Source organism: Ambystoma mexicanum, chromosome 5p (assembly GCF_040938575.1).
Source record: "Ambystoma mexicanum isolate Mex_15411 chromosome 5p, UKY_AmexF1_1, whole genome shotgun sequence".
Lineage (NCBI taxonomy): Eukaryota > Metazoa > Chordata > Amphibia > Caudata > Ambystomatidae > Ambystoma > Ambystoma mexicanum.
This window is the reverse complement of record NC_090930.1, coordinates 710,072,224-710,216,402: the sequence shown is the minus strand read 5'-3', so window position 1 is coordinate 710,216,402 and position 144,179 is coordinate 710,072,224.

The following is a 144,179-nucleotide window of genomic DNA, read 5'->3' as shown; positions in this document are numbered from 1 at the left end:
AGATGACCATCTGCTATGGTCGTAGTTACTTATTTACCCCTTTTCTGGTGTCTGAAACTCTAGTTTTCCCCAGCCACTTGAAATTCACTGTGAAAACTGCTGGAATTCATTAAAGCTCACTATGTATAATTGTATATGTTCCCTTTGTATGTAACTTGGTGTGCATGCATGTTTAAAAAATATTGGGCCTCATTATGACCCTGCTGGTCCAGAAACACCAGTGGCGGTAAATCCGCCACCACTGTTGTTTCCGCACCGGCTGATTCCGAGTTCTGTTGGCGGGAGGTGTCACTCCCGCCAGGTCTGACCTGGCGGGAGTAACGCCCCCGCCCGCAGGCAGAAATGGAAACACCAGCTCCGCCATAGACGGAACCAGTGTTTCAATTGTCCCCATCCCTATGGGACTCCATGGGAATGGGGATTTATGGAATTCTGCCTCCGGAATTACCGGGTCACCGGGGTTGTAATGCCCAAGTGATTCTGCAATCACGGAGGCGGAATGGTATTTCGGGTCTGGCGGCAACCTGCCGGTTTTTCCGGCACGGCTACTGCCGGAACTTGTAATGTTTATGTTTATTGTGTTTATATAGCGCTTTACGCCAAAACGCTTTACATTATAACAACAAGGATACAATAAAAACAGTAGAAGCAATTACAAAATATGAATCAAACCAGTAAAACAGTAAGTAGAATAATTTGCCAGTGAAGATAAACAAGAGAGGAGGTGGTGGAGAAGGGGAAAGAAGTGGGAAACAAGAGAGGAATGGGCTGAGCATGAGAGAGGAGGAGAGGGGACTTAAGAGGAACGGAGCAGGAAGAGAGAGGTAAGAAGAAGAGGGTAAAAGGGAGGAGAGAGGAAGCTGAAAGAAGGGGTTATGAGGGTCAGGGAGGGGAGTGGAGAAGAAAAGATTTCAAGGAGACATGAAAGGAGGAATAGGTTGGGATGGAACAGATAGAGAGAGGTAGGGAGTTTCAGTGAAGGGGGGCAAGGAGCTGAAAGGAACGAGAACTAGAGGAGGCGCATTGGGATGGGGGGACAGAGAGAAAGAAGAGATCGGCACATCGGAGAGAGCAGGAGGGAGTGTAGAATGAAATGAGAGTGGAGAGATATGGGGGAGCAAGATCGTGAAGAGATTTAAAGACAAGACAGAGGAAGTGGAATTTAAGTCGGGAATGAAAGGAAAGCCAGCCAAGATGAGAGAGCGAGGAGGAGATGGAGTCGTGAGGAGAGAGAAGACAGCAGAGGATACAAATAGCAGAGTGGTAGAGGGATTTGAGGGGGGCAAGATGGGAAGCAGGGAGTACAAAGAGGAGAGAAGAGCAGTAGAAAAGACGAGAGAAGATGAGGGAGGAGATTAAAAGTTTAGTGGCATGGAAGGTGAGAGAGGATCAGACTTTACGAATATTGAAAAGGTGGTAGCGACATGCGCAAGAAGTAAGGGAAATATGGTGGGTGAAGGAGAGGGAGGAGTCAAAGAAAATGCCTAGATTATGAGCATGGGCAGAAAGAGGAAGATTAGAGAGGCGAAATTAATAAAAGGAGGGGGAGAAGGAGGATGAAAGAGTGTTGGAGGGGAAGAATAAGACTTCAGTCTTGTCTGTATTGAGAGAGAGAAAGTAAAGTGGGATGACATCCAGTTTTTAATGGCAGTAAGACAAGAAGAGAGATTAAGTTGGAGGTCATGAGTGAAGCAAGAAAATGAGAGGAAAAGCAGGGTGTCATCAACGTAGAAGTGGTGAGAAATACCAAAGGAAGAGATGATAGGGCCAAGAAGGGAGGTGTAAAGAGAGAATAGAAACGGGCCAAGGACAGAGTAGTCCAAGGGAAGAGTAGACGAGGTACGACCGCACCAGGAGACGGTAAAGATGCGGTGGGAAAGGTAGGAGGAGAGTCAGTTGAGGACAGAGCCTTTGAAACCAAAAGAGGAAAGAGTGTTGAGAAGTAAGAGGTGATCAACGGTGTCAAAGGCAACAGAGAGATCAAGGAGGATGAGATCTGAGGATTGAAGTGGGAACAGAGTTGAGAACATGAGTGAGAGAGGTCTCAGAGGAGTGTTTAGGGCGAAAGCCAGATTGAAAGGGGGGAAGGAGAGAACATTTAGCGACAAAAGCAGAGAGCTGAGAGTAGACTAGGCATTCAAGTAATTTAGAAAGGAATGGAAGAAGAGAGATTGGACGGAAGTTGGATGCGAGATGGGGATTGGCAGAAGGTTTCTTCAGACTAGGGATGATAGTAGCATGCTTGAAGGCAAAGGGGAAGGTAGCAGACGAGAGACAGATATTGAAGAAGGAGGTTAGGTAAGGAATGAGAAGAGGGTAGATCTTAGGAATAAGGAGGGTAGGGAGCGGATCAGAAGGGGCAGCAGTAGGATGAGATTTGGACAGGAGAAGGGTAACATCAGAAGGAGTAACAGGAGAGAAGTAAGTCATACAAGTTGGGGGGAATTGGGGGAAAAGGGGTGAGTGTAGCAAGAAGAGGAGCAATTTATGTTTGGGCAAAGAGAGAGAATCTTGGAGGAGAAGAAGTCAGCGAAATCAGAAGGGGATAGAGAAGTTGTGGCTGAGGGGTCAGGAGTAGTTGGAGAGAGGAGCCGGGAAAGGGTTTGAAAGATACAACAAGGATGAGAGGCTTGGGAGTGTAGAAGGTTAGAATAGTAGGAACGTTTAGCCGAGCTGAGGCAGGAGTCATATAGAGAGTGGTAAGAGAAATAGGATGTTTGGTTAGATAGAGAGGGGAATTTGAGCCAGCAACGCTCAAAGCGGCATAGGAGACGACGCATAGACAAGAGGTGAGGGAAAGCCAAGGTTCAGAAGGTCTATGAGTAGGATGGAAGGATGAGAGGGGATAGAGTTGGACGAGACTGGAAGAGAATGAGGATGACAGAGAGGATAGGGCTTCATTAGCTGAGCGAAAAGTCAGAGAGATGGGGAAGAGAGGAGGAGCAAACATCGAGAAAGAGAGAAGGGCTAAAGTTACGAGATCTCATTGAGAAAAGGATGTGGAGGAGGGCGAGGAAATGGGTGGAGGGAGAGGAGGAGTAAGGGAGAAAGAAAGTAAAGCATGGTCAGAGAGATAGTTGGGTAAAGTAGAGACGGGGAGGAGAGTAAAAGATAAGATCAAGAGTGGAGCCAGAAGAATGAGTAGGAGGAGAAGGGAGAAGAGGTAGGAGTCAAGGATGGGGAGAAGAGGGAAAGGATGAGGTGGAGCGGGGTGGTGAAGGTTGAAATCACCAAGTACAGTGAGAGGAGAGGAGGAGGGGGAGATAAGAGAGAGGAGGTGGTCAAGGTCATCATAAAATTAGGAAAGGGGGCCAGGAGGTCTATATATAATTAGAAAGGAAATAGGGTGAGGGGAAGTGAAGGATTTGTAGAGGTATTCAAAGGAAGGGAAGGATGGGAGAGGCACAGAGGAGGTAGAAGAAAGTTATTTGGGGTAGAAGAGGAGTCCAATGCCACTGCCACGACCAGAGGAACGAGAGGCATGAGAGAAGGAGGAGGATGTAGTAAGAGAGTCAGGAACAGTAAAGTTGTGAATGGGGATCCAGGTTTCAGTTATACAGAGGAAGTGAAGGTTAAGTCGAAGAACATGTCCAAGACAGCTGCGGTCTTATTGCAAATGGATCTAACATTCCAGAGAGCAATTTTGATGAGCCTGGAGGATTGGATAATAGTGTGGGTAGATGAGGTTGGGATGATGAGGAAGGGTAGGAAGGGATGGGGTGAACAGGGTAGGGGGTTGAGCAAGGGAATGGACATGATGAGGGCAAGGGAAAGGACAAGAGGGAGGAGAGGGAGGGAAGGAGAGGGGGAAGAGGGCGAGGAGTGAGGAGGACAAGGAGAGTGAAGACTGGCGATTTGCATGACAGAGAAGCTGGCGGTGCATGGGTCTGAACGATCCAGGAGAAAGTAGGCAGCTCATAGGAAGAAGGAGAACAGGTGATGGTGAAGGGTTAACAGGCAGGAAGGGCCCAGAAGGTAGCAGGCAGTCCGAGGGAATAACAAGCCACAGAGGTTGAGACGGGGCTAGTAGACAGGAGGGATTCAGGTGTTGAACAGCGGTCAACTGATAGGGCTCAGAAGGTCGCAGGAATTACAAGTCAAAAAGAGCCCAGATGGTAGAGGGGTCCATCAGACAGGAAGGCCCAAGAGGAAGCTGATGATTCAAGGTCTGTAGGGTCCAGGTGGTAGCAGGTGGCAGGTTGGGCGATAGAGACCAGGTGGTGATGATGGGACGATAGACAGGAAGAGCCCAGGAGGCGGAAGAGAGTTAGTAAACAGGCAGGGCTCAGGTGTTTACAGATGATCCGAAGGAACAGATGGCCCCAGAGATAGCAGGTAGCCCTCAAGAAGAAAGAGCTCTAATGATGGTGGGGTCCGGCAGACAGGAAAGGCCCAAGGGGTAGCAGGCAGTTTGCAGATCCAATGGTTAAAGTGGTAGCATGCAGCCCATGGGAAGAAAGAATCAAGGTGGTGGGGGAAGGTCAACAGATATGAAGGGCCCAGGCGGTGGCAGGGGGCCAGTAAACAGGTAGGGCCCAGATGATAGCAGCCAGTCCGGAATCAAAGGCACTGGAGGTGCCCAGGACCCCAGTGATTGTGAGGGGCCCAACAGACAGGAGGAGTCCAGGTAGAATCAGGCAGACCACTGGTTAGATGCCTGGTGGTGGTGCCTAGGTGGTGCCCGGGTGGTGGCAGGCAGCTCATGCAGGGACAGAGCCCGGGTGGTCGCAGGGCCAGGTGGTAACAGGCAGTAGTGAGGGTGGAGGGCCCTGATGAACCCTGGTGGAAGTGGGTGGCGCACTGGCAAGTGTGAGAGGGCAGGCAGAGCAGCTAAGAGTAGCAGGTGGAGGCCCAATACACCCACCTGAGATGGGCAGGAGAAGGTCTGTCTGGTGCTGGGAGGGGCTTGCCTCAGTAAAGGAGAGGCAGGGACAGCAAGCAGGTTCCTCCCATCAAGCAGGCAGGAGCAGGAGTGGCAGTGACACCCCAACAGCCTCGGAGGGGGCCGGAGCTGAGAAGGTGCTGATGGAGGAGGTCGGAACAGTAGCCGGAAGAGGTCCAGCTCATCCGCCCTGGATGAGAGCGGCAAAAAGGCCCGTCAAGAGATGGCAGAAGCAGCCAGAGCTGGGAGGTGCAGGTGGAGATGACTGATTACCAGCCAGCTAAGGATCAGCACATCCACATGGGACGAGAGCAGAGAAGGGCCTGTCCAGTGCTGGTAGGGGGGGCCGGAGCTGAGGTGATGCCGGTAGAGATGGGCAGAGCAACAGCTGTCAGAGGCCCAGGACAAAAACCCAGGATAAGCACCGAAGTGGACCCGTCTGGTGTTGGTGGGGATCAGCAGCAGTGAAGGAGCGGCAGGCAAGGCACAGCCATCAGAGTCACCACAGCACACGAGACAGAAGCTGCAGTTACGGTCATCGGCTCCCCGCAGCACACATGGAGAAGCTGGGACAGGAGCGGCTGCGTTACCCCCACAGCCACAGAAGGGGCCAATGCAGAGAAGGCAGAGGAGAGGGCGGAACAGGAATCAGCGGAGGCCTGGCACACCGACTCTGGTGAAGGGCAGGAAGAGGGACGACCAGAGTCTAGGAGCAGGAAGGGAGGCAGTAGACGTGCAGAAACTTGGTCCGGAGATGCACCAGGTAAGATAGTGCCGGAGAGAAGAGCGAGGCTGAAGAAATTGTTGTAGTTAATGAATTATTTGGGTTAGATTCAGCCTGAAGTAGAGAGACGCCAGGTCAGGTAACCTAGCTTCTGCACCCCGAATGAGGCCTCTTGTCTCTCCTTTACAGTGGGCCTTCCATGACCAGTCCCCTTCTTTGCATGTGCATTAAAAAACTCTGCGTCACTGTTTCCAGGCACTTTGTTGCACACCATACCTGGACAGCGTTTTATATTTCATTTGGTGGTTTTGGCATTTTGTCTTTCTAAGCATGTGCAAACCTAATATATCAATCGGAGCTCAAAAAACCCCACTTAAAATAGCATATCCCATTCACATTTAACTACACTGGATAAATATAAAATTGCAACATCATGCTCATTTCTCTCCAGCTCCAGTCACAATTATGGCGCACAGAATATGAACCCATCTTCATCCTGAGGACCTTTTCTGACCACCCCAAAACTCCCAAATGCAGAGCTGCAGGTGAGGCTAGTTTTCATATCCCAATACCACATGCTCATTAACGGGGTAATAATGAGTGTTTACAATGACCAAACTATTAACTTATTACTGGTAAGATAGCTCAGCAGCTTGAGCTCTTGTTGTTGTTATCTGTGTGTGATCTGACTGTTGCAAGTTCTAATTCTGGCAAAGCCAATTCAGCCTTTCATCCTTCTGAGGTTGATAAATGAGTAACAACTTTGGTTGGCTGATAATATTACAAATAAAAATGTGTTTTTATATAGTGCTTTAATCTAAAGTGCTTTACATAGAGCATATTTATATACATTTCTAATGGTATGTAACTATGTTCAATGTACAACACTTGGGTAAAAGTACAATATAATTTATGTTTATTGTGTCATTAGTTTAAATAAACTTTAACACATAATATTGTTAGGATGGGGTGGAAATTCTCAGACACCAGCAGACCAGATAGGCATGAAAATCTCACGCCAAAAAACAGAAGAGTCTCGGTAATTGACAAAGGCCTGCTTTATTAACAATCAGCGTAAAGCAGGGACAGTAGCAAACACACATTTTCTCAGCGCTCTCAAAGAATTTCATACAAAACATTAGTTTATCATCAGAAAATATGTCATAAGTGACGTCGTATTTATAGAAACCTACGCAAAGGTGGGATTGGTGCAGGGAATTACCTCCATATAGAGTACATACAGGTCAGTGTTTTCATTGGATATAGAACTTTGGTGGCCCTACCTCAGACCATCCCTAAAAGAGATAAGGTAAGAGAATACACCATAACAATAATGAATTGGCTCCTGCAACAGTTGCAAGACAGAATTATCGGAGAGCAATGTTTGGTTGGTACTGGCTTCACCAACCTTGGACATTTGGCAGGTCATCAGCACATGAACAGAAATAGTGGTAGGGGGAGAGGCACCACATAGCCACTTCTTTTAAATAACTGTGATACCATCCCTGATTTCATATGCCACAAGCCAGGTCGTCTAACTTTGAATTTAGCCTTAACCAGCATCTTCATTCTGAGAACTTTTTTGGAGTTGAGGAGCATGCGTCTCCATATCTGGTGCTAATGAAGGGACACACTTTGTTATTTATGAGTCAAGTGTGAGGAGATCACGTTTTATATTATCCTGCTCATCTTTACCATGAATTCATCTCCTATTAATATGGGTGATGTTGCTTTTTTCTGCCTCTAGAGACTTGGTTGAGCTGCTCATCATGCGGTTTTAAGCTTTTAATTAACCAGCACATGGCAGCACATGGAGGTTGTTTGTTCTTTTACCTAATCTAAGAGAAATATGTCTTGCCCCTCGGAACAATTATCTCTCTGTAATTGTAATTGTTATTGTAATTGGTTCTTGTTCTACTTTAAAGCTCCCTTTACTGCACTAACCTTAGACGGGGGCCACGTAGCCCTTGCCTGAGCTATTCAAATCTGTGCTTCAATTAGTTCAGCAAACTGACTTTCTCTGCAGCGTCGGCGCATTCTTGAATTATCCATTCACACTAATGTGGCTGTGATGTCCATTTCCACCAAAATGGCCACTCGTTATTGTTACCTTTCTGTGTTGAACAAGCATTATGTCTTCTTAGGCATCTTGCGTTTCAGCATATATATATATATATATATATATATATATATATATATATATATATATATATATATATATATATATATATATATATATATATATATGTATATATCATTGTTTGTTTTTAATATTGGAGTGTTACTCTTATTGATTGTCTCAATAATAACCCTTTGCAATATCGAGCATTAGAGGGACCACCAAGAAAGCCCATTAGAAAGTGCCAGTTCCAAGCATGTCTTTTTCGAATGTATGTGCTATTTGGGAGTATGGTTGGACAGCATTGTGATGAATTTGGGTTCCATGCATTCCATATAGGTATAATGCAATATAGACTGTAGACCAGAGGTCTTCAAACTGTGGGGCACGCCCAACTAAGGGGACGGGGCTGCATCCAAGTGGGGACGCGGGAGCCCAGCATGAAATGTAAGATTAGGATTGGAGGAAATGGGAAGGGGCAGCTTACATGGTCGGATTAGACTATAAAATTGTCTCAGGCACCAACGAAAAAGTGGCCCGCAGTTGCAAATGGATATTCATTCCTTTAGTCACAGACTGTTTGAATAGTACAGGGAGTGTTTGTTGTTACAATGTAAGAAAATTGTGATATTTAAATAATATTTACTCAGCAACAATGGTCAAAACTACTAGCTGCATAGTGAAGGAACTCATCAAACTGGCCCACATTGGCCAAAAATGTGGCCCATTTTGACTGGCCTACACTAGTATTTTGCATTTTTGGTGAAGGCAACACCCTACTGCCCTATAGGCCAGTCTGAGGCTGGCGGCTCATACGTAATGGGCTTCGGGACGTCCACCAAGTGGCCCCCTCACCATTATGGAGGAGCCGAGGAGCTAGCCCAGTGAAACACTGAGCACTCCCTCAGCTGCTTTCCCAGCTGATGGAGTGCTCCTGGGCTGGTCGAACTGTCAAAGAGAAACGCTGTTTCCCTTTGACAGTTGAGGTCCCCAACCGCACATGCTCACTGAGCCATGCAACAATGGAGGGCGTTTGCTTCGCCAGCCTTGCATAGCTCTTAGGAAATGCTGGCTGGGGCACTGCATGTCTCTATGTGCGAGGGGGAGCTCCTTCACCTCCTCGCACATACCGACAGAGCAACCTGGAGGGGGGAATTTCAGCACCCATGCGCAGGCCCCTGCATAAGGTACGTTTATGTTCATTTATTTTTGATTTAAATATGTGTATGGATGCATGTAGGCTTGTGTTATAAGTGAGTGTACGGTGATGGGTGCTCGCACAAATGATAAGGTGATTGCTGGGTGAATGTGTGTGTGTGTGTGTGTTTGTTTTGGTCTGTTGAGCGGATGTTGGTGAGTGGGGGGACAGGGGAAAAGTAGGAATCCCCCTACCCACCTGGCAAAATCAGCTCTTCTTATGAGGCGCTCTGGAGCCCAGGGGACAGGGATGGTAATTTCTTTACTGGATATCTATCATAGATGTCCAGTCAAAAATACCATGCTTTCCCCCTTGGCCCCCCAGCGCCAATTGTAAACTGTTTGGCTTTTTGGCCATTTTTTTTAAAGTATGCTCTAAAATGCAATATTTTAACCCATTATTTAAAAGAAATTTACTGGCGGAAAACCCCTCACAATCCCCCATTGATTGGTTTGTGTTCCCTTGCTGCGCTAGGTCGCTATGGCATTTTTGTGGGAAATATTTATGCCCATCCACTTAAAAAATTCACAAGCTCCCACTGGCCCTCGGACTGTGTTGGGAACGGGGTGGGGGGAGCCCAGGGACTGTGGTGGGAGCAGGATGGGAGGGAGAACTGGGATAGTGGTGGGAGCAGGGTGGGAAGAGCCCAGGATCTGTGATGGGGTGGGGAGAGCCCACAGACGTGGTAGTAGTGGGATGAGGGAGCCCAGCGACTGTTGATGGGAGCAGGTGGGGGAGCCCAGGGACTAAACTGGGAGTAGGATGCAGTGACGGCGCGCAATAGTTCAAAGCCTTTTGTACATACTGTCCATTTGGCATTTTTGGGGGGGCCCAGCCTGCCCAAATTCTGCTCAGGGAGGCCCAAGCCAAAAAAGTTTGAAGACCACTGCTCTAGACTTTCCATTCTTTCTGTAATTCTATTGTGGTCTATGGTTTAAGTAGTATTTAACACGATTTGGTAAAGGACATTTCGTATTGCCTACTTATCACCTGACACCTTCTCTAGATGCATAAAGCCATAATGGCAAGCTTGGCCTTTATCTGTAGCGGATGCACTAAGCATTCTTTGTACCATGCACTTTATTTGCGAATTTGCATATAAATGGGTTTGTCTGATCCATATTTACATTGATGCAGTCCATGATGTAACTGTATGTAACCCTCTAGCCTCATGTGTTTTATAAATTTACCTACTGTGGCGCTGCCCGATGACGGGCGCGCACGTGGCGGCGTGACGTTGCACGCCGTCGCGTGCAGTATAAATAAACGGGGCGTTTCCCGGCCGCGTTAGAGCGACCGGGAAGCCCGAACCAAGACGGACGTGTGGGTCTGAGTTCTTGGGGCCGGGGCTTGCGGCGATGCGCGCGTGAAGCACCAGTCAACCTCAACAGTGGCGACGAGTGGGGGAAACGATGCCCGGGCCCAGCGGTGCTCATCGGAATCATTTTTCACCGAAACGAGGTCGAAGGACAGACTTCGTTTCATGCCGCGGGTAGTGCGTTGCCCACGCGGCTGGCGGCCATTTTGTGCAACGGCTGCGGGATTTCAAGGAGCTCCGGTTTGGGCCCTGAAACGACCCCAGGCCTAATTTTTGGACACTTCAGTAGCTGACAGCTACATCTACACGGAGATATGCCCAATTAGTGCATCGACTCAATTTTGGGTTTCCTACGTCGAGTGGAAGCTAGGAGAAGGCCTATCTTGGCTGGGCCTGCTGAATCCAGTTACTATTTTGGCTACCAATTTTTGGAACACACAAAGGCATTCTGCTTTTTCATCCCCTTCATCATCATCCTGGTGACTCCACCTATCTTCATCCTCTTCATCATCACAGAGGTGGCAGGAGTAAACTGCATCCAGAGGTGGCCGATGCTGAGGATCACTTTGGGCTGAATGTTTGAGTTGCGGCCCCAATCAGCATTATGGGGGTGCCTGTGCGCTCAAACTCATGTTTGACACCGAGGATACGGTGTGGCGGTGCAGTTTCATCCTCGTGCACCAGTGGCCCCGCAGGGTCTACTACCTCCAATGCAGCAACCAGCAGCTCCAGCAGATGGTCAGGCAGCGGTTCCCGCCCTTCAACCCCCAGTTCAACCTGCTGCTGCCCCTGGTGTTCAGCAGCCAGCGCCTGCCATGGCACAGGTACGTGCGCATGCTGCCCTGCAGCCCATCCCCGAATTCGATGTGTCGGGCCCGCCATCCAGCTTGGGGCCCAGATGGAGAAGGTGGGTGGACCGCCTGGACATGTATTTCAGGGCTGCGCAAGTGGTCGATGATGACACCAGGCTGGCCACGATGTTGTACTCGGCAGGGCCCTCTGTCCAGGAGACTTTTGAATCTTTGCCACAAGGGAATGGAACCTACGATCATGCAAAGGCCGCCCTCCAGGCATATTTTCTGCCCTTAGCCAACGGGGACTATGAGCGATTCGTGATGCTCTCTGCCAAACAAAAAGATGACGAGACCTTGGGCACGTTCTATGGGCGCCTAAGGCGTCTGTCTCTCGCCTGCGCCTGGGGCGATGCAGAGGACATGATCAGGACCATGCTTATCCAGGCCTGCTCATCAGGCAAGCTCAGGCGCCAAGTGCTGAGGGAGCCTGGGATAACGCTCCAGCGCATCCTTGAGCTAGGAAGGTGCAACGAGGTGTCAGAGGCGAGAGCGGCAAGAATGGAGGCCGGGTCGCGCCCCATTAAAACTGAAGAGATCTGCGCGATGTGGCGAGGGGGGAGAGGTGTGTAACGCTCACCTGATTCCCACGGAGGTGCGGCTCTGAAGATGGACTGGAAGGGCCCCTCTATTCTGGCTTCTCTGGCTCGCAAGTATAACCTCTTCCACTGTTCCCCGTGAAGCCTCACCTTAGGGTTTGGAATGGTGAGCTCTCCATCCTGCGTCAGATGCAGGGGCGCGTTGAAACCCAGTTACTTCACTGGATTGAGGGTTGATGGAGTTCAGGTAAGCTTGACTGTTCAGGTAAGGCGCTGTAATAGTTCTGTTCAAAAGTTCAAGCTCTTTAATTATGTCCGTTGTCTTATTGCAACAAGCGCTAATGCTCATGTCCTTTTCCTCTTAGGGGCCGGGGTTCGGATGCCGGAGAAATGGCGCCGACCCGAAGTGAAGCGTGCCACTTCAGTAAATGGCAGGTAAGTTCCGGATGAGCGCTCAGGTAATGTCTTTACAAACGCTCAACAATGACTTTGTCTTTTTTCCCCATAGGGGCCGGGGTCCGGAGATGCCAGGAAGCAGCAGGACCCGAAATGCAGAGGGAAATATCCAACAGGTAAGTCTTAAAAGGAAACTGAGCTTTCCTTATTCCTTTTCTCCCTCTCACCTTTGTTCTTGTCTTTTTTCCTCTAGGCACCGGAACGTAGCTGAATCCGGAAGATCGCTGCTGAAGATGGAAGCGCCTTGCCAAGGTGAGTGAAATGCAGCGCTGCAGCGATCGAAACGAAATGCTTTAAAAAAGATGTCTTCCTTTTCAGGATCGTCGGTGAAGTGACTCCGGAATGCAGATTTAGCAGGTAAGGGCTTTTCTTCACCTAATCTCTCCTTTCTCCCCTTTCTCCCCTTGCAGGTGTTCCAGGGTGCTGGCAGGCGTGGATGAAGTCAGGATGCAGGAGCAGACACGGTGAGCGTCCAGCTGCTAGGTGCAGAACAACGCGAAGCATGTGTGGCCGATCGGGTGTGGTTTAAATAGCCTTGGAAGAAGTTCCTGGTATGTATCCTTCCACCAATCAGGTATGTATCCTTCCCCGACCACACCCAGGTGGTGAAGTAGTCCCACAGGTAAAGTAGTCCCATTCAGGCCTCAAGAGGGCCTGGATGAAGCAGCATGGTCTGCATCAGGTAAGTGTGCACCCAAGCACTTAAACACATATCCTCTCTTATGAGCCTGGCGCCTAAGGCGCCAGGACTGGGGGCCCCTATGAGCCTGGCACCTAAGGCGCCAGGACTGAGTCCAAAGGGCCCCGACTTGGGCCCGCTGGGACTTCCCAGGGGAAAATGATGTCTGCCTCTGGGGTTGCTGGGCCCGGCCTGGCTCCTTAGAGGCAGGCATCATGACAGTACCCCCCCTCAAGGCCCCTCCCAAGGTCTTTTCCTCCGGGGGTTTTGGTTTGTGCGGGAATCTCCGATGGAATCTTTGTACCAGTCGTGGTGCATGAATAAAGTCACTGGGTTCCCAAGATCTTTCCTGAGGTCCATATCCTTTCCAGTCAACAAGATAGAAAAGTTTCAACTTAACTATCTTGGAATCTAAAATGTCTTTCACTTCGAATTCGAATTCTCCATCAATTTGGACAGGATCCGGAGGCTTAGACAGTCTGGTTCCACGTTGCACTGGTTTCAGAAGAGATGCGTGAAAAACGGGGTGAATCTGCATGTTAGATGGTAAATCGAGTTTAAAGGCCACTGGGTTGACTATAGCCTTGATGGGTTAAGGTCCAATGAATCTGGGATTAAAAGTTCGCGGGCCCCTGAGGGGTAAATGTTTAGTTGCTAGCCATACCTGATCTCCTACTTGGTAAGGAGGAGTCTTACTTCGGTGCACATCAGCGTTTTCTTTATACCTTTTCTTGGCTTGTTGTAAGTGCGTAGTAGCATCTTTGAAGGCTCGGGTGATAGTGGAATGTAGGTGATTTACTGCGGGCATTTCCAGGGTCAGAGGTGGATCAAGGTCAGAAGTCCGAGGATGGTGACCATACAAAGTATAAAAAGGAGTCTGTCCGGTTCCAGAATGCACTGAATTATTGTATGCATATTCTGCAATCCAAAGGATGTCTTTCCAATTTTACTCGGATTGGTGTAACATACACCGAAGATATTGTTCGAGAGTCTGATTGGTTCTCTCGGTTTGTCCGTCGGTCTGGGGGTGGTGGCTGGTGGATAACCGCACATCTATTTGTGCCAGTTGGCAACATTTCTTCCGAAAATGGGAGATTAATTGACTTCCACGATCTGAGACTAGTATAGAGGGGAAACCATGTATGCGCACTATACTCTCCAAAAATTCCTTGGCCAAGGTGGAAGCTGACGGCAATCCTTTTAGAGGGATGAAATGGGCCATCTTGGAGAACAGATCCACTATGACGAGAATAGTGTTGTAACCTCCACAAGGAGGCAGGTCAGTTATAAAGTCCATTGACAAGGTGTGCCAAGGTGCTGGTGGAATGTCCAAAGGTTGAAGTAAACCGGCAGGCCTTTTCTTTTGACTCTTATTTTGGGCGCAAATTCCGCAAGACAACACAAAAGACTTTATGTCTTTTCTCCAAGAAGGCCACCAGAAGTGGCGTTTGATCTTTTCTTCTGTTTTCGCGATACCAGGGTGTCCTTCCATTAATGATTCGTGATGACGGGTGATGACAAGTTCCTGTAATTCTTTTACTTGGCAGAAACAACCGCTCCTGGAAATAGGGTAAATCATCCTTAACGGTGTAGTGAGGACCCTTTTGACTCCATTCCTGTAAGGCTGAAGAGTCTAAAAGTTGTTTTACTTGAGTTTGGATGTCCTCAATAGTTTGCAATGAAGTTAAGCCCAAAATTCATTGTTCAGGTATGATTGGCACAGGTTCTATACTCGAATTGGGTTCCTCCATGCCAATCCGGGATAAGGCGTCTGCTTTACCATTCTTGCAGCCAGGGCGATAGGTAATTACAAAATCAAATCCCGCAAAGAATAAAGCCCATCGGAGTTGTCGTGAAGATTGAGCTTTGGCCGTCTTTAGATACTGCAAATTTCTGTGGTCCGTAATTACGGTGATGGTATGTCTAGCCCCAAGAAGATAGTGACGCCAAGCCTTGAAAGCCGATTTAATAGCCAGTAGTTCTTTGTCGGTAATTGCGTAATTGATTTCAGGTGGAGAGAATTTTCTCGACCAAAAGGCTACAGGGTGTAATTGGTTAGTTTCTGGGTCTCTTTGCGACAGGACAGCTCGCATGGCCGAACTGGATGCATCGGTTTCCACAATGTAAGGGAGATCTGGGTGCGGGTGCTTCAATACAGGTGCAGAGGTGAATTTGGTTTTCAGGTCCTGAAAGGCTTGTTCGGCCTCATGAGTCCATTCGAAGCGTTTATTTTTCTTTAAGAGAGCTGTGATGGGTTGAACTGTTCGAGAAAATTCCGGGATGAACCTTCGATAGAAATTGGCAAAGCCAAGCATGCTTTGCACTCCCTTCACTGAGCTAGGAGATGGCCATTTGAGAATGGCGTCCACCTTCCGCGAGTCCATTCGGATTCCTTGAGGCGTCAGGATGAATCCGAGAAACTCCACTTCTGTGGTATGAAAAACACATTTTTCAAGCTTGGCAAATAACTTGTGCTGGCGCAATTTCTCAAGAACTGCCCTAACATGTTTTCTGTGATCAGATTCTGAGGAAGAGTACACCTGGATGTCGTCAATATAAACGATGACACAAACATCAATAAGTTCCCGAAGAACATCATTAATGAAGTACTGAAAGGCGGCAGGTGCGTTGCACAAACCGAAGGGCATTACTTGATACTTGAAGAGCCCAAATTTGGTGCGGAATGCAGTCTTCCACTCGTCGCCCTCTTTTACACGCACCAGGTGGTAAGCTCCTCGGAGATCTAGCTTGGTGTACACACGAGCATCTTTTACTTGGTCGATGAGTTCAGGTATCAGGGGCAAAGGGTACCGATTCTTAATCGTTATCTGATTCAGGGCGCGGTAGTCAATACAGGTCCTGAGGTCTCCTTCCTTCTTAGGTACGAAGAACAAAGCGGAAGAGACTGGAGACTTTGACGGGCGAATGAAGCCATTGGCCAGGTATTGATCCAAGTACTGACGCAAATGCAGGTTCTCAGGTTCAGTAAGAGCATAAATCCTGCTACAAGGTAGTGGCGCATCGGGTACCAAGTCGATTTGGCAATCGTACGATCAATGGGGAGGCAAAGTGTTGGCCTGCTCTTTCTGAAAAACGTCTTGGAATTCTTGGTATTCGGATGGTAGCTGTACAGGGGTGGCAGTTGCAGAGGCTAGACCCATAACTGGATTCCTTGGATAACAGGTTGGTTCACAATCAGGAAAAGTTATCTTCTTTGCTCGCCAGTCTATTCTTGGATTATGTGTTTCTAACCAAGGGATTCCAAGAAGTACTTGAAATTGTGGGGCCTTGATCACATCAAACACGATTGCTTCCCGGTGTCCATCTTGACCCACCAGTGTGATTTCAACAGTGGAATGCGTTACAGGCCCTGAGGCTATTTCGGTTCCATCAACTGTGGTAATTACATCTTGGGTTACTTTTGGACGGAGAGGAAGCTTAATCCTGGAAGCCAATTCATGGTCTATGTAATTTCCAATAGCTCCACTGTCTATGTATGCTTTTATGGCATGCAACTGCTGAGGCTGTTTTGGATTCACTAGCCCCATTGGCATGACAAAATACGAGGTCAAAGAGTTTGTTTTCAAGCTCGGCAAGCGGACCCCTACTCTTGTCGGGCTAGGTCGTTTCCCGAACCAGGTGTCAATAACTCGTTATCAGTGGCTCCAACCACCTTCTTGGGTGGTTTTACTGGACAACTTTGGAGAAAGTGACCGGAAGTCCCACAATACAGACAAAGTTGCATTTGTCGCCTTCTCTCTCGTTCTTTCTGCGTTAATGGTCCTTTAACACTGCCTATTTGCATCAGTTCGGAAATGTCAGTACTCTTGGAGTTAACGTGGGTCTTGATGGGTACTCTGGTTTCGTACTTGAGCCGATCTGCTTTTCTATTTTGAAGTCTGTGATCAAGTTGAACCACTAAGCCTATGTAGTCTGTGCAGGCCTGTGGTGGATCTACTATCTGAGCTATAACATCTTTAAGCTCTCCGCGCAGGCCTCGATGAAACAAGGTGATCCTTTTATTTTCAGGCCATCCGGTTTCCACAATCAGTCTATTAAAGGTGGCGATATAGGACAAAAGATCCTGATTACCTTGCCGTAAGGATAACAGTTCGTTGTCAAGGGCCTGTCCCTGCGAGTGTCGAGCGAACAATCTTTCCATGCTGGCCTGGAAGCCCTGGAAATCCCGGAGAATGGGATCATCCTGATTTACCAATGGAATAGACCAATCGGCAGCACAGCCACTGAGGTAAGATAGTACAAAGGCTACTTTGGTCTAGTCGTTGGGGAAGGCCCCGGGCCTGCATAAAAAGTGTAAATGGCATTGGTTCATAAAAACGGCATATTTCTTGGGATCCCCCGCAAAACGTTCAGGCGGGGCCAAAGGCATGTGTTCAGGTAGATTGATTTGTGCCGGGTTAGTCGAACCCATTGATATAGAAGTACCCCCGTAATCGGGTAAAAGAGTGTGCCCTGCCTGGCCCTGCAACAACCTTTTGGCCAGATCATCAGTTCTTTCCTTGGATAGGATTAATTCTCTTCTAAGAGCGTTAGTCTCCTGGCGGGCTGAGTGCACTTCTGCCCGTACTTCCCCTAAAAGCTGGGCCAGCTGATCTGTCTCGGAAGTCTCCATAGCGCCCGGGTGGGAAATTGTGGTAAGGCTTTGCGTTCTGTAACGCTCACCTGATTCCCACGAAGGCGCGGCTCTGAAGATGGACTGGAAGGGCCCCTCTATTCTGGCTTCTCTGGCTCGCAAGAATACCCTCCTGTACGTGGAAAGGGAGTATTACCAACTGGCGGAAGTAATGTTCAAGCCTCTCACTCCCATCCAACCCTCCACGAAACCTCTTCCACGGTTCCCCGTGAAGCCTCACCTTAGGGTTTGGAATGGTGAGCTCTCCGTCCTGCGTCAGATGCAGGGGCGCGTTGAAACCCAGTTACTTCACTGGATTGAGGGTTGATGGAGTTCAGGTAAGCTTGACTGTTCAGGTAAGGCGCTGTAATAGTTCTGTTCAAAAGTTCAAGCTCTTTAATTATGTCCGTTGTCTTATTGCAGCAAGCGCTAATGCTCATGTCCTTTTCCTCTTAGGGGCCGGGGTTCGGATGCCGGAGAAATGGTGCCGACCCGAAGTGAAGCGTGCCGCTTCAGTAAATGGCAGGTAAGTTCCGGATGAGCGCTCAGGTAATGTCTTTACAAACGCTCAACAATGACTTTGTCTTTTTTCCCCATAGGGGCCGGGGTCCGGAGATGCCAGGAAGCGGCAGGACCCGAAATGCAGAGGGAAATATCCAACAGGTAAGTCTTAAAAGGAAACTGAGCTTTCCTTATTTCTTTTCTCCCTCTCACCTTTGTTCTTGTCTTTTTTCCTCTAGGCACCGGAACGTAGCTGAATCCGGAAGATCGCTGCTGAAGATGGAAGTGCCTTGCCAAGGTGAGTGAAATGCAGCGCTGCAGCGATCGAAACGAAATGCTTTAAAAAAGATGTCTTCCTTTTCAGGATCGTCGGTGAAGTGACTCCGGAATGCAGATTTAGCAGGTAAGGGCTTTTCTTCACCTAATCTCTCCTTTCTCCCCTTTCTCCCCTTGCAGGTGTTCCAGGGTGCTGGCAGGCGTGGCTGAAGTCAGGATGCAGGAGCAGACACGGTGAGCGTCCAGCTGCTAGGTACAGAACAACGCGAAGGACGTGTGGCTGATCGGGTGTGGTTTAAATAGCCTTGGAAGAAGTTCCTGGTATGTATCCTTCCACCAATCAGGTATGTATCCTTCCCCGACCACACCCAGGTGGTGAAGTAGTCCCACAGGTAAAGTAGTCCCATTCAGGCCTCAAGAGGGCCTGGATGAAGCAGCATGGTCTGCATCAGGTAAGTGTGCACCCAAGCACTTAAACACATATCCTCTCTTATGAGCCTGGCGCCTAAGGCCCCAGGACTGGGGGCCCCTATGAGCCTGGCACCTAAGGCGCCAGGACTGAGTCCAAAGGGCCCCGACTTGGGCCCGCTGGGACTTCCTAGGGGAAAATGATGTCTGCCTCTGGGGTTGCTGGGCCCGGCCTGGCTCCTTAGAGGCAGGCATCATGACAAAGTGTTAGGAGATATGGCGGTGGCACACGGGACAGAGCTGGGAGGGCAGGCGAGATTTGCCAAAAATGCGGATACGACCTGCCTCACCCAGCGGAGTGCCCTGCAGCTGGAAAGACATGTGGACGGTGTGGGTTGCCAGACCACTTCTCAAGGGTGTGTAGGGCGGCCTTGCCCGTACTGGTGCCAAGGGGTCAAGGCCGAGCTGTCTCCACTCGCCAAGGTCGGCCGTCCAATGTCGCCCAGGTGGACCAGGGAGAGGAGGAGGCTCAGGTGGAAGAAGCAGAAGAAGAAGATGAAGAGAACATATTCTTTGTCTCAAGTGTGGAGCTTCTAAGAGGCAGGAACTGACAACAACCAAGGTGCGTGGTCGAAGTGAACCAGTCTCCAGTCCCTGTACTCATGGACACAGGGGCATCGGTGAACGTCATGGCCCGAGAACATTACAACGCCATGGATCAGCCGCCCAGGCTGGTCACGCCAAAGGCCCGCATCTTCGCGTTCGGTGGTGTGGAGCCCATCCCTCTGGATGGGGCCTTTGTGGCAAAAGTAGAACACAATGGCTCCCACATCACAGCCCGCTTCTACGTGACCCCAGTGAGTAAGAACACTTTGTTGAGTTGTGCAGCGGCGGAGGCTTTCGGCATCGTAAGCTTCGCGTACTCCGTCTACCTGGAGGACATTAATGACTTGCTGGAGAAGCATCATGCCCTATTCAAGGGGATTGGGCAGGTGGTCGGGGAGCCGGTGCAGCTGCACATTGATGATTCGGTACAGCCGGTGGCCCTCAAACATCGGAGGGTACCTTTCCATCTCCGTGAGCAGGTAGACAAAGAACTGGACAGCTTCGTCGATCTAGACATTATCGAGAAGGTGGAGGGACCTTGGGTGTCCCCCATAGTGGTGGCAAGGAAACTCAAACAACCGGGCACAGTCAGGATCTGCATAGACATGAGAATCCCCAACAAGGCCATCAAGAGGGAGAGGCACCTCACACTGACACTGGATGACATCATTGCGGAGGTGCAGGGCGCTCGTTTCTTCTCGAAGCTCGACCTCAGGGCCGGATATCATCAGGTCGTCCTCCACCCCGATTCAAGGTACATTACCACCTTCACCACACACCGGGGACAATATCGCTACAAGAGGTTGAGTTCTGGGGTGTCCTCGGCCGTGGAAGTATTCCAGAACATCATTCGGGGTGCCCTAGCCGACCTCGAGGGCGTCCTAAACATAAGCGACGACATTCTGGTCTTCGCAAGGACGGAGGTGGACCACCTGAGGCGTCTGGCAAAAACATTCGAGAGGCTGCAGTCGCTGGGACTCACACTACATAAGGAGAAGTGCAAATTTGTGCGCCCCTCCCTGGAGTTCTTCGGGTTTGTGTTTAAGGAGGGGGGGTGTCTCCTGACCCAAAAAAGGTACTGGACATACAGAAGGCCCAACCACCGGAATCTGTGTCAGAGGTGCAAAGCTTCATGGACATGGTCACGTACTGTGGTCGGTTCATCAGGAACCTGGCACCCAGGTCTGAGCCCCTCCGGGCCCTGACAAGAAAGGACACCATCTGGAATTGGGGTCCGCTGGAACAGGCGGCTTTTGATGACATTAGGGGTGCCCTCACGGCCGAGGACACAATGTCGTTCTTTGATCCCGCCCTATCATCGGAGATCATTGTTGATGCTAGCCCATTTGGCCTATGTGCGGTGTTGACACAGATTGACCGTGATGGCGGCGTCCGGCCAGTCGCAAATGCCAGCAAAGCGCTGTCAGACGCCGAACAACGCTACTCGCAGATTGAGCGCGAGGCGCTGGCGGTGCTGTGGGGATGTCGCCACTTCTGGCTCTATGTACTCGAACGCCCGGTGACGGTGGTTACTGACCATAAACCACTGCTGCCCATCCTAGCAGGGTCGTCATCCAAACCTCCGGCACGCATTGAGAGGTGGATGCTGGCTCTTTTGGAGTATGGGGTGACCCTGGTTTACCGGCCTGGGGTAAACAACGCAGCTGACTACCTATCCAGACACCCCGGAGCGCCTGGAGAAGGAGATTGTGACATCTGTGAGCAAGAAGCTGAGGAGCATGTCCAAGTCGTGGTAGAAGCAGCCACGCCGAAAGCCATGCCTCTCCAGGAGCTAAAAAACACAAGGGGGGTAGTCCTGGCCAGGACTAACCCCCTTGTGTTTTCTCGCAAATGACAGCCCTTAGTCCTGAGCTTAGTTTGGGCTTTCCCTTCCGTATACTCTCTCCAGGAGCTAAAGGCTGCGGCGGCACAGGATGAGTGCTTCAAAGTATTGAGGCAGTCCATGCAGCAAGGCTCCTGGAAGTCAGCGCTCGAGGCCCTGGCGGGACGCACACAGGAGGCCTGGACTGGTTTGGAACAACTATGGAAGGTTCGTGAGGAACTGTCTTTCTCTGCGTCGGGCCTGCTACTTCGGGGTGATCGGATTGTAGTTCCCCAGTCAAAGGTGGGTGAGGTGATCGCACTGGCACACCGGAGCCACCAAGGGGCCGCCAAGACCAAGGCCCGCCTCCGGATGAAGGTGTGGTTCCCCGAGCTGGAACGCAAGGTGGACAAATTTGTGGCGGCTTGTGTCTGGTGTCAGGCAGCCTCGCCCTTACAGCGGGAGCCGGTCATCGAGGCGATGCCGAGGGAGACCCATCCGTGGGAGGTGGTTCACGCCGATTTTGGGTCCACCACCATGGGCACCCACTTCCTGGTCCTGGTGGACGAGTACTCCCGGTACCCCGAGGTGGAGTTTGTGGAGTCCGTGGCGTTTGAACAAGTGGTAGTGGCGGTGGAAAAGTTGTTCGCGGCTTACGGATTCCCTCACACGCTGTGCTCGGACAATGGTGCGCCATTTCAGGGTGAACGATTTGCTGAACTGATGGTGAGCTGTGGGGTGGTGCACCGGAAGATCATGCCTCTGTGGCCTCGAGTGAATGGGGAGGCGAAACGCCTGATGAGGACCCTCAATAAGACATTTAGAATTGCCTAAGGACAGGGGCAGTCCCTACAGAGAGCCCTGTACCAATTCTTGAGGGTGTACCGCACCACGCCACATGCGTCCACAGGGGTGGCCCTGGCGGAGGCAATGTTCAGAAGGTGTCCGCGAGGGCTGTTGCCGGAGGTCGGAGAGCGAGAACCCGCAGTGATTGACGACCAACGAGTCGAAATGGACCGGCAAGCAAGAATTGAGCAAGAAAACGTACGAAGGGGGCTTCGCCCACAACAGCTGGAGCCGGGCGATGAGGTTCTCATTCGCAATCGACACCCGCATGGAAAACTCTCTTTGCCGTACGAGCCTGAGCCACTGGATGTCGTGGCCTTCCGGGGCTCCATGGTGACTGCGTCGGATGGACGGTCGGAAGTGACTCGCAACGTGAGTTTCTTCAAAAAGATCAGAGACCCTAGAACTGACCCACCTCCTGATCGGGACCTGGGAGGAGTCCTGGAGAACGAGGGAGACCCACCCTGCATGCCAGAGTCCCCAGTTCGGGGTCCGTCGGCGGACAGATCACCCGTGCCGGAGGTACCCCCAGAGGGCTGGGCGAGGGAAACCAGCTCGCCTCACCGATTACGTGCTGGGACAATTGGCTGAGGATCCGGAGGGTGAGAAAGGCTAGCTAAGGGGACCCGGGTGGATGCCAATAAAGGGGTGTTCATGGAACAGGGGTTTTGTGATTTGTTTGCGTTGTCCCATTGTTTTCATGACTTGTTTCAATTGCAGTGTTGTATAGTTTGCAGTGAATAGTTCAATGATAGTTGTTGGTTCTCCCCGAAAAAGGAGGAGTGTGGCGCTGCCCGATGACGGGCGCGCACGCGGCGGCGTGACGTTGCACGCCGTTGCGTGCAGTATAAATAAACGGGCCGTTTCCCGGCCACGTTAGAGCGACCGGGAAGCCCGAACCAAGACGGACGTGTGGGTCTGAGTTCTTGGGGCCGGGGCTTGCGGCGATGCACGCGGGGGGCCCCAGTCACCCTCAACACCTACTCTGTAGCATATGCAATAAGGATTGCTCCTCAAATTATAATGAGTGCAGGCAAGCCAATTCACAGCCCGTTCATTTTCGGGCCCGCTGTTTGGGTCACATGTCCAAACACAAATGTATGAAGCAATTCAACCAGGGTAGTGTACTGTGAGCACCATGCACTTTATTTGCAAATTTGCACCTGAATGGGCTTGTCGGACTCATACATACATTGATCCAGTCCATGACGTAATTGTCTGCAACCCTCTGGCCTCATGTGATCTATCTAATGCCTCGTCCACCACAGAGTCCTTATCCATCACAAGGCAAAGGCACTTTAATTGCAGATTTGCACACTCAGTGCTCCCGAATTCGGCATATTTGTTTAGCCCCAGTGACTACTTTTAGTATTGGGTGTGATGCAAAAATCTGAATACTGCACAATTTGAACCATGCTGGACCCTGAGCATAATTTGGCATAAACTATAGATAGCCAAACCGAATTTCCTACAATATCCACCATAGTACAAGGACAGTCGCATTGCATTACATCTGAATCATTACTTCAATGCATGTCCCAACAGTAAGTGGTTCTGTAATTCCGAAGCACTATGCCCTTTAAATTGCTAAAATTGCACACTAAGTGAGAAATTGCCATGACCAACCGATGCACCATCCAAGCACAATTGGTCTCCCTCCCTAACAGGCTCTTAGCCAGCAATCTCGTGTCCCTTAAAGCCAATACAGCCAGATTTGCAGCATACACCAACAACATGTTTACAAATGGCTGAAGACTCTCACAAAGCCTTTAACTATTGCCTCCTAGGCAAGCTTTTTTGGCTGTGGAAATAGTAAAGGGACTGTATTTCATTCACCATAGAGAATGTCTGACTGTCTATTTAAGTAAACCACCAGAGTAACTGTGTGAGGCTACGAAGTGCGTAATATCTTTCAATCCTGTGACCCGAATAAACTGGAATTGGTCCATGAAAACTTTCTCTGGCTGATGGAGGTTTGATTATTTGGCATTGTTGTGGACTACCATTGAAATCCTCTAGTGCATAAGTTTGTGCTGCTGTCTCTGCCAACATATATTTATATATATATATATATATATATATATATATATATATATATATATATATATAGAAAAGATGCGTACAGTTGTACACTTTGGATACCACTCCCCAGAGCAGCAGAACGAGGCGTAATCCCTCAATCTGCAAAGAATCCTCTGCTACGATTTCCACAACAGAAATTATTAATTGAGTGTAATGTGGACAGAGAAAAACACGCAACAACGCGTTTCACGGTAAAAACCGCTTGATCACACACCAAGGAAACAACACAAAGGTAGGGCTTTAGTATTGTACAAGGGAAGTTTCTTCCCTTGTGAATGTTGTTGTACAATCATGTACAATTTAAAAAAAAAACTTTACAAAAAGCATTGCGTTACATCTCTATGGTCCTAACGAGATAGATGCATCTTATTTTGGTTAGTGCACCTAGCCTAGTTCTGGCTGAAATGTGTCAGACATCTTAGAATGTCTCTGTTCTTGTTAACATAGCAAGCTGCAATCAGTAGTCATACGAGCTAACAATTCAATGTAGTTGTTAATACAATCCTAAGTGCAATTAAATACTAACAAAATTTTGCAAGCAGCATGTTTATCACAAGATAAAGTGCATAGTGCATATCTGGTTCTGCAGCGACTAAACTGTCAGTATATAATTCTGGGACATGCTGATAACCTATAGTGCTGTCATGATGCCTACCTCCAAGGAGCCAGGTCCGACCCAGCAACCCCAGAGGCAGGTATCATTTCCCCCAGGGAAGTGCCAGCGGGCCCAAGCTGGGGCCCTTTGGACACAGTCCTGGCGCCTTAGGCACCAGGCTCATGTTGGACCCCTGTCCTGGCGCCTTAGGCGCCAGGCTCATAAAGCTAGACATGTGTTCAAGTGTTTTAAGGTGCACTTACCTGATGCAGACCATGCTGCTACATCCAGGCCCTCTTGAGGCCTGAATGGAACTACTTTACCTGTGGACCTACTTTCCCCTGGGTGTGGTCGGGGAAGGATACATACCTGATCGGTGGAAGGATACATACCTGGAACTTCTGCCAAAGCTATTTAAACCACGCCCGATCAGCAACTCACGCTTCGCGTTGTTCTGCTCCTCGCAGCTGGACGCTCACCGTGTCAGCTCCTGCATCTGGACTTCAGCCACGCCTGTCAGCATCCTGGGTCACCTGCTAAGAGAGAATTGTAGAGAAAGAAGACCTTACCTGCTAAAGCTGCATCACGGAGACTTCACACCGACGATCCTGAAAGGGAAGACATCATTTTAAAAGCATTTCGCTTCGATCGCTGCAGTGATGCATTTCACTCACCTTTCCTGGGCACCTCCATCTTCAGCAGCGATCATCCGGATCCGCAGCCACTTCCCAGAGCCTAGAGAGAAAAAGACAAGAACACAAGGTGAGAGAAGGAAGGGAATAGGAAAAGCTCAGTTTCCTTCTAAGACTTACCTGTTGGGTCATTCCCATTTCATTTCGGGTCCTGCCGCTTCCTGGCATTCCAGACCCCGGCCCCTATGGGGAAAAAAGACAAAGACATTGAATGAGCGAATGCAAAGACATTACCCAAACGCTCATCCAGAACTTACCTGTCATTTACTGGAACTGCATGTTTCACTTCGGGTCGGCGCCATATCTCCGGCATTCCGAACCCCGGCCCCTAAGGGGAAAAAAGACATAAGCGATTAGCGCTTGCTGCAATAAGACAATGAACATTATTATAAGGCTTGAACTTTTGAACTTGCTACAGAACTCTTACAGCGCCTTACCTGAATAGTCAAGCTTATTTGAACTCCCATCAAACCTCAATCCAGTGAAGTAACTGGGTTTCAACGCGCCCCTGCATCAGAAGCAGGATGGAGAACTCATCCTTCCAGACCCTAAGGTGAGACTTCACGGGGAATCAAGGAAGGGTTATCGTGGAGGGCTGGAAGGGAGTGGGAGGCTTGAGCATTATTCCGTCAGTAGGTAATACTCCCTTTTCACGCACAGGGGAATATTCCTGCGAGCCAGTCAGTCCATCTTCAGAGTCCTGCGCTTCACCATAGAAGAAGCATCAGCACTCGAAGCCAGACCTGCGCCTCCGTGGCAATCAGGTGAGCGTGACAAGTGCATGGAATGAAAAATACAGTGCCTATACACCCATTTCTTATCAGTGAACAGCAACCTCAGTTAGTTCATGCAGAAACTGGTATGTAAACATATAATTCAACAATAAGGTGCTTAGTGCTGTTCAGTACAGACATATATTTCAGCAATAAAGTGTATGGTGCCAGTTGGGTTGTGCAATATCGGCATTGAATGAAGTGCATGGTGTATATGTAAGATATTATAATCACAAAATTGATACCTTTTGCAATGGTAAAAATACATAAAAATATAAAAATGTACAATTCAGCACAGACAATCTTACTCAGCAAACCTCATTATTCCCAATAAATTATGAGAATCGTTTCTTATATCAGATTCACCACATTATGTCATGCAAAATACCAAGATGTACTCATGGCTAAAAAAAACCCTTACAGGTGAACAGTAAAATGCTGTTATTTTGTCTCTACTATACCGAAATGCGGGTAGGCACAAATTGAGTCAAATACACAACCCCACGAAGAAAGTGCTATTGTGCAATATTTATCATGAAAGTCTAGCCGAATCATAAAGTGCTAAGTGCATCAATGTGCTATAATAAATACCACATGTACAATATGTAATCTGGAAAGATCCATTCCTGCATATCAATTACCGTTCTTCAGAGACACACTACTCATGTCAGAGTCAGTCCTATACTTTCCCTCTCATATACCAACCATTCCAATACTAAACGCATGCACCTTATACGGAGGAAAGAGGGAAGGCCCCCTAGGGTCTACACACCTAGACAAGAATAATAATAGACAGTAAACCGGGACAAAGAATATTGAGACACAAGGCACTTGATAACATAATGTCTATTGTCTCAGGAGGAGGGGCAATGTGCTCGCCTTGGAAGCAAGAGAACATGGAGCAACACAGGTTCGATCCCCGGGTCCGCGCTTAGAAACCTCTGGGTATAAAGCGTGCTATAAATAACCTATCATATCATATTCTTAGCTAACAGAAGACAAATGCATGATGCCTGTAATAGTGCTGGGTACCGAATGGCATACTCAAAAGAGGCTATGCAAAATATATATAGGGGGCAGGGAGACAAACCAATATGTAAATTAACTACCAAAGGCCTTCAGTCTGCTATGCTCCAGTCCCAAATACCATCATAATATGTAAAACCAAAACATTTGAACACTCAAAAGAGTTTCTAAGTGCACTTGTTACCCTCATAACAAGAACAAACCTAAAACCATAATATATAAAAACCATGATATATAAAAGCCTAAGTAGAAAGTAAATATACTCAAGTGAAAAAATCAAATGAGTACAAGTAAGTGAAAGCCCACAGCAATTTGGCAACATAAACCATAGGAATAATGTTGCACCTAAGTGGATGTGATACCCCTACAACACAGGTTCCTGCAATCAACCCAATGCAAAGCAGGAAAAGCAATACATTCAAAACAATGGAACCAATGAAAGCTAAGAGAGGAAAAAGAACAAGTAAGCACAGTCAAAAAGAGCAGAAAATGGTCAAAATACAGGCAGAAAACATCACTCTTGCAAAGATCCTTACGGACACAAATACATCAACCGATGCCTGGGTAATAATTCATGTATCCAGGAAGGTGTACAATTCCTCGTCCAAATTATGTCCACTGAGTTTTTTGTCTCTAGGTCAAGGATGCATTTTGTTTCAAGTTGGCGTGAGTGGAGCTCACAATTACATCCCCTTGGATTTTATTTGACTGTGTGGATGTCAACAAACACATAACCATCCGGTTTTCCTCCATGTGTGGTTTTAAAATGGGCCATTGGGTGGTGGGATCTATGTTCTTGATAGCTTGTACGTGTTGGAGGATCCTGAGTTTGAGTTTTCAAATTGTACTGGCCACATAGCATTTTTTGCATGGACAAGAGAGAACATATACCACAGACTCAGAACTGCAGGTTATCTGAGACTTGATCTTAGGATAGGATGGCAATAGCTTGATAAATTAGTGGCACACTGACAGGCTTTGCATTTCATACATCTGTAAAACCCAGAGGTGCATTTACTGAGCCATTCATCTGCTATGGTGTTGACCTTCGGACTCATATAAGTTGACACCAAACTGTCTTTGAGGGACAAGGATTTCTGAAAAGTGATATTAATTTTTGTTGCCAATGATACACTCCAAGTGTTCATCAAGTTTTAACACATGCCAATGTCTATTCATGATTTGACTAATATTTGTAGACTCCTCTCCATAGGTGAGAATGAAGCGTATTGCTTGATCATCATCAGCCTTGTTTTGAGTTGAGTTTGATATCAATAGTGAGTCTCAATCTCACTCAAGTGCTTTGAAAAATGCCCTTTCAAGCACCTTCTCACGATATCCGCCAATGTAAAATCTTTGCAAAATCATAGCGCATTCACTATCGAAGGTTTCAATTCTGGTACAATTCCTCTGAATTCATATGAACACACCATAAGGTATACTCCATTTTAATGATGATGGGCGATTACTGGTAGCGTGTAAAGGTGTATTGGAACGTGTGGGTTTCCTTTGCAATTCTGTAATTAGTTCACCTTGATCTACTTTGACAAGAACATCCAAAAAGACAATTGATTTCTGGCTAAGACTCTCTCTGAACTTTAGATTGAGCGTGTTAACATTCAGGATTTTCACAAAAGTCAACCATTCATCAACAGTTCCTTGCCATGTGATGAACAGGCCATCAATGTAACGTAGCCAGAGCATGATCTTATGTGTGTGCTTGTTGTTATCAGGATGCCATACTACAAACTTCTGTCACCAGCCCATGGTCAGGTTGGCATACGACAGAGCAAACATGGTGCCCATGGCCGTCCCTTGAAGCTGGATGTAGTAATCCTTGTCAAACAAAAAATGTTTGTTGGTGAGACACAGATGGATCATTTCACTTTCATTTTATAGCCACCCTATAGTTAAGGTAAGTCGGAGACACAGTTCTATTGTTAATATCTTTTGATTTGAGTAATGGATTTGGATGAAAATTACGAAAGTGATGAAGAGTCTGCAGGCCCCCCAGAATGCAAAGTTTTGTAAAGATTCTTTAAAAAATAAAAAAGTTATTAAGTGTAAATAAATATTTGTTTCCAGAAGTGCGGCCTACTTTCAATTCATTTTCCTATAAACAAAAAAGTTCAATTTTTGCTAAAGCGAACAGCCTAAACTGCTGAACAGATTTGGACCAGGTCGAAAACAACTTGGGCACAAAGTGTTGACTCACAATCCATTTGTGGTTTGGGATATTCTGTGCTGTAGTTATTTTAAAATTTGATGGAAAAGGGGGTGTTCCCTTCCCCAAAAATTATAGTTATATAATGGTACATTGTGCGTTGCAGGATCATGGTTTTCTGAAATGAAACAACCGCCATCTTGTTTTTTTCTCAATGTGAGAGATATTGGAGGCTATAGCTAAGGTTATGGAAAAATTAAGCACAATAAAAGCTATTTGCAGGTCAACAACAAACAAATGCCATCAGGGTAGAGGTGGGGGGATGGCTAGAAATCACTGAGTGACATTTGGGAGTTGGAGTGGGTCCAGGCACCGAGTTTGCAACACAAAGCTTTCTGTAGCCTCAGCTATAGCCATGAATAGCCAACATCTGACAGCAAACTGCGTCCCAGAAGCAGCGTGTACTCTGGGGTGAAAGGGAGAGGGCAGGGGAGGTGAGAAGGCCATCTGTGGAGTGGGGGGATCTGACACAGATGAAGGAGGTAGTTGGTGATGGCCAGGGGGGCAGGGAAGCATTTTCTTTTCCAGCTCTTTTTCCGATATTCTATATCCGAGGTTACAAAGGACTACAGATAACGTGGGTATGTGTAGTTCAGTACCCATGGTTACATATTTTAAAAGATATTTGTATAACTATAGTGACGTAGGGGATCAAAAATCATGGACTATGGCCTCTCACAATCATGCAGTAACCAGGACAGATGCTGCTTAGCTTCAAAGTGAGGACGGGGCCAGCCTCCTCAGGACATGTTGCCTGATAAATGAGCCAAATTTACAAGGCCACTTAGAGGAATGGGCCAGCCCTTTTCTTACTTTGTAGCTAAGCAGGGTCAGACCTGCTTTGTAGCTAAGCAGGGTCAGTCCTGGTTACTGCATGGATGGGGACCAAATGGGCCTCTGAATTATTTACTTTTTTAAACCGTGCTACTGTCAGTCCTTGAAGGTTTTGCACTCCAAGACAATATTTTGCCTTTTGCTGAATTGCAATATGTATTTGTAGTCTCACAGTGAATAATACACATTTTAAAAATAGTTATTTTTACAGCAACAGTGGGCTTCCCGTCCCTGTCGTAACTTCGGCAAACCCTGCTTAGCTTCAAAGGGAAGAAGAGGTCAGCCCACTAAGGCAGAGTTTCCTAATAAATGCCCCCCCTTAGAAGAACACTTAGAGAAACATGGCCTAAGGAGGCTGGATCCTTCCTCGCTTTGAAACTAAGCAGGGTCGGTCCAGGTTATTGCATGGATGGCAGCCAGTCCATGGTCCTGAATACCATGTGTTTTCTTAGTTTAAATATCTCATAACACATGGCATCTACATTTTTATAAAACAGAAAAAAAACACATTTATGCTGAACACTGATGTTATTGTTTGGATTTTCACAAGTTTCATACCTAGATTTTTATCATTGAAAATATTATATTGTAGGCTAAGTATGAAGTGTATGCTCAATGAAACACCAAGCCATTGTGGCCTAGTGTTTAAATGCTGTACTTCAAACTCTGACAGACTAGGGTTCAAAGCTGTATGAATTCTTTAATTTAAGTAATTTAATTTAGTAAAAAGAAAAGCAATTGAAGTGGGAGCTGAAATGTTCAAAACCTCCCTCGCACCAAAATAACGGTGTCGGAATTGCATTCATGCTGAAAAGAGTGTGCCGATATGGGCTCTGTGGTGGAATGCCCATGCCAAATCGGCCTGTGCCAAAATGATGGTGCAGTAAGGGGTGTAGCGCTTGGAGAACGCTGCTTAACCAAAGTGTGTGCTCCATGACAAATCATTTTATCTCACTGCGCATTGCATAAAAACATTGTGAGTTCTCAAAATGTTAAATATCTCATAACACACGGCATCCGCATTATTTTTTTTTAAACCGTGCTACTGTCAGTCCATTAAAGTTTTGCACTCTGAGACAATTTCTTCACCTTTTGCGAATTGCATTCTGGTATTTGTAGTCTCACAGTTAAGATGGGGGAATAATGCCAAAATGGTATACTTTTTGCCTAACATAGTTCTCTAAGGATTTATATATTTGAGTGCCACTACGGTATGTGTACTTTTCAAGTAAGCTTTATAAAGTAGAGTATTGTTGAAAGCCAGGCATGGGGGTGAGGAGGGGAAATGATGAGAGGGCAAGTAAGTCATGAGTATTTGCCCACAATGTGGCAAGAGAGTTTGCAATGCTGGACAATGGTGCAGGTATTTTCCCCTGATTGTGGTTGCTTTTTAGGGCACCAGTAACGATAAGAACTTGTTTCATATTGGGATTTTGTTGTCCATGGAATATTTCACTACAGATTGCTGGGTTTAAAAGGTGAGCACCTTTCATACTTTTCCAGCATGTTTATTAAAAGGTGTCCTCGCTCAGGTTATTTTTCTGGTATGCATTACTGTTTTTAAACGTCCATTGCTATTTTGTCTTGCACACTTTCTTCTAAGGATGTCAATTGAACTACATTTGTATATTTCACTATAAAATATGTGGCCACTTACTGTGCATATATTCATGGGTGCCAACTTTTGATTTTCGCTATGGAGCAAAAGTACATGGGCATATGCTATTCTTGCAGCTGATCATTTTTTACCCTTTTCTGTGCTGCTTAAATGCGGGTAGTTGGGGTCGTGCGATGTATCACAACAGTCACCAAGGGACCGGCCATAAAACAAGGGGCTTGTAGCACGCTGCTTAACCAAAGTGTGTAATCCAGAGCAAATATTTTAATCGCACAGGGCATTAAGGAAAAAAAATGGGAGTTCTCAAAGCCTGCAATGTTTTATGCATAGAAGAAAAATAGATATTTTTACAGCTATAGTGACATTGAAGGTTAAAAATCACTGGTGACCCAGGTCTATCATACATCAAATAACCGGGACGGATTCTGCTTAGCTTCAAACTGAGTAAAAGGAAGCCCCCTCAGGCCATGGTGCCTAATAAAGGTTGCAACATTACAAGACCATTTAGAGAAACATGGCCTGAGGGGGCTGGCCCCTTCCTCACTATGAAGCTAAGCAGTGCTGCGTGTATATTCATGGGTGCCAGCTTTTCATTTTTGCTATGGGTGCACAAAGTACCTGGGCATATGTTATTCTTGCAGCTGGTCATTTTTTTCCTGCTTCCGTGCTGCTTAAATGTGGTTAGTTGGGGTTGTGCGATGTATCATAACAGTCACCAAAAGACTGGCAATAAAACAAGGGACTTAGAGCACGGGACTGGACATTTTGGCATGGCCAGTTAGGTGCACACCGTTATGGCGTGACCGTTTCGCCGCAGGTTCTGTTTGGGCACATCCAGTTAGATGCAGCCAGTTGGGGCAGGGACCTCTCAGCACACGGATGTTTTGGTGTGAGAGGTCGTAACTGGCACGGCATGAACCTGCAGGCACTTTGCATTTTGTACCTATCGGCACAAGGATGTTTTAGCATGAGAGGTCACAATTGGCATGAACCTGCAGGCACTTTGCATTTTGTAATATGGATTAAACGTGAAAAACATGTATTTACGGCAACATTATAAAACCGTATGTGACATGTATTACACCATCATTGCAGAATTGAACACGTATTAGACATGAAATACATTTGTTTACTGCAATATTATTAAACAGAATGGAACATGTATTAAACCATCTCTGGGTAACATTATAAAACTGATGCATCGAAATAAAAGCACACTTGTGCTGCACCCTGCCTTCGAGAACCCTGGCCGGCAGGTGTTTCAGATGCAAAACTTAACCATTATGCTGCAATCATATTATTGTTTGGATTCTCACAAGTTTCATACTTAGCCTTTTACAATTGGACAAATTAAATTTTAGGCTAAGTATGAAATGTATGCAACTTGAAGCACCAAACCATTATGGCATAGTGGTTGAATGCTGGTTTATGAACTCTTGGAGACCAGGGATCAAAACCTTTTTTCTTAAAAAAATTAAATGTTGATAAACACTCTGTATTCTGGACTATGTAGTCTAATAGTCATGCCTTTGATCTATGTGGCATCCGTCATGGAAACGTTCACCTAATTACTGAATGATTTTAAGAAGGTCTTTTGAGCTGCACTACCAATGAGTTAATAATAGTTGCACGTGTTCCATTGCACGTAAGTCAGTGCAAACAAAACTTTCTTTGCAGCTCAAGGGAGGGGCTTGCCACACATTACTCAGTCCCATTATTCCCTTAGACTTTGAAAACGGCAGATGCAAGTAGACATCTCTCCTTTCCACCCCCTTCTTCTCACTTTCCCCAGCTGACATTTTTTTTTTTACTTTTTTCCCCCTGCTCTGATTCGGCACTACGTACCTCCGCCTTCAATATCTTACAGATCCCCTACTGCCATTCATCCCAAACAAACAGAGGTGCAGGAGAAATCATGAATATAGCCAAGTGACATGTCTTGTATAGATTGTTATATGCCACACATCCCTTATTATTTGTAATACAATCATTCAGATTTCCTTTTTACTTTGCATTTTGGGACTTGTAGTACAGGACACTTGATGGACAAAACAAAATTACAAGTTACAAAATACAACAACAAAAACAAGTACTGGATGGGCATCTTCCGAATTACATGGAGACATACACACACACACACACACACACACACACACACACACACACACTGACACTGAAAATGCACACTTGATGTGTCACAATGCTCACATACATACATGGGTGCACACGGATGCACACACACTAACACTCACCATCACAGATCAAATGCACACTGCATGCAAATCCCTCTCAAACAACTTCAAACCATTTACACAGACACACATGATCACATCAAACACACAAACATTGCATACACACCCTCTAACATGACATGCACACCCTCACACCACACATTCCCACTTACACTGCAGATATATCAAAAAGAGGACTACATCGTCTCAGGGCAACATTATATAACAGAGAGAATAAACAAAAAAAACATATTTATGCTGAATACTGCCATCAGAAAACCCTGACCTGAAGGAGTTTTAGATTTGAGACGCAGCACTTAACCATTACGCTATCATGATGTTATTTTGTGGATTCTTACACGTTTTATACCTAGCCTTTCATCATTTAACATATTAAATTATAGGCTAAGTATGAAATGTATGCCCCATGAAACACCAAGCCATTGTGCCCTAGTTGTGAAATGCTTGGCCTTGAACTATGGCAGACCAGAGTGCAAAGCTGTATGTTTTTTATTTTTTTATGTAACTAATTGAATTTAATTAAAAGTAAAACAATGCCAAATCGGCCCGTGCCAAAATGATGGTGCCAAAAAGGGGTGGACCGGTCTGAGCATGCTGTTTAACCAAAGTGTGTGCTCCATGGGAAATCATTTTATCTCACTGTGCATTGCCTAAAAACATTGTGAGTTCATTGTGAGTTCTCAAAGCCTGCAAGCCTTCAATCCGAAATTCAAGGAAAAAACTTTAGTTGCAGTGACATTAAGGTGAGCAATACATTGTAACAAAACCTTTAAAATTCAAGGAAAAAAACGTTAGTTGAGGGACGTTATGGCGAGCAATACATTGTAACAAAACCCTTGATATTCAAGGAAGAAACTTTATTTGCAGGGACGTTAAGGTGAGAACGTAATGCAACAAAACCCCTGAAATTCAGCTGAAGCCATCTTAACTTCACGCCCCCTGTTGCGCAGCCTATGTACTGTAGTCAAAGACCCACGCCCTGCGGTAGTTGCACAGGCCTAAACATTTTTTCATTTCCCTAACTGTCTTTGGCTGAGGTGTTTTCATGATTGCTTCTGCTCTTTCAGGGGCCACCTTCCTGTGGTCTTGGGGTATCAACTGGCCAATATACAAGACCTCCTCCTGCCAATATTGTAACTTCGCCTTGTCTAATTTGTACCCCTTGTCTGCCAATACTGTCATCCACTGTACTGAGTCATTTCTGCACTGTTCTTCTGTTTCACTGCAGACCAGAATGTTATCTACATACTGAATTAATGTACTCACAAGGTGTATGTTTCCTAATTCCATCTGGAGGACTCTGCTGAATATTGTGGGGGCCTCACAGTACCCATTGGTAGATGAGTCGATTTCCACTTTTTATTTCTGTACAAAAACGAGGTCAAGTCTTGCGGCTCCTCATGAAGGGGGATTGAAAAGAAGGCATTCTTTAAATCTATTACTGTGAAGCATTTTGTTTGGATGGGATGTTACACAATATCGTGGCTGGATTCGGAACCAATGGGAATTCTGCTTCAACAATATTGTTTAGGGGCATCAATCCAGGATAAATCTCCATGACCCCCTGGTTGATTCTTTCACTGGGTACACTGCCGTGTTACATGGGAATTCTAATGGCACTAGTATTCCCTGATGTACTAATGCAGAGATTATTTCATATATGCCCTCATATGTGTCTTTTGAGATGGGATACTGGTTCACTCTTGGTAGGATTGCCCCTCATTTTAATTTGATTTTAACTGCGCCTACTCCCTTAAGCAGGCCGACGTCATAAGGGCTAATGGTTCACAGTGTGCTTGGTACCTGTGCCAAATCTTCATGGAAAAATGATGGTGCGTTTATTATCAATGTCATTCTCTATGGCATTTTCTTATTCTAAATTTTCACCCAATATGTAAGGCTTATGAATAATACAAATGTATTTTCTGAATACTCATCTCTTAATTGTTCCTCATCTGTCAAATCAGTCATTCTTTGCCCTTTGGCCAAGGAGATCACTGCTCGCCACGCCTTCGTCATCAGTCCCATGAATAATTACCCTATCCTCTCTCACTATGACTGCTTCCAGGAGTTTGCGCGGGAAAGGAGTAATGGAGTTCGGACGATAGTTGACCAGACAGGAGGGATCATCAGAAGGTTTCTTAAGAACGGGGTGCAAAAGAGAATGCTTCAGAGGGGAGGGGTAGGTTCCAGTGGCAAAAGAGTGATTCCAGAAATTGCCTGAGGCCGGAGCGAGGGTTTCAATGTGGTCCTTGATGTTTTTGGAAGAACTGGAAAGAACCTGTTTTGACAAGATTTTCATAGATCTGACTTGTCTAGAAACGTCCTCAGGGGTGAACAAAGAAATGGAGGAGAAGGGTGGAGGAGAGGCGGCCACAGGAGGGCCAGGAAAGGAGAAGGGGGAGGAGGAGAGGGTAGACAGGATGTCCTGGGTTTTAGTGATGAAATGAGAAGCCAGGGTCATGCAGAGGGCCTGGGAGGGGACAGGAGAAGTAGAGACTGCAGCAGGATTGGCCAGCTCCTTGTAGATTTTAAAGAGCTTGGACAAGTTGTTAGATTCTGCAGAGACATGGGCTTGGATGTGCGCTCTCTTCTTAGCAAGGACAGAGAGTCTGTATTGTCTTTTGAGAAGGTAACAGACCAGTTTGTGAGAGGGCGTACGTGTTGCCCTCCACTTCCTCTCAGCCACCCTGCACTTGCGTTTAAGGGTGACGAGGTCTGAGTCTAACCAAGAGTTGCACTTGGAGCTGGGCTTCAGGCGGATCCTCATGACAGGGGCAAGTACATCAAGAGTGTCAGAGATAGAGCAGTAAAGGTTAGAAATGGCTGTGTCAGGGTATGAGTCAGCCAAAGGTGCAGAAGGAGGAGAGAAAGTAGCATTGAAAGCCTCAACTGACCCATGATTCATGGGTCAGGTGACTGAGAAGGTGGGTGGCAGGGCTGGAGTAGGCTTTGCCTGAGGGGCCAAGAGAAAGAGGTGAGAGGAAAGGAGAAAGTGATCACTCCAGGAGAGAGGAGTGTTGAGAGGGTTAGAGAATGGGAGGTCTGAGGAGATCAGAACATCCAAGATGTGCCCTGCAGAGTGAGTCAGGCCAGAAGGGTGAATAGAGAAAGAGAGTCGCAGAGGTTGTGAAAGAGTCCAGAAGAAATACAGGAAGAATCCTGGTGGATGGTGAGGTCTCAGAGAAGGAGAAGTGGAGAGCTAGAGGCAAGGAGGGAGGAGGCGAGGTCCGTCCAGTCGGAGAGGAAGGAGGTTACCTGGCCAGGCGGCCAGTAGATAGTGGCCACAGTGAGAGAGAAGCCAGGAGAGAGAGAGCCTGCAGACCAGGCATTCAAGGAGGAGTAGTCCTGCTCAGGAATGATCGAGGCAGGGATACATTTCGGAAAGATCAAGGCTACACCCCCACTGGGGCGGTTAGTTCTGAATGCAGAGAGGATTTTCTAGCCATCAGGGAGGAGAGTGTCAAAACCTGTTACAGATCTGGCCGTCAACCATGTCTCGGTCAGACCGAGAGCATCCAGGTTGAGTTCTTCTAGGAGACGTAGATGTCAGAGAAGTGTTTGACAGCTGAACGAGAGTTGAGAGTGGCAATGTGGAGCAGGTTCCCATCTTTGAAAGACTTCTGTGGGGGGGTACATGAACAATCTAATTTAAATTACATTAGTCACCCCAAGCCCAATGCTTTTTGATATTGAAAATGCTACTGTGGCAAATTCACACGTCTGTTCCTGGAGTACTGTGGAAAAAGAACACACTTTCAGTAGGACTAAGAATTGCTTCAGACATCAACTAGATACCTGAAAGTAGAAGCATGGGTAGAAGAAATGGGAAAACTAGCACTCATGCAGAGGATTATAATGAGATTAGGAGATGGAAAACACCTGTTTGCTAGTACTCCATCTTGGAGTTGTACTTGGACTGATGGTTAACTTTACAACTTACCCACCTCTCTGGAGTGGTGGGGAGAGATGGAATGAGAGGCATGAGGGGTTTAGATTTTAAAATGATATGCAGTAATAGCTTTATTAAACTCATGCTTTAACATTCAGAGCATTTGTCTCTTTCTGAAAAAAATGTTTTTACTCACTGATCTGTTTTTTCGTATTTTTGCTACATTGTAATAGTAATAGTAATTGTATTTGTATCTAGTAATTGTAATAGATAAATGAACATGTACTTGAGTACTCGATAGAAAACCAAAAAAATAATATATTCCCATGTTGTTATAGGTCATCATGTAGGATTCCACCACTACTATGAGCTGTAATAAAATATGTTACTATTAATTTAAAGGTATTCCCTCTTTTTATCTTGGACAGATTGAGGGATGAATCAGCTCCTGTAAGGTTCAAAGCTGTAAATTGGGGACTGCACAAAGCTCTGGACCAGCAGACAAGTGGGAAGGGGTGGGCAAGGGGTTTGTTTTGTTTTGGGAGTGGGCAGGTGGGGAAGCACAGGAGAGACTCCCTGATGCCTCCCCAAATAAAAATAAAAATAAGAAAGATGGCATCAACCAGGGAAGGGCTTTGGGTGGCTTGAAACAGCAGTCAGAGACTGTGTATTCTCGCTCGCTGTTCCAGATACCTGATTGGCTGAGCGCCTTTCCCCGAGTGTGAATGAGCAATCTTGCCGGCTCTCCAAAACACAAATTAAGGAATGTAAAAAATCATTTGAGAACCTCTGCACCCTAGTCTTGCTATGTTTTATATTTGCAACTAATTGTGTCTGATTTTGAATAAAATCACACAAGTAAAAATAAATCACATTGGATGCGCCTTTTTTACTTGTGTAATTTTAAGAAATGCACATTATTATCAATGGTGACCTGTGCTTTTCTGATGGGTTATCTACCATTAAAACAAATGTGCTGGCTATCCCCCTTACATACATTAGTGTTGGCAGCTCTCTACTGACAATGATGCATGATTGTTTCCTTGCACTAACGTGGAAAAGCATTTCACTGTCACACTCTCTTAAAGGGCCTGTCATTTTGAAATCACTTACACCAAAACCAAATTTGATGATCAGGGCCAGCAATGTTGAATTTAATATAAGTAACATGTAAAGACAAATGTTGGGACTCATCAGGATTTGGGGGTGGAGCAGTAAAAATGCAGTGGTAATGCTATTACTGCTGCATTACAACTCTGTCCAACCCCGAGTTTGGGGGAAACTTGGAGCATTCACCTCCAGCTCTGAGCTGGAGGTGAATGCGCAGAGTTTCCACACATTTCTCGGTGTAATTACTGCAGCGCTAATTGCAGAGTAAATACCCCATTGAGTCCCATGAACTGAGAACAAATTGGGACTCACCCCACCACTGCAACTTCTGGCGTTAATAGCGCTGGACCAAGTTGCGGTAACTCTAATTGCGTTGGACAGTATCCCAGCGAATTTACCACTGGGATACCGCCCAACTCTTGATAGAGCCGAAGGACAGTTACTTGCAGTAGATTTGAGAAAGTGTGATATAACACACAAGTAAAAATCCAAATATTTGCAAATGAATTCTTAAAGAACGTACATGGGAAAAGGTAGTTGATACTTTTACGTGCATAGAGCATGTTGATTCCGGAAATAACTCAGACTCCTTATTCAATTTTAGGCCTAATGTTGCTGAGGAAAGGAATCCACTTTTAAATGTGTATCTGTAGACAGAATGGAGAAGAGAAACTTAACAGCTAACAGTGTATTCATGCACATGTTTTAATCCTGCTGGAGTATGAAATATGCTTACACTGCCAAAAAGAAAAATGTAGCTACTCTGCTCATGTTATTACCATCGAATGGTGTTAAAAGCAGTAAAGGCTTCATTGTATTAGGAACAGACATCTGAGTTGGTTATCCCCTCAAGACTGGAGAAAGACGTTGGGTGGCTGAGGATGCCTGGCTCAGCTATTGTGTTAATTGGGGAGAATGAAATCCTCCTCATTACTGAGGTCATTCGTTCAGGTCAACTCAAAGTACAGAAAATCTATAAAGACCCGTTTGTTGAAGGGGTTCTGTGACAGTTTGTTTGGGGATTTTATGTTGTTTTTGTTTGAGTTCACTCTGAAGTACTGCTAATAATGATTGAGAACTAACCTCACCCAAGATCGCGTTTTGCTACTGTTTTATGTAACAGTTTTGCTGAAGAATTTCTTTCTCCCAATTTTCCTCAGTTTTGGTGCTCTCTGGTGGAAGCGCCAGTGACAGGGACACTAATTTGTGTTAGCCCAATTCCAGTGATGTTCGTAAAGAGGACACTAGTGACAGAGGCACATGCTTAGTCCATTTTCCATTTCTATATGTATGTTATTTCTTTCCTAGTAATGGGATCTGATTAGTCTTATCTATTTTATACCTTATATGTCTGCAGACATTGTCCACTTTCCTGTCCTGCCAATGGACTGCTATGTGAACATAGAAAATATCTTGGAGCAATAACGTGGGACAAAGTAACTCAGCACGAGTCACGATCCATGTTGGGTCTGGCACTGTCTCGTGGATGTATCATGGGTCAATTCAAAGAGATGCATAGACTTCCTAATGAGCAAATCCTTAATAAACCTCTTTGAGAATAAGAACAGGTCAGGTGAAGCAAGTGGCTCTTCCTCTAAATGGAAGATCAGCTTATTTTAGGTACACCAATTATTCACCCAAGACTTGCAATTTTCTGGAATTATGTCTATATTTTTATGAGGTGATATCACAAAACAATTCCTCGATGTGGGTACATTTGTTCTTGGTAAGATCACGTATTAAGTGGAGATATTAAGTCCATAGGGTCGAAACCCAGACAAAGGCAGTGGGATATTTTCTTTGACTGCTACGCCAAATATACTAAAGATCAGATCTTTGAAAGATGTCCGAGGGAAGCTGTAAGAGCAACTACAGGTGTTGAAAGCAGAGCTAACAAGCTTGGCAGTCCCTAAAAACAGAAAAGTCTACGGCAGACATTCTCAGGCACCAAAAGAAACTATTTAAGCTATCCTTGAGTCATATAACCCTGCTGTAACTGATACTTGACCGACAACCCAATTATCACAAGCATCACGGCAAAGAAAACTGAGAGGGAGAGGGGAAGAGGCTCCAAAGGAAAAAGAGCAAGAAGGATTGCAGTGTGATGACACGCAAGAAACAAACAAGCGTTTACCACGTAACAAAGTTGCAACACATGGAGTCTGCGTTGTTTCCTGTGTTTGTTCGTCCCTTCAGAAGCTCCTTCTCCCATTGCATGGGATGTGCAAGAGACGCTGCGGCCATCGTGGGATTGGTTGGTATGGTTCCCGGAGTATAGCAGTTTACGGCCATTTTGGGTTTGGCGTGTATGTTTTGTCACTGATGATGTAGGTGGCGACGGGATACTTTCCAGTAATGCCAAAGGGACCAAAGGGGACATCAGGATGTAACAGTATGCACTACACCTATGTGTGCACACCACATGTAAACAGAGGAGCCCCAATCACTAAACGCATGGCACAAATCCAACATCTGCTGTTGTCCCAGCCCCACAGACAAGTGCAACAGACAATAACATCAAGACCTATATGAATAGTGTATAGCACTATATGTTATGTTGCATTCACAGCATGAAGAGTATCAGAGTGACCCTCAAGGTATAGGAGTACACATTCCAAAAACAAAATGTGACCAGCTCTACATGGTCACCCATAGCCTCGCAGAACCTTTACACCCAGGAGTCCAGAGGCCAGCCAAGGTAGACATTCCCAATAGTTAAGTATCTTTTTTTTAAATTGTTTTAATTGATTTATGGTTTATTTCACACCTTTATCATACATTAAACAATTCCATACATGGAAACAAGGGACAAATCCAAATCATTACGAGGGAATATGAGAATGAACAACATTATTAGGCCAAGTCTTTGCACAGATAGATCAAGTAAACCGGTTAAAGGTCTCCTTTAAGAATTTCAGCAGACAGATCATCGCCATGGGGTTATCACCTCTCAGAAAGAAAGGGCCAAACTTCCTCTACCTCCAATGTCTTAGAGGCTTCTAGTAGCTTACTCATATGTTTAGTTCTTGAATCAGTTACTCCTTGGCAAAGCAAAATCACATGCTTTAATGACTCTGTTTGTCTAGTGTCGAGGCAGAATCTACATCCCTTCGTTGATGACTTCCCATACATTTGCAGTAGTTGATTCGTGGGGTAAAGATCAAATCTGAATCGAAGAAACCGGCTTCTATACCAGCCATTGGGGGCTTTGGCAAGATAGTTTGGGAGTGTTCCTCAGGGTTTAGTCTCTTTTCTTAACACGTGTATAAGGCAGTCAGAATTTCTTTCCTCCTGAGTTCTGATCCATTCCTCATGCCAGAGTTTCATTTTCAACTTTTCTGGAAGTTATTCAGTTCTTACAAGTCCGACTGCAGATTTTCAAGAATACTACAGCATCCATCGGACCACTGTTTCATTAGACTGTTGTCCGCTCTATGGTGCTCTAACTTCAAGATTTCATATGGAACAGCCGGAGAGGGCATCATGTTTTTCCGATAGTGTTCCAGAGTCTTCCATGTCACTCGCGCTTGTAATGAAACCAGCCCTGGTTTGTATCTAATCAATAGCAAAACAAAAGAGTTGATGGCTGGAAGGTTTAGAATAAATCTTGACCTCTGGCATTGCTCTGGGCAACCCTCCAGACCATCGTTCTTCTCCTGCCAAGCCATTACAAAAGGGGAAAAACCATATGCAAATCAGGCTTGGTCCCACCCCCAAAGGGGTAGTCCAGCCAGAACTGCTAGGTCACATCCCTTTTGCAAGAGACCACAAGCATCCCCAGACATGTTTCAGCCTTGTTGGGCATCATCAGTGAGGAGTAGCTTGGGTCTCTAGGCCCAGCAGGCAAGGGACCCACATCTGGGCATACCCTTCCCACTCGGGGTGACAATAGCAAAACAAAAGAGTTGATGGCTGGAAGGTTTAGAATAAATCTTGACCTCTGGCATTGCTCTGGGCAACCCTCCAGACCATCGTTCTTCTCCTGCCAAGCCATTACAAAAGGGGAAAAACCATATGCAAATCAGGCTTGGTCCCACCCCCAAAGGGGTAGTCCAGCCCGAACTGCTAGGTCACATCCCTTTTGCACAAGACCACAAGCATCCCCAGACATGTTTCAGGCTTGTTGGGCGTCATCAGTGATGAGTAGCTTGGGTCTCTAGGCCTAGCAGGCAAGGGACCCACGTCTGGGCATACCCTTCCCACTCGGGGTGACAATAGCAAAACAAAAGATTTGATGGCTGGAAGGTTTAGAATAAATCTTGACCTCTGGCATTGCTCTGGGCAACCCTCCAGACCATTGTATCTAATCAAAGCAGTCAAAACAGAGTTCGGAAGCCTAAACATTTTTCTCCAGTAGGAGCCTTCCAGTGCGGGCCATATTTTCCATGGAGTAAGAAGGAAGGCCTCAGCTCCATAGGTTAAAGATGTAAAACAACAGTGCTGGCAAGATGGAAAACCTTCCGAAGAGATGGATCCTTCTACCTTGACCTGCCAAGATTTTTTATCTGGATTTCAAGGACAACCGCCGAGGTTGATCGCATATGCTGTTATTAAAAAGAGTCCCCAAGTAAGTAATCTGAGTGGTCTTACTCAATCACCCATGCTCTATGTACCAGTTGAATGCAGATCCTGGTGTATTCCTTGAGGGGTCCAATATCATAATGCTGGTCTTCAATTAATCAATTGAAAGGCCATTTAGTACTGATGAAGGGTCGATAGGGACCTCTGTAAGCCTATTGGAGTTTTATTCATCAGGACAATGTCAACCGCATAGAGTAGGCTTGGAAGCTTCTCAACCCTGATGTTAGGGGGACATGATCTTGCCATTTCTAGAAATTCAGCTACATCCAACAGGAAGAGTAGAAATCACTTTTGTCAAAACGCCCCCTCCATTCAATCAGACTTGGATGGTGATAGATTCATAGAGAGATTTAATGGCAGTCAATAAGGGCAATGGGCATTTCAACACTTCCATTTTCTTTCAGAGAAGACAACAATCAATGCTATCAAAAGTTTTACTCAGGTCCAAGTATGTCTTTGTGCTGCTATTGTGAGCCTTCCCTTTGAGTAAGTTAGGCAGGAAAAGATACAGCTCAGTGTCAGTTCCTGTTTGTCTTGGGTCGGCTCTCTTTATAGATTGGATCCAGGATAGCAGTTGTTTTAACAGGAAGGGGGAAACAATTTGCCCAGTGTGTCAAGTAACGTGATTGGGCGTTAGTTAGACGGGTCCTGTCTATTACCCTTTTTATAAATCGGGACAACAATTGGTTGCTTACACGAATCAAAGATCTTACCCGTTCTAAAGATCTGATGAAAGAGATCCGAAATAAAAGGAATCCAGAACTCTGGGGGTTGCTGGATCATATTGTTGGTAATTCCATCTGGGCCTGTGGCCCTAGAATGGTTAGCTTTTTTAATAAGGATCTCCAGGTGCAAGTACTCAAGATGGAAAGGCCAGGCTAAACCATTTGCTTCAATCTCCTGCTAAGATGTATCCACCTCTGCTTCAAATAATTTGTTATAGAAATCAGTCCATGTTTCTTCAGGGACAACATTTGCCAAGGAAGTAGATTGCAAGAAACTAGCCTTGTTGAGTAACTGTTGAGTAACTGCCATGTAAGTCTGATGTCTTGTTTGACATATCAAACAGTTCTTCTACTGCTGTTTTCTTTTTGACCAGAAGAGAATAGTGTTCATGCATCGGATGGGTAATCATTTTTAGGTCTTTGCTTAGTAGATTTTTCTGTCTCTTCAGTGCTACATTGAAGACATGCCTATGAGAAGGTGCCATTGCCAAGTTCCTATAGGATATAGTCATGAATTCTTTCAGGAGCGGAACATAGTTCACGCCCCCCCCCAGGTTAATTAATCTGCATATGGTGTGCCGAGGGAGACAATGGGCCTCATTACGAGTATGGAGGTAGCCATGCTGCTAAAGGCGGCATGGCTACCCCCATACCGGGTAACAGGTCCGGTTCCCGCAAAAGGGGACTTACCGGGCCATTCCGATCTTGGAGGGCCCGGTAAATCCCTTTCGCGGGACCCGGACCCAGTATATCCCCGTTCCAACTGAGCCCCCATAGGGCTCAATTAGAATGGGGAGGATGCTAACAACGGACCCGTCATTAGCATCCTGGACTGCTAGAGGGTCCAGCTAAGGATGCCCGGTCTGACCAGGCGTTCCTTAGTGGAACCCGCAGCAGTCCTCCTAATAGGGTGACCCATAATGAAAGGTGCTGGTTCATTAAGTGGCCACTAGGGTCCTAATGAGGCCCAATATCTTGGTTCTTTAGCTGCAATCGTTTAGTCTCCTGAGTTACGTCTACGTCCTAGGAACATTTTTCTCTTGTTGAATAGAATTTACCATCCCAGGAGAGCTGGAACAGCATATGATCACTTGTATTTTGCGTGATCACAAATTCTGAGATCTCTGGGAAAATTGAGCTAGAAAAAAAACCACAGTCGAGTATTCTGGCCTTGCCATTACTTGACCTTGTATGCTCCGCCGGGATGTCTCCCTGAGTTTTTCCATTCAGAATATGCAGGTCTTTGTCATTCATCAAGTCAAGCCACTTCTTTGCTCCCAGTAATCCGGGAGATGATTGAGCAGGGCCAGCCGGACGAAAGGTGTTCTTTGTTTCAATTCAACAACAGTTTAAATCCCCACCAATGATAACGAAGTGGGGGTTGAGAAGAAGAGAAATATCGTCAATTGCATCCAAGCTATTATTTAGGAAAACATCAGCATTTATTCTCTGTGGCTTCCAGTAGATATTACAAATCAGGCCCCTTTGAGTCTCCTGACCCGCTTCTTTCTCAATGGTTATAACTGCGGTCTGTAGAAAAAGGATGGGGTCAGCTACCTCCACCACGCTAATCCAGAACCCCAGTTTTATAAGAGTAAAGCCCTGCAGATGGGCATCCTCTTAGGCCTTTTTGGGCAGGATTGAGGTATGCTACATAGCAATGAAGGATCGGGAGGCAGGTTAACCAAGTTTCCTGAAGACAAATAATATCAATTGATCCAAAGAGGATCAGTGCATCTGATCGCAAATGTGTAAATCCCCTGGTGTTACAGAAAGCAAGGTGCAATTCTGAGTCTCGCTGTTAATTGCTGTTTAGCAGTGGCAAATTAGTGTGCCCTAGATCCAGGCATTCAGTAAATTTACTTTATTGCTGGTTACTCAAGTATAGGATGGCACGTTTAGGCTGGTCATTCCCCATAACAGTGATCAACATATCTCCTCTGTGTGGGACCGAATGATTGATCAGGAGCTTATCACAGGTGTCCAGGGTCAAAGGAGCTCTTGAAGAAGTCAGACTGGTGGTTTTTCTATCTTTAGCCTCTCTCTTAATCAGGAAGGCGATCCGGATCTGTGCTGAAATAGCTTGTTCCGACAAAATGTCTGGGATGTCCTGATCTCCATTGGTGCAGTCTGTAAGATCATATCCCATTTGTAATAACAAGTGGGCCACTTCTAAGAGTGAGATGTGTACACCATTTGATCTTAGATGGTGGATTACTCTATTGTGACAGCTTTCTACTGAGAACTCCACTGTGCAGATTTGGTCCGAGTTCAGAAAACTAGGGATGGGTATTTGGTGCATAAGCAGCATCACATTGGCATGATTCAGAATAAAACCATCATCTGTTGACAATAGTCTGTCCAAGAGCAACTAGTACAGGACCTCTTTTTTAGCTGAATCAGCCTGGTTCTGTCGAGTATGAGGATGCTGGTTAATAGGAAAATCCCTTCTCTCCAATGCATCCTGTCTTTTTTTGAGTCATAGAATCTCCTCAAGGCTGCAGGTGAGCCTGGACCCTTCACTTTGTTTTTGAATGTCAACCTTTTGCGTCTTTCCTTGAGTCAAAGAGGGACTATATATACCTCCTTAGGCTTGAAAATCCGACCCTGGTGGATGACAATATTATCGGGGATGTCCACTTCCTCTGAGTAGTGGAGATTAGCCACAGAGTGGACACACTTCCTCTGGACCTTCACTGAATCCATTCAACAGAGGGTTGCTTGAACTGTATTTCTGCCTCGTCCCTGTACTCTTCTTCGTCGAGCGAATAAGTGGAGAAATTTAAGCAGTCCATCAGTGAATGTTTGAAAGGGGAGTACAATTAGGGTGTACTATTAAGACAAGGAACATCATGTTTGACAATATGGACGTCTTTGGATGACGCCCCTGCCTGGAAGTCCTTGTTCCCCAGTGAGTTCGAGGAATATGGTCTAGGACACTGAAGATTTCTCAAAAATGCATGGCTGTTTCTCCCATTTTGATTGGTTGGCATTGGAAGGTTTTTGGTTTACTTTGATTTGGGGGCAGTTTTAGAAAGCAAACTGCAATTTTTCCTTTTTTCTTGTTCTGAAATATCTGAATAGGGATTGTGATTTTCCCAGTTTCAGTTGGAAATGACTCCAATGTAGCCGGACAAAGAGGCTGGTCGGAAGACAAGAGACCATCCTTGTTTGCGTTCCTATGGGACAAACTTGCAGTGTTGTCTCCACATTTATTTGCTTCTCTCATAGTCAGCGGGATAGGCGTGCTTGTAGATGGGGCATCATTGGCGTTCATGACACGAACATGTTTTACAGGAACCCCTCCATTTAATTTCGGCTGAGGGGATTTCTATACAGTCCATGTTGTCTGAAGCATGATCCACTCTATTCTGAGTACACAGTACATCTTCTTTCTTATTAATCACCAGAGATTTCAATCAGAGCAGCTCCAATACCGAGTTTAACAGGCCCTTTATATCAGCTCTTTCAAGGTCCAGGGAGTCCTGGAGCTTCTTCTGGATGGCATTTGAGCATTCAGCCTTGGGATCAACTGTAGATTGCAGTGACATAACGAAAGATTTAATAAAGATGATTTTAGAATGAATCGTGGGCAGCCGGGTAGCCTGATCTTTCCCGTTCTCGTTCATTGTTTCATGAAGTTTCGAATACGGGGCCAACTAGATGTAAAGAGCTGACATTATGTTGTGTTTCACGTTGAATGTCCCCGGGGGAGGGCCTTGAATGACCTCATCCATGACTTGGGTATGATTGATCGAATCTTCTAAAGAGTGGTTCTCTGGTCGATGCAGAACAGATTGCCAAGGGCAGGATGCACTGGTATCTGATGCAAAGGAAATAAGGGTCTGAGTTGGTTTGATGGAAGGTTCTTCAAGGCTAGGTGGTAAAAATAATTGTGGTGGTTGAGAGTTGGGTTCTTCATGAGAGCAGACCAACGAGTGGGGGATACTTTCCTTCTCAACCAGTTTATCTAGTTTAAAGGAACTTGTAACTAGCCCATGCACCCACTTCTCACCCTTTAGAATGTTCATTCGTACTCCTCTCCATCATTCGCTGAAAAGGTCCCAAGTACACTGTGGTTGAGGGAAGAAGGTTTCTTAGACAAAGAGGCAGTTGGCTCTCGTAAAGGCAGGGAGGAATCAAGATCCAGTTCACAAGACCCCAATGTTATTTCAGGGATGGATATGGGAGTCTGGGTATTCTGCGCGGGTTGTTGTACATATGAGTATCTTTTGGGAATCAGTGAGAAGACAACTGTTTCTTGAACTGTTTCTTGAACATCATCCATTGGAGTCAGGGAGGGAGAACCTTCTTTGTCTCCCTCCTTCTCTGCCTCATCCATTCTTTGCTGAGCTTGTGCACTTATGATATTCAGGTTTTCTCCCTGCAAAATTTCCATTTCAGTCAAGTCGGCGGCACATTCTATCAGGGGGAGAGAAGTTGAGGTGAAATACGCTGTGTTTTCAAGAGGAGTTAAAGGAGATCTATTTGAGACGGGGCCACGAGGAATCGTCACAGGTAAGGAAATGTAGTTTGAATGCACATTTGGAGTCTTCTTACCCAGGCCTCCACATTCCACCCCCCTTGGAATTCTAAAGCCAAGTTGCAGATGCTGCAATGGGCGGTCGGCTGGAAAGCAAGGATAAAGCGCACAGGGTGAATGCAATGGACGCTTAGCCCTAGAATGAGATGAGGGGGGGAATTCACTCACCTGAAATTTGGCTTGCTGCCGGCTCCGGGGCACCAGGAAAAATCACAGTTTATCAAATGTATCCATATGCAAGGATCCCTGGGGTCTTCAGGCCACAGTCTTCAGTTACCAGGGCCTCCCAGGCCACCCTGGAAACACTGACAACACTCTGCTGTACTCCACGTCGCTCCGCAACCAGAGTGGGTATTTGTGCAGTCACACCTCCTCAGGGAACGCAGGTAGTAGAAAGACTCAGCAGGGTCCGGAACAGCAGCAAATGAAAATGAGTCTAACAACACTGACAACACTCGGCTGCACATTGCGTCCCTCCGTGACCAGAGTGGGTATTTGTGCAGTCACTCTTCCTCATGGAATGGAGGTAGTAGAAAGACTGTGCAGGGCCTCATATACCTCCCTGGTAACACTGACAACACTCCACTGCACTCCACATCGCTCCACAAACTGAATGGGTATGTGTGCAGTCACGCCTCCTCAGGGAACAGAGGTAGTAGAAAGACTCAGCAGGGTCTGGAACAGCAGCAAATGAAAAGGAGTCTCGCAACACTGACAACACTCCGCTGCACTCCACCAACAGTTGAGTACTTAAACCAATCACCAAACCTGTTACCTGTGATACTGCTGCCATGTGAACATGCCCCTCATGTGACCGTAGCACCCTGCCCACACAGTCTTCACAGTACCTCAGTGATATACTGCATGAAATCACACCTGGCAACATTTCAACATGGGTAATCATTCCATGTTTCATGGCTCCTAACAGGCACACAAATCTGCCAGGAGGCTATGGAAAGTCCATGCACATCTGGCACTTCTGCCCCTGGAGTAGCAGTAAGGCATCGGCACATGCACCACAGTCCAGTGTTAGAGCCCTCAAGAAGGCAATCAGGCACAAGGACACCTCCAGGAGCTCACAGTCCAAGGGCTCCACTGCAGCCACCTCTGGGGGCACCAGTATAACTTCTACAGTAGTGGCACCAACATTGGCCATTGGAGAGTCTGCAGAAGCACCTCCCACTCAGCCACCTCCCACCAGTGTTTGCACAAGGTCTGGTGCAAAGCACTTACCCAACCACAGACTCAAATGGTAGAATTAATGTTAGCACCAAAAGCATCCAAAAACGGTGGAATTGGCCCCAGCAGTATTTCTGCCAGCTGTAATTCCGCCAGAAGAATTTTCAACTTATTCCTGGAAGCCCTGATTTAGCAGAGTGGAAAAAGTGGCAGTAATTCTGTTACCACCATTTTTTCCATTTGCTGCCAAACTCATATTGAGGCCCTTTACCTTCTGCTGACGCAGCTCCAGAAGGTCCATTCTTGAATATGTAAACAGATTTTTATCAAACTGCCTAAATATCTTTCCTGTGAACTTTTTCTACTCATCATCAACTTGTTCTCTCTGTGGGTAGAAGCTTGCCCAAGTCGAAAGACAAACTATCACTGTTGCAAACAAACTTATCATTGAATGTATTCCTCAATGTGGTCTTCAAGCAGTTATTATCAGTGACAGAGGCATTAATTTAATTGTCCAGAGGTTAGAGATATTTGCAAGACGTTAAATATTTCCCAACATGTTCATTCTGCTCATCACCTCCAAACCATTTGAAAGCCAGAATGGTAGAAATAATAAAAAGGTTGTTTAAAGCCTTTAAGGACAGTGGCTTTAAGTGTCTTGAGGCCTAACCGTTAGTTTTGCTTCCTATTCAAAATAACCCTAATACAAAGCATGGATTGTCACCCCATGAGATCTTGACTGGGGGCCCTGGTGCATTGCTACGTCCCAACATTTGCCAGCAAGCAGTTTGAATCTCCATTTGGGAGATGATGCAATATTAAACTATTGTATGTCCCTTGAAAAGAATATTAGATCCCTCTATCCACAGGTCAAGGAAGGCCTTTTGCAGTATACGGAAGGGCCTTCACACTCTCTTAAACGCAGTGACAGGGTTTTCCTGCGAGTGCACCAGATGAAATTAGAGCTGTAACTGTGCTGGCGTAGGCTGTGTCAAATTCTTTTTACAACACTATCAAATTTGGCGGCATCTTATGTGCGTCCATGTTTCCAACTGCCATAAGGGGCAACCTCAATCTGAACCATCAGAATCCACTACAGCATCTCCAGAGACCTCTGATTCACTCGCTACATCAGAGATTGCATCATCCGGTTTATCATATCTGACTCGTCTCCTGCAAGTGACAGTTAAAATGTGTGCCACAACTTTGATGCCTCTTCAGAATGGTGATCTTACTTCAACGCAGTCTTCATCATCAGATTCAGTCGACAGTGTTGTTTCTTCATCAGTGAGCACTGATACAGAAGCAGAGGAGAAGCAACAACAACCTACTTCTGCTCCCCAAATGTTCTGAATCATCATTTCAGTAAAAAGTTACATTTCTGTACAGTAATGATTAGGAGTAGTGATTAGGAGATTTATTGAAAATAACATTTTTCTGACTGTGTCACATGACACAATAAGACTACAGTTATATTGTGAGGATGTGCCATCTGACAAGGGGGCAGAAGCCCTGGCTTTCTTTTTTATTATTTAATACAAATGATGTGGGTAATTGCATCTCAGATAGGGTGGTCTGTGAACTAGATTGCCTTTCATTCAGCTCCATGCCAAAGGCATAGTGACACTTTCTCTTTAGCATCAGCCTCCTGATCTGTAGCCTCTCCTCTCCAGTGGCAAAGAGCAGCCTCAAAGGTCATTGGTGTCCTTTTGACATCTCCGGTGACAGCAAATCTAGTTCAGATCAGGGAATGAAGTTAAAATCTGCATCTCTGTTCCAAAACTACATAGTTATGATGAAATACCATCCTGGTGGCAATTTAATCTTTAAACATAAGCCATACCTGGACTTTGTGGGAAAATCTGTTGGTATTTTACATTATTAGTACATTTGATTTCAGTCATACACATGTCAACACTGTGAGTCCAGGTGAGCTGTGCAAGGGTTGTGTGTCAAACAGCTTGTCTCTGCTCAGCCAGTAGGACAAGGGACTGAAATAATATACCCTCCTTCGATCCTTTGTGAGGTTGGGAAACATTTCTCTCCCACAGGACAGTCCCTCAGCAGGAGCTGTCCTGGGAAACACGAATCACAGGGCACACCATAACAAGAGGACTAGCCTCACACCATGGTGTTGCATGCCAAATAATGCTAGGGGTCTGCGAAGGGAGTGGAGTTAGCATAGTCAGAGGGAGCTCAGCACAGTTGGGAGAACAAGAACAAAGACTCATCTTGACCCTGACCCGCTGGATTGGGTCTCAGAGCAAATGAAGAAGCTAAGCAGCAGATCTCTTGCATTTTCACAGTGTCAAAACATGTCAAAGCATTCTGAACAAGAGATGCTGTGGTGCTACCTTTGGCACTTGTTCAAGCTCTTTCAACTGCTGTCGTTGCTTTGTCTCAAACAAGATTCCCGCCCCTGTAAAAAGACTTTAAACCGCTGTGCCTCTATCAAGCGCCTCAAGTCACCAGTATCTTCATCTTTGACATGTGAACAAAGATCGACCTTACCCTGCTGGCCCTATCAACCTGCTTCATTAGAATGCTGCATCAAACGACAATATGCCTCACTTCAAATCCGACACCACATCTGCACCCGGTCTTGATCACTATGACTTGCTGCATCCGAACCTGGTTTGACCTGCTTGCACAATGCTCAGATGCCTGATTCAATGTTGTTAAACAGCCAAGAACTGTTAAAACTGCTGTAGGAAGGCCCCAGCCTCCCTAGTTATTTTGAACTCAAGGCTGGCTCTCCCTCCTTTTGCACCTTTTTCATCAAGAAGCATATCCTTTTTGAAGACTGTAGCATTGTGATGCCATTTTCCTCCCTGCTAGGCATTCAGAATGCTTTCATCTTTACATTTTGCATGTCTCCATTTTCCTTTAAAGGGGTGTGTTTTTTAAAGTGTTTTTAATAGTTAGTTGTACATTGGTATGTTTAAATAAAGTATGTATATATTAGTAGAACTTTGATTGGGCATTCATTTATTTTGTATTGTTGCACTATCGCTGCTTTGTTGCTACTGTTTCACATTCATACCCCTCTTAAAAGTATTGCACCCATTCACACTTAAATTTATAGCCTACCCACTGCCTGCACAAAAAACAGAGGTATATGTCTTACCTGTGCCTGTTTCACCTTTATGATTGGGCTCACTCTTGTTTTGTAGAAATGTGAGGGCTGGGTAGACGCTTTAGCCACTACTAACCCATCTGCTCCCTTAGGATAGACATCATTTTGTCACAAATATACTATGACACACTTTGATCAGGTTGAGGGTGAGAGTGAGAGAAATCACTGATGAGGCTGCAATGCACTCTTTTGCTTGAACAATTTCTGTCTCTCTCTCTCTACATGTATCCCACAGGGGTATTCTTGTTCACAGTTGGTATCCTAATGTTGGTATGCATGTACAGTCATTTCTAATGATGCAATACATTGATGATTGCCCTATTCATCCCTTGGCACATCCAGATAACAATCTTTGTCTATGGTCAGAATTGATGTTCTTTCTTCTCCTGGGCTTATATGCAGCATATCAGCATCTTGAAAACCTGTGAAGACAGAGTAGATTCTGAATTGTCCCAAATATCCTGCATTAAGAAGATTGAAACAAACTATAAGCTGTTTTCAAATGGACCTATAATGTTTTCTGATCTTGCTGTTTGCTATAACTGTTGATGCTGTTAATACGTCTTGTAAACCATAAAAGGGGTCCTTATTTGTTTTTATCAAAGTAAATCACTCTGTTGTAATCTACTCCGACATAATTACTTTGATTTTTAAAATGTTTTTTTTTAATGGGAGGGGCCTGGCCCCCATAAACTATCACCAAACCACTACCATGCCTGCCTCCGCCCCTCCATCACACCTAAACCCCCTAATCCTTACAAATAAATATTTATATATATTTACTTCCCCAAGAAAACATTCTCCAAAGTAAATTACCAAGTAATCATTTATTTCAATAAAACAACAGTATATGTCACATGGTCTGGATGCTCATCCATGGACTGAAAGCAAGAATACGTTTTTGAATTCTATTTGGCAATATGATGGTATTCAGAAAATTTCAGGTTTCTGGATCTGCACCCACCTACCGCATTATATATACATATATATATATATATACATATATATATATATATATATATATATATATATATATATATATATATATATATATGGATTTCTCTTTTGCTTCAGACTCTTTTCACTGGAGTGACATATGCAGAGACCTAAAATCTTATGGTGCAAATCTTTGCTCAGGCCATGTCTAGAAATTAGGATTTCACGCTTCTCAAACATTCCCACTCCTCATTACCTTCATACAAAACCTGTTGTAATTTGATTATAATCCCCTGTCAATTTGATGATAATCCCTTGGCACAGGCCTTCTGTGCTACACTAAACTTTGTTTCTTCGTGTATGGGAATAAGCACTTGCAAATACTTTCTATCCATGAAAAACAATATTACCATAAACAATGCTTCTTTCTCTTTTGAGAAACATTTTCCTTTCATGGATATGCCATTTACTACAGAATCTATTTCGTATGTGGAGTTTCAGCCTATATCCTGTTGCTAATGTATTTGGATTGAATATGTCAAATGGGTATGTGCTAACTGCTATTAGGCATTTTGCGAAACTGCAGTCTCCTCCAAGAGAAAGCATATATGGCTGGGAGACTTCTGCTGAAGGAATGGGTTAATTAATTCCAGGAGAGGGTGTTAAACTCAATTGAGACAAAATGTCTAATTTGTCCCAAGGTGTTAGAGAAAGTGGCAACGGATACTTCAGAATACCTCTGAATGATTACTGAAAAGGGACATGGCTTTGCATACAAATCGTACTGCAAAATTGAAAGGGCATAAATACTACTCTGGACTCAAAAGGGTGTGTCTGGCCCCTGATTAGATCAGAATGCTGTACACTTGGCCCAATTTATTCAGACAACCTTACTCAGATTATTATTCACATTAGGAATTGTATGGCTTTATTACAGCGAGATTACTTACACAGAAAGATTTATTTGATCTTGGATCGTCAATTCTGTTGGGGCATTAGAAGCTTCCATAATCCATGGGATTCTGTTGATTTCTGCTATCCCTTTGTTAATTTTTTTCTTATATTTACTAATCAGATGTGGTTTTAATTGTTAAAGAAAACTATCAAGACTAATGATCCAGAAGAGGTTAATATTAAGGAAACCAAAGACATGTTTGAGAAGGAACCTTGTTATCTGGAGTTGATTAGTCAAAGCACTTAAAGGTGTGCGGCTAGTGTTAGATTGCCTCAAAGGAATTAGCTGTGGAGGAAAATGGAAATATATGCAAACAACTGCTTAAAGAACTTAGATGAGAAATGCAATTATAACTTAATTGAAATGTAAGCGTAAGGAGCATGTAATTATTAAATATCTGGCATGAATGAATGTGAAAAATGTGGTTGTCAAGTCAAATATGATTGCAGAAACTTTGCATCAGTGCCAGTGCAACTAGTACTAAGGCAAACAGTGCTCTACTACAAAAACCTATCATTTGATTGCATGATTGCATGTTTGCTTCAGGACAATTGACTAGGACCATGCCAAACGCTGCCAAGATGCATTGAATGAAAGATTCTATTTTGCATTAAGACAATTTTTGCACTAGTGTTAAGTGCAGTTGCATTGGTGCAAAGTTGTGTTACTACCACCCGAAGTGTCATTTATTGTCAAATAGATGAAACCTCGCAAAAGCTGAAATATGGTTTATAGTCAATTCCTGGCAATCCGATGGGGAATCTGCATGTCCTCACATTCAAAAAATTCAAAACTTCTTATTAAACTTTCTTTGCTATGTAGAAAATACAAAATGCGAATTCAAAATGTTGCCAACACCCACACTAATTACTATTCATTAGAGTGAAAGCAGCAGCATCTTTTTCCTGAGCAGTAGGATTTGGAATACACTATTTTGGACAACTTTGGGGGTGTGGTTCTCAATCAAGGTAGGATTTAAGGGGGCATTCAGATGTTTTACCTTACAGATGGAGGCAGGATTCACCCTAGAAGAGGAGTCATTTGCTTTTCAGTGATTTGTTTCAGTCATCCCATCTAAACACAGTATTGATGTGATGCTTATCATCTCTACCTCCAGAGCCTACACTCCAAAACCCCACCAGCAGGGGCTGTGGCAGGAGTAGAGGTAGGGAAAAGCATGTACCTGTCACTGTGCATTAGTAAAGAGAGTAGGCAACAACCACTTGTAGTGGGCAGCTAATCTCTTTCATCTGCACCGGAGTGGCTTACTAATGTCACATGTTTTTCATTGATGGTCCATCACCCAAACATTCCAGTAACCCTGTCTATGTGTATTAAAGACATGCACCAACTATACATTATTAATACACAGCATTTCAAATAGATGCCTCACACATAAGGTTAATGTTCTAATACTTTTGATAAAACTCTCAGTAATGGACACTCAATGAAAGTTTCTTTCACTCTCATCTATAAGGTAAATCATTTAATTATAAGAAATAAGTAATAACGAGACATTGCTACCATTATGAACACTACACACAACACACACGCTGCAAAATGTTATTAATGAATATGCAGAAATCATTGTTACTGCCTCTAAGTCTACTCAAGACTAATCAACCATCTCAGAGACATCATAGCTACCTTAATAATAACTGAATGCCTCACCAGATCTCGCTAGGTCACCTCATCAAATCTTGTAGGACGTCTTCATAGAAGCATCTACCCTTTTCAATACCTCAATACCTTTCTCAATGTGATATCAATGATGGGAAAATCTTTCATAATCACTATCAGTAGAAGGTAGTGGGACGAGGGCTGGAGAGGACTGGATGCCTTGAACAGTCTGAGGGAAGCATTAAGCCGATCAGTACAGGTATTAAAAGAAATCCTACTACAACCTAAACAGAAGAATAACGATGTCACTTTAATGTTTGTATCAACATTTTCGAGGCCGAGCTTTCAGATCAACAATATACTGAGGAAGAACTGGAGCATACTATATCATGATCCTCTACTATATAAATTGTTCCCGACAACCCCAATGATGGCCTACAAATGAGGAACACATTTAAAAGACAAATTAGAGAGAGCAGGGAGACCACAGAAAGACAGACAAACAATGTTAAGCACAAGAAAGGAGGGTACATTTCGCTGTCTTTCTTGGAGCCACTGTACCAATGTACTGAAGGGTAAGAACATTTCCCATACAGTATTCTCTGGGAAGAAGATTCCCTTACAGGATTATGCCAGGTGTGTCCCTCCAGGGGTCATTTACAGTATTAAATGCCCATGTGGTCTTCTGTATGTAGGCCAAACATCAAGACCCACCCGTAAAAGGTGCACTGAACATAAATCAAATGTATGCTGCAAAAGCATTAAATCACCAGTGGCTAGACACTATGGGCCTCATTACGACTATGGAGGTAGCCATGCCGCTTTTTGGTTGGACCACCCCAGCTTTGATATGAAGATAGGCCTTGGCTCTGTGATTCCTATGGTATGGTCCTATCAAGGTAAAGTCACCAGTTATTAATGACCTTAATTTGCTTGTGGTCGATAAGATATACAGCACAGTTAGTCTATTCAGAACAAAGTCTTCCTTTGCGTCCATAATTTGTTCCAGTTTGAAAGTTCTTGTAGATCTTGGTTGAGTTTGATCATTTTTCAAGCTTCGGTAAGTAGAACTTTTGTCTGAATATTTGTCATGGTGTTGGACCTCCCTATGGCTCCTGCCATCTGCTTGGTCTGGTGTCGCCTGCCTCTGATTCTTTGTTGGTTTCGTCCCGTTCAGAATTCCTAGAGGGTTGTCGCCAGTGGTCAAGATTTTCCATTTCTCCATATCCGGAGCACGGCTATGGTCACGATGTGATCTTTTCCATGTATTTGTTTTTATGCCGGGCACTGGTACAGACTGGGCAAGGGCCATTACGAATCTCTTCTCCAGTGTGTTAGGCGAGGTAGCTAAAGGATCTTTCTCTAGGTCCAAGTGTGTTTATATGTCCATGAGTACTTTCTCATCCACGAAATCTTCCACAGTGATCGGGGATTTCACCAAGTCCACCACTTCACCTTCTTTGTCAAATTTTTCCATCATGGTTTGGGTTCAAACTTGCACCTCGTCAGCAACCTGTCTCCTTTTCCCTTTAGGCTGCTTAGAATCTGCTGTGCTTCATCTACTGCTAAAGATAGCAGTACGTGTCTTCTTTCAGGGTCCGTTTTATTTTGGTTTTGTTTTTGAATTTTTGAAAAAATCGAGTAGCCTGAAATCAAATCTGCTGCCGGTTTCAGCCCAGCCTTGGGGATCGAAGGATCAGTTTCTTCATGGCTCTGGATGGTTGGAGGCCTAGAGATTCCTTGCTTCTAGGAAGTCCAGGTTTTGCTCAGGGGCAACTGCGCTTTTGTTATAGCCACAATTCCCAGAGCTTTTGGTGTTTGGGCTCCTGGGATCAGATAGCATTGCACTCCTCTGGTCGCTAGCACCTGATTGACAGCATGTAATCTTGAGTTTGTTTGTAGCACTGGGGGGTCTTCCTCACTCTCTGGTTTGTTTTGATCTTTAGTCTGAACGCGGTGGTTGACGATTTGTTCTTGTTGCAAATGGTGGAGTTTGCTCTCTAAATGAACCTGAAAATCCTCCCTTCGTTTTTCCATGGCCGTAATATAGCCTTCTAGGAAAATCAGTTTCGAGTGCATCATTGCTATGATGGTGGTTTGATCCTTCATGGAGTCATTTACTGCCTCGTAAAATTTCATGAAGGGGGCCAAGGCAATAGTCACTGTGGACATGATTGTCATAAGGTCTGTTTTTTTTGATCGAGTATCTCTGGTAGGCAAACTCAGAAAATCACTCATTCTTTGTTTTTGGTGGGGCTGCAGATCCTTGAATTTCGTCGATCAATTGGACTTGAAATTAGAATTGGCAAGTCACAGGATTTTTGTTTTCCAGTCGTCGGTGGTGCTCCTGGGGGGGGTTTATCTCTTAAGACTGGGCATGGCCGAGTGCCATGCAGGGTCTTAGATGTATTTTCTACTGATAGATCAGAATCTAGAACATGAATGTTAAGCTGTGTTGGGGTTGCTAATCGAGATAAGATCCTGGGTGAGTTTCTTAGACATGGCAAGATGTTTTCCGGTCCCACCCATAACATCTATTTTGCTTCTTTCTCATTTTGTAGGGGTCGCCTCATGGGAGGGGGCAAATTGTTTCTGCAGGTCTGATTGTTCTACTTCTGGTGTGGGTTCTGTAGCGCTGTGGCTGGCCGCATTGCAAAACTCTTGTCCTACCATATGATTTTTTGGGGTGCTCAGTAGAGTGGAAATCCGCCTGCCGACAGAGGTTTATCAATGGGTCCTTCGCTTGGAACCCAGCCCGCTGCCCTTCTTCGTGTGATGCCTCTTGGTCAACAGTCACGTTAACAGGTGTTTTAGAAAGTTCGGTTGGGATATTTAATGAAGCCGACCCCAACGGTGGAGAACAACAGTGTTGTGCCAATGGTGTAGCTGTGGCTTTGTTCATCCCAGGCTGCTCTATCTTTCAGGTTTTATTTAAACGCAGTGCTTGGACGGCTTCTAAGATTTCGGCATCCGATAGCTCAGTCGATAGGTCTAGTTTTCTTTGACATTGCTTTTTGAAAACGTTCTTCAATGCGTTGGAGAGCATTGGAATTGGTAGAACCTTTGTTGTTATCACGGCTCTCTTCTTCGGGCCTTGATTTGTCCCGGTGAGGGGCTTTGATGATCCCCTCACATCTGTTGCTTGTACCTGCTTTCGCGGGTGGTACTTGGCAAGACATTTTTTCTTTTGCCTTTTTGGAGGCGTTAGCTTTCTGAAGCTGTTTTCTGGTGTAGCTAGCTTTCGCCCCCTTAAAGCAGGCTCCGTTGCCCAGAACTCGCAGGGGCTGGCTGTGCAATTCCGGCAATTGGGCTGAAGAGGCTCCTTCCAGTATAACACTATTCTCAAGGATTTCCTTGTGAAGGGCCTTGTCAGAGTCATCTGTTGGCTGGTCAGATGAAAATGGAGCCACCTCGAGTGCCTGGGTCTCTCGGCGCTGGGTGGACCAATGCTTTGATCGTCGTACTTGGGCCCACATATAGGACCGGTGCCTGAGAGTCATCAGTCACCAGGTCATCTCTGTTCGTCACGGCAAGAGGGTTCAGGAGTTCAAGAAAATATCACCTTGGCTCGCTGTCACGTGAAGGGCAGACTGATGCCAAGTCACTAGGTAAGTCTGCTTCGCTTTCTGAGAGTGGGCTAGGCTCCATCAGTGAGCCCTGTTCTTTGGTGTTTGTGTTGCTGGGACAGGTAGAGGTGGTGGGTCTTTTGAGTTCGAGTCGGAAGCTGCCACTTTCAAAATACAAATGTTTGATGCGTCGTGACTTTCTGCATCAGTCACCTTATCACTGGCTGATCGAGAGGAATTGTTACCACCTGGTGTCGCTGGGTTGACCGAGGAGTTTATCGGGCCACCCAGGAGGGGTCTGCCCACGATTTTGAGGGTTACCGTGGGGATCACTGGTGGTCGCTTGGCTCCACCCACCGTAGAAATATTGTTCGAGGGGGTCCAATGGCTTCTTAGCCGACGGCCCTCTCCTTCTTCGTTAATCTTAAATGTGTAGGTGACTTCATCCGAAAAAACCTCGGAATGCATGTTAAGGGACATGTTCATCTCTCGGGGTGTAGGTAACTGTTTGCTGAGGGCTTTTGCTGGTATCGATTTTCAAAACAGCTAGGACTGCTGACGCCAGCGCCCTTGAGCCCCAAAGAACACTGTAGAACATCTTTGTCCACATTCCGCTCCGCGTTCCGAAGGGGGATGGAATTTTAAAGGCTGCAGCGACAATCTCAGGCACAGGAAAACACACTGCCCAGCAGCAAGGGGTGTAGAAAGACTACAGCGCAGGTACCGTAGAACACCTTTGTCCACCTTCCGCTCCGCGTTCCGCAGGGGGGTGGAATTTTAAAGGCTGCAGCAACAAACTCAGGCGCAGGAAAGCACGCCTTCCAGGAGCAAGAGGTGTAGAAAGACTATGGTGCAGGTACCGTACCGTAGAACACCTTTGTCCCCCTTCCGATCCTGTTGTACTCCATGGAATGGGAACTATCCATTGTCTCTGCCGCCCTCAATCCTTAATATCCTAGTAATACTGGGATATTGGGAAGGGGAGGCAGTAGGGCCAGTTTGCTGGTACCCCCCGGAATTACCGACGGGGTACCAGCAAACTTGTCATCTGCCCGGTCTCCTCTGTTTCCCAGTGCCCATTGTGGCCTCTCAATGCACATGCATGGCTGTGCATTTCTTAGTTAAGCAGCCAAACGCCTGCTCCTCCTGGCCACCTGCATTACAATTTTAGATATTTTCAAATGTTAGGGGAAACGCGATATAGCAAATGCACAATCAAAAAACAGAAGCCTCAGTTCACAAACTTTGTTAAATCATTAACAATGGTTAATGTAAATATATTTTAATCAATGAAAATGAGGCAATAGCAGCATGATTGTTATATGCACAAAAAATTAATTTGGCGAAGTGTAAGTAAGAAAAAGTCCTAAAACAACAATGAAAGGACCATGAACTCCAGCCAAGACGTGTTTCACTGGCATCGCTGGCCAGTCCAAAAAAGTGCCAGGCCAGCATCACCAGGGCTTTTCAAATGACCAATCTTCTTCATTTGTGTATTGTACACAATTTACAATAGATTAAACTAAAGCAAATTTGAAATATTTCACAACAATCAAAAGAATTAGAAAGAGAACATTCATGCTATCATACAATGCGCATTAAACAGATACACACTAAGGGCCCAATTAATGGGAACGTGCGCGGAGACAGGAACACAGGCAGGTAACTGACCTACCTATATGTAACAATTATGATATATTACATTTAGCTATCTGTATTTTTGCAGAATTTGGTCCCTAAAGATGGTCAAATCGACCGAAATGCATTGGACACTATAAGAATGCCTGTGTCCACAGAATACAAAGCTTCACATCTACTGAAAAACAACTCATTAAGATTGTGGAGTTTTACCTGCATGAAATTCATTTTGAACATTTTTCAGAACATTTTTACAGACCAATTATTGAGAAAAAAAAGTTTTGCGTGATTTTTCTCACACAAAGTCCTTCCTAGGTCTCTGTGCATTACCCTTGCCCAGGCCATTGTACAAACACAGAAAAAAAACTGCAGAACGTTGCTGCAACACTAAACTCACCTACAAAATCCAAATCGATAGTTATAAACAAGCTGTAAGCAAAGCTAAAATCACCTACTTTTCTGTTTACATTGAACATTCCAGAAATAAATGTGTAGTCCTCAAACGTATTTCCTCCCCTCTTTCACTTTCCGCCAGTCTCCCCTCAATATACCTCTGTCAACAACAAAATGCTTACTTCTTAGGAAAAGGTGCAGTCCATTTAGACCCATCAACCACCGCGCCCAAGCCATTCCCTCCTTCTGTGCCCTCTAAGGTTGATCCTATCTCTCTTCTGTCTACTTCTTCAAAGATCCTGAAGGCCCATTCAGCCCATGTAACGACTCCCTGCCTTGACTTTCTTTGTCCGCTGTCCCCTTGTGCTTTCCACAGGGCTCCTCATCCCCGTTTCTTGTTCTCTCTCCATGTTGAACCACTTAAATTGCACATCAGATGTCCTGGGTTTTCATTCATTACCTATGCTGATTTATTGGTTCACCTCGACAATCCACTAACTTCCCACCCATTTGCTTCCAAAACTGTCCCTCCTCCTGGATGAAAAACAACTCTGTGAAACTGAACCCTGATAAGTCTAAGGTTATGGTGTTTGGAGGCCCCTTGCTCTGTCCTCACCTATTACATGGCATTCATCTCTACCACTGTCACCCCACCTGTGTTCACCATTAGAAACCTAGGACTGGCACTTGATGTCCAAATCAGCAAGATTGCTTCCCCTTGCTTTCATAAACTCAAAGTGCTTCATCAGAGTCTTCCTTTCCTCATCCCAAGTGCTTGAACATCCAATGTCACTGCACTTGCGAGATCTAGGTAAGTTTATTGCAACTCTCTTTATCTCCATCTCCCCTCCTACAAAATCCATCATCTACGACTAATCCAGAACGCAGCAGCCTCATTGATCACCAACACCATGAGACATCACCAAGTCACATTGGTTCTTTGCTTTATCTGATGGCTCCGCATCTACTTTAGAATGTATTTTTGAAACTCAGTTCATCTCTCACAGATGCGTCCATCAAACCGGCCCAGCCGTTCTTGACATCTCATTTAAAAAAAAAAAAACTTGCACCCCATCCCAATCCTTCTGCTCCTCTAGGGTTCTGATTTTCTAGGTTCCCCAGTGCCTCCCCTGTTGAACTGGTGGACAATCGTTCCCCGTGCTTGCTGCCCCAGAATGAAACAAGATTCCATTCCTTTCCTCGTGTGTTCATTCTATCATCATCTGAGTTTCGGCTGCCATTTGAAAACCCACTTCTTTTTTTATTATTATTTATTTGTTTTTGGTTTGCCAGAAAACCTTTACAAAATGAAAAGAAATTGCACAAAGTCAGTTATCAGTTCAGATCAAATCATACAACAATAAAATTGACAATTCATGATAGAGATTTACAAAATAAGTGCATCTAATAAAAAGACCAATCGGTGCCCACTTCCTTGCCAGTGCTTTCAAGTCTTCGCAGACACTTTGGGCTCGATTCATTGCATTTTTTGCACGGTGCAAAGTCATTTTGCAGTGCCGCAAAGTCACTTTGCACTGCCAACACACACCCTGATTCATGGATCTGTGCAAAGTGTATTTGTGTAGTGCAAAGTCAGTGCAAAGTCACTTTGTACTGCAAAAATACCTTTGCACTGACTTTGCACTGCAAAAACACACTTTGCAGAGCTCCATGAATCAGGGAGTGTGTTGCCAGTGCAAAGTGACGTTGCAGAAGTGCAAAGTCACTTTGCATCGTGCTAAAAGTGCCATCTGTGAGTTGGACCCAGCGCCAAGAGATCTCCCTGTGAAAGTGTGCTCTTCAAGTTTCCATAACAGAACTCAAAAAGAAATAAAACGATTAGAACAAAGCAAGCCACCTTCTGGTTTCACACCTTTCCACGAATATTTTGAGTACCACTTATTTAGGTATTTGAATGTGCAGGCAGACCCGATGTTCCGTGTGTGAAATAGTTAAGCTGAGCGCATATGTTGCCAGACCTGTTTTCCTGTAAATTAAAGTGAAAGGTTTTGATTAAAAAGCTAGCGGTAGGCAAAGCTTGGAAGATGGATCACCACTTAAATCTTGTGGACAACCCAGCATATGGAGAAGCAAAGCACAGATTAATCAGATGAGGCTATACAGGGTTGCAGGATGGAAGCCAAGGAGGTGGCGCGTTACACCCTGCAGCTCCCACAAGTATGATGTGCGGGTTCCGAGAGGGAAGTGGTGGAGGTTCCAAAAAAGTGTTACCTGCACGAGGTTGCAATATTTCCTATAGTCTCAGGGAATCAATTATTTATAAATCAGGAAGTAAAACCTGTCCACACAAATCTCAGGGACTGATCCATGGAATTTTTAGCGTGGTGCAAACTGACTTTGCACCACGAAAAGCCACTTTGCACCGGTCAAAACATTCCATGAATCAGGCCCATAAACTCCATATCAAATTAAGCCACACTCCCTTCCTCCCCTTTTACAACGTTTTTTTTCTGTCAGTAGAACTAACCTTTCATACTTAAAGGGAAATATGACGTTTGACTGTAAGTGAAGCTGATTTCGGGTTACGATGTCGTGCTGTGGAGCTGGAAAGCAGCTATTTTCATTTCAAGGCCTTATTTACATTTAAAAAAAAATGTGATGAGATTGAGAAGGTCACCTTGAAAGAAGACTCAAACAGATCGGAGAGGTACATTCGGCCGCCATGCTTGACAGCCCATTGCGCCTTGCACTGCGAAGGCCTGTCATTGCAGTCGCCCCTGCCTGCTTCTGTCTACCCGTCCTGCTTCCTCGCTCGCTTGTGAGCACCCAGGTTGACATGTCCGTTATCAATGAAGCCAAACGATGAGCAAATTGAACAGCGCAAGCGGTCATGCACTTGCAGCAAGAAACACGCTTGTAGGATATTGACAAAAGACCTCAAGGACAGGTTACTTGAGAGTGTGAAAAGAAAAGGAAAACCATGGGAGCAGAGGGTTTATGAACGAGGTTTATATTCACACACGTGCATGTACAGAGGACGCTTCATGCATGCAACATATGTAACATCACCAAAGAATGAAAGCTAAGTGTGGAAAAGATGCAGGTAGCAGTGTCCCTGGAAGAGAGGTAGGTGGCTTTTCAGAGTTATGCTGACTCTCAACATATATATTCACTGAAAAAACGCTGTTAAAGGGATGTTATGGTTAAGTTGTACTTATAAAAACCGATGAAAGTCAGAGAAAAACGTTGTTAAAGGGACGTTATGGTTACAAGTAAAACTGAAAAACACCAGCAATTTGCCAGTAATGGTAAACTAAGCCACTATAGCTCGTGCCACCACCGTGCACTGCTAAGACTAACACCCAGGACATCAAAGATGACATCACAAATGCCATTGATGACATCACTGATGACATCACATATGAAATACATTTTGATGAAAAGTCCCTACAAGGCATTGTGTTTATAATGTTGGTAACAAGATGTCAGGGGTGATCGGGACACCTACCATGAACTACTTAACGTATTAAAGAATGTACTCATCGAAACAAAACATTATACTGGAGTGTACAGTAACCCAATCAGGAAACCAATCATACATAAACATAGGTAAGGGCTGTAGCATGCACCATAGAAGTACAATATTTTTAATCTGGTAATTTTGGATAGTAAAATTATAAATTCTAATTTTGAGTAATGTTGAAAAGTGAATGCATAGCTAACAATTCCAGACTTGCTAGAAACCTGGGTCAGTACTAAGAATGCATATGAAATCCCACAATGCATACAAACAGAGGCACATACAGGGAAAATAAAGTAGGGAAGAAAGAAACATCACCAAAAATGATAATAACATTGAAGTTCATCATCAAGTATACAGATGAATGAGCTGAGACCAAACCTTAAGGAAAGTACTTTAAGAACATATATCTCTTTTTCTCCTCACATCTCCGACGTTGCCAAGAAGTCCTACTACCAGCTGCACCTCCTCAAAGGGAGTTTTCCCTTCTCACTTTCCCCACGAAGCTCTCTGTCTCCGGGGCGCTGGTTCTCTCTAGGTTCTCTCTAAGCTGGACTACTGCAACAATCTGCCTTCCTCTACTCTCCACCCTCTGCAACTAATCCAGAACAGGACTGCAAGACTTATCCTTGGCCTTCAGCCCAGGGACTGTATCGCTCCAGCCCTGAAATCTCTCCCGGTGGCTGAAAGGATCAAGTTCAAAACCCTTGCATTATCCACAAGGCTTTCTGGGGCCGGGGCCTGCACTACTTCCAACGCTCTCTTCCAGAATACCTTCCTCCTCAAGCCCTTTGCTCAGCTACCTCCAACTCTCTAAGGGTTAGACGCTTCTACAGGCAGAGAGTGGGGGGTCGATCTCTCTCCGCTGCAGGTGCTTCCCTCTGGAATGGCCTCACTGCCCCTCTCAAACTTGAGCTGAACCACGTGAAGTTCTGGAAGCAGCTCAAAACTTTCCTCTTCACCTCTGCTTTCTCTCTCTCCCTCCCCTGCTGACCTACCTGTCAGTTGTACCGACTGGTTGCTTGGCTCCCCTCAGAGTCTCACTGGGTACCAGGCTCTTTCTTGATTAATCACCCTTGCACTGCTTTGAGGCCTACCACGCATTTAGGGGCTGTAACTGTAACCCTACAGTCCCTTGATCTTCTTGTGCTACCCAGAGCCATGCTGCCCTGGCTGCACTTACTCAGAGCATTGCTGCCCTGTTTTCCCTTTCCCTCTCCCTTGCACTCCCCTTCCCTTTCCCCTTGCACGTCTCATTCTCGCACTTGCACGATCTGAATGACACAAGACCTTGTAAGATTGTTTGTCTTGTCCTCCTTCTGTCTTTCCTCCCTTGTCTTGTCGCGCCTAGAAACACTTGTCTACATACATGTTATAAATGACTTATCATATCATATTATACAAGAAGGATAACGTATAGATATATAGCACCTTTTCAATTTTCATATTTTGACTGTCGGTGAACAAAACCGCCTGGCTTAGATATGTCAGTGAACAAAAACAAATGGCTCAGATACGTGATGTCATCAGTGATTTCATCAATGAAATTTGTGAAGTCATCTTTAATGTGGGTGTTAGTCTAAGCAGTGCACAGTGGTGGCATGAGTTATGGTTGCTTAGCTTACCATAACTAGCACATTTCTGCGGGTCTCGGTTTCATTTGTAACCATAACATCCCTTTAACAACTTTTTTCACAGAATTTCATGGGTTTTTATTAGTACAACGTAACCACAACGTCCCTTTAACAATGTTTTTTCAATGAATTTCATAGCTTTTTACCAGGGCACCCTTAATTTGCTACAGGTTCCTTATATTATACTCGCCCACAATGTAGCAGCTCCAGAGTCCACGGACAGCATGATAGTCCGTGGACAGCACGATAGTCCACGGACAGAAGGTAGCATTCACAAAGCCCAAAAGCACAGGAGAGAACAGAACATGTTCTACCCATCAACCGACAAACACATATACATAAAACAACATTACTTATATTTACTGCATTGAAATATAGGTTTTGATGCATATGATTACTTCAATATGTTCACATTTCTTCTTATTTATAACACATTATAATGGATTGCACCAAGCATAAACCATAACTGCACACCCCATTATCAGCTGAGTGCAACTGTTCATAGAGACTCACATACACAAAGCACTTTTTCAAAAACAATCTCTCACCAAACAGTAAGTACACTGTATTTCTTTCTTTATTATTACCATTCATCATGTAGATTTTTTTTTATAAGCAAATTATACTATTTTAAAATTTTAACAAATTGGCAAGCACACTTGAGTGGTTGGAAGCAAACTTTCAAACAGAAGAAATGAGTGATGATAACATGTCTAATGGTAAACAACACATGGTTTAATATAATAAAGAATGCAATTACTACAGACCTCAGTGAAATAATAATTTATTTTTTCTTATTGTGCACAGTTTACATGAAGCAACAACACTCCAATTTAATTATGGAGAATTCCAAGAATCACAAAACGAAGACCTATCCTCAACTGTACATAATGAAATCCTGATGTTGTCTGCAAAATTGGATAAACGTACTAATGACTTTAAGGAACTTTTAAATTATGTTATAAATCATGTATTAAAAATGTTGATTATCACTATCCTTCTTGCACCTGTCCCCCTCAAATTCCCAAAATTTAAATAAAATACGCTTTGATGACACTTCACTCCCTTCCTCCCCTGATCATCATTGTCCAGAAATTAAAAATTCTTCTATTTATGTCTCCCACTCCAATACCGCATCCATTTAATAAATAAATATATTGTTATGCTATAAATATCTTTTATATTGATATTTTATTTATTTAATTTTTAAACACCAATTAATAGTCCACGGACAGTACACCTATCCGGGTGTCAGCACTCAAAATGGAGGTGCCCCCGGACAGCACGCAGTGTTCAGACATGTGCTTTCACATGAAACACTTTTAATTAGTCCACGCGTAGAGCGCCTTTCCTACGAAAAGTTACGTAAATGCGCTCAGCGTCTCCCGCCCAATGGGTGTCCAAGGCAGAGGATCTCAGCGGCCGCCTTGCAGGCCATACAAAACACTGTTGACCCTTACTTTCGAGGGTCACAGTACTATGTTTGTACTGCAACACACCATTCTGTAGGGGGGAACAGTTTTGTAGTGCTTTTCAATGCCGTGATCAAGGAGCATGAGAAACAGAGCCCCCACCTTAAATATAAGGCCCGGCCATCATCTTCCTAGGTCCACCTGCCCCTCTGTCTCTGTGGTTGGTGCCCCTTCCCTCCCCACCATACCTTGCATCTCCTGAAAGAAAATTCAAAAGTCTCAAAAATACAAAATCAAAAAAGCACAAAAAAGTTCCTTTAGGAGTCACCTTTCAGAGTTTAAACATAGAACTGAAAAAAATCACAGGAAAAAATCACAGGTCCCTTTTCAGCCTGCATAGTCATAGGACAGCCCGGTAGGCCACGGACACCAGGAAAATTCAAGGTGTGGAGTGGGGGAATAAAAATCATTAAAAATGTTTTTTGCCTAAAAATTGTGGCTATTATAAGAACCTTTTTTGTTCTTTCTGACTTTTTAAAGGAATGGTTCGGTCAAAATTTTTTATTGCCCCTACGGGTCGGCCATGTGTTTTTAAGCCTAAGTCGCTCGATTTTAGAAAAAATTCCTATGGACCTTACCCGAGTTTTCGTCCATTAAACGCACGCGAAAACAGGCATCAGGGAGCTGCCATTTTGTGATAATCCTATCATTTCCCCCATCGCCCTGGCTGACCTGCTTTTGTGGCACTAAATCATATCCCCCGCCCCTGAGCCTGTCATCAGCAGACGCATACCGCCCATTTCACAACACCAAAGCACGTCTCGTGTCAACATTCGCTGCGCTTTAGCTAATGACGTGTCGCCATGGAAATGGCAGGACGCCTCTTTCCTCAATAAGTATAAACAAACCGTTTCACAACACACAGCAGCAGATTTTCGATTCCATTCCTCTCTCCGTGTTACATTGAGTATTCTGTGACTCGTTTCTGTGCTCTGAACACACAATGGCTACAATAATGCCCTACATGTATGAGCCCGAGTATACCGAGGAGGAACTACTGGGAAGGGAAACACGTGAAAACGATGGGTCTTCGGACGGCAGTTGGGAGGATGATTCAACAGCTGAAGAGCCTGGACCTAGTCGCATGGACGGTGTTTCCACCTGGTGCACATGCAATCGGTGCAAGCTAATGCCAACTGAAGAGGAGAACTGCTGCTGCTGTGAAAACTGGGATGCGTGGCCTACATTTCGGAAGGCGAGCCACGACCGCAATGCATCACCAAGCTGCCAGACTTCAGGGCAGCTTGCCTCACACGGTCCGTGTTGAGGATAATGATGGTGCTTATGCACGAACTTCACGCAACTGTTTGTCCTTTTAATCCGAGTAACAAGTAAGTATACTCTGCTTGTCATGCCACTCCTATTTCATGGTCTTCTACTATATCCAAAATTACATATTCATATCATTGTAACGCACAAAAGTCGTTCAATTGTGTGCAGTGTCTAGATAGCATTTGTCCGAGCAGAATGCCATTAGTTACAAGAATTGTCATTGACAACAAACGTTTATTAAACTTATCTTGGTCATTTAAAAACAGTTTGTTTCATTCCTTTTCACAGGTGGTACAGGCTGGTGGCCTATCGTTCCTTTACATGGTGGCTTCATGGGAGGCTTGGACACCGCGGTCGAAGAGTGATACCCGCCTGTGCCGTTTGTGCCATAAGAGAAACGTTCCCGAGTGAAAGCGGTCAGTACAGGGGATTTTCTCTCGCTGTGCTGCAACCTGAATTGTACAATGTTTAAAGTCTTGTATTTTTGTGTCATCAAAATAAGATACAAAATAAAACACCACATATATTTTAACAACGATTGTTTCGATTTTTTAAATTAATCAAGTGTGTCTCCATTCAAGGATGGACGTCAGACATCTGTTCCCGGAATGGGTGAAGTTCAGGTCGCTGTGAAGCGGGGTGGTCACTATCAAAGCTAACATAATATATTATCAATAATGCATGCACTAAATAACACTTGTTCAAAGTCTTTCAGTCGGTTATGTCTCTATAAAAGTCACACATATATCTATACTATCAATTAACATTGGATTATACAGGCCTTAGGTCAAGGGTATTGACCACTATAATACACTGTTTGAAGTATGGGTCTGTGCTCACAAGAATCTCCGGTATGTGGCATTTGTTATTGATAGGCAACGATATACTGCAGTAGGAGTCTAATGTTAGTTGGGGATCTGCTAGGTGGGCATCATGGCGTGGTCAGTGGTCTGGCACATGAAGAGAATACCTTGCAGGGACACAGGGTCAGAATGGCAGTAAGTTTCCACTGGCGAGGGTGCGTGGGCAAGGACACGTTTGTGGAGATGAACGAGCTATGTGCTTGGTTCAGGCCGGTTCACATGCAGGGCCGTGATCTCAGAGAGTGATGTGTTACATTTATTAGCTGTTGCAAATACCTCTGGAGTTTTCCAGTCAGAGTGGGAACGAGGGTGTGGGCCATGTGCTCTGCGCGCTGTACTATCGCACTGAGGCCTGGTCACCAAGATGGAGTGGAAAGGGGGTACAAAAATGGATGCCCCATGCCCTGCTCAGTGTTCCCATCTACGCGAATGTCATCCAAAGGTAACATCACATAAGGGCAAGGGGTGAACCCACTACTGGAGGCACTTGGTACGAGTTTCTACTGAGAAGTAAAGGATGAGAGGGGCCTGATGGTCCCTCGCTCCCACACACTTGCCTGCACGCCCCAGGCCCATCCATCCCACCCCCTCTATCAAAGGCGGTTCACACCCGGGGATGAGCGCTGGCATGGGGGGCTGTCACGGGCGCAAACGGCCAAGGTGCCAAACAGCATGTACACTTCAAAAGGTATCCCACGCCCAGGGGCCATCGCTCACATGGCCTCCTCAGACCCGTGTCTCCAGGCAGGCCTCCCCCGAGACAGGCCGCACCCCTGCAATCCACATAAGTGTGTCTCCATTCAGCAGTCTTCCTGTGCCTTATCTGCACGCCCCAGGCCCATCCATCCCACCTCCTCTATCAAAGGAGGTTCACACCCAGGGATGAGCGCTAGCATGGGGGGCTGTCACGGGCGCAAATGGCCAAGGTGCCAAACAGCATGTACACTTCAAAAGGTATCCCACACCCAGGGGCCATCGCTCACATGGCCTCCTCAGACCCCGTGTCTCCAGGCAGGCCTCCCCCGAGGCACCACGCCATACACACGTCATTCATTCACAAACACACCCCTGTTTCTAATACTTTATAAACCACTTGATATGTCTCATGAGAACATCTTTGTGCTTTGCAAGTCAACTCCTGAACCTTCTACCTGAGAAGCACTGAGATCTATGCTAATCTGCTCGTCGCCGTGCTATCTGTGACGCTTCGAGCAAACTCGTCAGTGTGCTACCTGTGGCCATCTACCTGTTATCCTGCAACATACTGCTCGGCCTGCTGAATCCAACTGTTTGTTGGTCAAGGTAAGGCCACGTATCCTAGTCATATTTCGGTCATTTTTACATTTCAATCTATTTGCTATTACAGTACCCAATAGAGCTGTGGTCATTGGTCTCATTGCTATTGACTTGAGTTTCAATTGTTATGCTATCAATAGATCTATTTATTTTCATCTGTGTCAATTGTCATTGAATGGTATCCTTCGGGGGTCCAGTCTATAATGTAAGCATGTTTTCTTTTCGTGCAAGAAAGAACATCCAAGGGACGAGTCACATGTTCAGAGTTTAGTCACATAATTTAAAAAGTTTCTGTAATTTATGCAAATACTAAGCTGCACATGATGAACTGGTATAGTTCGGGCGACCAAAACAAACCTTGCATTGAGCATGGTATGGTTCATTTACTTTTTTATGACATTTTTATTCATCAAGGTTTTATAATAATCTTGATATTTAATTTTCAGAATTTTCAACAATGCCTGCCTGTTCGATTAGCGGTTGCCCTTCGAAGACCCATGCTAAATCTGAAGGCACTACAATGCATGTTTTCCCGAAAACTGTTGATCGAATAAGAGAATGGGTCAGACATTGAGGATATCCACTGGATGAGCTGGAAAGTAGAGTCCAACAAGTCTTTGAGGACAAGAGGGGTGATCGATACTGCATCTGCAGCCAGCACTTTCCCTCGAACATGTACACCACATCTTGGGTAACAAAGAAGAATAAACGGCGATCGACACGAAAATTGCTCACAAACGCTATTCCCACTCTATTCGTCCACAATCCATCACTGGTGAGTCAAGTGTCAGTTTTTATCTTTAGGCCTTGCGGTAGTGTGTAGGTAGCCGAATGGATTCATTGATATTTTAGGTGTTGTTTCCAATTTGTAATACTTTCGACATTGATATGAGTGTATAGCTTTTTGAATACTGCCATTTATCAATATATTATTTTTAGATTTCATAACCCACAAACGAAATCTATATATGGGCACAGGCAACTGTGCTATATTGCGCATTACTCAAGTATTCTGTGTCCTTACATGGCAATTTTAAATATTGGCATTTCATTATCAAACAATAATTTACCTTTACAACTTCTTGACTATCCCTTGAATCTGAAGCAAGAACATTCTACTTTCGTCACGTGCTCGCAGTTATCAACCACTTCTAGCGCGTATCAGGTAATCATACTTGGCTATTCCGCTACAGAGTTGTTTTATGCATGTCAAGTAATAGTTTTTATGTATTGTGTGATTATTTTACCAATTGTTTGGTTAGTGCTTTCCAATTGATATACACCTTAGTTGTCGTCCCCTGGTGTTTGTTTTCAGTTATAATTAGTGTTATCCATACTAATGCAAGTACTGTCTTTCAGGGAGATGCTGAAGCGTCCACCACATTGACAACAGCCCTAGATGTTCTTCAGCAGCACAAGGTATGGATACTGACAGCTCCATTGACCTTGATCATCAGGACTGGAACACTTGTCGTTTGATTGTTCTACACCATGTTTCATTCGTGGTTAGCCATTGATATGTACCTGTGCGGTCGACCCCAAGCATGTGTTGTGTTTTCAATATTGTAATCCTTACTAATGCAAATACTATCAGGGTAATTCCTAGAATTTCGCACAAAAGTGGCGCACGCGGATGGCGCACAGTGTCCCCGTGCGATACACTGCGCCAGCCGCGTGCGATAAAATCCTTTTCATCGCACAGCGTATTCATGGATTTTAGCCTCAAAAACCAGCCGTGGCGCAGAGTGGCGCAGCGACCCTGCAGCAGCCCCAGTTACACCCCCAAGAACGCCCTCGCGCAAGGAAAAGCCTTCAAAATTCCCAAATCATCGCAAAGGGCTGCGCTAACCCTGGACCAGTTCACAGGGCTGCCAAACAGCAAACGCCAAGCGGGGAACGTGAATTTCAGTGGTTCACACGCGATTGTCCTGGTTACGTGTACATCAGGGGTGCGCGGGAAGTAACACCCGCGATTCCATCAGGGCACGTGTATTCCAGGAGTGCGCGGGAAGTATCACATGCAAAAACAGCAGGGTACGTGCATTTCAGGGGTGCGCGGGAAGTATCACACGCGGTTCCATCAGGGTACGTGTACTCCAGCGGTGCGTGGGAAGTATCACACGCAAAAGCAGCAGGGTACGTGTATTTCAGGGGTGCGCAGGAAGTATCACACGCGATTCCATCAGGGTACGTGTATTCCAGGGGTGCGCGGGAAGTATCACACGCAAAAGCAGCAGGGTACGTGTATTTCAGGGGTGCGCGGGAAGTATCACACGCGATTCCACCAGGGTACGTGCATTCCAGGGGTGCGCGGGAAGTATCACACGCAAAAGCAGCAGGGTACGTGTATTTCAGGGGTGCGCGGGAAGTATCACACGCGATACCATCAGGGTACGTGTATTTCAGGGGTGCACGGGAAGTATCACACGCGGTTCCATCAGGGAACGTGTATTTCAGGGGTGCGCGGGAAGTATCACACGCGATTCCATCAGGGTACGTGTATTCCAGGGGTCCGCGGGAAGTATCACACGCAAAAGCAGCAGGGTACGTGTATTTCAGGGGTGCGCGGCAAGTATCACACGCGATTCCATCAGGGTACGTGTATTTCAGGGGTGCGCGGGGAGCACTACACGTGAATTGCCCGTGTGGGTCCTCCCAGGTGTTCCCTCTACACCCTCCACAGCCCCTGCAGGCGGCCCACACCACAAGTGACTACCCTGCACATGTCCCGCAGGCAGCCCATCCACCATGCCCATGCCCCCCAGCCAACCCACATGTCACCTTGCACTACTGCCAACCAACGCATGTCCCCCTGCACCCCCACCCCCAGCACTGTGGTGCACCCTCCACCAGGCCCCCACTCATGTCCAACTCATGTCTCCCAGCACCCCCACCCCCTGCATCCAAGGGCACCCTCCACCAAGCCCCCACTCATGTCTCCCAGCACCCCCAGCACTGTGGGGCACCCTCCACCAGGCTCCCACTCATGTCTCCCAGCACCCCCACCCCCCAGCACTGTGGGGCACCCTCCACCAGGCCCCCCACTCATGTCCCCCTGCACCCCCACCGCCCAGCACTGTGGTGCACCCTCCACCAGGCCCCCACTCATGTCTCCCAGCACCCCCACCCCCCAGCACTGTGGGGCACCTGCCAGAAGGCCCCCACTCATGTCCCACTCATGTCCCCCTGCACCACCACCACCCAGCAGTGCAGGGCACCCTCCACCAGGCCCCCACTCATGTCCCCCTGCATCCCCACCCCCAAGCACTGTGGGGCACCCTCCACCAGGCCCCCACTCATGTCCCCCTGCACCCTCACCCCCCAGCACTGTGGGGCACCCTCCACCAGGCCCCCACACATGTCCCCCTGTACCCCCACCCCCCAGCACTGTGGTGCACCCTCCACCAGGCCCCCACTCATGTCTCCCAGCAACCCCACCCCCCACCAGTCAGGGGCACCCTCCACCAGGCCCCCACTCATGTCTCCCAGCAACCCCACCCCCCAGCAGTGCAGGGCACCCCCCACCAGGCCCCCACACATGTCTCCCAGCACCCCCACCCACCAGCAGTGCGGGGCACCTGCCAGCAGGCCCCCACACATGTCCCCCAGCCAACACGTCATCACAATCCAGATCCTAGGCTCCTATGCCCACCCAAATCCCACCCCACGCCACCCCAGTCCAAACACCCAACCAAGCTTTACATCCATTCAAAATTGAAATACCCATTACATGATAGATACCAAATAAGCAGTATGCACATGAGTACAAGTCCGTCAGACCCACACAATGGCAACACATGACTGTGAAAACCCACATTGTGACAGGCATGAAACCAATGAGAGAAGTGAACACATTGAAGTAAGAAACAAAAATGTATTACAGTGTAAATGAAGTGAATGAAATCAAAACAAACAATAATGGCAACAAAAATCAAAATGCAGCATGTCCACAAAAATAATAAATAATGAAAATGGGAATCCAAAATAACCGTAATGAAATTGTGTCCAAAGTCGCCATCCAACAAAGCAAATCCAAAGGGAAAGTAAAGTGAAAATCCATTGCTCCATGGTGAAAAAAAAATAAAAGATGAAGGCCACAAATCCACTGTCAAACTATGTACAAAGAGCAAATCCAGGGTCCATGATCCCAACGATGTAAATGAAACCTACAATAAAACCCACCTAACTAATAACTATGTACAAAAAAGTGGGGAATCGTCCAAGCGCCCCAAATTAAAAAAATAAAAATAAAACCTAACACTAATTAACTATATACAATGGCAGCGGGCTAGTCCAACGGCTCACTTCTGGATGTTGTGGGCCAGGGCATCATCGAACTCCTGCTCAATGTCCCGGAGGTGGTACTGTTGCATGGCCCCGAGGGTCCGCAGGGACGACGACACGTTCTCCTCCAACTCCCTGCGGATTGCCTCGAGGCACTCGGCCCGCCTCAGGGCCCTCCGCATGGAGTTCTATGCCCTGACCATCGTGACCCGTGCCTCTTCTGCCCGCTGCCGCTCCGCATCTATGGCGTGGCCCAACCGCTGCCACACGGAAGACACTTCCCGTCCTGGATCCTCCTGCCCTCCGGCCGATGCCTGCCCCTCCGATGTCGAAGGCCCCGAGCCATCGTGGCTCCCACCTACAGCCTCCTGCTGCTGCTGCTTCTGCTGCTGCTGTCCATGTGCCCTGTCCGATGGTGCCTGCACATCCTCCTCCAGCTGGGGTGCAGTTGTTGATGTGGCCACCCCTGCTGGACATCCAACTCCCGACTGTGGCAGGGATCTGTTGTGCACCAGCCTGGCCGCACGGTCAGAGGCAGCTCCACAGGGCACCCATGTGCCATCTTCCTCCGTTGGGCCCTGTGGGGTCCCAGCTGCCCCTTCTGCTGCCGAGGAGTCCAACTCCAACCTCCGCCTCCTGGACCTCCCCTCGGCAGCTGTGGCCTCGGATGCGGCACCGGACTCCTCACTCCCCGACGAGATCACAACCTGGGAGGGGAGCCGGGCCTTGCGTCTCCGGCTGGTGGTGCGACCCCTGCCGCTGTGCTCCACAGCACCTTCTCCGCCCTCTTCATCAGTTGATGCTGCAGACAAGGAGAAATAAAACACAGGCATCAGGGCACTGTATAATGGACTCATAAACACATGACAGTTGTACATGAGTGGCATTGGCAAACCTCAGACATGGCATCACAATCCCCAACACACATGTCATTTCAACTTGCACACATGAGCTATACCACAGCCATATCGCAACAGCCAGCACCATCCATACACATACAACAGCATGAGCAGGCAAAGGTGAGCCAGACATCACATGCGACACAGGGAGTGCACTACACATGCACACACACCACCACACTTGCATGCATGTGTACACCTCCGTCAACTGTCGCAGTGTTCAGATCGGCATCTATGTCACACCTGCCAATCATTCTTCCACATCCTTTGCCATGCAAGCCTACACACACAAGCACCATCCAAGTGTCACACATGAGAGCCCTCGCATGTGTCAGCCTCACGGCCCTGTACCCCCCCATACTTGGCCACATAAACCACATGTGCAACCTGCACACTCCTGCCACACCACCACACGCACAGCTTACAATCAGTATGCATGTACACTTACCGCTCGACTCCAGACGGGTCTGCCTCACAAGGACCTGGATGTGGAGCTCTGGGGATATGCATTCCAGGACCCTCATCTGATCTTCTGACAAGTGGCCCAGGCGCCCCTTAGCATCCGCTGCTTTCAGGAGGTGCCGGGCCTTCTTGAGGGTCCTGGACCTGAAGTCCTCCCAGCGCTTCTTCACATGATGGAATAGTCGGACTGCCACCCCCTTCGCGTTGATGGCAGTCACGATGTCCGTCCAGATCCGAGTCTGTCCTTCCTTGTCGGCGCGCAACCTTCCGAAGAGGGCATCATACTGCCCCAGAACATGCTCCACCAGGACACCAACTTCGGTGGCAGTGAAGCTGGTGCCCCTCTGCCTCTCTGGCCGGGGGTTGCCACTGGTGCCAGATGTTGCAGTGCCCGAAATGGCAACCCCAGAGGCAGGAGTGGGTGGGCAACTGGGTCCTGGGGCTGGGCTGTGGAGCGATGGCATCCCAGTCAGGAGTCTTCGGTTCCAGCAGGGGTGGTCACAGCAACAGCACCCCTGGCTGATGTGCAGGCAGCAAATGGCAGGACACGTGGGCAGCAGGCAGTCAGGCATCAGCAGATGGCAGGTGGGAGCGTGCTCGGGGCTCTGGGGGGCAGTAATTCGGCCTTCTGTGCAGGAGCGTGGTCTTCTGTGTGCTTACGCGTGGCCGCCAGCTTGATACGGAGTGAATTGGCATGTGAAAATCCAGCACGTCTGCGTGTAATTCGAGGAAAGGCCCTTAGCGCGTAAGCGCGTCAGCACACATACGTTCATTCATTGGCCCAAAGGCCCCCAGGCGTGTCTATGACATCACGCGCATGGTCGTTGAGAATGGCGTGTGTAAAACAAAAATACACGTCCGAGTGTCAAAGCGTGTAATTGGTGGAAATGTCCTCAGCGCGGTTGCGCGTCTGTGACGTGTGTATAAAAGGTACGTGTAGAACACCATTTCCTTGTACGTGCTTTTCGGGGAGAGCGAGTGGGTGAAATCTGTACTTCTTGTCGGTTCACACACGATTTACTTCACGGCGTTTCAAGTTCGTACTCCCTGTTACCTCTGACAGCTTTTTCTCTTTTCCGCTTTTTCCTGGGCCTGTTTCCTCAAACAGCGTTCCCTTCTACTGTTGTCCTGTCTCCTCAGACAGCGTACAATTCTTCTTTTGGCGGGGGTGTTGCCAACGCGCACACGCGTGTCTTTTTCAAGCTTTTTTTCCTGGCAGACGGTGAGTCGCGCACGTATTTAACATCTGTGCTTGCCCGTGTGTCGCATACCCCTTCAGAGGTCATTCTAGGCTGTGTGTGACACGCATACGTTCATTCTTGTGTTTCTGGGTGCCACAGCGTAGTGCAGGTTTATTTTTTCACACACGTGGTCTAGGAGGGGTTGCGTGCACCTTACTTCCCTTTTTTGGGGTGCCTGTGCGTTGCGTGACCCGTCATCTTTCCCCAGAGGTGACATACAGCCTTGCTAGAGCACTAGGGTACGATTACCATCTGGTACCCAACCCCTTTGACCCCCAATTGCCCAGGACAATATTTTACAGCGACTCCCATACGCACAATAACATCAGTGCCATGGTTGGGAGGCGACCAAGCCGTAAGGGTGGCAAAGGTGGCCGAGCCCCAAGTGGTGGCCGTGGTGGATCCGGTAGGGGACGTGGCCATGACTTGCAGGGTGCCCTAGCCCCCCATGTGTGGAGGACCAGTCCGGGACACCCATGCCCCCCCCCCCCTGGTTGAGGGTAACATGGCTGACTCCATCCATGCTCAGCCCTTGTTAGACCAGCCCACTGTGGCACCAGACCTGGCAAAGGGTGACTCCATGGCTGACTTCCAGGTCAGCAGGTCTAGGCCACGTGCGCCGGTGCAGGTCAGCAGGTGCAGGTCAGCAGGTCAGGCCACGTGGATCAGGGGCAGCTAGGTCATCTGCTGCCCTGAGTAGGCAGGGTGGGGAGGCTGCAGGGGCAGCTGCGGCTCCATCCACCCCACCTCTCACACACCCAGCCAGGACAGTGTCGGTCCAAGTCCATCCTGCTGACATTCCCCCTGACACCATCACACTTGAGCTAATGCCTGCACCAACTCCCATGCTGAGTGTTCAATCCCACACTCCTAGTGCAGAGTCCACCGGGGCTCCTGCCCCTAGTGTCCAGAGCGGCGTAGGACACTCAGGATCCCAACCACCTTCCAAGTGGAAGAGGAAGAGTGCTCGTCCAGTAGAGGCTGATGCCCCAGACACGGCCCAGCTTCAATGAGGCTGAACTGAATGCACTTGTAGAGTATGTGTCCGCACATTACCGCGAAATGGTGATTATTGCAGGATCCAAGACCACACCTGCACAACGTCTGGCACACTGGCAGACCATCGCGGACATCATAAGTGCCCTTGGAATCGTGAGGCGCACAGCTACTGAATGCTACAAGCGCTGGAATGACCTGAAGCGCAGGGCAAAGAATAAGCTGGCCTCAAGTCATGCCGCTACTCTAGTGACTGGAGGTGGGTCTCCAGCAGAGGACATAGAACTCACTCCACATGAGCATGTTGCTGGGACCTACGTTACGGAGGAACAGATCCAAGGCGTGGGAGAACTGGCAGATTACGAGGCATTGTCCGGTGAGTGCACATGCATGTGTGTGAGGGCTTCTCTTTGGGTGCCAGGTGAGGGTGTGTGTGCCTGAGTGGTTTGGGTCACCCATGTGCTTCATCCAATACATTCTGCGCACCAGCATTTGGGTATAGCAGTATCCCTTCTGCCAACAGTAGACATCTAGCCCAACACCACGCCAGTTGCCCTTGAAGTGTCATCTTGCCACAACATTGTTGCTTATTTTTCTCTGTTTATTCAGGCAGATTGTTTGCATTCCACCACTTTTACTAGGCATTTCTCAGTCCTATTGTCACATGTCTGACATGGCTATGGTAAAGTGGACTGACTTTGTTTCCTGGATATCATTTGTTTAGACATGTCCCTGTGCTATAGGACCATTTTGGACTGGCAGCTCCAGGTTAAACATTTGAACTATTTCAATTAAAAAAGCAATTTCATGAGCAAACTAGACTGAATGAACAAGTGGTGCCCTCCTCTCCCTCTTCACTTTATGGCTATGGTACATGCCATCTGTGTGATGGCATGTGTATTTGACCTGCCAATCACAGGCCAATGTGTGATGCCACTGCTAGGCAGCATGCAGCAAATGTGTTGATCTTCCATCTTGGTGTCATCAATGTGTGCCATTTGCCTCCCCTTCATACGCAGTGACGGTGCATGCATGGGAGGGTTTTCGTCATGTGGGACATGTGTCAATCAAGTACTGGTTCTGTAGCTTCTTAGTCCTAATTGTGTGCCATAGTGCTAATGCCTGTTTAAATTTCTTTTCTTTCATGTCTTTGCAGGGGATGACGCACTTGATACTGCTGGGGTTGTGGAGATGGTGCAGACCCAGGAGGAGTCTCAGGGCCGACCGACCACCAGTGAGGGACGTGGTGTGGTGGTGGGTGAGAACCCACAACTGCTACAGGTCATGCTCTCAAGGGGTTTCTCTGGGTGCACCTCCCCCGAGCTGTATTCAGGTATCGATTCGGATGATGAGACCTATGTGCCGTCGCAGGTGAGTGTTCCTGGGAGGGATTCTGTCCAACCCACCTGCACCAGGGGTAGAACCCTCAATGGGGATGTCAGTGTTGGCAGGTCCACCTTTGGTGGTTACGGATGCAGGGTCACACTGCGCTACATCTGATCCTGTTCCTGGGCCAGCAGATCAGAGGGGGAATGCAGTCCTGCAGCCTCAGGCAGTGCCGGCACAGCAAGGCGCAGTTCGCCTTGCCCCAGACAGGTGTGGTGCCCGCCGACGTGGTGGCCGTACGCCACCTGGCAATACCACATGGGAGCAATCCATATACGGTATGGCAACCCAACAGGCAGCATCATCAGAGATGATGGCTCAGGCCATGGATAGGGTGGCCACTTCCATTGTCCCCCCACAAAGGCTGATGGAGGGACTACAGCAGGCAACAGACTCCATCTGCCAGTCACACAGGGAGGACATGTTGGTGTCTGACAGGGACAGGCGGGCGGCACTGGCGACTCTGCGGGAAGCCATTTCCATAGAGTCCCAGGACCACAGGGAAGCCCTGAGGGTGGAACTCCGTCACCTCAGGACGAGTCTTGTTGAGCTTGAGGCTTCAACAAACACAAGGACAGAACAGCAGATGGAGCGTCTCACATGTACGCTCTCAGCTGAGATGCAGGCAACTCGTGAGGAGGTCCGGTCATCCCATGAGTTATTGCATGGGGACCTCTGCACGATTATCCTCCAGAACCAGACCTTCCAGACCCGCATGCTTGCTGCCATGGAGGACCACACTAGGGCTTGGCGTGGGCTGCCTTCCATAGTGCCACCACCTCCTGAGGCAGCTGCAGAGTCTAGGGAGAGCGACAGCAGTGATTCTCTCACAATAGGGTAGCCGTGAAGGCCATGAGCCCATGGAGGTGTTTTTTTTTCCCATAATCCACACAGGTGGGTTTTGGTGTGCATCCTGTCCTCGGACCTCCTGGGTGGCCTCCCCCAACCCCCTGGCCCATACATGGCCATTTTTGATTTTTCTTTTTTGATTTTTATTTTTTGATTTTTCATTTTTGATTTTTGATTTTTGATTTTTCATATTTGTTTTTTCATTTTTGATTTTTGATTTTTATTACAGTGTGTTGCCCTGTGTGGCTCCCGTGGGCATCCGCTGTATTCTGGCTGGGCACATGCAGGCTTGTCCTGAATTTGGGTTAGATGCTCGGGTTTGTGAGACACACACCCCTCCTGCTTCCCGTTTCCATGGGCTTGCAAAGGGTGTGCCCAAGTGACATTGACTTACACAGTGACGTTGGACTCTCATGACATGTGTGGGTAGTCTGTAGTCAATACTGTGTATACATTCCTAGTGCATATTGTTGTTGTATTGTACACTGCATGGTGTATTGATATGTAACTCTGCATCCATGTCTTCCTCCTAATTTGCAGGTCCATTCCTCATGTCTTCACAAGGCCCTCTACTTTGGAGATGGAGTCCATGTTGTCAGCAGTGCACCTACACTTTTGCGTGGCGCCAACACTGTACAGTTGGAATTGGTCGAAGTGCAGGCATTTTCTGATGTTGAGACTACCAATTCTTTACATTCGTAATGTCATGTTAATGGTAGGTTTGAGGGTCAGTAGCTGATTAGTTTTGTTGCTAAATACCTGCTCATGTGTGTTGTTGGTCCTGCATTACTGTGAGCATTTCATGTGTCGCCAGTTACCATTAGGGACACTGTACTTTGTGACACTTGTGTCATGTTGTAGGGATTACTTTGTTTGCTCTCACATACCATGACATGGCATGGTGTGTCATGTGGCAGTGCTGGGGAGGGGTTGGGTGGCATGGCACTGTCCTCATGTTGCATTTTGCAAGTGGGTATACATTTTAGCTGCATAGAAGTGTGTCTTTTAATGAAACTGCATTGGTGGTGTCTGTGTAGGTAGGGATGCACACATTGTAACACTTCCATGTGAACAATCTCAGGCTCATATGGTTCTGACAGTTGGTTCTCCCTTCATACACGATCATTGTCAGGTCGAGTCATCATTGCTTATCAGATGGTATGTGCCAGGGCTGTGTGCACTCCACAGGGGTGTGATTTCTATGTGAAGTAATTAGCCACCAGCTGCGTACGGGCTGCCTCACCCCGTGCCCTTTCCCCTCCCATGCACAGCGGGCGTGCATGTGGTTGGGGATGTGGGGACACCACCATGTCCACAGCCAGGCCCCGGCGTGTTGCAACATTGTGCAGGACACATGCTGCCACTATGATCCTGCACACTACTGGGGGCGCATATAACAGCTGCCTGCCAGAACGGTCAAGGGAGTGAAAGCGTGACTTGAGCACTCCGAATGTGCGCTCCACTATGCCCCGGGTTGCAATATGGGCTGTGTTGTATCTTACCTCGGGAGGCGTGATGGGGTTCCGAATTGGTGTCATCATGTGGGTGCTCAGAGGGTAGGCACTGTCCCCTGGTGAGGAGATGATGGGTTTCATTAGTGGGGTAGTGACATAACTCTGCATCTGACATGCATGCATGTGCAGTGGCATTCATACTCACCAAGCAGTCATGTATCGCCATGCCGCCCAGCTTCTAGGTCCCGGCTTAGGGTAGACATTCGATAAATGAAGCTGTCGTGGGTGGACCCTGGATAGTTGGCATATACTGAGGTGATGATTCCCTTGGCATTACATACAACCAGCATGTTGATGGAATGCCAGTGCTTGCGGTTCCTATAGATGTGCTCAGATGCCCTGGGGGGACGTAGTGCCACATGGGTGCAGTCAATGGCACCTAGCACTTTGGGGAATTGTGCCACACCGTAGAAATCCAGGGCGGCAGCCTGCCTTTCTGCAGGTGTTCTGGGCAGTTATATGTGCCTGCGGACTGATGGGCGTGCAGTGATGATGTTCAAGACCTGGTGTAGGCAGCATGACTGCATGGCCTGTGACACCCCACCTACTATGGCACTTGCCCGCTGAAATGATCCAGTGGCCAAGAATTGCAGTACATTAAGGACCTTCTCCAGGGGGCTGAATGCTTGGGAGCACAGGGTGGGTGATGTGAGGTCATCCTCCCACTCACTCACCAGGTCCAGTATTATGTGAGGTGGAAACCTGTACCTCCCATACACCTGGTCATCAGGCATCCCAAAAAGGCTGGTTCTGGGTGTGAAAATTCGGGCCCTCACTATCCTCCTCCTCCTCCTTTGGTAACCCACGGCCACTGCTGCTAGGAAAGGTATATTCATCCTGGCGTCTGAGCTTGTTTGTTGTTTGCCCCGCACTTTTATGCTGCACGGGTCGACGTACGCCTGCTTCCTGCTGGTGTACGTGTTTCCGGATTAGCACGTTTTTTTGTGCGCATGCCTTAGCCCAGTTCAATTCCATGGATACGTGTTGTTGGCGAGCGTGTAAAACTTCCCGCGAACCCCAGTGATACACGTACCCAAGCAAATCGCGTGTAAAACTTCCTGCGCACCCCTGTAATACACGTACCCAAGCAAATCGCGTGTGAGAATTCCCGCGCACCCCTGCAATACACGTACCCAGGCCAATTGCGTGTACGTGCACTTTCCTCCAATTACACGCGATGATACTCTGACATGCAGTGTTTCCACGTGTGCTCTGTCATCACGTGCTATGAGGGAAACACCCGCGCGTGTCACGTCATAGATGCGCTTACGCGCTGAGGGCCTTTGGTCCAATGGAATCGCGTATGCGTGCTGACGCGCTTACGCGCTAAGGCCCTTTCCTCGAATTTCACGTTGACGTGCAGGATTTTCATGTGCCAATTCACTCCGTATCAAGCTGGCCACGCGTAAGCACACGGAAGACCATGCTCCTGCCCAGAAGGCCAAATTACTGCCTCCCAGAGCCCCGAGCAGCCTCCCACAAGCCATCTGCTGCTGCCTGCCTGCCTGCTGCCACCGTGCCCTGCCATTTTGTGCCTGCACATCTGCCATCTGCAGGGGTCCAGTTGCTGTGTCCACCCCTGCTGGAACAGAAGACTCCCGACTGGTATACCATTGCTCCACAGCCCAGCCCCAGGACCCAGTTGCCCACCCACTCCTGCCTCTGGGGTTGCCATGTCGGGCACTGCAACATCTGGCACCAGTGGCAACCCCGGCCAGAGAGGCAGAGGGGCACCAGCTTCACTGCCACCAAAGTTGGTGTCCTGGTGGAACAAGTCCTGTGGCAGTATGATGCCCTCTTCGGATCGTCACGCGCCAACAAGGAAGGACGGGACAGGATCTGGGACGACTTGGTGGTTGCCAACAATGCGGAGGGGGTGGCAACCCGCAACATCCAGAAAGTCAAGAAGCGCTGGGAGGACTTGAGGTCCAGGACCCTCTTGAAGGCCCGGCGCCTCGTGGAGGGGGGCCGGGGCCGCATGAGTACCATCCAGCTGAGGGTCCTAGAACGTGTAGACCCAGCGCTCCACGCCCAGATCCTTGCGAGGCAGACCCGTCTGGAGTTGAGCGGTAAGTGGGCATGCATTGCTGTGTGAGACAGGGCATGTTGCAGTGTGCTGGTTGTCTGATGCTTGCCTGTATGTGTGACATAGGCCATGTACGCATGTATGTGTGCAGGGACATCATGGTCATGCATGTGAGACCAGTAATGTGTGAACCACACGGTTGGTGCATGTGTTTAAATGCAACATGGGGAGCCCTATGCAGATTGGACACATGAGAGCATGCCAGTCTCTGTTCCTGGACATGGGTGGGGGTGAGGGATGGGTTCTGATGCCATGTACATGTATGGTATCCATGTCTGTGTGTCTGACCTGCGTGTCTGTGACTTGTGAATGCCATGGATGCATGACACATGTCTGTGACAATGTACAGATTCACAGATGCAGCCTAGTTATTCTTGTATCCACTGTGTCTGGGGTGTACAAGGCCAGATGGATGAAACTACGGTGATGTGTGTGCATGTGATAGGCAGGACCCATGATGCATGTGAGTTCCATAACAACATTGTATGTTTGGAGAGTCCCTCGGACATGTATGCAAATGTCCATAGCATGTGCCATGCTTGTTACTGCGTGTGTTTTGCTTGCACTGACCCATGTGTTGTGGAGGGACATGATGGAAGTGATCTTTGACAGTGCCACTCATCTGCTATTGCTTCCTGTCTAGGAGACCATTGTACAGTACCCTGATGCTTGTGTTCTATGTCTCCCTCTACACAGCGGCAAGTGAAGAATAGGGCGGAGACGGCGCTGTTGAGCAAAGCGGCGGGGATGCCCCCACGGCTGCAGCGGAAGGGGTGGGTGAGCCCCCACAGGGGCTTGTAACGGTGGAAGACGGTGTGGAGCCATCCAGGTTGGTGGTTTCCACAGAGGAAGAGGAGGCCGCTACTGAGGCGTACATGGGGCCTGGTGGGGGCATCCCTGCTGGTGCAAGTGGTGCAGTCCAGGGGCAGGGGCAGGAGGCAGCACAGGTTGCCGTGGAGGGGCCTGTGCATGTCACTGTCCCTGACACTGTGACTGCACCACCATGCACCAGCAGGGATGCCACATCCCAGGCCCGTCCACAGGTAGTGGGGATGTCCATGTAATCTGACTCCCCTCCACCTGCGGACGAGGGGACCCGTGGCCGTATGGAGAAGGTCCTGATTGGTGTCGCGTTACGCACGGGTGTCATTCGTGATGACGTGCATGCTTCCCGGGAGGAGCTTGCACGTCATCACGAAGAGCACCGTGCCGACGTGGCCCAGTTGGGATCGCCCGTGGTCGGGGGTTTCATACATGTGTCGGCCAATCTGGCGGCCCTCTCCTCCTCTGTGGAGACTATACGCCAGTCGTTCTCCATGCCATCTTCTGGCCCAGATGCCACCACGGCCCCCTGTGGACCTGCCCTGACCAACGCAGCCTGCTTGGTGGGGATCCCATCCCTGCCACAGTCGGGAGTCGGAGGTCCAGCAGGGGTGGACACCACAGCAACTGGACCCCAGCAGATGGAGGATATGCCGGCATCATTGGGCAGGGCACGTGCACGATGGCGTCGGTGGATTCCATCAGCCTGGATGCTGTCGTGCTCGCAGAGGCAGTTGTGTCGGAGATAGCAGCGGAGTCAACATGGAAGGCATCATGGCTCGGGGCAATCTACATCGGAGGGGCAGGCATCGGCCGGAGGGCAGGAGGACCCAGGACGGGAAGTGTCTTCCGTGTGGCAGCGGTTGGGCCAGCAGATAGGTGCGGAGCGGCAGCGGGCGGAAGAGGCGCGGCTCACGATGGTCAGGGCGGAGAACTCCATGCGGAGGGCCCTGAGGCGGGCCGAGTGCCTCGAGGCAATCCGCAGGGAGTTGGAGGAGGACATGTCGGCTTCCATGCAGACCCTCGGGGCCATGGAACAGGACCGCCTCCAGGACATCGAACAGGAGTTTGATGATGCCCTGGCCCAGGACACCACGGAGTGAGCCGCTGGACTAGCCCGCCGCCTTTGTATATAGTTAATTAGTGTTAGGTTTTATTTCTTTTTTTTAATTTGGGGCGCTTGGACTATGCCCCACTTTTTTGTATATAGTTATTAGTTAGGTAGGTTTTCTTGTAGGTTTCATTTACATCGTTGGGATCATGGACCCGGGATTTGCTCTTTGTACATAGTTTTACAGTGGATTTGTGGCCTTCATCTTTTATTATTTTTTTCACCATGGAGCAATGGATTTTGACTTTACTTTCCCTTTGGATTTGCTTTGTTGGACGGTGACTTTGGACACAATATCTTTACGGTTATTTTGGATTCCCACTTTCATTATTTATTATTTTTGTGGACATGCTGCATTTTGATTTTTGTTGCCATTATTGTTTGTTTTGATTTCATTTACTTCATTTACACTGTAATACATTTTTGTTTCTTACTTCAATGTGTGGACTTCTCTCATTGGTTTCATGCCTGTCACAATGTGGGTTTTCACAGTCAAGTGTTGCCATTGTGTGGGTCTGACGGACTTGTACTCATGCACATACTGCTTATTTGGTATCTATCATGTAATGGGTATTTCAATTTTGAATGGATGTAAAGCTTGGTTGGGTGTTTGGACTGGGGTGGCGTGGGGTGGGATTTGGGTGGGCATAGGAGCCTGGGATCTGGATTGTGATGACGTGTTGGCTGGGGGACATGTGTGGGGGCCTGCCAGCAGGTGCCCCACAGTGCTGGGGGGTGGGGGTGCTGGGAGACATGAGTGGGGGCCAGGTGGAGGGTGCGCCACAGTGCTGGGGGCTGGGGGTGCAGGGGGACATGAGTGGGACATGAGTGGGGGCCTGCTGGCAGGTGCCCCACAGTGCTGGGGGGTGGGGGTGCTGGGAGACATGAGTGGGGGCCTGGTGGAGGGTGCCCCTCAGTGCTAGGGCGTGGGGGTGCAGGGGGACATGAGTGGGGGCCTGGTGGAGGGTGCCCCTGACTGCTGGGGGGTGGGGGTGCAGGGGGACATGAGTGGGGGCTTGGTGGAGGGTGCCCCTGGCTGCTGGGGTGTGGGGGTGCAGGGGGACATGAGTGGGGGCCTGGTGGAGGGTGCCCCTGGCTGCTGGGGGGTGGGGGTGCAGGGAGACATGAGTGGGGGCCTGGTGGAGGGTGCCCCACAGTGCTGGGGGTGGGGGTGCAGGGGGACATGAGTGGGGGCCTGGTGGAGGGTGCCCCTGACTGCTGGGGGGGTGGGGGTGCAGGGGGACATGCGTGGGGGCTTGGTGGAGGGTGCCCCTGGCTGCTGGGGGTGGGGGTGCAGGGGGACATGAGTGGGGGCCTGGTGGAGGGTGCACCACAGTGCTGGGGGGTGGGGGTGCTGGGAGACATGAGTGGGGGCTTGGTGGAGGGTGCACCCCAGTGCTGGGGGGGTGGGGGTGCAGGGGGACATGAGTGGGACATGAGTGGGGGCCTGCTGGCAGGTGCCCCACAGTGCTGGGGGGTGGGGGTGCTGGGAGACATGAGTGGGGGCCTGCTGGCAGGTGCCCCTGACTGCTGGGGGGTGGGGGTGGTGGGAGATATGTGTGGGGGCCTGGTGGAGGGTGCCCCTGGATGCTGGTGGGTGGGGGTGCTGGGAGACATGCGTTGGTGATCAGTAGTGCAAGGTGACATGTGGGTTGGCTGGGGGGCATGGCCATGGTGGATGGGCTGTCTGCGGGCATGAGCAGGGGTGCAGGGTAGTCCCCTGTGGTGTGGGCTGCTTGCAGGGGCCGTGGAGGGTGTAGAGGGAACACCTGGGAGGACACACACAGCTAATTCACATGTAGTACTACCGGGCACCCCCGAAATACACGTACCCTGCTGAAATCGCGTGTGGAGCTTCCCGTGCACCCCGGTGTTAGGCGGAAACCTGTGCAGTTACCTCTGGGACCACTGCAAAAGATTTAGGACTACAGGTGTTTGGCAGTAAACCCACTTGGTAGCAGTCTCCCTCAAGAAGTGTTAAGCAGTATGTGGAGTATACAAAATAGGGCAATTCTTCTCAGTAAGACAAGCAAACACGCAGCAAGGCTTCAGTGTAAAGATATAAAGGTATTTATTTATAACGGCACATCTATAAAAAACACTTTGGCACTATCACGGCAAACACTTCAATTACAATTACTCTAGGAAGAAAACAGATCAATCCCCCTAACAATAGTTCGACAAGTCTAGGTTCTACCAGCATCACTTATTTGCAGACAGAGGTGTATGCCTCAACCTAGATGGCACACTAGTATTGGTTAGGACGGGAGAGAAAAATAAGCAGGTTACGAAATCAACACGGTCCCAATACTGAACAGACAAATGCAAGGCAAGAAGACAAGAACCACGATAGATTATAAAGTTCAGAGGCGAGGCCCATTCGGAGAGAAGCGAGGCGATATGTCCCAAAAGTATCTTAGTGGAAATGCGTTTGAGTCTTGGAAGCAAATTGTTATCGGCAGATTGGACCAGTTCAGAACAACACGCTAGAGAAAGCTTGGAGGCGACCCTATGGAGAGGCGAGGATTAAGACACCTCACTCTATCCGGCAACAAGGGAAGCCAGGCGGACACAGTACCTTGATTGTGGAGAGACAGCTCCGGCGGGGGCAGTTGTTCCTAGTGGTGGATGCACATCCGGTCTTTGCCAAGAGAAGAGAGGATCTCGTCGTCGAAGGAAAGTTGAAGATCGTTGCACCACCAGGGAAGAGACCAGCCGCGGAGTGCTCCGTCACAAGGCCTTTTGGTCGCGGTACAGGAAGAGTGGCTATCCGGTTGCCGAGGTGCTCTGCACGGGCAATTCGACCACTGCGTCCTGAGGCGAAGAAAAAGCAAAAGGGACTGGTTGTTCCCACCAGTCAGGGGAAGAGACTCTCCGGCAGGGAGATCTCCTCTGTCGTCGGGAAGTGGTGAGTCGGTTCAGCAGGGCTCCACCGGAGGTGTCGTCGTTGCAGGTCGGCTCAGCTTTACCCTCGTCGGATTCTTAGGTCCTGTGGCGACTTCTGAAGATCCAGTCCCAAAAGCCCTGCTTTTATGCAGAAAACCCCCATTCATTCAGCCTAGCTGTCAATCAACACATGCTAAGTGGTGAGCGGGGAGGCTCACCACTTGGGCCAATCACACCAGAGTGCGACCGGAGTTGGCAAGGCAACTCGGTCCAGGGTGCCTAAACCCCCTCCCACACCCCTGTGGTAACCCAGACAGAATGGCACCACTTTGGAGGGTCTCTGTACAGAAGCCCGCCAAAAGTGGAACAAAGGGCTCGACCTTTGGTTTAGGAGTCACAGAGACGAACACAGACGCCATTTTTAAAAACCGAGTTCTGGCAGAAAATACCATCCGATAGACTTATTTAAGATAAGTAGACCGGCGGTACGTTAGAGATTAACGAGAAACAGTATCAATCTCTAACAATGGGAAGATTCCCATAGGGTTATATTCGGGGTCGAATATAACAAGTAGTTTCCACTGCCACCAGCCAAAACTCGACGAGGGGGGACGGGATAGTGCCCCCTCGAATAACCGACCCAGGAGTAATCGAATTACCCCTACTAGTATGTCCACAATAGGATGGTTTGTACTAGTTCTGTTAGTAAATTTAGGTCTAGTAAAGCCAATGGTGACTTTACATGCCCGGGGAGACAGTAGTCAGTCCCTGGGTATGGAGTCTATGATGGAGGTCCGCTAGGACGCCCCAGTGTTACGGCACGTAGGGTGCGGTGTAACACACATAGAAAAACATATGGGACACTATGGAGTAAAAGACCCCATAGCCCATAGAACACATTGACATTCAAAGGAATTACCCACATTCATGTCCAAGAGTGGGAGAAAAAGAGTCTCACTCTTGGCAGGATGGAAAAAAAACAAACTCCAGAAATCCAGCAAAGCTGCTGGAGGACTCACTAGGTTAGGAAATTCAGCCTAAACAGAGAATTCTCCCTAACACCCGGAATACACGTATCCTGCAGAATTAGCGTGGAACTTCACGCGCACCCCGGAATCCACGTACCCTTCTGAAATCGCGTGTGGAACTTCCCGCGCACCCCGGAATACACGTACCCAGGCCAATCGCATTTGGGACTTCCCGCGCACCCCGGAATACACGGACCCAGGCAATTCGCATGTGGAACTTCCCGTGCACCCCGGAGTACACGTACCCAGCCCAATCGCGTGTGGGACTTCCCGCGCACCCCGGAATACACGAACCCAGGCAATTCGCGTGTGGAACTTCCCGCGCACCCCGGAATACACGTACCCAGGCCAATTGCGTGTGGGACTTCCCACGCACCCCGGAATACACGGACCCAGGCCAATTGCGTGTGGAACTTTCCGCGCACCCCAGAATACACGTACCCAGGCAAATCGCGTGTGGGACTTTCTGTGCAGCACAGAATACACGCACACACTATTTTTCACACAGCGGGTGTCCGTGTTTGTCGCGTACCCATTAGAGGGCCACAGTATGTGACATTCCTCATAGCTGTATATAGGTGCTTTTTGTCGGCGCTCATTTTGGCGCACATTTATTTCAGGGGCAGGGACACTACCGCCTGCTTTCTTGTGGTGGACGTGTTTGGGCCTTTGCGCTGGTTTGACCGTGCGCTGGTTTGCCCTATTGGATTCCATGAATACGTGTTGTAGGCGAGCGTGTGGGCGTTCCGCGCACTTGCCTCCTGTACTTTCCCGTGACGCTCAATTGTACTATACTTTATCATGTGTTTAAACTGAACATCCCTTTTCCAATCTGTCCTCTAGTTACCCGTGGGTCTACGAACTATACATACACAGACAGTGAAGCGAATGAGAGATGTTGCTTGCCAGACCATTTACACTATGGAGGCTATGGAGGAACTATTAATTCAGACGCGGCGTGTTGAGACTCGGGATGCTCATGTTCAATGTACAGAAAATGTTGCATTGGACCATTGCTACAGTACGACCGCACCACCACAACAACATGATACTGGATGTATTGAAGATAGCTCTGAAGTAGTCGCAGATCAATTCACACAATCTACACCCGCCAAAAAATTGCCACCAAAAAAGCTGTCGACATTGTTGTGTTCTTCCATCAATGTTGAAGTAGCAGATGTTGAAATGACAGAGAATGAACCAGCAGCAGCATTCACCGACGCATCAGAACTTGATAGCAGCGATATTTCTTTCAAATGTGGTGATATGTCCTCAACGTCACAGGCCGAAACAACTTTGACGTAGGATGACAGTCTAATGAAAGAGGACAAATACATAGTATTCGACAGTTGTTTGATGGATATTATAAGTATGCTGAAATGTGGGCATTCCGTCAGTGGGAAAGTATGTGGGAAGCCATTGATTCATGTGACTCATCAAAAACAAGGCAGTAACGTCACAAAACATGCCGCCTGTAGATTACATCATACGTACTCATGGTCTGCACAACCGATGCTAGGGAAACTGCCCGCAGGCAATCTACTGTGTGCAGCTGCATCACTTTTTAGTGGCTCCAGTTTTAGAAAGTTAAAGTCTTTCTTTCAGTTTGTGGGACTCCATTTCATTTAAAAAACGCAGTACTACAAATACCAACATGATTATCTGTTTCCGGCCATTAGTGATGCTTGGAAAATTGAACACTTGTCTCTAGCAAGTACATTCGAAGGCAAATGATTCAGGCTAGCCGGCGATGGACAGTGCGACAGCCCTAGATTTTCTGCCAAGTACTGCACCTACCACTTTCAGGACATGGATAGTAAGAAAATTGTGAGTTCGGTGGTCGTGCAGGTAACACAATGTACATCCTCAGTGGCCATGGAGAAACTAGGATTTATAAAATCAGTGGAATATCTGCAATCAAGGGGAATGCACATCGACCTCACAGCCACGGACAGACACGTTTCAATTGCCAAGACAATGAGAGAGCAGTTCCCACATATTAAACATCAATTTGATGTATGGCATCTTGCTAAATCAATCAATAAGAAAATCTCGGCTGCAGGGAAAAAAAAAGGTTTGGAAAGTATTTCAGAGTGGTCCCAGTCTATCAGCAACCATCTTTGGTGGAGCTCCAAAACTTGTGAAGGGTCAGTGGAAATACTACTTGAAAAATGCCGATCACTGATGCACCACTGTACCAACGTGCATCGCTGGACAGAAAACCTACATTTCCACCAATGTGAACATGGCCATTTGTCCCCAGTGGAGGCACGGAAGAAGAAGTGGTTGAATCCATCTTCACCGACACACAAAGCCATTGAGAAGATTGTTTTCGATAAAACTCAAGAGATTTGAGGAGACTGACAGAATTCTGTCAAACAGGAGGTTTGGAGGTGTTCCACAATATGTGCCTAAAGTACAGGCTAAAGTGCTTGCATTTCAGCATACAGGGCATGAGACATAGGACTCTACTAGCGGTCTTGGCCCATAACGAGAATCTCGGCCGTGAACAATCTAGGACTAAGGGTAATGTAAGGATGCCTCGCTACACTAAGGCCTTTTCAAAAAGAAGTAAGCAATGGGTGATCAAACCAGTCTATGAGGAAATTGAGTTCGACTTTGTCAAAAGCCTTATTGTTGCTGTATTAGAGAAGCACAGATATGGAATTTTGAACGTTTCTGTGCAGAGCACTGATCCATTGCCACCCAACATTGCCACTGTGCCATGTCCACCCAAAGGAGAGCTGGTTGTGAAGTACAAATCCCGGTTCAAATAATTGTAATATGATTGTCTTTTTGTAAATAAATGTTATTGTACAGTGTAACCCTAACCCCTACCTTCACCATCCTGGGTGCCGAACAACCTGGGTGTCATCTTTGAATTCTCTCTCTATTCACCTCATATTGCTGACCTTGTCTATATGTGTATGTATATATTTTTGTTGATGTAACTAATTTTCGCAATCTCTTCTAAATACTAGGGACTGTTAACCGAGGGGAGGCTTGCGTATTGCAAATAATAAAACAAACAAACAATAAATCTCACTTTCAACTCAACCCCTCGGGTACTTTATACTTTCCCTGACCTTCCCCAAAAAATGTAAAGTCTCAATAGTTAAGGTTCTTTGGGGCTTCAAAGCTCGCTGACAACGAGGACAAAATTGGGGACCTTAGAACGCGCCAAGCAAGCCTTTGCAGATGGGAGACAAGCCAGTTCGCATTTGCACATTGAGGCGCACTACATAGATGGATTTGAAACTTCAAGTTCTCACAGGCTTTACTACTGGATGTTGCAAAGAAAGAATGTATGCTCATTTCTAGTGAAGGTCAGCGGCTTTGATTTTCAGCTTGCGCCCTGAAGAGGCCCACAACTCGCACTGGCAGTATAAGGTTCTATTGTTTTTTGACCTTGAGAGACAGGGACCATGCCGAAAGAACTTCATTTGAAGAGGGGGTGAGGGGTGCAATAACGTAAGAGACGATAAGGCAGAAAATTCTGAAACTAGACCGAGTTTCATGCTAGTTCAGTATACGAAAAATCGTTGTCAAGAGCACAGTGGGATTTACGGACTGCATTACGCAGAGACACAATGGAAATTGCAAATATAATGTAAGTAACTCTTTAGACGCTTTTATACCGGAATGAAGAATTCATGAATAGATGCATGAATAAATGAATGAATGAAGAGCTTTGAAAAGGTTTGTGGGATCGTCCTTGTAGCGGGCACATGGGCATGCAGGTCCACATTCCACAAGCATGTAGACAAAAAGTCATTTTTCATTGTGTACTAACCTCGATTTATTTCGTTAGTTTTCGCATTGATCTTAGAGCCGAACATACTCCATTGCACTATCCTTGAAAGCAAATAGTTTCAGCTCGGCCGTAATAAATAAAATGAATAATATTAATAAAGATCGGCTGGTGAGACTAATTATACATTTTATGTTTTCAAAACAGGTATATCCTTCCTTTTTGCCACTGCGACCATTTTCAGACACCGGCAGATGGTTTTTTTAACCGCCAGCTGCAGCTTAATGTAAACAACTGCACAATCCTGATGATCTTATGGGACGATCGCCAAGGGCCCATATGCCCTTACGCGGTACTAGCGGCTAGAAGCAACATATCAACCTTTACACTGGCCTAGTGCCTACTTGATGGAACAGCCTTACGGTTCAACGTGTGACAAAAGTGCTTCTTTGAACGAAAACCAACATCCTGTGTACCATAAAGGAACAGCGCGTGACTCACGATAAACCTTTACGGATTTGCGGATAGAGATAAAAGAAAATAAATGACTTTCGGAGTTCATATGGCAATTGCTGAATATTCTATAAACATTTAATGTCAAATAAATGTACCTTACCAAATTTACTGTGTTGCTGTTTGATTTTAAAGTACAGTTTCATATTCCGAATTGTGGCGCGCTGTGTTGTGTGCTGATCTGTGTTGGTTTACGGGTTCTGTGTGAAGTCGCGTAGAAGACGACTTGGCGCGTTTGCCTACGCAGCACAGAAAGGTCACGGAGAGAGGCGGGGAATATGAATGTTTTGATAATTTCAGGCTCAGGGGCGGGGGATATGATTTAGTGCTGCAAAAGCAGGTCAGCCAGGGCGATGGGAGAAATGATAGGATTATCACAAAATGGCAGCTCCCTGATGCCTGTTTTCGCATGCGTTTAATGGACGAAAACTCGGGTAAGGTCCATAGGAAATGTTTCTAAAATCGAGCGACTTAGGCTTAAAAACACATGGCCGACCCGTAGGGGCAATAAACATTTTTGACCAAACCATTCCTTTAAATATTTTTTTGATGTTTTCATTTTATGTACTAAACTAACAGGATTCTTCAAAATGTAATTATTTCTTGTAACTTTCACAAGTGCTTCTAATGGATTTTGTCTATTTTTCATTTTTGTTTAATGCAACTTCTAAAGAATAATTGGTTCCATATTCTATGTGGTCACAGAAACTGCTACAATGCATTTTGAAAGTTTTTGACAATATCAAATTTCATATTTTCATTATGGAAAGATGTCACTTTGCGCCTTGCTTTTTCAATTTGTACACACATTTTTTTCTAATGCATCCACATTTGTCTCTCAGCTATTCAGGGAAAAAATATTTACGAATATGGAAACAGTTTTATAAACTTCCCAAATGTGTCCTTCATTGCAAACTGCAATGCTATGCCGGTAACATAGCCCAAACTGTTGCCTCCACAGTGCACTAAAATGATGTCCAGATGCTTCAACTGAACCATATTCTCACAAAATTGGAGGAATTCCACCCATTTCATTCTCCGAACTCTATACCATGAACCATGAAATTTGTCGAAACCAAGATTTTCAGACAATCCACAGTGCTCGCAATACACCTTCAGCCAATGGATCCACGAGTCTCCCACAATCCAGACAGTCTGCTACCTCAATGCCATAGCCATCTTCACTGCACACAACAAAGATAACGCTTGCTTCTCAGTCATCCTGCACACCTCACACTACACCCAGAACACCTGATTGGCTGACCCCTGATGTCTGCAGACATCCACGACTGTCTGTGGTTTCCACAGTCCCCTTTCCATGCCAGGCATCCTCAAAAGACCTGGATGTGGCATGTGCCATCCATTGACAACCACAGTGTCTGCAGACAGAACATCCAGTTGAAGGGGTGGGGAGGTTTACACTTAATTTAAACAATGTATTATACAATGGTGGCTGGCAAAAGAGCCATTTTGAGTTTTTTCAGTTCTGAATTTCTTTTTGATTTTCTGATTTTTATTTCCTAGAACCTCCTACACATGTTTTCATATGCATGGTACATCTTTTTCACATAAACTTTCTCAGTGCATTTTGAATATTTACAAGAAATATCTGATTTCCAAAATCAGTAAAATTCTCTCCATCACTCCGAAAATTGTTTGCACCATCCAACTTGATGTTTTCATTTTCAAAATATGCCATGTCTACACCATTAAAAAAACACGTACACCTGTATTTACATGGTGCATACCTGCTTCTATTTGTGCACAAAACACATTTGGGCATCTCCATACTTCCCTTTGATGTATTTGTGAAAGAAATATCTTAATTAAGCCTTGCAACGTAAACTTTAATGCAACCTGCAAAGATAGTAGAGTAATGTAGCCCAAACTATTTCCTCCACAATGCACAACAATAATATCTGGACATTGAAAGTGAGCCACAGTCTTACACAATGATAGTAAACTCACCCAGTTTAGCCCAGACACTGTATACCACAAAACCTCCACTCCCTCCAATCCAATAGTAGCAGAGATGCCACACAACTCAGTCTACCTTTTGAAATTATTCATCCAAAAATCTCCCAACATCCACACAATGAGTTTTTTCATAGCAATTTTTTTCATAGCAATAGCCACACCCATCGTCCCTATACCCATCAATCAAAACAGCTGCTACTCTCTCTTCCTGTAAACCACAACCAGAAGACCTGATTGGTTAATCCCCCAGTCCCCTTTCCATTCCAGGCATCCTTAAAAGACCTGGATGTGGCATGTGCCGTATGTGGACTACAGCAGTGTCCATTGACCCCGTAGCACAGGGTAGCCCTTCTACCCTTTCCACTATCATGTTTGTAAACCTCCCTCATTGGCTGCTTTCAAACAGTCAAACATCCATCCACCAATCACATCCAAAAACTCTACACCTAACAATGTCATCTTAGTTCAGCACTTCAGATGTACACTTGAACTCTGAGAGTACATACCTCTTGTTAATCACAACTATATGCATCAAAAACTACTGTGAAACTCTGAAGGATTTCTATTTCCAGATTCAACATCTGCACCTAACAATACATACTACAGGTATGCTTATATTTTTTTTAAAGTATTTTCTTCAACTCTTTTATAAATATATATATATATATATATATATATATATATATATATATATATATATATATATATTGAAGTTTCTGCTACTTACCCTGTAATAGGCTTCTCAGTGAGCATATTCACTTTTTTAACCACTCCCGCAACATCCATGCATTGCAGCATTCAGCACATGCTAACATCAAGCAGAAAATGCTTACAATGCTGTGTGTGTAAAAATGTTTCTTTTTAAGAGCAATTTGATAAAAGGTAAACAATGGATATGTGCATGTACAGCAGCACGGTATGTAACTTTTTTGCAAAAAGAAGGAAAAAGCAGATGCAAAACATTTGTTGAACATTTTTCAATGGCACTAGGAGTGTGCATGTTTAATATGTTGGCAGTACAAGCATATCATGACTCATTCCAATCTGTAGGTACTTATCAAGTCTTCATTTGTTTCTATGCATTATGTGACTTGTAATTTAATTTCTCCCATTATAAAACTCAAACTACAAGTCCCAGAATGCAATGAAAACATAGGAATGTAATAAAGATGCAAGTTCAACGTGGTATGAAGGAATGCACTTATAAACTGTGAGAGTAGCACTGTAAAAGGGAAGGGGGGCTCATTCGGATGCTTCTGTAATACAACCCATAATAAAACATATCTCTAAATACAGGGGCACATGTAAGTAAGTATATTCTAACCTAGTGTTAGAATGAAGTGCATTAAATAGGCCTCAAAAGCCTGCTTTTGTAGAAAGAACGCGTGTTGGCCTTTTGTGTATGGAGAAAAGCTGCTGTGGCTGGTGACTCAGTGCAAAGTCTGCGATCTTACTCCAGTGCTGAAGGAAGTAGACAGTGGTTGTTATTTCGCAACGTCATAGATTAGAGCTTTCAAGTCCCATCAACCAATAATGAATGCATGACCATTTTATAATTCAAAATCAATTGTAATGTATGATTTTCTAATGGAGCTGAAAAGAACCATAGTGGTTTCAAATTGTCTGTAGTACAGTTTCTCTGGGAAAAAGGTTAGAGTGTCCCAGATATGCAATATTTACCTTGCATTGTATAAAGGTTCTAACTTTAGGGGTGGTTCTTTGACAGCACATTTTCATGCAGTTCTCTTCCGTGATTGTTTGAGGTTGCTGTCCCACCTGCAGCTGGGGCCCTGAAAAAAACTGTTTTACTTCTTGCACCGGCATACACTCCTTTTATGACTACTTTTGTAATTTATTGGTGAGTGTTCAAGGCAAGCCCCGACTCAGAATATTCAAAAGTGTGCCATTTATATCACAAAAAAAATATAAAATGCTGTGCATCTAAAAATGTTTCCTTTTATGAGAATTTTGAATAAAAAGTTTAAAAAAATGCATTTGTGCAATTATAGCAACACTGTGCACAACTTTTTCCTAAAAGAAAGAAAAAGCAGATGCAAAACAGTTCCACAACATTTTTAAGTGGCACTTCGTATGTGGAAGTATATTATGTTGGCAGTACATGCATACTTGCTAACATAACCCATTCCAATCTGTAGCTGCTTATCCAGACCTGTTTTTTTCTCTGCAATCTGAAACTTGTAGTCCAAGTTTTATAATGCGAAAAGTACCAGAACACAAACAAAAAAACGAGCACTACATGAGCACCCACAGATTAGAATGGATTATGTTAGCAAGTATGCATGTACTCCCAACATATTAAACTTATACACACCAAGTGCTATAAATATTTTCCATCTGCTTTTATTTTCTTTTACAAAAAAGTTGCACACAGAGGTCCTATGAATGCACATATGCATTTCTCAACTTTCATGAAAATATTCATACAAATAAACATTTTTCAACAGTCAGAATTTTTCATTTTTCATTCAATATACATGTCACACTTTCAAACCTAACTCATTATGTCTCTTACACTGCTACCATTCTCCATCTGCTCAGACATATACCACCAAATTATCTTTATACAATACTTCACCTTACATATGAAGTACTCTTCTTTCCCACCCTCTACTATAAGACACCAAACACTGCTACAACAACCGTCATTGCATTACCACTAGGCCACAGTTTCCCTATTCTTTAAAAATAATGCAACCCAATACAAATACATTACACCATGAACAGAGCACTACTTTTATTTAAAAACACTGCAACCCAATGCAAATACATTAAGCCACAACCAGAGCACTTCTTTTATATAAATCAGTAAGTGAAAAAGAATCTAGATATGCAATTTTTCTTCACACCCATGTTTGCCCTGTTCCTTCCAAGGTGAGAAACACAACTACTTACACTCCAATTATTCTAACAACATAGTTAACACACTTTAGTAGACCACCCGTGACAAAATCTCATAGCTCTTTTTTCAAATAACTACTACCGTCATGAATAACAACCTTGCTTCCTAAAGGTACTTCACCAATACCACATATACTGAGTAATTTTAATTTTTTTCTTCAAAGTATCATTTTTTTAAATTTTTTTTTATTTGTATTTGGTTTATTTAAACCTTTACAAAACATTACATCAGTAACAAATCTTAAAACAAACAAGATAAAAACATTTCATCACATTTACACTTCTAATTACATCCTTGAACAATTCCTACAGAACATACATTGCAGGCACCTACTTGATCAAATTTGGGCCTAATTTAGTGTATCCTACAGACAATCATTAAAAATTCAACCACTTTACACTTCAGAGCAATGTTGGTACCATGCATCATTTCGAACCACAAGCGCTCCCTGGAGACGTTTGCATTATCATACACAAATTCCGAAAAATAAACACATCTTTCGCTTAACAGCATGGGGCAAACCAATAACAGATGTACCAATGGTTCCACCACTTCAGGCTGTTCACAAAATCTGCATAAATTCTTATTCTCAATGTTTCATTTTCTTATATGGCTAATTTCATTAGTATTTAAAAACATTGAATCTGAATCGCATCACATTATTACGAAAATTCCTAGACGGATATTTTGACAAATAAGATTCAAGTATAGGAAACCACTTCCACACAGAGACAACTTGATTATATAGTTTCGAATTCATGATCGTAGCATTATTAGCTGCCCAGTCAAATGCCTTTAACAATACTTTAATTTTGGCTGGTTTCTCTAATAGACACCACTTTGAAGCTCCAATCTTTACCAAAGTTTTTTCTACATCAGATTGCAAGTCAGTCATATATCTCACAGTATCACCTTCCCTTAAAATGTTGTACAGTGAATTCAATCCTGCCAGAATACATTTTCTATACAACATAACTCTTTTGCACTCAACTATACTTTCAAGCGAACCCAGGCCGAATTAGTACCTTATCATTTCTAGTGGAATACATTTCGCTACTTTTTTCCACATACTTGCTTCCAGTCTTTTTAAATACGGAATCATTATTACCGGGTAAAATTCTACACCATAGATTAGCCTTGGAATAACCTTGAGCAGGTAAAAGTCTCTGCAACTGACGTAGTGAATTTACCAAATTTTCTTTCAAGTGCCTTCAACTGATTGCCCGCCACTTTTGCTTTGGATTTCAGAAATTTTTGGGAAAAACCTTGTGTCATACTACTAGCAAAGGAATACCCTAGATATTTAAAAGCTTTCTGAAGCCTAATCTTAGATCCTTCAACCACTCATACTGGATTTCGATATGCTTTGTTATTTTCACCCAAATTAATAATAACTGTTTTGTGGGATTGATTTTCAATTTTAGTTCTTTAATAAACTCTGCAAACACATCAATTAATCTTTGTAAGCCTATCTTTGTACGATCTAGCAGCAAGATATCATCAGCGTATGCCACCCAATTCACTGCTAAACCACCAATTTTTGGACTTAATAAACCTGAAGACGCAATTTTTGCATTCGTGCCGGAAACATAAAGATTAAATAGGATGGCCGCCAAGTATCATTTTATTTATTTACATGAAAGAAGATTGCCAAAAACAACTGCTGAAAAAAGAATACCCATCACATCCTACAACGTAAGTACATTAATGTACCATGTACATTTCTGTAATTGTAATAATATACTTCCACTATATGGTAGCCCAGAGCATTATTTTCAAATCAGCATTTTTTTTACTCTATCTCATTATATTGCACCATTCACACTCTTTCTATTCCCATCTAAACACCACCATTACACCACCTGCTGCTTTCCTCAAAACATCATAATGTCCCTACTTATTCAATCACACCACCACTGCCTTTATCATTAACCCAAGCCCATCACACTTCTACAGACTCTTACTCTTACAACCTTCCCAACCACACCTATTATACCACTTCACAATCAACCAGCACTCTATTCATCTTTTCAATCACACCCACACACCTATGCACAACACATGCATATACATTCCACAACTTTCAAACCCAAACTTTCCTTTTTCCCAACAGACACAACAAAATGCTTACTAAAAAGCAACTGTGTAGAAAAGAAAGAACAAATAGAGTACAAAACAAAGAAAGCCATGAAGACATCCACCTCTAAAACAATTTATCGAAAACATTCAAACAAAAGAGCTAGTAACCCCACTCAACAAAACTAAACCAGCCACCACTAAAAAAGGTAAAGGCCCTCTTCCAAAAATTAAAAAGTAATAAAGATGTACAAACAAAAGCAGACCTACTAATGACCATAACACTATATCAACCAATGTTAACGTAGCCACTGCAAAGCAATCCAAAAAATTCTACAAAAGGATTTCCACCATAGAGTTTGTCATAATCTTATATAAACAGCTGAAAAGTCAAACTCTACCCTTAAAAACTACAGCAGGAGACTAATCCTCAAAGTTCTAATTGAAAGCACATTTCTACTAAAGAGAAAATTGTTCATATTGATTTTAAACAGAGTGAAACCACTAACTAAATTAATCATTAAATCACAAAAAGTACTTCTAAACATGTGCAATGTCAATATAGATAACTTTTCAAACTTCAGTGAAGGTGAATGGATTCACACAAGCAGCACAGAACCATATTTCAATGCAGAGGCTTATAAACAAGAACACACATAAAATTGCCATAGACAGAAATGGCCGAGGGTATAAAATGGTAAGAAACTCCATTATGTCAAAAGTAACCTTTATAGAAAAAACATCCCCAACAAACTTTCAACCAAATGTTCCTTTCGCCAAAACAAACCATCCAGTGTACAAATGGATATGCAGCTCAATGTGTAACGTACTCCAACAATCCGTTAAATCCTTACGACAATCCCTCAATCACTTTGTAAAACTAAAAGACAAAAGCCAAATGAAACTTTACAAACCATGGATTAATTTCCAGTGTGCAACTACACCCGACTTCAAGGACATTAATTAGCCTTCCTTTTAGGAACTACTTGCAAAAGCACCTTCCACCACATCAAAATGCTAGCAACACACTATTCCGCTATACAGAATTTTATACATAGACTATACTTTGCAAAAAGTCCTGCTCTAGAACTGCAAAATTTAAATAACATTCTCCTACATGGAACAGACAAAGAACTCCTTGGAGAAATAGAGCACATACAAAGTAAGTACTTTGGCACTGAAGTTGCTTTAGAAAATTCAGTAACTTCAGAAAACATGTTCTAAAACCTCCCAAACACCAACCTTCTATCAAACACATACAACAAAGAAATAGCAAAATTTCAGATTAAATCTGTTGAAATACCAGACCAAGTAAGTGTCCGTTGTCACAGAACTTCTTACAAAAAACCCACAAAAATAGTAGATATGGCCTACAAAATAGGGAACAGTGAGGAATCCCAATGGTTCCAATTAGCTATCTGACAGCAGAAAATAAATACAAAATAACTGATCCCTCAAGAGTTTGCAAGTACTGCAACACAAAGTTTGACAATAACCAAATACTAACACGTGCTATCACTAATAACTTAGAAAAATTCCCACTTCCAAAAGATCTCCAACAACTTAACTTCTATGAGAGCATTATAATCCAAACCATGCACACATTGCAAGCTTCAACCAAAAACAGCCAAATTGCCTCCATCCGAGTTGTTGAAGGGCATCTGTGGCAAAGTAGTATAGTTGCCATTAGATCTTAAAGAAAATGTGGAAACTCTAGGAGTGCAATCGCCAATATATCATCTTTGATTGTACTACTTAATGGTGTACCAACAAAAGACAAACAATGTTGGCAACAACTAGTTGATTTAGACAAAGTTAGATGAGCCCTACAATATCTCAAAGAAAATAATTAATACTACAAAGATGTAAACATACAGGAAAACCCAAAAGAAACCATTCAAATAATTCAAGATTTACCAACAACTGCCCAATTTGAACGTGCAGATCCTATTACTGCCGCTAACATTTTAGGCCAGTATACAATTCACCCTCTACGGTCCAAAGACACCATTAAATATGCATTAGAAACATATCAAATCCTTCATATCAAAGGATCCCTAATGAGCATATGGGGAAAGTGTAGAGCACATTCTTTTCCTCTACTCTTTCCTACAGGAAAAGGAGGAAGATATGATGAAAGGTCCACACAAATTAGTGCATCATAGTACTGCTCTTTTAGGATGTATTCTGAAGACCCCAGATTCAGACAAAATATATTTTCCACCTCCTCTTCGATAGTGAACTTGCAACTCTATGTTATGGAGTTGGACACACATTAAAAACAGGCTCTCATTTTTTAAACATGTCCGCTACCCAACTGCTTTAAAAAAAATAAAAATAAAGATGAGGTTTTGCAGTCAAGTATCACAAATCTCTTGGCAAACATGTGTGGTACAAAAGAATACTGGTTCCAAAATCACACTGATGTATGTAGTATGCTAAGGAACCTAGTCCCATCCATATGGTTTGTTACTTTAAGTTGTCCAGAGTACGCAGTGGATGACTTGCGTGACTTCTTACGCACTGTAAACCAAAATAAAGATGGAATAGATATCAAAACACCAGGAGAACTCTGTTCACTTGACCCTATCAATGTATCAAGCTACTTTCACCATTGCCTCATTGTCATGCTGCACATCATCTGCAATAAACTACCCGTCCGCTTGGAGAAGTGAAACACTTCATTTGGAGAAAAGAATATAATTCTGCAGGAGAACCACACATCCACATGCTTTTGAGGATAAAGGATGCCCCAAATTTGGCCATGACAGTGATGCCACTGTTTTACAGATTATTGTTTACCTGCAACATCCCTTCAGAAACCAAAGATAGTGACCTGTGTGCACAAATGTTATGCTTCCAAAAACTTAAGTGAGGCAAATACTGCCGATATAGATATAATAACAAAGGCAAATACTATACCAAATTTCGCTTTGGCTTCCGTAGACCAGTTTGCACAAAAGGACATGTAAATAGCTTGATATCTTCTGTTAGACACAGCATAAAAGGCAAACCCCCCTACAAACACATGCAACATTAAAAGGAGCAAAGCATCCAATTAAATCAATGATTACAATGTCCTCTTTTGGAATGCAAACATACATACAATACATTGCAGACAATTTTTCTGCAGTTGCAAGATACGTCACCAAAGATGAGAAAAGGCAGCTGAAAGACTGCTGGATGGCATATCATCTGGCAAAACACTGTCACAAAAATTGTAGATCTTCGGTATAAAAATGCTCTCCCATAGAGAATGCGGGTGCTACGAAGCTACAGACTGTTTAACAGGTACAGCCTTATATGGCAAATCTGAACCTTGGTCCAGCTGTAAGATATCTCTTGCCAAGAAAACCTTCACAACAGTAGGCATAATATACCACACTTGTGCCACAACCACTTCAGGGCACTATCCTGCATATGTCAAAAAACAAGTGGTTGGTTTGAATGTGACAACACCTCCAATACTCCAAAACATAGGTTACCAGCAAATCTAACAAACATCTACTTAATATTACTTTAACCCAAATGTGACCACTTCACTGTAGCACAATAAACTTAATTCCATAGTGTTATGAACCTGGAATCTCTGGTTTATTTTCTGTGAAAAAAACAGGATAATTTGTTAAGCAGAATAGGTTAAAAGCTTCAAATGTATACAATTTTACATATGCATTTACTTTTTCAGACCCTCATAAACAGTACATTCTAAGTACTATGTTTGGTACAACATTAGTGTATGACACATTGCTGTTGTTTTGACATTAATCATTGGGAAAAGAAATCCATGCTGGATAAAAAAAAACATTACAATTATGTGAGTGTAAGTGTGATAGTATGTTTATTTGAAGTGTGTTGTGATTAAGGGAATGCTTAAAATAGTTAGACACCTGTTGGTGTATTTTCACTAAATTAGAGTTTGGAAGATGTTTTGTCGTATAAGAATTGTGATGGCGTATTTGAAGTGTTTTGCAATGGAGGGTATTTATTAAGTAGTTAGATACCAGTTGGCATATTCAAACTATATTGACTTTAAAAAATAATGCTGTAATATTATGGATGTATTTAGATACATGTTGGCATATTCTAACTGTTCATTGTGATACAGTTCAGTGGGTCAATTAGTGTTGAAGGAATATTAAGTAGGCACTTGTTAGATTTGCTGGTAACCTATGTTTTGGAGTAACAGAGTTGTTGTTACATTCAAACCAACCACTTCTTTTGTTGACATATGAAGTATAGTGTGCTGAAGTGGTTGTGGCGCCAGTGTGGTATATTATAAATAGTGTTGGGAAGGTTTTCTTTCCAAGAGATACTTGGCCGTGTGTGGAGCATCTACGTTTACAGTTGTTTTTGATACCATCTGCATTGTACCTTAGAAGCATTAGTATGACATATTGGCTATGTGAGTTCATTTGTATGGTGGAACGATTGACTGAATTGCAAAAAGGGCATAATATGCTATGATTTGCATTCTGCAGACGTTGGTGAAATGCAATGGATTCAGAATTTGGCATGGATACATATACAAAGATTCATTAAGGATGTGCTATTGTGAAACATGGTTGAGAGAGTGCATGTATGTTTCCACATGTATGAATTCCTTTATAGGGATGTGTTTTGTTTCCAGTACTTGTAGTAAGTACATTAAAAAATCTTGGAGTTATTCCTGTGTGTTTATGGTCAATTTTACCATTGCTGCACAGTAGTCCAATTGTTGCCTTATGTCTGAGACACTGTAAGTGTTGTCAGGATTATTTGTGGCATTTCTATGAAGGATGAGCATTTGAAAAAACAATTGGTCTGAGCCGTTTAAGTAAATGTTATGAACAATTAGTGGCAATTGAACAAGAAGATTGATTGTTACATTAGCATAACAATTTATTCCAGTTGTGTTTCTGAATTTAAATGGACCAGAGAGTTCTGTTTGTGGATCGTTTGATGGGCCTGCAGATTTTTCAGGAGAAGAGACATTAGTGTCTTTGTTTTCTGATGGACATGCAGTTGACTTTGTACAAGACAGTTTTGTGGTTGTATTTTTTGATGCAGAAGGAGTTGATCGTTGTTTCTTTAGCGGTATTGTTGGGAGATCTGTTTGTATTAGTCCTTTTTATTAAAGGTTTCATATTTTGAGGTACAGGGTACATATCTAGATGGAGTGTACAGTGCATGTAGCCTGTTGTATTCCAGGATGCAAGTAATGTGAATGTTGACTTTGTTTGCATCAAAGTTGACTAGGAATATACCATTAAGTGTACTCAGAATACTACCTAACTCATACCGTCTTTAAATACTGTGCTGCCAATGTCAATCAATGCTTGATCTAGGGTTAGACCTTGTGATTTGTGAATAGTGACAACATATGCAAGAGGTAGAGAAAATTGATCTGTGTGTATGTATTTGTCTTTGAAAAGAAGGAAACGTGCTATTGTGCAGCCAATTTATTTAACTTCTGCAATTTTGTTAAAGTGGATGTTGACTAACTGAATGTTGTTGTCTTGTGGATCCGATTGGAAGCCAACAACTGTACCAATTGCTCCATTGACTAAACCTTGTTTTACGTCAATGTTACGTTTTAGAATTACTCTGCAGTTTAGACACAAAGTCAATATTTTCTCCAATCCAGCTGTGTTTTAGATACATTTTTAAAGCTATTTAGTCATGCTATTGCTTTTTGACACATAGGAAGTGTCATGTTGTGCACTTCCAGTTTGTCTGTGGAGATGATATGCAGTATGGGTTGTATTTCTTTTTTCAACATTGTCTCGTTGAATTGACTATAGCTTGCAAGTGTTGGCATTAAGGACATGCATTTTAGATTTTGTTGAGTTGATTGTTCCATGACATCAGGAGCAGATGTGTTTTGTCCATGTAGCTCAAAGTCCACTATTTAAGATGGATTTAGCATCTTTAGTAAGCAGATCAGTTCTAATGCCTTTTAAAATGTTAGTATAGGTGAGCTCTGCATACTGACACATGCTTTGGGTTAGTTCTTTGTAGTGAAAATGTTGCCAGAGATTTACATTTCCAATGCTGCTGAGAGTATTGTGGCATTGTTGCTGTCCTAATGTTTTGAAAATAGGTTGACCTTCTACTGGTGTTAACTGTAGGAGGTCTCCGAAGACAATAGCATGTTTTCCTCCAAACAGTTGCTCATAGTTGGTTTTTAGGACTTCTTGCATCTGAGATGAATCATTGCCAACATGATATTGGAAATAATGCTTACTTCATCTATCAGGAGCACTTTCATTTGTTTCAGAATTCTGTACACTTTAGTTGCAACTTCTACTGATAATTCTAGTATTCTAATTGGTTTTGGTGTTCTACGGAGAGAGTAGTAGTCGGTGTAAAGTTACAGCTCATAGATTGTAGGCAGCTAAACCTATGGAGGCTGTTACAACAGAGCAAAGGTTGCTGTTCGTTAAGTTTTGTAGAAATGTGCTTATTATTTTAATTAGGAATGTTTTGCCAGAACCAGCTTCATCACTTACATACAGGAGCAGAGGTTTATAATGTTTACAGCTACAAGATTTAGTTTCATGTTTAAAACCATGTTCAGTTGCTTGAGTGACTTCCAGAGAAATGGCGAGTTGTTCATCGTTTAGCTGTGATTCGAGCACTGACAAGACTTCTTTAGATTGTTTATATTGATACATGGTCTTTTCAACCTTAGTCATGGCTGTTTCTGCTTCATTTAGAATGTGTGGTTCTCCAAGTGGTTCTTGGCTTCCTGTAAGGGAAGGTTGACTGCCCTCAGGGCTGTCTTTGTCTAGCTGAGCTTGGATTTCCTCCTCTTGTAGGCGTTCATTGTCCAACATTTCTTTGTATTGTGTGAAATTGTCATTTGTTATACTGCTTTCATTTGCTTTGAATGCAGCTTCAAAATAGTCATAGTCTTCCTCTTTTCTTCAAGGTTTAAAATGCTGGAGTAGGGCCTGTTTATACAGTTCTCCATGTTGTGGAGATTTAGATAACTTTATATGATTAATTAAACTGGGTTTTGCGAGTTTCCTTCACAAGTTGAGACTGAATATTTGCCAGTTGTCTCATTTGGTGTGACATTGTTTTTGTAGTGTAGTGTTGGGCAATGTCGTACAGACACATCCTTTCCAAAGCTGTACATCTGTGTGGGTAGTATGTGTCAATTAAATACTTTTTTAAAATGTCCTGGCTGTTGGGATAATTTCTAGCTATGTTTTCTATCTCTCGGTAGGATTTTAGTACTCTTTTTCGGGATGAAGCTGGACAAAGTTTCAGCCAGACAATGTGTTCAGATTTGCCAGGTAAGGCTGTACCTTTTAAACAGTCTTCAGCCTCACAGCACCTGCATTCTCTATGGCAGAGCATTTTTTATTCGGAAGCGCTACAGTTTTTTGGATAGTATTTTGTCAGATGATATGTCATTCCAGAGGTCTTTTAGCTCTGTTTTCAGCTTTGGTGAGACAGGCTGTGACATATCTTGTAACTGTAGTGGAATTGTCTGCAATGTATTGTATGTCTATGTTTGCATTCCACAAGAGTGCAATGATTGCATTGTAATCATTGATGTACTTGGATCCTTTGTTCCTTTGAATGCAGTATGTGTTTTTAGGGGATTCACCTTTTACACTGCGTCTAACAGAAAACATTAAGCTATTTACTTGTCCTTTTGTGCAAACTGGTCTAGGGAAGCCAAAGCGACATTTGGTATAGCATTTGCCATCATTTTTATATCTACATCGGCAGTATTTGCAACACTTATGTTTGTGGAAGCGGAAGATTTGTGTATGTAGGTCACTCTCTGTGGTTTCTGAAGGGATGTTGCAGGCAATGTATTTTTCAGTAAACTGTAAAATAGTGGCATCACTATCATGGTCAAATTTAGGAGCAGGTTTTATCCACAAAAGCGTTGGGTTAGTGAGTAAGAGAGTGATGGTGTGACTGAATCAGTAGGGACAATGTGCTGTTTTCCGGAAAACAGTTGGTGTTGCAATGGTGGTATTTAGATGGGAATACGGAGAGTGTGAATGGTGCAGCATAATGAGTTACAGTGAAAGAAATGTTGGTTCGAAAAGAGTAGTCTGGGAAAATATATAGTGGAACTGTGCTGTTGTAATTGCATGCATATACATGGTACATTAATGTACTTACTTTGTAGGATGTGAAGGGTCTTTTTTCAGTTCTTGTCTTCGGCAATGTGCTCCTTTGCTGTAATTGTAAAAGAATGTTAGTGGGGATATGTGGTAATGGTGAAGTACTTTTACTAAGCAAGGTTGTTATTTATGACGGTAGGAGGAGTTTTTGGGAGAAACAGGTAATGAAATTGCTGGACGTTTAAAGACTTTTGTTTTTAGGAGCATTTTCATGAAAGCTAAGAAATGCGTATGTGCATGTATAGAAGCTCTGTGTGTAATGTTGTGTAAAAGAGAAGAACAATTGATGGAAAAGATGTGTAGTACACTTTTAAATGGCAGTTGGTGTGTGTTTAATATGTTCAGAGTATATGCATACTTGACAGCATGATGCATTCTTATCTGTAGGTGTTTACTTAGGTCTAGATTTTTTGTTTGTGTTCTCAGATTTGTAATTCCACTTTTCACATTATAAAAGTTCAAGTACAAGTCCCAGATGGTAGAGAAAACATCAGGACTGGATAAGCACCAACAGATTGGAATGGGTGATGTTGAGATGTATGCATGTACTGCCAACATATTAAACTGGCACGCACTAACTGTCACTTAAAAATTGTCTATAAATCTATTCTATTTGCTTTTCCTTTCTTTTATGGAAAAGTGACATAGTGCTGCTAAACATGCACATATGCTTTTTTTTACTTCCATCAAAATGTTTTCAAAAAGAAACATTTTAAAACCCGCAGAATTTTATACATTTCATTCAATATAAATAGCACATTTTTGAATCTTGAAGTCCAGTCCTGCTTTCTTCTTTGTATTCTGGGATTTGTAGTTCGAGTTTTATAATCAGAGAAGTGGAAATGGAAGTCACAGAATGCAAATGAAAAAATGAAGACTTCATAAGCACCTACAGATTGGAAGGTGTGATGTTGGGATGTATGCATGTGCTGCCAACATATTAAACTGGCACACACTAAGACACTAAGACCATCTTTAAATAATAAGAACATTACATTTGATATTGCCAAACATTTCTGAGAGATGAAGTCCATCTAACTGATGTCGGTAATCAGATTTTTCTGGAAAACATTTAAAATGCTTTGAAGCAGTTTTTCTGAAAGTGAGAAGAAATAATTAAATTCAGTAAAATGTTTCTTAGCTTAGTTTGTAAAATCAAACATTTAAAAAACATAAAAGTCAAAAACACAAAAAAGGTTCTTTTAAGAGTCACCATTTTTGAACGCAAAACTATTTTGGATTTCAATTCTCTCACCACACACCTGGAATATTTTTTAGATGTCCCTGGACTACCGCACTGTCCATGGACTACCCAGGATGCAAAGGGGCCTGTGAATTTTTTCTCGTTTCTATTTTTTAACTGTAAAAGGTGACTCCCAAAGGAACATTTTTTTGGTGTTTTTTTTGGTTTTGTAATTTTGTGGGCTTTATTTGCAGGAGAGGCAAGGTAGGGTAAGGAAGGTAGGGTAGGGGTACCAACCACAAAGAATAAGGAGCAGGTGGACAGAGGAAAATGTTGAGCGAGCCTTAAATTTAAGGTGTGGTCAGTTCTTCTCGTGTCCCTTGACAGCAGCCTCAAAAGCACTTCAAAACTTCTCCCCCCCTACAGATTGGTCCTTCAAAGTACAAACATAGCACTGTGACCCTTGAAAGGTAATGGCAAACAGTGTTTTGTATGGCCTGTGAAGCTGCAGATGTGATCCTCTGCCCCAAAGTAGTATCCTTTGTAATACCAGGAGCATTTGAAGATGATGGGGTAGATGATGTCAACCTACTCTTACCTGAGAAAGGTATAGCCTTCCTGAGAGCAGGTGAACAGTTAATTGGGTACTCCCCTTTTGTTCGTTAACAGGGGTCCGATCTGTACTCTGGGGAGAGTTAAACGGTAAGACCAAAAGAAAAGACAAATCGACTACCTCTCTCTAGATGTCCCTTTAGTGGAAATCAGGCCGGATGATCGGAATCTACTGGGTCAATTGGTAGATTAACCACCTATATTACACTTAGACACATTTCTATTTCAAAAATACTTAAGTAACATTTCTCTTTCTTTTTCTTTTTTTAATTTTTAATAAAAAAAAAAAAGAAAAACAAAGAGAAATGTCACTCAAGTATTTTTGAAATCGAAATGTGTCTAAGTGTAATATAGGTGGTTAATCTACCAAATGACCCAGTAGATTTCGATCATCCGGCCTGATTTCCACTAAAGGGACATCTAGAGAGGGGTAGTCGATCTGTCTTTTCTTTTGGTCCTTCCTCAGAGCAGTCAGGTGATTAGATTTGGTGTAGCACCTCATGGAAGTTGTCCCACAGGAATACAAGCAAGCTTTTCACTCAGTGCATCAAACTTTGCTTGCACAAGCCTTTGGGACATTTTCAACGGTTCTAAAAAAATTGCCACCCCCAGGACTCACTCTGAGTACTGGAAATAGAAACTTCCTCAAACTCATCTTCTTCTTCCTCTTGATACTCATCTGTATATCTGTGCCTGTTCCCCTGTCCAGGCCCTCTAGATGATAGTGGTGGTGGTGGTTGGGAAGCAGAGATGGCCATAGCAGATGCCATTGATGCAGTATTACAAGTAATCTGCAAAGCAGGTGTTGCAAGATGCTCTGACCTGGATAGTCAGATTGAGAATGAGGAAAAGTAATGGGTGGGTCCCTTCTGAGGAAGTGTCTGCGGAAAACCAAGTAAAAGAAAGGCCTTGAAAAGTTGTAGAAAGTTGCCAGATCAATCAAGAATGGGTCTGGGATCTGTGGAGCTTGAAACACCCTAGATTGGCAGAAAATGCAGTTTTAAACAGACCGCAGTTATGAACACCATTTGTGGACACCCCTGTCATGCCACACGGGTGCAGTCACATGATTATGTCTGGGGATGTCCGCGGCCATGATGGCGTCCGCGGTCACCCATTGGGGCAGAGATCGCAGGGTGCATGCGCTGGGTGCCCATAGGTCAAGCACGGTGTCCAGGGACTAATTTAAAAATGCGTCATGCGAAACTGGACATGTCGGGACATCACAACTGTCTGGGGGAACCTCAATTTTGAGTGCAGACACTCCGGGCAGTCGTAGAGTCTGTGAACTCCTAATGGGGCTTTGAAAAAAGCAATATCACAAATGATATACATATTATAGTGTAAAAATACATTTATTCATGAAGGGGATGAGATAGCGGAATAGGAAACTAGGAATTTCTGTACAATATTGATGAGGGGAGGAAGGGAATGAGGTTTCATCAAAGTGTCTTTGATTAAAATGTTTAGAATTTGATGGGGGTGATTTCAAGGGGGACAGGTGCAAGAAGGACAGTGAAAGGGAACTTTTTTAATGACATGATTTTTCACATATTGTAAAAGTTCTTTAAAATCATTACTCAGTTCATCTAATTTTGTAGACAAGTTCATGATTTGATTATTTACAGTTGGGATAGGGCTTCCATTTGTGATTCTTGGGATTGTGTACAATTAAACTGGAACATGGTTTCTTCATGAAAACTATGTACTGTAAGAAAAACAGAAATTATCATTTTAGTGAGGTGTGTGCAAATTACATCATTTGTTTAAATTAAAATATGCATTGTGTACAATTAGAGATGCTATCATCACTCATTTCTTCTTTTTGGAAGTTCTCCTCTAACCACTCAGTGGGTCTGCCATTTCTCTGAGAAAAAAAGTAAACATTAGTAATGCTTTTATGTAGATGTGTTTGTTGGATGATGGGTACACATTTTTTGGGTCTCCCCTATGATTCTAGGCACTGTGAATGCCGTCTGACGTTCACAGACTACCGCACTGTCAGCGAACTCCATATCTGCCACATAAGTGGTGAGTATAATATGAGGAACTTGTAGCAGATTAAGGGTGCACTAGTAAAAACCTATGAAATTCACTGAAAAACTTTGTTAAAGGGATTAAAGGGATTGTCATGCCTTGGATGTGTTTTTGAACAGCCATGGCATGAAAACCACTTGCCAGGTTTGGACCAAATGAGAAACAATTTGGGCACAAATCATTGACATAATTTCCTTAACTGGTTTGGGGTAAAACCATTTAAAAGTATTTCAAATATTCGACCGAAACCAGGGTGCCCCCTGCTCCTTAAAACCTTCATATCAGTCTTGGTGCTTTTCAGCAGAGAGGCTGACAGAGGCCAATAACCTTTGACTTGCTGGATGTATTTGGATGACTTTTTTTAAAAAGGTTTGTCAAGGGCACCCCAAACAATTTGTTAAAAAATGTAAAAGTTATTTTTCAGCCTACTCCCATTCATGTTCCCATAGTGAAAAAGAGAACTTTCTGAACAGCCGTAGCGCAAAAACTGCTGGGCAGATTTGTACCAAACTTTGGAATGAACTCCCCATGACCTCACAGAGTCTAATTATGCTCTCGACATGAAAAAGAGACTCAAATCTCTTCAGTTTATGTAGTCACTAGTATGTGAACACTGATTGTTTTGAACAACAGTGCTTACATGGCCTATCCATAGGCGCTATATAAACACCAATACCGATAGCAATAGCAATAACAATCACATCAGGCTAGAGGTCGGGAGTGGGAAAGAAGACACCATGTGAAGCTGAGGATTTGGGGGTGGGTTGGTGATTCAGTTATGCGTAGAACATTTTCGGTTTATCAGGGGAAGACCGCATACATGACAACTCTGTTTTTTAACATACCGTATGTGTACATATTTCATATGTACAAAGTACAATTAATTCTGCCATTGATTCTTTATATGTTACATGTGGTATACAACTATATATCGTAAATAACTGATTTTGTTTTTAAATAAACCAAACTTCGAATTCTTAGATTATATAATATCACAATGCACATAGGCACATACTTGTACGTGATTACATTTTTACAAAACTTGCAATTTAGAAAATAGTGTGTTAATGTAATGTTATTATAGTGAGGATAATTGTAAACTTAAACGTGAACATTGACTATTTTCATAACGCTTGCTAATAAACATGTTTCTACTTCTATCTATTCTTTTTTTGTTTTTCTACTACATATACTTATATATTATGTTTGAAATACCTGAAAAGATTTACCAGAAACCGGTACTTTCCCTTCAGTGAAGTATTTTAATTGTTGACTAATAAATGAAATTCAAACCATTTGTACAATGTGACATCTTTTTTTATTTTAAAGTTTATAAGTTGATAAGTATTACAAATGAATGCACCACACATAATCATATCATACCAGTTTATTGTGCTCCATGTCAGGTTGTTTTTATTCAGTGTAATATAATTCAATATGTATCAAAAGAGGTCAAAAATATATTCTAACTTATTTAATCAGTAATGTCACATTTGATGTAATTATTGATCTCATTGCTGATGTCATATACAATGTCATTAGTGAGGTCACAAGTGATGTCATCTGTGATGCCATCAGTGATGTTATCTGTGATGCTATCATTGTGGTCATATGCTGTGCAACATGGGGCACATAGCTAAGGTGGACTTGCTCGAAATGCGATTGCTGATTTTCAGGGGTTTTGTTGTGTTAACTCTGATCAGCTTAACTCTCTCTTAACCAAGGTTTTTTCACTGAATATATATATTCACTGAGAAACCTTTAGTTTAAAAATAGTTAAGATGAACAATACATTGGAACAAAACTTTTCAAATTCAGCAAAAAAGACACTAAGGTGAAAATGAAACCAAACAAAATCCTTGAAATTTGTCAGACAAGTCAGTCAAGCCACCGTAACTATCCACTCCCTGTTGCACAGCGTATGACCACAATGATGACATCAAAGATTCCATCACTGATGACATAACTGATTACATCACTGTTGACATCAGGCATATCATATATGACTTGTCTGATAAAAGCTCTGACTACATTAATTACATTTTCAACATGTAGGACTATTTTCCTTTACATGAAATATATATGCATAGTTTCAAAGTACATTTTATTCTTTTGTAATTTCTTCAAATGTGGTGGATGGTCCACAATTTGAAGTAGATACAAACATGAGTACAAACAAAAAATAGTATAGTATGTAAAGATTATTTCCCTTTGGCATGTCATGTGTTAGAGTGGAGTACAAGGTCATCATTTATTTAAGAAAGAAATAACTGAAAGTAATACATATTCAATGACATGTCTAAAAGTAAATCTTCAATTTCCAAGCTTCATTACTTTTGTATAATAATATCTAGTTTTACACAGCGCTCAAACCTGCAGCCATCTGAGCACTGAGATAACAGTTGATATTATTATCTCACAGCGTGGTAATGCGTGATACTCAATTTATCTACCTCGGAAGGATGAAAGGTTGAGTTGGCCCTGCTGGGATTTGAACCTGCAGCAGCAGGATGCACGCAGATGTCAGAAATGAGCGCTCAACTTGCTGTGCTATCTGACCAGTATATATGTAATTATGTAGTATTAATAATTTATTTAGAAAACCGATGATATGAATATGACAATTCTTATAATATTTAACAATAAACATGTGCATGTACTTTGTTTACATGTTTTTTTAACACTTTTCATTTAGAAAAAATACATGTATATACCATTCTTATAAAAAGCAGGATAGAAAATATAAATCTGTACATTTAGCATTTTCCTAACACGATTCAACATATTTCTATTTCTGTCTATTCCTATTATCATTTCTTTACTACTCTATATACATATTATATTATCCTATACATATCTAAACTACATTTGCCACAATCGGGTACATTCTATGAAATGGACTATTTTAATTGCTTGCTATTAAATGAAATTAACAATATTTCTAAAATATGACATACTAATATTTTAAATGTCATCCTTTAGTAAATACTGCAAATTAATGTTCCACAAGTACTCATATCATGTATGTGTACTCGTCTATTGTTCTATGTCATGTTCTTATTGATAAATATAGTAAAATAACACATGTACCAAGAGAGTGACACAACCATATCTTAACATACATAATGAGTGATCTCGTGTGTGGTGTCATAAGTGATATAATCAGTGATGTCATACATGATGTAATTACTGATGTCAAAAGTGATGTCATCAGTGATCTGATCTCATCATTGTTGTCATATGCTGTGCAGCAAGGAGTGAGTTGTTAATGTGCTTTGCAGGTAAAATGGAAATGTACCTTACCTTTGGTATATCTTGTTCTTTGGTATTTGTTTGGCAATTGCCTTTATTTTTGCATTCCTTGAACACAGGAACCATCATTAATACATTGCGGTTTTGTTTTTTCCATTGCAGTTTCGCTCTCTGAATATCTATTTCTTATCCAAGACTACACCTGTGGATCCACGAGTGGCCCAGGTACAATCATTTTTTTTGTATTACTCTTTTCAGTGTGAATTTCCTTTTTAATGATTTCATTAATTTAGATTCATAATTTATTTTATTTTACTTCATTTTCATTTTTTACCTTTTATTTTCAACTATTTTATATTTTGTATGTGTTTATGCTCCTATGTTGTCCCCTATTTGTTCCACATGTACAGTTTGGTCCTGTGTCATGATTTTATTGTATGATTCAATACTGACAGGGAGAGTTGGTACAGGTATTATTGCATGACAATACCATTTGCTGTTTAAGTTGTTGCTTTATTTAAAGGATAGTTCCGGGACTTTTTTTTTATTGTCCCTACGGGTCGGCCATGTGTTTGTAAGCATAAATCGGTAGATCGTAGGAAACTTTCCTATGGACCTTACCCGACTTTTCGCCCATTATCGCACTCGAAATCAGCCTCCATTTTGTGATAATCCTATCATTCTGCCGCATCGACCTGGCTCACCTGCCTTTGCGGCACCAAATCAAATCCCCCGCCCCTGAAACAGACTTTATCAAAACATTCATATTCCCCGCCTCTATCCGTGACGTGACTGAGCTGCGTAGGCAAACGCGCCCAGGCGTCTTCTACGCGACTCCACACAGACCCTGGAAATCAACACAGATCAGCTCACAATACAGCGCACCACAATTCGGAATATGAAATTGTACTTTGAAATCAAACCGCAAGATTGTAAATGTGGTAAAGTACATTTATTTGACATCAAATGTTTAGAGAATATTCAGCGATTTGCATTTTTATTTGCTCATGTTCCAAAAAGTTCGTATTGAGGAACGCGATGGTCCTTTGCTGTACACAGGGTCTTAGAGCATCTCACAATACAGCACCACAATTCGGAATGTGAAACCGTGGTTTAAAAGCAAACGGCAAGATTGTACATTTGGCAAAGTACGTTTATTGGACATCAAATGTTTAGAGAATATTCAGCGATTTGCATTTTTCTTTGCTCTCGATCCAAATTAGTTCGTCTTGAGGGAAGCGATGTTCGTGTGCAGTACACAGGGTGTTGGTTTACGATAAAAATAAGCTCTTCTGTCGCACTGATAATCGCATGGCTGTTCCAACAACGAGGCACTAGGCCACCACAACGGTAGGTATGTTGCATCTAACCGTTAGTACCGCGTAAGGGCATACTTGTACTTGGCGATCGTCCCATAAAATGGTCAGGGTGGTAACGTTGTTCACGCGGAGAAGCAACTGGCGGCTGTAGAAGCCGTCCGCCGGTGTCTGGTACTCGTGACACAGACAGTAGTGAATGATGTACCTAAAAACATAAAAAATGAAATTAGTCTCACCATCAGATCCTTATTAAAATTATTCATTTCATAGCGAGGACAGCGCTACTGGGTGTACACAAGTGTTTAAAGGCGTGGCGAGGCATGGAGGGGGGGGGAGTGGAGTACAAGGTAAGTAGCATAAAATAATAAATAAATAGGGCCAGCTGGTGGCAAGTGCAAGGTAAGTGCAGAACAAGTGCTGGGAAGGGGGGGCTGTAGGATACTGAGACAGTCCCCCAGTGCAGGGGTTGACAGGGAGGCAGTGCAGGTGGAGAGTGGAAGGGCCCAGGACCGAGGTCGCAGACAGTGGACCAGTTGTAGCAGGGGAGAGGGAGAGAGAAAGCAGAAGCAAAGAGGAAGGTTTTGTGGTGCTTCAGTAAAAGCAGATGTTTCTCCTCAAGATAGTGCGCGGTAGAAAACACTATGCCACATAGAACGAACAAGTACAACTGAACCCGTCTTTAAAGCCACTGTATAGTAATGAAATTGCGGTATAAACTCATCAAAAGTTACTTACATTATATTTGCATTTTCCATTGTGTCTCTGTGTAGGGCAGACCCGAAACACCACTCCTTCTTTGCCGACGTTACTTCTTCTAATGAACGTGGCTCATCGTTTCGTTTCTGAAATTTTATTCATTATCTTTTCTTAGTCTTTCAGGATGGTCCCGGCCTGTCAAGGTCAAATCACAATAGAACCTTATATTGGGTCGTGGGCCGTTCCGCCACCCGAGCAAAACATCAAAGCAGCTGACCTTCACTTTGAGCGAGCACACATTTCTAGTTAGCTGCAGTTAGTGTAAGGGCATCTTGTCTGCGTGCCTTTTTTTTTATTGTCCCTATGGGTCGGCCATGTGTTTGTAATACGGAAACATTCTATAATTTTTGTAAAAATGATTTATATTACTGTTTGGTTTAATTGCAATGGGCCTGCAACATGAGGAGACTCGAGAGAACAGACAATCAAATTACAATCATTTAAACCGTGATGTGTATTTCTCAATGAGCTCTGCTTTAGGTGGACATGGAACAGAGGCAATGTTGGGTGGCAATGCAGTTGTCCCCTGCATAGGTTCGTTCACCACTCCATGTATGTGCCTATCGAGGACATCTACGATAAGTCTCTCAATAAACTCATATTGCATATCCTCAAACACTGGTTTGATCACCCATTGTTTACTTCTTTTAGTGAAGGCCTTATTGTAGCGAAGCGTCCCTAAAGTTCCGGTCGTCCTACTTTGTTGACGGCCAACATTATGGTTATGTGCCAAGACCGCTAGAAGAGTCCGATTTATCATGCCTTCCATGCCAAAATGCAATCTTTTGGGCCTGTACTTTAGGCACATATTGTGGAACACCTCCAAATCTCCTGTGTGGCAGAATTCCGTGAGTCCCCTCAAATCTCTTGTTATAGTTTTATCAAATACAATCTTTTCAATGGCCTTGTGAGTGGGTGATGAAGGAATCAACCACTTCTTCTTCCGTGCCTCCTCTGTGGACAAATGGCCATGTTCACATTTGTGGAAATGCTCATTTGTCGACCATCGATGTACGTTGCTACAGTGCAACATTACTGACCGCCATTTTTCCAGTAGAATTTCCAACGACCCTTCACATGTTTTTGAGCTCCACCAAAGATGGTTGCTGATTGACTTGGACCACTGTGAAATACCTTGCATATCTTTTTTTTTTCCTGCAGCCGACAATTTTTTATTGATTGTTTTTGCAAGATGCCATACGTCAAATTGGTGATTTATATTTTTGTACTCTTCTCTCATTGTCTTGGCAATTGAAACGTGTCTGTCCATGGCTATCAGGTCGATCACCATTCCCCGCGATTGTAGTTCTTGCAATGATGCTACAAAGCCAACTTTCTCCATGACCACTGAGGATGTACTTTGTGACACCTGCACGACCACCGAACTCACAATTTTCTTACTTTCCATGTCCTGAAAGTGGTAGGTGCAGTACTTGGCTGAAAATCCTGGGCTGTCGCACTGTCCATCACCGGCTAGCCTGAAGCGTTTGCCCGCGAATGTACTTTCCATTGACATTTTTTCCATTCTCCAAGCTTCGCTGATGGCTGGAAATAGATAATCGGTTTGGTATTTGTAGAACTGACTTTTCGCAATGAAATGGATTCCCACAAACTGAAAGAAATACTGTAACTTTTTAAAACTTGAACCACTAAAAAGTGCGGCCGCTGCACAAAGTAGATTGCCTGCTGGCAGTTGCCCCAGCATGGGTTGTGCAGACCATGCGAACGGATGATATTGTGTACAGGTGGCATGTATTTTAAGGTTAGTGCCTCGAATTGCACGAGTCACATTAATCAATGGCTCCCCACATACTTCCCCACCAACCCAATGCCCACATTTCATCATCATAATAATATCCATCAAACAGCTATCGAATACAATGAATTTGGCCTCTTTCCTTATACTGTCACTCTGCATCCCAGCTGGTTCGGCCTGTAACGTTGAGGACATGTCACTCGCATGAAAGGTACAATCTCTGATATCGTCTTCCGCTATGCTGAGTGATATTGATGGTGTTTCATTGTCGTCCACTTCATTCTCTTCCATTGCAACATCTGTTCCTTGTCCGGAGATGGGAGAAAAAAACAATGTCTTCAACTTTCGCGCGCTCTTATTTTTTGCGGGTGTGGATTCTGTGAATTGATCTACGACTGCATCCAAACTACCAGGAGGACATTCACTATCAATGGCTGGTGGTGGTATAGCTCCGTTGTCAATCACTTCATATTCTTCCCATTGGCACGATGCATCTCCAGTCTCAAGTCCCTGCCAAAAGGTTTGACAAGCAACATCTCTCGTTCGCTTCACTGTCTGTGTAGATCTAGTTCTTACACCCACTCGCAACTAGAGGACAGATTAGAAAAGGGATGTTCAGTTTAAACACAACTTACAGTATTGAACTATTGACAGTGAAAGACAACATAATATAGTGAACAGGACACTAACCTTCTTTTGCTTTCTTTTCTTTGAAACTTTCTTTCCTCGAACTTCAACATCTGGACGCTGTTGCTCCGACTCGTGTGTGCATGTCTCCACTTCCTCTCGCGCTGCAACGACTATACTTTCATGATAAGCACATCCATCACTCACTGAGGCTCCATCGACTCCCTGAAACATAGAACTTTCATTAGTATGTATAATAATATTGAAAACACAAAATGTACTTGGGGACCAATACCCATACGTACATCTCAATAGCAAAACACGAATGAACGCATTGTGTAGAACATTCAAACGACAATAGTTCACGCATTGTTGATCTAGTTAGATTGAACTGTCAAGATCCATACCTCGGGCTCCGCATAGACTTCCATTGATGATATTATTGAAGATGACGCTTCAGCAACTCCCTGAAACACAGTAATTGCATTAGTATGGTTTTCTATTTTGTTTAAAAGAACATAAACTTTCTGCAGGCGTCAACGGCTCATCTAAATAGACCTGCACAAATGATCAGTTGTCTAAAATAAATAATGGATATCTAAATATGATTCGATTTGCTCCATCGTTGGAAGTGTCACCACCCAGAGATCTGCATCAACTACTAGGGGTGATGTTCTTGTTGAAGAAGCTCCGTCAGCTCCCTGAAACATAGTACTTGCGTTAATAAAGAAGGAAGTATAGCGGATGTAATCACGTCATTTGATCTCGCATGATTGATCTGTCAGTATCCATACCTCGAAATGCATAAGAACATCAAGGGACGCTGTAACTGCGGTGCACACTTCTGCAAGCTGTTGCGCCGACCCGTAACTGCATGCTCCCCCTTCTTCTTGGACTAATGCTCCATCGACTCCCTGAAACATAGGACTTTCATTAGTAATGAACACAATATTGAAAAAAGAAGACACATAGGAGGGCGACGACAGAAGGACATACCAATGGCTAAAAACGAAAGAAACATTGTGTGTAACAATCACGCTACAAGAATGCAAGATCTGATGATCTCCATCGATGGAACTGTCCGGAAACGTACCTCGAGCATCTGAGTGACATCTACGGTTGTCGTCAATGCGTTGGACTCCTCAGCATCTCCCTGAAAGACAGTACTTGCATTATTTTGGATAACAATAATTATAACTGAAAACAAAGACTAGAGGACGAGTACTGTGGTGTACCATTAGGTAAAATAATTACACGATCAATTAAAACTATTGATTTACATGCCTAAAACAAGTCAGTGTCAGAATAGCTAAGTAAGATTACCCGATAGGCGCTTGAAGTGGCTGATGACTGCAATAACGACACGGATGGAGAATCTTCAGCCTTCATATTGAGTGGATACATAAATGGGGAAATTATTGTTAGCTAATGCTACACACTACCGCAATGCCGAGAGATAAATACGTAAACTTGACTCACCAGTGGAGGGATGTGGACGAATAGAGTGGGAATAGCGGTTGAGAGCAATTTTCGCCTCGCTCGCGGTGTTTTCGTCCTTATTAGCAATGATGTGGAGTACATGTCTGGGCTAAAGTGCCTGCTGCAGATGCGGTATCGATCACCCCTCTTGTCCGCAAAGACTTCTAGGACTCTACTTTCTATCTCAGAGGCTGGATATCCGCAATATCGGACCCATTCTCTTATCTGATCTATTGTCTTAGGGAAAACATGCATTATAGTACCTTCAGATTTGTTATGGGTCTTCGAAGGGCAACCGCCAATGGAACAGGCAGGCATTATGGAAAGTTCTGAAAAGTAAAGATCAACAATTCTCTATGAATACCAATGTGTTAAAACATTAAATGACACATAAAAGGTTCAATGCAAGGTCCGTTTTGGTTCTTGGAACTATACACGTTATTCACATGCGGATAAGTATTTCAATAACTTTCAAAAAATAGAAAAAGTAATTTGACTAAACTCAGAACATGTGACTAGTTCCTTGCATGTACTGTCGTGAACGAAAAGAAAACATGGATGCAATTTGATGACTACTAGCAAATAGATATAAATTAAAAAATTGGACGCAAAATGATTATGGTACATGGACTTACCTTGACGAACAAACAGTTAGATGCAGGGATCAGAGTAGTTTCTTGTCGTAGAACAGGGAGCAGTTCACAGGTTGCAAACTGACGAGTTTGCTCAAAGTGGTCACGGAAGTTCACAGAGACGAAGAGCAGATAACCAGCACCTTCACGGGTTGACTAGCAAAGCGCAAAGAAGTTCTCATTAGAAATATGAAGTGGGTTATAAAGAATTCGAAACAGGGGTGTGTTTGTGAATGAATGACGTGTATATGTCGTGGCATTATGCGGTCTGCAGGGGGCCGTCCAGCGTGAGGGGGGATGCTTGGCAGGAGACACGGGGTCTGGAGGTAGACATGGGAACAACAACCCATGCTCTATAGACCACTTTGAAGTGTACATGGTCTTTGGCACCTCTTGGCCTTTATCGCTCCCTGACAGCTCCACTTGCCAGCACAAGTACCCCGGTGCGAACTGCCTTTGATAGGGCGGGGGGTGGATCGGGGCGGTGGTCGTGCAGACAAGACACAGGAAGACTCGTGAATGGAGACACACTTATGTGGATTGCAGGGGGCCGTCCAGCGTGAGGGGGGATGCTTGGCAGGAGACACGGGGTCTGGAGGTAGACATGGGAACAACAACCCATGCTCTATAGACCACTTTGAAGTGTACATGGTCTTTGGCACCTCTTGGCCTTTATCGCTCCCTGACAGCTCCACTTGCCAGCACAAGTACCCCGGTGCGAACTGCCTTTGATAGGGCGGGGGGTGGATCGGGGCGGTGGTCGTGCAGACAAGACACAGGAAGACTCGTGAATGGAGACACACTTATGTGGATTGCAGGGGGCCGTCCAGCGTGAGGGGGGATGCTTGGCAGGAGACACGGGGTCTGGAGGTAGACATGGGAACAACAACCCATGCTCTATAGACCACTTTGAAGTGTACATGGTCTTTGGCACCTCTTGGCCTTTATCGCTCCCTGACAGCTCCACTTGCCAGCACAAGTACCCCGGTGCGAACTGCCTTTGATAGGGCGGGGGGGTGGATCGGGGCGGTGGTCGTGCAGACAAGACCCGTTTGCCGCAGGGCCTCACCAAGGAGAGGCCATCTAACTGAATGTAAGAGGATGGCTGCAGGATCTACTACATGGAAGGCAGGGGGGTGAGTTTATAAATACCTCACCCTCCCAGGAGAATATACACTAGATTCATTTAAAAAATCAAAACAACCATTGTTAAAATATATGTTGGGCTTTATTTTAGATTTTAATTAAACATAAATAATAAACATTACACATTGTAAAGTTGAGGTTGCAGCACATCGAGGGAAAATCCGCGGTATTGTCCACTGTCACTGGGGAAATGTTGTCTAATGGCAAGTACCGCACAGGCAGGTATTACTCTCCGAACGCGGTGTCCGAGCCTCCCGTGAAGCCACCAAGTGAAGCAACGATAGGCCACCAGCCTGTACCACCTGTGAAAAAAAAAGATGCAAACTGTATTAAACTGACCAAACTTTCTTATCAATGTCGATTCAGGTAACACATGTCATTTTTCTTAGAAAAAAATTATATCTAGAAAATGCACTATATGGAACAAATTTACATGCGTTCGAATGATATGTAAATGTAATTTTATATGTGGGAGACGACCATGAAATAGTGGTGGCATCACTGACATCACAAACAGAGTATACTTACTCGTTACTCGGATTACGCGGACGAACAGTGCCACGAAGTTCGTGCATAAGCACCATCATCATCCTCAACACTGTCCGTGAGAGGCAGGCTTCCCTGAACTCTGGCAGCTCGGTGATGCATTGCGGACTTTGCTCGCCTTCCTGCAGACTTTGCTCGCTTTCCGAAATGTAGGCCAAGCACCCGGAATTTTCACGGCAGCAGCAGTTCTCCTCCTCAGTTGGCATTAGCTCGCACCGATTGCACGTGCACCAGGTGGAGACGCCGTCCATGCGACATGGTCCAGGCTCTTCATCCGTTGACTGGTCCTCCCAACTGCCGTCCGAATCCCCATCGTTTTCGCGTGCTTGCCTTTCCAGTAGTTCCTCCTCGGTGTACTCGGGCTCGTACATATACGGCATTATTGTGGCCATTGTGCGGTAAAGATAGTAAAATAATTTACAGAGATGGTACAGGTGTTCACACGGGCTACAAGCGGCGAAGGTAGCTGACCAGAGCACTGAAACGAGTCACAGAATACTCAAAGTAACACAGAGAGAGGAATGGAATCGAAAATCTGCTGCTGTATGTTGTGAAACGGTCTGTTTATACTTATTGGGGAAAGAGGCGTCCTGCCATTTCCATGGCAACACGACAATAGCTGAGGCGCAGCGATTGTTGACACGAGACGTGCTTGAAATGGGCAGTACGCGTCTGCTGATGTCAGGCTCAGGGGCGGGGGATTTGATTTAGTGCCGCAAAGGCAGGTGAGCCAGGTCGATGCGGCGGAATGATAGGATTATCACAAAATGGAGGCTGATTTCGAGTGCGATAATGGGCGAAAAGTCGGGTAAGGTCCATAGGAAAGTTTCCTACGATCTACCGATTTATGCTTACAAACACATGGCCGACCCGTAGGGACAATAAAAAAAAAGTCCCGGAACTATCCTTTAAGTTGAAATGACTCTGGTTTCTCATATTGCATGTATTTATGGGTCCTTGGCCCAGGTATCTTTTTCCTCTGCAGTGCTCCATATATTTAATATATAGGGTTTTCAGAAATTCACCTATTCAGCTACCAATAGAGAGGTAGTGCCCTCCCTAATATTTTTGTTCTAGGGGCTTTGGCAATGTACCCGTCTACAAAATACACCTTTGTATTACACTAACTTCGAGTTCTTCTGTGCCTACAAATTACATGTGGGATTTTAAGCGATTCAACCTTGTCCTCTGCTTACTAAATGCATATGGGGTTCTCAGTGCCTTGGCTTTCTCCATCACCTACTAAAGGGATGTGGTATTCGCAGTGCTTTGATCATCTGTCCAACTACAAAATACACGTGTGCTTAACACTGCATTGGTATTCTCGTTAGCCTACTAAATACACATGAATTCTAATTGATTTTGCCTTTTTTTCTGCCTATAAAATGTCTTTTAGTTGGCCTGCTCCCCTGCCTACGAAATACACATGGTTCTGTTGCCTTCACCCCAATCTACTAAGTGCCCGTGGAGTTGTCAGTGCTAAATGCAAGTTTGCCAAACACTGTTACATGTCAACACCACGCTACTATCAGCAGTGTGGGTGTTTACCATGGCGGTTTAGCTGTGCAGGTCTTCACAGTGCTGATAATGGTAGTGCATGCTCAAAGGCAAGTCTGACCAGTGGGAATGTGGGAAATGCGCTGCAATGAGGCAGCAAAGGTCGGGAATGGGGCAGGGATGGAAGTGACTTGGAGGAACAGGATGGACGCTCAGGAGAAAAGGAAGTGAGTGGGGAAGGAGAGTGAGCGGTTTGAAGAGATGAAGTGATGGTAAAGAGGTGACCCCTCCTTCAGTAGGATTTTGGCATGAGGAAAGCAGGGAATTAGGGCGGGGACACAACTTTGTTGGAAGAGAGACAGAGCACAGACCAATGAAGCATGGTAGAGACCCACACAATAAATTCAGTGCAGAATACAAAATATTGTAAAGACATGGAAGTGCCTAACAATAACTTGGCCTTCTCCTCCACCTACAAGATGCATGTGGGGTTCTCAATGCTTTGGCTTCCTCCATCGACTCTCTGTACACAAGGTGTTCTAAGTGCCTTGGTTTTCTCCTCCCCCTACTAAATGCATATGAGATTTTCTGTTATATGGCCATCTTCGAAGTCTACTAAATGCATCATAGGTTCTCAGTGCTTTGGACTTCTCTGCTTAAAAATTGCACATGGGATTCCCAGTGCTTCGGCTTTCTTCTCTGCCTACCTAATGCATGCAGTTTTCTCAGAGCTTTGGCTTTTTCGTCATCTGTAGTTTGAGCTGAATGAGCCAGTGGGAATGCTTCCAGTTTGAGTTTTGCATGAATTGCCCTGCTCATGCCTACTACAGTGTAATGCATTTCAGTAGGCCCTACACGCCTCTAAGCAATTCTTACCCATAGCTGTATACTCATTTCATAATTGAACTCACCTATTTGTAATTTCCTCTGTCTCCTTTTGTCCATTATTCTCTACACCTTTTTCTCTCATGTAAAATAAATAAAAAAATTATAAAAATAATAATAATAATAATAACAATAATAATAATAATTTGGGGATTTATTTACCACTTCATACCTGATACCTCCACTTTCTAAGTGCTGTAATAATTGATGTCACCATTATTGCCCACTTGAGGTACTCAATTGTCTTAAGGTGGATGACGGGCTGACTCAGCCTGACCAGGATATTGAAACCATCATACATGGCATCATCGCCCTGTTGTCAAGGAGAATTGATTGCACTTGTACTACTTGTTACAACTTATCTAGCATTGCGGTTCACTCTTATTTTGGAAAAAAGCCCAATACAGCTCCCTGGCTGGTAAGACTGCCCAATGATTAACATTATTGCTTTTGGTAGCTTTTCATAACCTGCCATCAGAGCTTTGATGTATTCCACGTGTTTCCGGAAGGAATAACACAGCACTTCATCCTACCAAGGTTCATCATTTAAGTATCACTGAATAGATGTCATGATCTCTGCTTCCAAAAGGTCAGGGTTTTCCCAACTCCCTTGGAAGCAGATCCATAACCCAGGTTCCGAGTGCCAACCAGTCCCAATTGGGACCTTTTGGACCCAGTCCTGGCGCCAGTGGCACCAGGCTCATAAATATGCCCAGTCCCAGCGCTGGAAGCGCCGGGCTCATAATGCTTGGGTGGACTTACCTGCAGCAGACCATGCTGCTTACTTGCCTGCCAGTTGAGCCTCTGATCCTCTTCTGTTTGGAACTACTTTTCCTGTTGGGTGGGGCAGGAGCCACTCCCTAGGTTCAGAACACTGGAACTCTTCTGGAAAGCAGAAACTCTTTTCTTACCTAGGCGTGGCTGTGGAAGGAGACCACTAAGCACTACAGGAGGCTATTTAAACCACACCCGATGGATGAATCTTGCTTTGCGTTATTCTGCATCCTCTGCAGCAGAACGCTCATCGTGTCTTCTGCATCTGATCCTGGGCCTAAGGAAAAAGGCTTACCATCCTGAATCCAGTCTTCAGCAACACCTATAAAGACAAGAAAGAACAGGTTAGCATTACGGTCTTCAGTGACAGCTCTTCACTTACCTGGTCCATCGGCTGTCACCAACGCCTCGCGCTGCATTCCGACATCTGAAGGACAAAGGCTTACCTACTCTACGTGCGCTCCGGAGGTCTTCACACTGCATTCCGGCATCTGAAAGACAAAAGCTTACCAACTCTTCGCACGCTCCGGAGGCCTTCGGCGCTGCATCCCGCATCTGAAAGACAAAACAAGGTGCGTTTAAAGACATTGGGGAACTTTAATACTCACGTGCCATTGCTCCTTTCCACATCTAACCCAGTGGGTATTCCGGCACCCTGCAGCCGCTCCGAACTTATACCTGCAAAATAAAAAGACAGTTAGAGCGCATCGTGAAGCAGGCAACAAGCGCTTACTTACGTGCTTCCAGGCGCTTCTATTCATCACACAGGCTCCATCTTCAACTCACTTCAGCCCGTCATCCACCATCGCCGGAACCCTGCAAAACAAGAGACATCATTACTAAAGACTTTAAAGACATTAGAATTACTCGAAACTTACCGTTCGTGCAGTAAACGACGGACAGCAGTCCTCTGAAGTCAAGAGGCCTGCTCCCCTTATCCAGTGAAGAAACTGGTTACAGCACCCTGCCCCGAGGCAGATGGAGAGCACGGCGTTCACTTACCTAAGGTGAGAGCGTTAACCTTCGGGGTTCTACAGGAGAAGAGAAAGGGAAGAAGAGAGAGACATTCAATAACCCAGTTCACTAATCCCATATTTTCTATCTGCAGACATCTTACCCTTCGAATCAGACATACAGTGCACAGAGGTCCAGCCCAAAGAGCCAGCCGTGTGTTACACATCACCTTTGAAGATACGGTATACGCCCAGTCAAGACCGGCGCCTCTACGGGAATCAGGTGAGCGTTACAGAACGCAAAGCCACTCACAAAACTCCTGTCCAGGCGCTATGGAAACCTCGGATACCGACCAACTAGACCAGTTACTTGGGGAACTAAGGGCAGAAGTGCATGCAGCCCGTCAGGAAACGAACGCTCTAAGAAGGGAACTGATTATTTCCAAGGAGCGAACAGATGATCTTGCTAGACAATTGCTACAGTCACAAGCCGGACAGACCCCGTTACCCGCATCTGGGGGAAATCTTCCTTCTACATCCTCCATGAATCCAGTGCAGATCAACCTCCCTGGGAATGTACCTCTGGCTCCACCCGAACGATTTTCTGGTGACCCAAAGAGGTTTGCAGTATTTATCAATCAGTGCCGGTTGCATTTCTTATGCCGGCCAGCAGCCTTTCCAACTGATCAAGCTAAAGTAGCTTTTGTGCATTCGTACCTTAGTGGCAATGCGGCAGACTGGTCCATCCCTCTAGTAAATCAAGATGATCCGGTCCTCCATGATTTTCAAGCTTTTCAGCTCAGTATGGAAAAACTCTTCGCAAGACATTCACAGGGGCAGGCCTTGGACAATGAGCTTCTTTCGTTGCGACAAGGTAATCAAGACCTTTTGGTTTATATTGCGTCTTTCAACAGACTGATAGTGGAAACTCAATGGCCTGAGGACAAAAGGATTACTCTGTTTTATAGAGGTCTACGTGGAGAGCTCAAAGATGTGTTAGCCCAAGTAGTGAATCCCCCACAAGATTGTTCGGACTATATAGACTTAGTCGTTCAAATAGATCACAGACTGCAGAACAGGAAGGCCGATCGTTCCAAGTTTGATGCTCGAGTATTTTCCAAACCGCCAACTCCTTCCAAAGGAGTAGACTCCGGGGAACCCATGCAAATAGGGGGTCTGAAAGGTCCTCTAACACAAAAGGAGCGGGAAAGGAGAAAACAGTTGCAATTATGCCTCTATTACGGAAACTCAGGGCACTTTCTTCGAGACTGTCCGGTGAAACCTGCCAAGAAGGCAGTAGGAGCTGCAGTTACCAAAGTTACAAACTCTGAGCAGGGAAACGACCTCGCCCGACAAGAATAGAGGTCCTCTTGCAGAGCGTGAAAACCAGTTCCGTGACCTCGCATTTCGTGATACCTATGGTCCTCATTAGCCCTGATAATCCGGATCGATTACATGCAATCGAAGCTTACGTCGACAGCGGTGCCATCGGCAATTATGTGGATCATGAAATGGTTTTGAGGATGAATCTAACTCTTTGTCCCAAGGCTGTAAAGGACGTCATTACTACGGTGGATGGTACGGAGATAGCCTCCGGGCCAGTAACGCATACCACTCAAGAAGTGACGCTAGTAAGTCAAGATGGACACCATGAGAAGATCGTGTTCGATGTGATCAAGGCCCCTCAGTTTCAGATTATTCTAGGAATACCTTGGTTAGAGAAACACAATCCTCTGATCGATTGGCGAGCAAGAACGGTCCAGTTTCCAGAATGTGTCTCTACTTGTCACCCTCCACCTGGTGTTGCACTGGCAGCAATTTCTTCAGAGACTCCCCAGTTACCTCCCGAATACCTAGAATACCAAGATGTTTTCCGGAAGGATCAGGCTAACTCTCTACCTCCTCATAGGTCTTATGACTGCCAGATAGACCTGATACCTGGATCTACTCCTCCTTGTAGTAGAATTTATGCCCTCACCGAGCCTGAGTACCTTCACCTTCGACAATACCTGGATCAATACCTGGCAAATGGGTTTATTCGTCCTTCCAAGTCCCCTGCTTCTTCAGCTTTGTTCTTCGTTCCAAAAAAGGAAGGAGACCTTAGAACTTGTATAGATTATCGCTCCCTGAACCAGATTACCGTTAAGAATAGATATCCGTTACCTTTGATCCCTGAACTCCTGGACCAAGTCAGAAAAGCATGCATATATACAAAGCTGGATCTTAGAGGAGCTTACCACTTGGTACGAGTAAAAGAGGGCGATGAATGGAAGACGGCCTTCCGCACCAAGTATGGGCTATTTGAATATCAGGTCATGCCCTTCGGACTTTGCAATGCCCCGGCCGCCTTTCAATATTTTATGAACGATGTCCTCAGAGAGCTCATAGATGTGTGTGTTGTTGTTTACATTGACGACATCCTCGTGTATTCTTCATCGGAATCTGAACATCGGAAACACGTGAAAATGGTCCTCGAAAGATTGCGTCAACACAAACTTTTCGCTAAGTTGGAAAAATGTGTTTTCAACGTGACTGAAGTTGAATTCTTGGGATTCATATTATCACCTGGCGGAGTGCGTATGGATTCAAAGAAGGTCGATGCAGTTCTCAAATGGCCATCACCATCCTCCGTAAAAGGTGTTCAAAGCATGTTAGGCTTCGCTAACTTTTACTGCAGGTTTATCCCCGAATTCTCCCGAATAGTCCAGCCCATCACTGCCTTGTTCAAGAAAAACAAACGTTTTGAATGGTCTACCGAGGCGGAACAAGCTTTCCAGGATTTGAAGACTAAATTTATCTCTGCACCAATCTTAAAACACCCTCGCCCCGAACTCCCCTACATCGTGGAAACTGATGCTTCAAGCCTTGCCATGGGGGCAGTTCTATCACAAAAGGACCCGGTAACCAATCAGTTGCATCCCGTGGCATTTTGGTCCCGCAAATTCTCGCCTCCTGAAATCAATTACACGATTACTGACAAGGAACTTCTGGCTATCAAGTTTGCCTTTAAGGCTTGGCGGCATTATCTGCTGGGGGCCCGACAAACCGTTACTGTGATTACGGATCACCGAAACCTGCAATATTTGAAAACCGCAAAAGCCCAATCCTCTAGACAACTCCGTTGGGCATTATTCTTTGCCGAGTTTGACTTCATAATTACCTATCGACCTGGTACAAAAAACGGTAAAGCTGATGCCCTTTCTCGGATGGGAGTGGAAGAACACTTGATCAACCCTAAACCTGTACCAATCATTCCCGAACAAAGAATTCTGGGTGTAATCGCCACACAATCCATAGAGGAAGTTAAGGATAAAGCCAGGCAACTTGTAACTCCAGCAGACATACAGAATTGGCATCTGCAGGGAAAGGACTTTGCAGTAAAGGACAACTTATTGTATTTCCAAGAACGATTATACCTACCCAGCACAGATTTACAGAAAAAAGTAATCTCTTGTTATCACGATTCTTTAATGGAAGGACATCCCGGTATAGCCAAGACCTCAGAAAAGATCAAGCGCTACTTCTGGTGGCCGTCTTGGAAAAAAGATATCAGAGACTTTATAATGTCCTGTGGAGTATGCGCCCAAAACAAGAGTCAAAAGGAAAGACCAGCAGGCCTCTTACGCCCTATTGACATCCCACCTCGCCCTTGGCATACGCTTTCTATGGACTTTATCACCGATCTACCTCCATGCTCCGGATACAATACGATTCTAGTAATCGTGGACTTATTCTCCAAGATGGCGCATTTCATTCCACTCAAAGGCTTGCCAACAGCAGCAACTCTGGCCCGAGAATTTCTCGAAAACATCATCCGACTGCACGGTTTTCCTTCGGTTCTAATTTCGGATCGAGGTAGTCAATTTATTTCTCATTTTTGGCGAAGTTGCTGTCGGTCGGCTCAAATTGATGTGAGACTATCGACCAGTCACCACCCTCAGACCGACGGACAAACCGAGAGGACCAATCAAACTCTGGAACAGTATTTACGCTGCATGCTGCAACAAACTGAAAAAACTTGGAAAGACATCCTTTGGATAGCCGAATATGCCTACAATAACTCTGTCCATTCGGGAACTGGGAAAACCCCGTTTTTTCTTTTGTACGGCAGTCACCCTCGAACCTCGGAGTTGGATCCCCTCCAAGATCTTGAAACACCAGCAGTAGACTACTTGCATTCTACAATCACCCAAGCCTTTAAGGAAGCTGTTTCTCACCTTCAAAGGGCTAAAGAACAATACAAGAAAGGAGCAGATCAACATCGGAAGGAAGCCCCTCAATATCAAGTAGGGGATCAAGTCTGGTTATCCACCAAATATCTACCTCTAAAAGGGCCACGCACATTCAACCCAAGATACCTTGGTCCCTATTCCATCACTACCATAGTAAACCCAGTAGCGGTCAAGTTGGACTTGCCCCCGCACATGAAGATACATCCGGTCTTCCACGTCTCTCTATTAAAACCCGTGCAACCTCAAACCCGACTAACTAAATCTCCAAAACCTATCATAGTTGATGGAGAACTCGAGTTTGAAGTCAAAAGCATTCTGGACTCCAAGATCTCCAAATCTAAACTATTTTACCTAATTGACTGGAAAGGCTACGGCCCCCAAGAGCGATCCTGGGAACCTGCTGAATATGTCCACGCTCCTCGCCTAATCAAAAGATTTCACCGAACATTTCCTGACAAGCCAAAACCCCCGGAGAAGCCCGGTTTGGGAGGGGCCTTGAGGGGGGGTACTGTCATGATCTCTGCTTCCAAAAGGTCAGGGTTTTCCCAACTCCCTTGGAAGCAGATCCATAACCCAGGTTCCGAGTGCCAACCAGTCCCAATTGGGACCTTTTGGACCCAGTCCTGGCGCCAGTGGCACCAGGCTCATAAATATGCCCAGTCCCAGCGCTGGAAGCGCCGGGCTCATAATGCTTGGGTGGACTTACCTGCAGCAGACCATGCTGCTTACTTGCCTGCCAGTTGAGCCTCTGATCCTCTTCTGTTTGGAACTACTTTTCCTGTTCGGTGGGGCAGGAGCCACTCCCTAGGTTCAGAACACTGGAACTCTTCTGGAAAGCAGGAACTCTTTTCTTACCTAGGCGTGGCTGTGGAAGGAGACACCTAAGCACTACAGGAGGCTATTTAAACCACACCCGATGGATGAATCTTGCTTTGCGTTATTCTGCATCCTCTGCAGCAGAACGCTCATCGTGTCTTTTGCATCTGATCCTGGGCCTAGGGAAAAAGGCTTACCATCCTGAATCCAATCTTCAGCAACACCTATAAAGACAAGAAAGAACAGGTTAGCATTACGGTCTTCAGTGACAGCTCTTCACTTACCTGGTCCATCGGCTGTCACCAACGCCTCGCGCTGCATTCCGACATCTGAAGGACAAAGGCTTACCTACTCTTCGTGCGCTCCGGAGGTCTTCACACTGCATTCCGGCATCTGAAAGACAAAAGCTTACCAACTCTTCGCACGCTCCGGAGGCCTTCGGCGCTGCATCCCGCATCTGAAAGACAAAACAAGGTGCGTTTAAAGACATTGGGGAACTTTAATACTCACGTGCCATTACTCCTTTCCTCATCTAACCCAGTGGGTATTCCAGCACCCTGTAGCCGCTCCGAACTTATACCTGCAAAATAAAAAGACAGTTAGAGTGCATCGTGAAGCAGGCAACAAGCGCTTACTTACGTGCTTCCAGGCGCTTCTATTCATCACACAGGCTCCATCTTCAACTCACTTCAGCCCGTCATCCACCATCGCCGGAACCCTGCAAAACAAGAGACATCATTACTAAAGACTTTAAAGACATTAGAATTACTCGAAACTTACAGTTCGTGCAGTAAACGACGGACAGCAGTCCTCTGAAGTCAAGAGGCCTGCTCCCCTTATCCAGTGAAGAAACTGGTTACAGCACCCTGCCCCGAGGCAGATGGAGAGCACGGCGTTCACTTACCTAAGGTGAGAGCGTTAACCTTCGGGGTTCTACAGGAGAAGAGAAAGGGAAGAAGAGAGAGACATTCAATAACCCAGTTCACTAATCCCATATTTTCTATCTGCAGACATCTTACCCTTCGAATCAGACATACAGTGCACAGAGGTCCAGCCCAAAGAGCCAGCCGTGTGTTACACATCACCTTTGAAGATACGGTATACGCCCAGTCAGGACCGGCGCCTCTACGGGAATCAGGTGAGCGTTACAATAGAATAATAATAACGTCTATTAATACAGAGATTTAAAGCAAGAGAGATCTGGGGTTAAGTTTTAAATAACATTTTTATCCATAGGTACTTATCATTGGCCCGGTTATATTCTGTTACTTCCCTTCCTATTTGCATCTCCTCTGTCCACAATGCGTGACTCTACAAACTCATTAGCACATGTGCTGTCTTGGGGACTTGCTAGTTTTAACATACATTATTGTCCCTGCTGATTGGGTCCCACCCCATTGTGTGTGATACACCTGCCAAACGGGGACTAGACAGCCATCAACCAGCGTCGACATATAAAGTAGGCACAACTTTCAGGTACTAATAGCCATGTTAACGCTCAACTCACCCTAAACAACCAAAACTTGCAATATTGGGAAGACCAGTGGGGATCCAAGTGCACTTAAATGCCCTTCATATTTTGAAGCCTAGGCCTTTCCCTAACTGTCTAGGAGTCTCATTTTCATATGTGTTTATATCTGCCATTTTGTGAAAACTAGGCCTTTCTCCCACTATCCACTATCTAGGAATCTAAGACGTAGGTGTATTTATATCTGCCATTTTGTGAAACCCAGGCCTTTCTTCCTCTGTCTAGGAATCTCAAAGCTAGCTGTGTTTATATCTGCCATTCTGTGAAAACCAGGCTTTTCACCCACTAGCTAGGAATCTCAAATGTAGGTGTGTTCACATCTGCCACTCTGTGAAACCCAGGCCTTTCTCCCACTATCTAGGAATCTCAAACCTAGGTGTGTTTATATTTGCCTTTCTGTGAAAACTAGTCCTTTCTCCCACTAGCTAGGAATCTCAAACATAGTTGTATTTATATCTGTCACTCTCTGAAAATTAGGCCTTTCTCCCACTATCTAGGAATCTGAAACTTAGCTGTGTTTATATCTGCCATTTTGTGAAACCCAGGCCTTTCTCCAAGCTGTCTAGGAATCTCAAACGTAGATGTGTTTGTTACTGCCTTCTGTGATAACTAGGCCTTTCTCCCACTATCTAGTAATCTCAAATTCAGCTGTGTTTTATCTGCCATTTTGTGAAACCCAGGCCTTTCTCAAGCTGTCGAGGAGTCTCAAATTCAACTGTGTTTATATCTGCCATTTTGTGAGGCCCAGGCCTTTCCCTCACTGCTGAGGAGTCTGAAATTTAGGTGTGCTTATATCTGCCACTCTGTGAAGCCTAGGCCCTTCTCCCACATTCCAAGAATCTCAAATTTAGGAGTGTTTATATCTGCCATTACGTGAAACGCAGTACTTCACCAACCGTCCAGGACCATGTGGCTACCCGCTAAAAGCAACTAACCATAGCTTGATCACTACCCAACTAACTAAGAACCAAGGTCTGTTTGTTCACCTCCCACAACCGACTGAGAACCCAACTGCTTACTGTCTCTCCAACGCTTAATATCCCAACACCACAACACTTATACCCTCCACCCACAGGAAAGAGAGATATGAAACCCAAATCCACTATTTGGGGAACCACTGGGAAATCCCCAGCAAATTACCTGCACACCAGAACAACCCAAGCTTAAAATCCCCCAAATATATCAAAAATCACTCATACGCAGACACCCAAGCCAATCTACAACAGCAGCCCACTATATCACAACTACCCCACAACTAGCCCGGATTATAACTATGCACAAAAGAAGTGAGGCCACATAGTGCACCGTGCAATCACAAGGCAAAAGGACAAGACTCAACACCATCCAAACCACAAGAGATTTTACAAGTGGGCTACAGCCCCTGTAACCCAAATCAAAATGGCAATACATAAATAAATACATCCAAGCCCTGCGACCACCTAGGGCCACAAGATGCCCTGACACAGAACAGGACGCCACCAAAGAAACATGGAACAGGGAACAATCCCAATGCAGCTGCTCCCTCTTCCAGTAGAAACTGCCATGAATACAGAACACACCCCAACAAACACCATGACCAACAGAACAAACGTCATGAGAAGAAAAAAATCCCTATATCTAACACAGTACCTCGAAACTGCCTCTACACTGCAACACCCTAATGTTACCAGCAGTTCTAGAAAACCTATTAGAACTTTGCAGGAAAAAAAGAGATTATCTGAGAAGAGAAAGGAACGCAATCAATGCCCTCACTCCCTATATGACAAAAATACAAGATTTCTCAAACACAGCTATCAATCTAAAAGAATGATTCAACGACGAAGCAGAGCCCACAGAGCTCCAATCAATTGGTGTAAGCAAAACAGAAGCAACCTAAAAGAGCTACTGCAAGACAAAGCAGACAAAAAATAAAAATAAACATAACACTGTTGAAAATATCCATTGTAACCTAATCAATGCAAGATCAATGTCCAAATATGCCACAAAGAATGTTGATCTCCTGTGCCATGGGGGTATCGACATCCTATTCATAACCGAAACTTGGCCAGATGAAAACTTCAAAATCACACTCCACAACTGCCTCCCTGACACTTCATGTGCTCACAGGGAAACAGAAAAACAAAAGAGGAGGGGACTGGCAGTAGCTTACAAGGAACACCTGAAAATTAAAACGGAAGAACCACTAAGCATCGAAAACTGAGAATCCCTAATCGTACACCTAACAGCAAATCCCAAAACATACCTCAAATTTGTTCTAGTTTGCAGACCACCCACATATGATGCGACCTTCGTGGATGCCTTCACAGAAGCCATTACCAACCTAACCATCGATTAGGAACACCTGATAATCCTGGGAGAATTCAACATCTGGTTTGAATAAACCACTAACTCACAAAAACACTAGCAAATCAATTGAAGACAATGAAACTACATCAGCTAGTCAAAGGAGCAACTCACATGGTGGGTAATACTCTAGATGCACTCTTCGCCAACAAGAACCTCATCACCACAGCACCACCAATACAGATACTCTTGAGTGACCACCTCATCATTCATTTCATAATCACGCTACCCAGGACAACAGCCAAACAACCGGACAAACTGACCACCATCATGAGCAGAAACTGGAGGATCATCTAAGCTACCAACCTAATAGAACAACCGGAAATCAACAAACCACCGACAACGCCACTGGAAAAAGCTGACCTTGACAAAAAACAGAACTACTGCAAAAGTGGATCGCCGAAACAATCAACGACATCGCCATGAAAAACCTTTCACCCAATCACTCAAAAAGGGCAACAGCAAAATAGTTTCACCCGCTTCTCAGCGACATGAAAAGACGAAACAAGACGCTTGAACTAGAGTGGAGGAAAAAATACGACCAGGCAAAGAAATTACAATTCCATTGACAAATCCGCTTGTACAAAAAGGAAATCCACAATGTCAAAAGAAATTCTATGACAACCGAATCTCCAAAGCAGCCAAAAGTTCAAAAAGAACAGTTTAACATCATAAATGAAATGAGAAACCCCCTGGCTGCCACAACACACCCATGCCCTCAATGAAATTGTGCAACAGACTCGCAGATCACTTCAAGACCAAAATCAGCGCCATCCACCAAATCATACAAAGCAGACTAATCTACCACAACACACAACTGACCTTGCCAACTGAGGGTCATCAGAACAAACTGCACAACTTTCCCCAAATATCAGCGGAGACTTTCGTCAAGCTGGTAAGTAACAGCAACAAAGCCAGCTCCCCTATGGAGCCCTGCTCCCCAGATGTACACAAATCAATCCTGAGTCAAGGCACACCGATGGAACACTACACAAACCTTTTCAACTAATCACTACTAACAGGGAACGTACTGCGATCATTCAAATCGGCATACATCAAGCCGCTCCAAAAAGAAACAGCAGGCAGCGTGGAAGACCTCGACAACTACAGACGCATCTCAAACATTCCCTATCCAGCAAAACTGCTTGAAACTGATGTATATAGAACAATACAAGATTACATAGAAGAACACCTTCTGCTGGACCAGGCACAAGTAGGCTCCAGACCAATAAGAGGAACAGAAACAGCACTGCTCTGAATCTGGGACAACCTGAAGGATAATGCAGACTCAGACACAAGCGCAGCTCTAATACTTCTGGATCTCTCAGCAGCACTTGACACAGTCAACCATGACATCCTCATTAGGAGACTGGAAGAAATAGGAATGACTGACCTAGCCTTGCGCTGGATTACATCTTTCCTAACAGATAGAACAGAAACCGTCTGGATCAAACCCTTCAAATCCACCCCAAGAGAATCCACCTGTGGATTACCGCAAGGATCCTCCCTATGTCCGCTGCTGTTCAACATATACCTCGCTCCACTCATCAAGCTCATTAAGGTATTAAGACATGGCATCACATGAAAACTACTACGCTGATGACACACAAATCATCTACAAAGTACAAAACGCACACAAAGAAAACACAAACCTGCAAGAATGCCTACAAGAACTCTACGCCTGGATGAACATAAACAACCTCAAACTCAACCCTAGCAAAACAGAAATAATAGTTATATCGAAAAACAGCCACTACATCCCATGGCCAACAGAACTAGGAACAACACAGACATCATCAACAACAGTAAAGAACATCAGAGTCCTGATGGACAACGAATTAACATTTATATAATCAAGAAATGCTTCATCCTCCTGCACACAGTAAAAAGGATCCTACCTTTCCTCTCCTTCACCCACAAAATACTCGCCATCATTGCACTTATCATGTGTTATCAAGTCCAGAGTAGTCTATGCCAACAGCCTATAACTAGTAATGCCAGAACGCCTATTAAAGAAACTTCAGCGTATCCAAAAGACAGCAGCCAGACACCTGCTCAAACTACCACGAAGAGAACACATTACCCCAGCACTGAAAATACTACACTGGCTACCGATAAAACAGCGAATAAGGTTCAAAACAATGTGCATAACGCACAGAGAAATCCATGGTCGAGGAGCAGAGATCCAAAAGAAGAAAATAACCATCTACCATCCAGCAAGACCACTCAGATCAAGCTACAACATTCGCCTAGGACCAAAACCATACAATAAAAGAAAATTTGGAGGAGCATCTTTCTCACACCTGGCTACTAAAACATGGAATTCCGTACCAAAAAACATACGCAATACAAGGGATCATCTGTAATTCAGAAAAAGACTACAAACTTCAGAATCAGAAGGGAACGAGTAGGAATCGATTGCCTAACCATCCCCAACTGGAGGGCGTAGGGAGGATATTTTGGACCTCTCATGTACACACAACTCCAAGTTTACAGCAGAATACCACAGTAGGCAGGGACCCCCCACTAGAAGTCAAGAGAGAGACCCATAACCTTCCTAACCTAACCATCTCTAACCGTAGGGCAGGGGGAACACACCTCCATGAACCATGTCCACATACTGCTGGACTTCTACAGAAGATAATTACCACACTGTAATGTACCTGCCTACTAGGATGCCAAACAATACCAAAGCACAAAGGATGGTCATAGATATCGACCACAGAAACCAAACCAAATCAGTAAGAAAAAAAACCCTGCTGCCTCAATAATAAAACCTAATTTTTCTGCAAACTCTTCTCCTACAGAAACTCAGATGATCACATCTCTGCACAACCAACCGCATGTACTTTACCACACTGCAACAACATACAAACAACGCATAACCATGCACAACACCACATGGGAATCGGTCAGAATCAAAAATCGCACCTAAAATCAGCGAACGGTGCAAACCCAACCGAAGCTGCCAACTGAACATCATATCTCACTTTCCTATTCCCACTGCACCCTACTAGCCACTTCCATAGCCTCTGTGTTTCACACTGTCCTTTTTCAGATCTGCCAGAGCGCTAAGGGACCACTCCGGTGGTGATAGTGTGCGTTACAAGTAACCTTTAACATTAACATTTTTAGCGACACACTGGGCCTCATTACGCGGTAGGTGGTAAGGTCACTGGTGCTGGTAATCCCTTACCACCCTATTCTGAGGTCCCTTAGTGGGTCCCTTCCGCAACGCCTGGTATTACCAGGCATTATGGGTGGGACCCGTTAAGGGACTTCATAGCTAATAACGGTACCGCAAATTGCGGTACCGTTATTAGCTCCATTCTCATTCCCATTGAGCCTTATGGGGGCTCGAATGGGAATGGGGAATGCTCCCCGGAATGGGGATTTACCGGTCCTCCAAGGTTGGAATGACCCGGTAAGTCCCTATTTATAGGAACCCGGACCCGGAATGCGGTAAGGGGGTAGCCATGGTGCTAACAGCACCATGGCTACCTCCTACCGCGTAATGAGGCCCACTGTCTACCAGGCCTTTACGACTAGCTCTGTAGTATCTTTATGCTGTCCCTTGTTTGATGCCGTTCATTACTTCCTTAAATCATTTGTACTAAAAAACATTCCTCGTTGTACACTGAACTCATTCCGATTTAAACAGAAAACATATGACACTTTTAGTGCATTGCTGTTTCAAATTCCTGGGCTATTTTAATCCTTCACAAAAACTCGCTGCAAGTAATTAAATATTAGAGGACTTCATCAGTCATTTTGGAAACTGAAAATAAAACTCATACAACCTGAAATACACGGGGAATAATCATTGCTTTTTTATGGGCATGAAACATACATTTGCCAGTCTCTACCATAACAGTACTTCCTGGCCATAAAATGGCAACATCTGGGAAATGGTATGGTTATATTGGTATTTGATAGCAGTCCCTGGCAGATAGTTGAGTTCCTTATTAAACTGTGGAGTTTAAACCAGCACCATCACAAAGGAAGACAGCCAGCCCTCGCTTTCCATTGAAATGGCTCACGACTCATAAAGAAGATTCTCACCCACGGCAAACGACGTCTTTGTGCAGAAAGTCTTGATTTCCTTATATAAACATTCAGAACATTGTTTCTGAAAAGCAATCAATGTGAATTCAAAATATTGTCTGTGAAATGTGGAACAATGCCCGATTTACGACTAGAAATCGAGCGTTCCTGCTGTATTCACATTGATGATAAGCTGTCAAATGATGATAAGCTGTCAACATCCACGCGCACGAATCCACGGATCCTATCTCCAATCAACAGCAAGCATTTTAAATCACCCTCACGTATCTTATTGATGCATCAGCCAGGCCCACTGCACCAGGTCGAGCAGCTCTGTGGCATTCTAGAGGCCATTCACAACGATGGAAGCAAACTGCCCTAAGGTATCACCTTCCTGGGAAGTCAGCTCCCTTGATTTTCAAGCAGCAGCTTCTAGCAGTGTAACCAGGTGTCCTGCAAGACATAACAGCAGGTACAATGGGGACTTTTAGTATTAAATTGAGCACATCCGAGTGGGAAGTCTGAAAGTGGGAACACCTACTGCACAGAACATAAATCATCTCATTTTCCCAGAGTCTCTATA